The following is a 119254-nucleotide window of genomic DNA, read 5'->3' on the forward strand; positions in this document are numbered from 1 at the left end:
AAAAAAACAACAACAACAACAACAAAACAAAACATCATCCTGAGTGATGTATCCCAGACCTAGACAGAGACATGTGGTATATACTCATTATATGTGGCTATTAGCCCCTAAGTCAATGATAACCAAGCTATAATTCATAGAACTGCAGATATTTGACATAGGGTGACTAGGGGAAACAGATAGATCTTGTTAGGAAAGAGAAATAAAATATAGTTATGGATGGATTGCAGGGAGATGGGATTAGATGATCAAGAAGGGAGAAAGTGAACGAGGGAGGGAAAATGGGAAAAGACAGTTAAAACTAAGGGCTATTTGAGGGGCATAAGATTCCTAAAATATATACACATATTAAAGGCAATCTAAATGAAATTGCCAAATACTGGGGGAACAGAGACACAACTGGCTATCTTTTGTCACCAATGAAGATACCAATATTGGAATTGAACTACATCCAGTTGAGTTGTTGGACAAAGGGGTTACCATAGCAATCCCCTAACAACCCAGAACGTTGCTAAGACTATATAGAGGTTGTTCTCCACAAACTGACACCAAGGCTCCATTGCCGAAGACAACACTTATACAACTCGCTGAACATGAAGAAGTGGAGCTGGTGCCTACATAGATCCTTCATCTTTACGTTCTAGCATCTTGGGTACAGAAAGGTACTCTACAGGCTACCAAAAGGGGGAAATAAATGCCAACTCTGCCACAAATCCTTGGATTGACAATGGATGCCTACCTGTAATATATGCTAGTGCAATGGTGGCACAAAGCTTGTGCAAATAACCAACTAATATCTGATTTGACTTAAGGCCCACTCCATGAGATGGAACCCATACCTAACACTGCTTGGGTGACCAAGAACCTGAGACCAAGGACCTAGAGTAAAATCAAATACTTCTGTTAAAACAAAAACAAAAACAAAATGACTCTTAATATTGTGCTATACTCATAGATCACTGCCTTGTTCAGCCATCATCAGAGAAGCTTCCTCCTACAGCAGGCAGTAAGAAGAAATACTGAGATCCATAGTCAGACAATATGCAGTGTGAGAGACCTTGACATATTCAACCCCAAATGGGATACAGCCATCAAATCCCTCCCCTCAGGGACTAGGGAACTCTGCAGAAGAGGAGGCAGAAAGAGAGTAAGAGCCAGAAGGGATAGAGGACACCAAGGAAACAAGGCCCTCTAAATCAGCATGGTCACAGCTCATATGAACCCAGAGGCTGGAGCAGCATGCACAGGGCCTGCATGGGGCTGTACCAGGCCCTTTACATATATATTACGGCCCCCAGTTTAGTGTTTTTATGGGATTCTTGAGTGCAAACAAGTGGGACTCTGTTTCTTGTGCTTTCTCTTGGGCTCTTTTCCTTCTGTTTATTTGTTTTTGTCCAATTTCGAGGTGTTGGTTTTTTGCTTTATTTTATATTTCTTTTATTTAAAGTAAATAAATAAATAATAAACAATCCCTTGGAAACACTTTGCCTTAGGAGCCATCCTGCTGAGGTAACATCTTTCTCATGAATCTCATGGGACAGGAACCAATGCCTTGGCTGGAGGAACAGTTGTTGGTTCACCTCAGACTGTTAAAGAAGGTCAGAGAGGGACGACAGCATAGTACAGGTGAGAAGCTTCTGGAACAATAGAAATAGCACCGGCCACCAAACATGGATTGAGAATGATTTATTAAGGTTCAATTAGTACGTTTTTCAATTCAAATAGTCCTTACCCCACTTCCTATAAAATGGGCATCAATAAAAGTCCAAGTTTATTTCACTCACTTCCAGTATGATTTTTTTTCCTTTTTGTGTAAACTCTGACCAAAATCTTTTTCCTGCCAACTGGCTCTCCACTTGCTTTTATTTTCACCAGGCACACATCATGTGCCTACCCTCTGTCTAGTCACAGGCCACACTCTGCCTTCCTCCTTCCTGGAATGCCACTCTCCTCAGGACTTCTTTCTCTCAGACATCCTCCTGACCTCCTCACACCTGCTTCAGGACTCTCCTCCTTCCTAGTTGCTCCTTATGTCAGGACAATAGAGCCACTAGCCACCAGGTCAACAGACCAGGCATCTCTGAACACGGAACATCTAGTGGGTGGTTGCTGGAGATCACACAGCAGCCAGTTGCTAACACACCCCACCCAGGCCACTTAGTACAGCAGTGCTGGATTCACTTCCAATGTTTGGTCTCTTCATGTTTTCTTTATTTCCGACAGTTGTGGCCACCAAGAACCATTTCCTCAAAAATCTAACGTGAGATTACTAGTTACATTAGGGCATCTTGGTTATTGGGAACCATCTCGTTAAGAAGCCATCCTCAACTCAAGTAACCACTGTGTTTCTTTTCTAAAAAGGTAATTTTGAGGGCTTTGGTCAGCACTGCCATCCCTGCAGCTTGAAAGTAGAGCATCCCTTTTTATAAAGTAAAAACACACGAGGACATTTCACATTTTAAAAAGTAGGTCCTTCATGGGGATAGTCCTAAGTAAATAATCAATGATACTGGCAAAGTTTTATGTACACAAGATTCTCCCAATATTATAATAATGAAAAAAATTAAAAACCTACTCAACAATACAGGAATGGTTAAATAAACTGAGCTGCATCCATTAAAAGGAATATTATATAGCCACTAACACTGTTTTTGTAAAAAAAAAAAAAAAAAAAAAAAAAGAAAAGAAAGAAAAAATACCATAGGAAAACCTGGCAATTCTGAAAGAAAAAAGTTGCAAAACATTTTACAATAACATCCCAATTATGTAAACAGGTATATATATCTATAGGCATACACGCATGAGCTGGTAAAGATGGTTACTTCTAGGCAAACTATCAGTAATCTTTTTTTTTTTCCTTTTTCATACTGTTCTGCAATTTTCAAGTTTTCTATAGTAAGTATGTATTATTTTATAACTTGGAAAACCACAGGCTTAAAAAAAAAATCCACTGATGCTCTGGCATGAAGAACGCCCTTGGGCATCTTAACTATGCAGAGACATGACCACACTTCCTTTTCTCTAATGGTTTTAGAGTATGCACTCTTTGGGTGACAAGCTCACATTCCTTGCCTTTCATGTGTGTTTCAATAGTTTAATTAAAAGGTAATTGATTAGGATATTGTTTCTTCCATAGCCTAAAGGAATACTGATTTTTACCAGATTCTTCTATGCCCTAGAAGATTTAAAATAGTATCCTTTTATCTTTAAAGAAGAGCACATTGTATACACACATCACATGTTTGCTTTCTAAACAAACACAAAAATCATTCCAATTTACATTTTTCTTCCATAGTGGGAAAAAAATTCACCTATGTCAGTTTAACAGTCTTTTCAATCACAAACATGTTGGCAGTCATAAGCATACTTATTAAATGAAATGTATCCTCCAGAGTTGGTTGTTTGTTTGTTTTTAAAGGGGAAGCCTGTGTAAAGTTGTGTACTCGATTCGGCAGAATTCTTTCTGGCTCAAGCCAAACCATAAAAAACAAATCTCTTAAGTCTAGTTAGTGAAGGCTACACAGTCACCCCAAAGTCTGTTTCTGAATTCCTCTGCAAGACAGTCCACTTCTATTTTCCAAAGGAGAAGACAGGGGTTGCCAAATAGGCTCATCCTCAAGTCTCTTGGGTCTAGGGACAAAAAAATACTGCCATTGGTTAGTGTTTAACTACATTAAGTGTCTTCATCTCCTCTGACTCCAACCTTGCCCTGGCAATGGGGGCTAGGGTGGGGTTCACAGCTCCACAGAAGCCAGGTGGCTTCCTTCTAAACCACAGAGTGGTCATTGCTGTGAACTCCGGCCAGGATGGTGTGGTTGAGAGAGGACGCGGAGCGATCAGAGCCTTCCGTGGTGCCATTGGGATTCTCGTTGCGCTGGCAACACAGGATCTGCCTGAAAGTGGCGCTCATCTCTTTATCGCGGTAGGAGTAGATGATGGGGTTCATAGCAGAATTGAACTCGGCGAGGAGGAGGAAGAACTTTTCATAGGCCAGGACGTCACACTGCGGGCAACACACATCCAGAAGTAACAGGACCAGTCCTGGAGTCCAGCAGACGATAAAGGCACCTATGGTGACATGGGCATGACAAGAGCATTAGAAGGAGAATAGCAAATATTACTGTGAAACGTGTGACGAAAATAGCCACCTTAATAAGATGCTGCTGATTCAAGTCCTAGTTAAGCCCAAGGACATATGAGATAATATTAATAATTTTAAACAGACCACAGAGTTTGATAAAACAGTTTCTTTATGAGAAGATGCATTCGGAATACACGCTATATAAGTTCATTTAAAAAATATCATAAAGGTATAAATGTTTGTGGTCCAAAAGACAGACGTTATTGGCACACACTTCCATGTTTACAAAGGTGCAGTTTCTGGTTTCTGTTCACCATTGCACAAATCATTGCTTTGCCATTTGGGGAACTGGGTGGGTTAGGCAAATTGAATTTTTGTCTCATTTTTCTCATCTGAAAAACTAAACATGGGCCAGGCAGCGGTGGTGCATGCCTTTAATCCCAGCACTTCGAAGGCAGAGGCAGGTGGATCTCTGTGAGTTCGAGGCCAGCCTCATTTACAAAGTTAGTCTAGGACAGCAAAGGGTACACAGAGAAACCCTGTCTTGAACAAACAAACAAACAAACAAAAACAAAAACTAGACATGGTCTATTTACCTCCTGGTTTTGGTTATAAATCATAAATGGACGCTAAGAAAATAATCATGTAGTACAGGTTAACAACCCCAACAGCAAGCCGGGCACAGTGACTCACACCTTTAATCCCAGTACTTGCGAGACAGAAGCAGGTAGATCTCTGTGAGTTCGAGGCCAGCCTGGTCTACAAAGCAAGTCCAGGACAGCCAAGGCTACACAGAGAAACCCTGTCTCAAAAAAACAAAACAAAACAAAAACAAAACAAAAAACAAAACCCAACCCCTACAGCAGTATTGCTGTTCTGAGCTCTGTGGCATATAGCTTCCTGCAGTGAATGTTTTTGTTTTTTAATCCAACCATCAGAGCTCTTGCCTACACTTGACAAAAGATAACTCATTTAGTCTGCACAGATAGCAGGAAAAACTAAGACCTCACTGCATAGACAGACTGAGACCTAGAAAGTTAAAGACCCCCTTTAAAAGAACAAGGCACTGGAGAGCAGTGAGCAAGAAACAAAACTCTAGTCTTGGAGCGTGGCTCTGGAGTCCACATTGCTGAAAGCTCTACCATATCCCTCCACTCTTTTGCAACTTATGAAATTAAATATTTATAACCAAAGTCTATGTTTCAGCTGTTTTCTCTTTTCTTACCCACAACTGCTCTGTATTAGTAAGCTCTTTCTATAACCATAAGTGGTTTGGAAATGCAGTGAGGAAAAGGTACCCCATCCAACTTAGTTTCCGAGATCACTTTCCATTTGGATCTGAGGGAATGTGTAAGTCATGAAATGAGTAGCTAGCCTTGATGACTGTTATCTAGGCACCCTCGGCATCTCCTACTGAAGGAATCGTATCCAGTGGGGCAGCGTGTGCCACTACACCTCAGCGAACAGGCCCTGGGTTGGATAATCAGCTATCTAGGGAACAGAGGGTAAGTAGATGCACACGGTAGTGCTGGCCTTGGTGAATGCAAACTTAGGCTAGAGTCCTCAGCTTGGACCAGCCTCAAGGAGTGAGCTTCAAAGAAAAAGTGAACAAAATGCAATTTAGTCTCCAAACACCTCAGCTTTGAATGTGAACTCTCTCTCCTCTCCTCTCCTCTCCTCTTCCCTTCTCTTCTCTTCTCTTCTCTTCTCTTCTCTTCTCTTCTCTTCTCTTCTCTTCTCTTCTCTCCTCTCTCTCTCTCTCTCTCTCTCTCTCTCTCTCTCTCTTTCTCTCTCTCTCTCTTTCTCTCTCTTCTTTTGAACCTTTCCAGCAGGGCAATACAAATACAGCAAGATGAAAAGTGCCCCATAAAGCTCTTCGTTCTGTAATACCAGTATGTATTGGTTTTAAACTGCTGTGCACTTTGAAGAGCATCCAAGGTGCTTCGTTTTTCTAATAAATACAATACCTTAGACACTCCTCAGAGAGGGAAAATAATATACCAGCAGATAACAGCCAGACCACTATCTGAGCCTCAATAAAAGTGTTAACAGAGCCTTCATTCCAAGCCCTTGAATTTCTTTTATTGAAAACCATTCAGAAAGCTAAACATGAAGAGAAATCAAAGGAATGCCTCTTGGGTTTCAGAAATAATGCCTTATTCATTGAAAAGCCAGGAAATAAATTATTCTCAGGGGTGGAAAATGCTTGGATGGAAAAATGCACGGTCCCATTATTCGTCCACTTGGAACATACATACACACACACACACACACACACACACACACACACACACACACACACTCACTCATAAATGGGAAAGCAATCCTAAAAGTTTCTTTCCCTTTATCAGTGCTCTAATTGAGCTCTAGTTCAGTGTTGCTGGCTACAAGCACAGACAGATGCGCTTAAATAAAATGACCTCTTTCTCCCTGTAGGGAGCAGTAAGGAAAGGCCTTTATTCTCATATTGTTGCTGTGTCTGCTTGACTTTGATCAGAAGGCGATCCAAATACCACCGTGGGTTGTTCATGATTTCCTCCAATGCTAAAGTTCAAGAAGAGTAAGTCTTTTTTAGGAAAGGGATGGCCTTAGAAGTGAGACTTTCGACTTCACTTTGAGAGCAACAACAGAAACCAAAAAAGCACCCTGTTAGATTTGGCCACAGGAAGTGGGATATGCCACAGCCGACAGATGTTGAACTATGTGAGCACTTCAGGAAGGGACTTGGAGTTCTTCCCTTTCTCTTCCACTGGAAGGCACTGTTTTTGTAACAGTGATTAGGTCCAACCATGCTGTCTTGGAATTTTCAAGACTCAATCATCTTAGTGAAGCAGAGTTGACAGCCTCAGAAACCTACATTGAAAACCGATTTTATTAGCCCGGGCAGTGGTGGCACACGCCTGTAACCCCAGCACTCAGGAGGCAGAGGCAGGCAGATCTCTGTGAGTTCGAGGCCAGCCTGGTCTACAGTTGAATTCTAGAATTACACAACAAAACCTTGTCTCAATAAATAAATAGATGACAGATAATAGATAGATAAATAAATCGATGGATGAATGGATGGACCAGAAAGAAAGAAAGGAGAGAGGGGGAAAGAGAGAAGAGAGAGAGAGAGAGAGAGAGAGAGAGAGAGAGAGAGAGAGAGAGAGAGAGAGAATCATATGGACCTTCCCCCCCTCCTTCCCTTCTCTTTCACAGTGGTGTCTTGGATCACACTGGCCCAAAGATAAGAGTGTATTAAAGGTGAGGAACAGGGGGACTGGAAAGCCCAATGGGGTCGAGCTCCTAAATGTGTAGTCTGAAATCAGGTTTGCTCAAGGCATTGATTTCCCTCTGAGCTTCCAAGAATGAAAGTCTCATGCAATTTTTTTTTAAAAAAATAAGTAGTTGGCTCTGAGTTGGGTCACCTGTGCATCACCCACCATAACCAATCTATAGGAACTTGGCTGGGCCCTTGTAAGACATATGGATGAGTTGGACAAAGCCTCCATTTCTGTATCTGTAAAGCAGAGAAGCAGCAACAGCTCTCTTCCTACTCTACAGGGCACTAGGAGCAAATGCTTGCAAATGCTTTCTCTACACTGTCCACTCTCGGTGCCATCCTGAGTGTCACGGATGAGACAGCTTGTACACACGGCTCTGAGATAGACCCTCAGCAAGGAAGAGCATGGGGACACGACGTGAGCCATGAAGACTTGGTATTAAGACTACGCAGATTGCCAGAGCCCAGCCCATCTCAGGACTCATGGCTGTACAGGAAAAGGACAGCAGGGAGGGAGGGAGGGAGGGAGGGAGATAGGGAGGGAGGGAGGGAGATAGGGAGGGAGGGAGGGAGGGAGGGAGCACAAGGAAGTGACACAACTCCCAGTGGCTCTGTAGCTTTTCAGCTCCACACTTTACAAGGTGGAAAATAAAATAGAAGTATAGAATTCCAGCATGAAGACTACTTTTGGTGCTGCTTAGCATCTCTTGCATACCCCTGATGGCAGACTCTCTCCAGACCAAGACACACAACCAAAGCACGGTATTCAACAGTGGAAGAGAGGAAGTACAGTTTGTGGTTGCGTATTGAAAAACCAGAAATGGCAGAAGATATGATTCCAAGGTCACGAAGACCCTGTGTGTCGGACTAAGACTTTCATTCTTCAACCTAGCATTGGTTCTCAACCTAAGTTGCACAGGACAATAATGCAAACAAAGGATTATAAGGAATAATGACTCATTTTAATCTCACTGGACTAGGCTGTCAGGTTTTCACTTAAGATACAGATTAGTGACAGTGGAAGAAGAAAATTATCAAGATGAGAGAGAGAGAGAGAGAGAGAGAGAGAGAGAGAGAGAGAGAGAGAGAGAGAGAGAGAGACAGAGAGACAGAGACAGAGAGAGTTTATGTACACATATATGTGTATATATACTCAGTTATTTGTAGTTTCTAAATAGGAATGAGCAGAGCCTGAATCAGGGCAGCAACATAGGCAGAGTAGAGCATAGAGGACTGGAAAAGTCGCTGTGGGGCTGTCCTTCACCTGATGGTAAGAAAGAGGGTGTATCTAGGATGGCTTTGGGTTTTCAACTGGAATGATGCATGGGCAGAGCCTTTTGCTGACAGAGGAAGCAGGGGAAAGTACTGGACTAGTGTTTTATTGATGGAGGGTAGGGAGCAGCAGCGGACAGAGTCAGTAGTCCGGTGTGGTGTGTTTTGCCTGAGGCGCCTATAGGATATCAGATGAGGATACCTTCAAGTCACTCTGCCAGGCTCCTGAAAGGTTGAGTCCTGGGAGCTTTGCCTCCTCTCACTGTGTACAAAGGTCCCCCACCCCCAACCCCGACTTGTCATCATCACAAGGAAGATGGGGACAGGGGACTATTTCAAAGGTGTCTGAGGGTTGCCTTTCCTCAAACAAGCTGCAGTTCTTTCTTAGGCATCTGTCAAAGCAATCTGGGAAGGCCTGCTGCCTGTGAAAATGAGAGGAGAGGTGCTGGGATGCTGGTGCAAGAGGCAGGGAGAAACGGGGCGGCTTTGGAACAACAGGTCCGAGCTACAGAGCACAGTTGTGTAAACACACCTTGCCTCCCTTCTGCAGAGCCACCCAAGGCGTAATGCTTAGCGCTGCTCTCAGAATCAGCGATTTTTCCTGGAGTGGCTCTTTCCTAACCAGTTGAACTTTGCGTCTTCACTTTATTATGGAACACAAAACCAAGGTAAAGAAAACCATAGGCACCGGGGGCCAGAGAAGATCCTTAGGGAGAGACCCTGTGATTGTGGATGAACAAAGCAGAAAAGCACTTCCAGTCTGGGCTGGCAAATCTGTGTTTTCACAAAAAAGTCAGGAATTCCACAGATGGGAACAAGTCAAGGTTAAGTCATTTCTCCACCAGCCGTGGACTCATGCTAACCTCTCTGTGGCCTGATTCTTTTCATTTCTCGAATGAGGGTTTTAGAAGCTTCCCCCACCCCCCAAGTATCATTGAATTTGTGTGTTCCCTCAGGGCAGGCCAGTTGTATGCCAGTTGATCTCTGAAGGTCCATTTTGATTCTACGGTAACAAGTCTTTATCTAACATATCTTGAAGGAAGCTCAGTTGGGTGGTGGACCACAGATATAATAAAGCTTAGTCCTCTGTCCAGTAGCTAAGGGGTCATTGTGATGTAACTATATGGGGTGTTTTTACGCAGCAATAGGGATTGAGCCCAGAGCCTCATGCATATTAAACAAATGCTTTACACTGAGTTATATCCCCAATGTCTTTTGATATTATTTAGAGAGAGACCCTTACTAGGCACTGAACTTATTCTAGCCCAGCTTGGTCTTGAACTTGCAATCTTCCTGCCCCAGCCTCCTGAGTAGCTGGGATTCCAGATTGTGCCACCAGTCCCAGCTTGTGATGGCCTTTTGAGATGAAGGCTTTTTCTAGAGGACTAGCTTACATTATCACAGATTTTTTTCCCTGTCCTTTGAAAATAATTAATTCATATGGAGTCTATGGAGTCTAAGGACTCAGAAAAGCAGGATAGATTAGAGGCAAGGAAGACACAGCCCAGCCACGTTTTGCTGTCTGGTTGGTATAATATACGATTCTGCCCTCGAGAAGCGCTCTGTAGTCTGGACATGGCTGCTACTAGATGTATAGGTTTGGGATGCTATAGTCTAGATCTGGGATATCACCCATGAAGTGACATCGCATGTGGCACAGGCTTGGTCACCAGTCCATGGTACTATGAATTTTTTTTCTTCTCCCTCCCCTGTTTGCATGAGTCTACACAACGGCATCCTTTCAAGCTTGCATAAACTGAAAATGGTTTTCTCTCAGAACAGTGTGCTCAAGAACAGAATATTGCAGAGCCACGCCTGATGGCACTGCCACTCTGTCTGCTGCCTTAGGGGCCTTCTGTACTTCTCAGCCTTCGCATGGCACTGACCCCATGACTCCTAGATAGACTCACCTTCTCAGTGACCTTCCGTGTGCCACCCCTGCCCCAGACCCGGTTATTATCCACCCTACCCCAATCTAACTCCCACTCAGCCTTTGCCTGCCATTACTTTCAGGGTGTCTTCCACAATAAGGTCAAAAATCCCTTTCATGCATTCTCAGTGCTGTGTAACCCTCACAGGTGAAGCCATCACAGTTGTCATGTGTCGTTGTTTACAGGGTAGCTATAGGTTACAACTTTTTTTTCTATCACCAGGGTCTTTCTGCTTGTCACTGGCTCTACAGTATCCTGTAAAAATCTGTTGAACTATTTTTTCTTAGAATAAGTGAATAAAAGAACACACATCGTCCCACAATAAAGTCTGTTCATCAAAACTTTTTGTTACATGCCAGCGTATTTACTTTTACTGAGGAGGTTGCCAATGTATTGACTAGATATATTGTCTTTGTTCAGAATTGTTGTTTGGCCTTTGTTGGGCAGTTTTATTAAGAAGCATTCCATTTTTATTTGGAGTGATTTTTCTCTCCATTCTTTTTGCCCCTTGCGGGCTACCTTTATAATATATAGTAAATATTTTTAGACTGGACATTCAAATATGGCTGATTCCTCATTTCTCTTTTATATTTTTAGAATCTTGCTTTTATTTGCCAACCAGGAAGACACACTGAACGTCTTCTCTAGAATCAATATCGGGTCTTTAGTTGTTCTTTGTCCACTTTGTTGGTGGGTGATCCATGCTTTTTGTCAGTGTTGGGTAAACAAAGGCAGGCAAAGAAATTTATTTCTTTTTAACTTTTATTTTCATCTCATTTTTAAAATTTATTCTTTATTTTTATTTTCAGGGATGCTTTCTCTTTTTCCATGAACAGTATTTTTATAAAATAACACATCTTCATTTAGTCACTAAGTCATTAACAGTTCCCATCTATGAAAGCATCCACTAGAACCCATTGGAAGCCATTTTGTTCCCTATTCCCTACACTAACACTGCTTGTCGCTTCACCTTCAGCTGCGCTGGAGGACACCATGCTGCGGGGACGTCTAAGTAGAGGACGTCTTATTTTAGGGAGGATAGTCAAACGAACTGGCACCAAAGCTGGTGTTTTGCCTATACTTGCATATCCAGTGATGACGATCCAGTGTATAGCCAAAATGCCATTAGAAAACCACAGGAAGAGGGAAAACAAGAGAAAAAAAACCAGTAACAGTCAAACAGAAGCAGCATGGCCATCCCCAGGACACACAGGGCCATGCATCCTCTTAAGCATGCACACTGCCAGCCCCTCACACATTCAGGACTAGAACACAAGCCTGCGGTCTCTTGCTGCAAGCACAAGGACATTCTTGAATTTATCTTCAACAGAACAGACTGAACAGTAGTCTAAACCATGTTAATATGGGTTGCCCCCTGCCCCTCCTCTCTGTATGTGTCCACCTATGTCTCCAGGTAAAGATGAAGTAGAAGTTGAGGCTGACTTACCAGGCTGTTACTGCCCACCAATAACCAAAACATCAATGCCGCCCTACAGCCGTGCAGAGGAGTTATTGAAAAACCCTCAGATCTTCTGGGAAAGTTATCGTTGTCAATTCCAGACCAACATCAGTTAACTTAGAGTGCAATACTAAAGCTACAGGGTGACTACAGCCCAGCTGTTACCAAGGTGATTTGAATAATATTTATCTCATTAAAGGGATAAATGAACTCCGCCCCCAAAATCGTTCCCTTGCAAAAGTTCAACATGAACAGGAAGTTTATAATTGGCTTTGCAACATATTTAATTTCCAGCTATGAGTTAAGATTCTTCCCGAATGATGTGCCTCTAAGCGCTGAAGTCTGGCTGAAAATACTCATGGATTATATAGGAAAGGACAAAATCCAGTGAATTTTAGTCTTTGCACTTCATGAACCAACACGGTATGTACTACTTGGAGGGAAATTTCAAAGGCACAGAAACATAATGGAAATTTCATTTATTTATCTTTTCTTCCCCTGCCAAAAGAGGAAAAAAATCAGCGTTTGGTCCAAAAGTAAATCTAGAAATTTCGTGTGGTTTTCTTTGCAACCTAAAAATGTTTATTACATCTACTCTTTCCCTAATGAGTCCGAAAGACATGAAAAGAAGAGCGGCTGAAATTGTCAATGTGATTGTGTTTTTGCAAGTCTGTTGTGTCTCCTCTGGCTGCCAGATGTCCTGGGTTGACCTTTCCAAAGAACAGATTCCTGACAGAGTGGGAGGGAGGGACAGTCTGTTCCGCTATAATATGATAGCTGTACAGAAGGTATCTCCTGTTATCAAAAACTTTAAAATCTTAAAAAAAAAAAAACAGGTTTAAACATGTAGAAAGAAAGACTAGGACAAACATTATTCAATTAGGAAACGGATGTTAAAGGTGTTCAGGATTAGGATTACCATGTCTATAATTACAAGTATCTTTTTTTGTTTTTGCATGAATACCGGTTATTTTTAATTACAGGTATTGAGTGAAAACCTGGTAGATCAGCTCTGACAAAAAGAACTTTGAGTGTAACCCAGTAAATTCTTACAGCACAGGAAACCTAAGCAACAGCAACCAATGCTTCCTAAATAAACTGTAGGGGCTGGAGGGGTGGCTCTGGGCACTAGCTGTCCTTCCAGAGACTAAGGTTCAGTTCCTAGCACCCTCATGACCACTCACAACTATCTACAGCTCAAATTCCAGGGCATCCTGTACCTGCTTCTGGCTTCCTCCAAAACCAGGCATGAATGTGGAAGACAAATACACGTGTAGGCTGAGCACTCATACGTATAAAAAAAAAAAAGTAAATCTTAAAACATAACTTGAGGCAATATCATTTCTGAGAATTCATCCTATGAATGTATCCACCCATTGTACAAATGATGTACAGTCTTGGCAGTATGGTTTATTTTTTAAAAAATTAAAAATAGCACACTGCCATAGAAAATAAAACAAATCACATCGTATACAAAAAGTGAACTCTTGTTTCAAAAGGAGGGATACTCTGTCTTTTATTGTTACCAAATAATCTCAAAACACTGTATTAGTTAAAAAGAACACAATGTGAAATATGCATTATTTGTCACCAAACAACCAACAATTGCACAACGTAGGCTTCAACTGAGAGGAAGAGTCAACTCATTTCAGAAGCGTTTGGAGCATCATAAAGATGCTACATTAGCCGCGCTATTCAACTTGAAAATAAAAATTTGTATTCATTTGCCAATCCTTTGAAACACTGCCCAGACTCTTTATTTGAACTTGGGTCTTTTGACTGAAGCCACTGTGTCATCTTCCAACCAAAAGCCGCACCAATTAACCATCTCAAGTAACTTCCAACGTGGCTCCTCCAATATGGAGACAGCACTTAAAATTCCCCTTTCTTCTTTCTTGCTTTACTTTTTTTTTTTAACCACATTAAAATTTTTTATTTTGTGTTTAGGCGTGTGACCATGCACGTGCCCAATGTGCATGGGCCAGAGGCAGGGCTAGAGCACAGCTCACTGATTCTTTCTTCCCACTATGTGGGATTGAACTCAGGTCATCGGGCTTGGTGGCAGCAATGTTTAATCCGCCAAGCTATAGTGCCCACTTATTTTTGGCTTTGTTTTGAAGACAGACTTCACTCTAACTCTAGCTGTGGACTTGTGGTCCTCTCTGCCTCCCAAAGGCTAAGATTACAGGCTTGTACACCATGCCTGGCTCAAACTTCTTCCAAAGCAACCTGACGGCAAAGGCCTTACAACTGTTTTATGGTTCCTCCAAACAGTGTTTCTCCAGCTATTTTCAAACTTTTTTTTTCATTTCAATTTGCCCTCACTGAATATTTGGAAAATATTCACCTAGTTTACAAACATATGTTTTCCTTGTTTGTACTCATTATTTAACAGATAATGTAAAATTAGGTAATTATGAGCTTGGTATAAAGTTTTAGGAACAAAAACAGTTGGCTATTGGTAGCTAAATTACTGGCCTTAGGGAAATATTACACTAATTTTCCTTTTTCTTCCTTTTAAAAAAATGAATGTCTGTTCTATTTCAAGTGCTTTTCAGGGTAGTAGAGATATAACAGTGAATCAAAGAGGTAAAACAATTCTCTGGCCTCGCTGAGCTTAGTATCTGGGACTGATGAGAAAAGCAACTAAGAAAGTACAGCGCCTTTGGAGAGGGATGGTACTTGGAAACCGAGAGAGCAAGTAGACACATAAGGATCCCCGTGCAGCAGGGATGCCAGTGGCTTCTCAAAATGCTTATAGGTGCTGCCGCTGCCATTGGACCAAGGAAGGTGGCATTTCGATGGTCCAGGTGATGTGATCTGTTGACTGGACGTGGGAGAGAAAGAGAGAAGTCAAGGCCGAAAACAACTTTTAAAGGTGGATTTAGTGATAGGAAGGTCACTGTTGATGGCTGAGTGGCGTGATGAGAACCGAAGCCTGGTTGGAGCAGGTTCAAGAGAGAAGAGGACGGAACATAGAGAGTACAAGTAAAGCCAAATTGGATGCAGTTTTACTCTAACAGACAGAAAAGTGGCTGGGGCATGCACTGTTACATTTTACAACGTTTTGGGTTGTTTCAATTTGGTGGAGAGACAGTTAAGAACAAGTGTGTGGCCTGGGGATAGAGTGCTTGCTTTGTATAAACAACTCCATAGGTTTAGCCCCCAGTCAGTGTTACATGAATCAGGCATGATGGACACATGTAATCCCAGCACTCAGGAGCTGGCACAGGAAGATGAGAAGTTCAAAGCCATCTGTGACTACATGGTGGTTTGGGGCTAGCCTGGGCTACATGAGACCTTGTTTTCTCCTCTTCCCCTTAAAGAAAGCATAAGAATATGAATACAAAGGCACATACCCCTGCCTGCCTACATAGCCTCATATACATAGAGCCTGTTTTTAAAAAGCTACATCAGAGATTGGTTATTGCCATGGCTGGGAGTTGCCATGAGAACAATGCTTCACTGCTTAATGCTCATTAGTGGTATTTTTTTTTTTTACCATAATCACTATTTTAAAATTAACTCTGAATTCATATAGAGCTTTTCACTGCCACCATTAACTTACTTAGTGGTGAAATGAACCTCTGGAAGTTCACTGCACCTGAGGTCATTTGCATAAGGATAGGTATTTTGATAATGATTTCATCACATAACCCAAGTAAGTGACTGTGTTATATCGAAGACAGGTTTTTAAAGACTCGGTCAACTGGAAATGTCTAGGATAGTTCAGAAAGCCCTCAAATTAACTCCCATGATCCCATTAGTCTTACTTTCAGAGACTGGCATACTTTCATAAATGAGTAAGGAGGAGGAGAAGGAGGAGGAAGAGGAGGAAGAAGAGGAGAAGGAGGAAGAGGAAGAAGAGGAGGAAAAGGAGGAGGAGGAGGAGGAGGAGGAGGAGGAGGAAGAAGAAGAAGAAGAAGAAGAAGAAGAAGAAGAAGAAGAAGAAGAAAAAGAAGAAAATAATGGCTGGTGCATGCCCATTATAAATTTAAGGAGTGTGCGTCCTTCAAAAAAAGAAAGATTTTAAAATACAAATATTGCTCAAATAGAAAATAAAAAATAAACTTGATAAAGTCACTAAAACTGGAATTAAATTAAGCAAAATGCCAGGCGGTGGTGGCACACACCTTTAATCTCAGCACTCAGCAGGCAGAGGCAGGGGGATCGCTGTGAGTTCAAGGCCAGCCTGGTCTACAAAGTGGGTCCAGGACAGTCAAGGCTACACAGAGAAACCCTGTCTCGAAAAACCAAAAAAAAAAAAAAAAAAAAAAAACCAAACCAAAACAAAACAAAAACAATAAACAAGGACAAAATGCTTTTAAAAGTTTTAGGATTTTTACAAAACTTTCATTTATATATATGCATGTATGAGCATGCCATTTGTATGCAGTCCTCACAGAGTCAAGAATTGGGCTTTGGGTACCCTGGAGTGGTCCCAAGGCCTGCAATCTTTCTGTAATTTTTATGGTTTTGCTCATGTGTGCTCAAGGTGGAGCATCTCAAGTTATAGAATACTCAATGACAACATTCACTAAACATACAATTGGTCCAAAAAAGTCCAAAACGAATTCTTCATCTGTTCCTAGAAACTGTCCTTCAGAATAAAAGCTGATGGCTTCTAACTAGGTGGGGGAATTGTCCAGCATGCATTCAGTTCCCAGAATCAAAAAGAAAAAATTGCACAAGCCTCCTGGGAGATGCAGAATCCAGAGACACTTGGCGTTTCTTCCCCTTCTGGAGTTTGATGTGTGAAATTTCATTAACTCTCCTTTAAAAAATTTTTTCTCAAAGTTTGAGAAGTTGGGCTTGTTGGGAAAGGAAAAGGAGAAGTGGTGGCCAGAGGATGGGATGACTTTCTGACTCACATCACCACAGTCACAAAAGCAAGCTGAAACCGCGTCTTTCATCAGCTTCTCTTCCTCACTTCTAAAGACACGAGACCTCAGCCCATTGAAGCCTACAGGGCCCTGGTTAGTGACAGAGCAGGAGGAAGGCGAAGAGAGGAGAGAGCTGAGTCTCTTTCAGTTTTGCTTTACAGAGAGCTGGGAGGGGTAGCAACCAAACGGCTCATACAGACACATCAACCTTTTGACATCGATGCATGACACCAGTACATGCTTGAGAACCATGCAATCCCATTACCAAAAAGCTCCCTAATATTTTAACTGTTACGAGCTTGTGTTGGGTAGCATTCGTAGCTATCCTTGGTCATGTATTGGTAGAAAACAGCCCATGGGCCTCAGGTTGGATACCCCTAGCAGAGGACTTTTGAGAGAAAAAAAAAGCCACTAACCAAATGCATGTTTTTCTAGTGTGAATAGTAGACTATACAAGCCCTAGAAAGAAATACAAGAGGCAAAGAGAGCTCTATGGCACAAAGAAGAAGATGAACTAGGAAGGGACCCTAGAATCAGAGGAACACCATGGTAACAGGGCATCTCACAACCCAGGGCACACAAAATAGGACTACCCAGGCGCAGAGTTTCCAGATGCCCAACATTGTAACAGCTGGTGGCTCAGGTAGGCTCACCCCTTTCCTCTTCTCACCCCATATTGTACAGAAATCCTGCAAACAAGACCAAGGAGCCAGTGTGTTAGCATAGGGAAAGGTCCTGATCCCTCTTCAGTAAGAGGACTGTGGTCAGGGACAGGGCTGTCCCCACTCAATACCTCTAACTAGGGGACTGGTTGTAACTACAAAGGGCTCCACTTGAGCCGTTGCACTTGCGGAGGGAAGGGCATCAGAAGTGTCGGCCTCTAGGAAATCTGCCATTCTCTTGTTCTACAAGAGGCATTGGAAAGCCCCACCCGGAGCCCTTCCCCCACCAGGAGACACCTAGCAGGGATCAGTAGAACCGTACTAGATTCAGACACAGATCAAAATAGCAGCACATGGTCCCAGAAGGTTATGCTGCCGATGGAAGCGCATGCAGGTTAGGATTTGCATGCTGAAACCAACAGGGATGACACTCTGCTGGAAGAATAAGAATGTGAGTCTCCCAACATGGTAACTAAGTGTGCAGAATACAGCGAAAATCCACCGATCATTCCAACACCCAGGATATCACAACTTGGTGGAGAAATGATAAATAACCAACACTAATGTGAATATTAACCAAATGATGGAGTGAGTAACAATATTTTAAAGCAGCCAATGCTTCAGCAAGCAATTCCAAATTCTTTAGAATCGATTGAAAATGGAGCAAATCTCAGCAAAAAGGAAAAAAGTTACAACCCATTTTATTTCATTTTTCAATAAGTGGAAATTATAAAACCAGTCATGAAAATCAGTTGAGTGGGTCCAATTTCAAAGTGGCAATGACAGACACATGGTGTTATAGAATTCACTCAATCCGAACAGCAGAGATAAAGAATGAAAATCTAGTGTAAAACAGAGCACCCGAAGTTGTGATATTGTAACAAAAATAAGCAAGAGTTAAACTATTAGAATAACAGAAGACAACAAAGAATAGGTTTGAAAAAGTATTAAAAGAAGTGATTACTTAGAAATTTTTAAATTGAGTATATATGCATGTGTGTGTATGTGTTTGTGCATGTACACAAACACAGAATTAAGAAGCCATCTAGATGTTAAATAGGATGACTTCTCCCAAATTAATTTCATAACCAATGTTTTAAAAACTAGAATGAAAGCACATATCTTAAAAGGATCCATAGAAAACTTACACATTATCCTTTGGACTAGTGGCAAAAAAAAAAAAATGTTATCTGAAACCATGAAAGAAATGGGTTGCTTTCCAACAGGTAAAAATGAGAGCCATGGTCTTCAAATTCTATATTCAGAAAAGTTATCTCCTAGAGATGCCAGGGAAATCAAGACATTGTCAGATGAACAGAGGAGGTGTGCTAGTAGGTCCATCTTTACAGTCAGCTTTAAAATAATATTTTTCAAACAGGAAGAAATGATGCAAAAAAAAAAAAAACCAGTTGGGAGCATCAGAAAAAGAAAAGAGGACAGAGTGAGTAGAAACATGATCAGCTTTATAGGTGCCCCCTCATGAGCACAACAGGACAGATGACAAGAAGAAGCATTTAAACGCTGCCAGATGTACCAGACAAAACATTTATTTAAAAAGTTGCAAAGGTAAGGAAACAATGCTTTCACAGTTCAATGCCAAATAATATCTGTCTATCTGTAGTAATAGGAGAGCAGCCTGGGTCTATAGACAACTGAGGACTACAGGGGGATGAGAGCATTTTGGTCCTCAGTGGTGGAGCCACTTGGTCATCACCCCAGTGCAGCTAATAAGTCCACCCATGCTCATGCAGGTGACTGCAGTTAGATGCAGTGGGTCACAGTCAAAGGAAAGCTTGGGAAGAAGGGATTGCACTATACCAACTCAACACAGCTCCGGCCTTTCCTCAGCTCACTCTTCCATCATCCTACCCCTTCTACAAGTCAGTCAATGATCATTTACCTTTGGCAAGTCATAGGTTATCATGGAGAACTTCACACATCAGACAAAGAAAGGCATTGCAAACAAACACAGGTCACCACTGCGTTTTGTAAGTATGTATGGACAACTTGGTTTTACATGACTTTATAAAACTTCGGTTTGTTTTATTTTTCCCAAAGTGTGTAAGATTCAAAATACTTTATGTTCTCCCTTCATCTCCATTTTCTGTGGCAAAATGGAATTCGGTTTCCTAGATAGAAGCAGATGGAATGTCTCAGGAATGTGTCCGGCTCAGTGCTTAAGTGTCAGGCTTTGATGTCAGATGCTCTTGGACTGAATGTCCCAGTTTGTGTACTTGTTGGCAGTGTCCCGGCTTAGAACCCTGGGCCTCAGTTTCTTCATTTACAAAAAAGCAATGGCAATTTCCACTTTGAAGGACTGCTAGCAGAGCCAAGTGGACACATACGTTTAAAGTGCTTGGCACAAAAGAGACATTCCACAGTAGCTGCTGTAATCCAGGACATGCTTTTTGCAAGAAACGTTCTTATCAGAGGCAGCAATGGCTTAAGATAAAAAATTGAGGTCAGCTCAGTGAGGATCATGGGACAAAAAGAGACATCAAGTTCTAAAAATGTGACAAGTGTACTTTGGAAGCCAACATTCTCTCGTGCTTATGCTGGGGTCTTGAAGACGGGACCACTCTCAGATCTAACACATTGCCACAATCCACAATGGGAGCATGTCAACCCTTCCCACCCATGGCATAATGCGTTCCATTAAACAGAGTATGCTCTGTGTGTGTGTGTGTGTGTGTGTGTGTGTGTGTGTGTGTGTGTGTGTGTGTTCCACTAACTGGGACACAATTGCTTTCTTTAAAAGCTTGTTTGAAGCTGTGTATTATTTTCTCAAGTAGCACACCTCTGGGTAAGATCATAAGATTATTAAGAATACCATCTCTACATCTTAGCCTAGATTAGAAAGCATGCTTACTGGTTCTTTGTAAACATCACCCCAACATCTGCCAACACGGTTGCCTCAAAAAATTAAAAGTGCACATTCCTATCATTCTGTGGTAGGGTTTTTTTTTTAATTTAAGTATTTTTCTTGGGTTGACTCTCACAGTGGGGAGAATGAAACTCTTCACAGTAACACGACTGTTAGATAACTCATGGCCAGAGTCCATCCCAGATGCTGTCTTTCCTCCATATCTCTTCTAAGAAAAACTCTTTAAATTAAAATTCTTTCCTGTATAAAAATTTACAAATACACTCAGCAAAAATCAAAAACAAAAAGACCTAGCCTAACTAACAAATATATTCTGAGAAAGTTGTGAATTACCCAAACCCAAAACATTTAAAGAGCTAACTAAAAAGGAAAATTCTAAGTCTTGCGATATAAAGAGTTTTCACTACTGAGCAATAATTTTCAGAAGAAGTAGAGAACTAACAATAATACCATGCCTATGTGTTGCCATGTATCTACCTTATCACAAAAATTAACACACACACACACACATACACACACACACACACACACACACACACACACACACACACAAAGGAATACTACCCAGCCACAAAACCATGAAATACTAACAATTACAGCCACACAGATGGAAGTGGAAGTTGTTTTGAGTGAAATAGGATGGATAGTGAAGGGTAAGTCTCACAGACTTTCACTCACTTATGGAAAGGAAAAAGCTGATCCTATAAAACAATGGCATAGAGTGGGAGTCACTAAGGACTGGGGCGAACAGATGCAAGGGACAAAGACTGGAAATAAGTTAAGCACAGGGCACCAAACAGAGAGGAAGCTTTGGTTCTGGTGTTCCATAGCACAGCAGGGAAATGGGAGTCTATTGACAACAATCCATGGCATATTTCAGATAACTAGGCTATGAACAGGAATAAATGGCATTTTGAAGATGGATTTGATTACTACATGTTATGTATGTGTTGAACCATACAAATTACACTTCACATGTTTAAACAGAAGGCCTTGGTTTTCAACCAGGAATTTACATTACTGAAGACAGAAACTATTCCAAACCAAGTCCCATCGCTGAGCTTCTCCTCACTCGTTCTTGGTACCATGAAGTATATTTTTTCTCTAAGCATATTTTTTGGAAAATTTTTTCCATTTGAACTAGAAATTAAATGACTATTAACTTAAATTACTTATTTAAATATTTAGAAATGCTAAGCTAGTTAAAATGTTTTAACTTTTAATAATCTTAAAACATTGATTTAGATAAATCTGTAGTTTATTGTTAATCTTTAATGGAATTTTTAATAAACTTTTTACATGGCTACTTTACTGAGACAGTGTAAATAACCCGAATTACAATGGTTTTTACTTTAATCATTAAAGCATTATCTCAGAAAATTCCAAGTTAAATGAATGGCATCATATCTTTGAAAGAATAAATGAATTATAAAGTAGAATGATAACTTGAAACAATAAACACATTTTAGTAAATACTTTGACTAAAACATTCTAATATCTTGGAAAGAAGTTCACTGGGCAGTGCAGTTAACTAGACATTGTGAAGAAAGGCCTTTTTCTCTACAGACAAAAAACAACACACAGACAAATCAATATGAGTACAACTTCCCAGAAGACCTTGCAAACTCAACATCTACCAGGAAGAAGCATGCTGAAGGAAAAGGGAAAGCATGTCTAGTACCATCTTGGACATGAGTGTCCATAGAAAGCATGTGTGTTAAGGACTTGCTCCTCAGTAGGTGGGTCCAGTGGTTGAGTGGTGACTGGATCTGGAGGACACTGACCTAACTGATAGATTAACCCACTGATTGGTTCACCAGATGGTGGCATCATTGGGAACGGCAGAAGGTAGGAGGGGGTAGGAGGAGGGAAGCAAGCCAGCAGGTGTGCCTTTGAAAGGTAGATCTGGTCAACCTCCAACCCAAGAAGCTTCTGTCTCTCTCTGCTTCCTGGCTGCCATGAGGAGAGCAGCTTTGAACATAACCTTCCACCATTACTTACTTCCTCACCACTGGCCCAGACACACAGAGCCAAACAAAACAGCAAGGCACTAATACCTCTGAAATCATTATCTAAATCACATTTCCCCCCCCCACTTAAGTTGTTTCTCTCATTGAAAACAGTTATCAAACATATTTAGCATCTTTAAGAAGAGTTGGTACCCTCATGCGTAGCAAGAAGACTTGTTAGTTGCCATTTCAGAAAGAACAAGAGAATCGCTAGTCAGACAGAGTGAAAGTCTGGATGCTCCTACAGCTTTCCCATGCTTTCATCGTTTTCTGTTTCTCTGAAATGTGGATGAATACTTATCATACACAGAGAGGCTGGGGGTGTACTTTACGGAGAGCCATGAGGAAGAAAGGCTGCAGTCCTCTAGTGATGGAGGAGGATGAGAAAAAAAGATTGTAGAAGGGAGAAAAGAAACCACAAGGGCAGTGCAGAAACAAAGGCATAAATCACAGCCCTTAAATACTGAATAATAGAAACGGAAAGAAAAATACAGCGTCTTTCCACACATACGCCCAACATCTGACCACCCAGGAGGCCAAGTCACTCCACTATGACCCTCTTCACCACAAAAGGAACCAGAACTACCCTTCACAGAGCCATGCTGGGAACCTGGAGCTCAGGGTTTGCTAGAACTTTCCATTCCAAAAGCTCTCACCCTTCACAAATATAGACATCAGGTCCCTGACTCAGTGATAGAACATCAAACTGAAAGAAAGAAACCCTTGCATTTTCATGAAAAGGAACACACACACACACACACACACACACACACACACACACACACACACACACACACACCTTATATATAGAGCTTCGGGGGAAAAAAACAACACAGGACCAAGACCTTTTGCCAACTACAGAGTTCTCATTTAAGTTTTTTTCTCTTTTCAAAAACAGAAGAGAAAAATATAAAGCAGGGTTTCCTTTCACCATAAAACCCATCTTTAGACATTGGCCACTCAGAAAGCATTGAAATGTTATAATGGAGCCAGTGTTTGCACATTGACTACAGAAGTTGGCATAATCTAAATTTGAGCCAACTATTAAAATCCAGACCTGAGTTTCTTAGTGAAGACAGCATCTCAACAACAGGTTTCTTCATGTCTCCACTGTGTGCAAGCAGAAGGGCTTGAAGGTCCATTTTAAATGTCACCAGGACTCTCTGTCCTTCCTTAGTCACTGCACCCGCCCCCCTCCCCAACACACACCCATGAAAAAGTTCACGCTCAGTTCACATGGTGCTACATCGTGCCTCTTGGGACGGCTGAAATGAGTGAAGGACATCAGATAAAAAGAGCAAACGGGAAACTGGGGACGGTCACATGATCTGCCTTGGGTAGGGAAGCTGATGGAGGCTGCCTGGGATTCCACGGTCATTTACTCTTCAGCACAGCATCTGAAGATGAGGTGTTTATGTGGTTTCCTAGAGCACAAGTCTGTTTAGATCTTCTGTTATATTCTCTGACCTAGAACTCACCCGATATGTACTAAGTTCCTCTCTCTGTACTTTTATCTATCTATCTATCTATCTATCTATCTATCTATCTATCATCTGTCTATTCTATTGTATGTATCTAATGTATCTATAACTCTATAATAGGTGCAGCAACATGCTCCGGTGCATTGTATTTGATTGTTAATTATTTTGCTCCCTGAGATCCGGTTGCTGCTGCTGCACATTCTCACATACACCTGTCCTCATTATGTAAACCTTACCTAATTTAGAGTTGATTGGTTAATAAAAAGTACTGAAACCTGGGTGGGGCAGAAGTGAAAGGTAGAGCTAAGGTTCAAGGGCTTTGGGGCCAAAAGGATGATGGGACGGAGAGACAGGTAGAGGAAAGGAGGAAGTCAAGTAGCCACGGGATAGGAAAAGAAACACGTGGCTGGAAGTTATCCCTGAGGTTCAGTGTGGAGAGAAGCAGCCCAGATGGAAAGCATAAGCAAGTATTTATGGAATTAAGGATGAGAAGTAACTCAGCTAGAAATTATTAGAGCAATTGGCATGGGTGTGGGGCTGGGAGGTAAAGGCAGTTTAGGGGTTAGTATCTGCTCAGCCCCAGGTGAAATAAGGCTTATCTAAAATCTGTCAGGTGTCTGTGTCTTTTATTGATTTGATAGCAGGTTAAATAAAACCCCTATAATAACTATAGGCTTTTAATAATAAACATTAGCCATATATATTTACTACAACAAATAAGAGTGTTGAGCTGTGTTGTGACAAAATAAATTTTGTATTAAATCATGCAGCATGAAAAATATTGGCTTTTACCAATAGACTCTGAGACAGAGGGGAGCCATAATCTTCAGCTCTGTATCCACTGATGAACCCAATAGAACCCAGGCTCCAGTGGATAATTTCAACCCTATGGTCACATGAATGGCCTGGTCAAGCCCAGAGGGACACAGACAAAAGGCATAAATGTGGAAAAGGGATTAGAAGGGAGGGGTGGACAGAGAAAGAAGAGAGATAAGAGGTATGTGTGGAACAGCCAGGATGCATGCTACGCATGTGTGAAGCTGTCAAAGAGCATACAATAAAAAATGATAGGCACATACAGACTTTTAGAGTAACTAGCAGATTCGGTGTAGATTTCTGAAGGAGCTAGTTAGCACTTTAGAATCAGCCCTACAGTAAAATCAGAAAGGTCCAAATGAAAATCAGCACCAATCTACATGGTGACATTTGATAGATTCTAAAAGCCTCCCAGTCAAAAATTCCACCAACATATTAACATAAGGTGGTAAATATATATGTATATAATGTATTTATTATAAATTATAATATAATTACATCATTCCCCTCTCTTCCCTCTCCTCTCTAAAGAACCTCCCATGTAAACCTCTTTGCTCTCTTTCAAATTCATGGCTTCTTTTTTCATTAATTGCTGTTACATACATCCACAGAAAGGGAGGATCATCATCATCAGATTTATTAACATCATATGTCCAAGCTTGAGAAGTGTCACTGACCTTTGCCTTCAGTAGGAGATGTGAGGCAAAGGTGTTTCCACCTTTGCAGCCTCTCTGGGGTACCAGTTCCCTGGAAAGCAAGCTTCACAAACCCAGAGATGAGGGTCCTAATTGCAATCCCCAGTGTCTTCTCATGACTCAAGTTTTTAAATAACATTATTCCCATCTACAGGGATGTCTTTAGCAAAGTGTCCACTAGGCTCTCTCCCCATCTTGCTTTCCTTCTTCCCCCAGACGGACTTGTCTTATCAAGATGGACAGAAACTGATGGGCAGTGATTAAGAAACTGTGCTAGAAAGGACCTTTCCACTTCCTTTCTTCTTTAAAGACCCAAAGCAGAGTGGGGGAAGGGGGTGTCTTGTTCTTGCTTTCACTTCTCCCTAAAAAAGAAATGTTTTGGTTCTCAGGCTAAGCCCATCCTTAACAATGAAAACAGAGCCTAAGCACCTGGCTTGCTCAGGAAGTTGAGGGGCACACAGCTCTCACAAGTTGAAAAAGAAAACAAAACCGAAAAGATCAGGCTTTGGGCATGGTAACGGCTCTTTGTGCACACTGCAATATGAAAGTCATCAGGATGACATGTTGACTTTGGACTTTGGTCTTTAAATTCACTGTAAAATTATACTCCAACTGTGCTTATGATTTGGTGCTTTTTAAAATCTTCCTTTGAAAATATTACTATCAAACTGAAATACACAAAAATATTTATCTGTAATACTGCCTTTGGAATCTGACCTGTGAACATCTGGCATGACATGTACACACCATATGAACACACACATGAACACACCCATATGCACATATGCATACAATCACACGTATCTTTAAACATTTTTCTTAAAATGGTATTTTAAAGGTACAAAGAAAGAAAAGGATATGAACAGTTTGAATTCTTTAGATGAATATTTTCATTCTTATAAAGAAATAGTAATTGACTTCATAAAAAAAGAGAAACTGGGGCTCGGCAAGGTGAGGGTGCTCACCATTCAGCCTGCTGCTCACTCTCCAGAGAACCAGCTCCTGTAAGTTGTCCTTCTACCTCCACGCACCCTGTGGTGCCACATGTGCCACCCCCTCCAATCAGTAAATAAGTATAACACAAAATTTAAAGCAAAAAACAAAGTATAAAAAGCTCATCTTCTTTTACTTTTTCCTGCTTCTTTTTATTTGAGCATCTGACAGCATCATAATTTAATAAGTTATCAAATTGTCAACTTTAAAATTATGATGAAACAGTACCAATGAGTAAAAAAGCAAACAGATCTGCCTAGAGAGAAGTCAGACTTCAGATTTAAAATAAAAGACACTGCGCTGGATGTACTGTCAATCCTCTCTCCCTCCCTTCCTTCCCCCCTCCCTCCTCCCTCCTCTTTTTCTCACCCCTCTTCCCCAGCCCTTTAGAGGACACAGGACACAGGGCTCTCTACTTTATAAACGAGGAACGCTATATTCTTTGTTTTGCATTTCTGCGCTTTTTGAAGAATGGCATTGGCTGTAATGCACTTCATAACAGGACTAGGTAAGAGAACAGCAAGTAAGCAGCACACAGGCTCTGGGCCCCAGTCAGGGCTAGGGGACACTAGAACTGGGGGACCCTTGGCCAGCCCTGCAGTCTCGTCTTCTCTAAAGGGGGCAGATATGTCTTAAGCTGAGGATCAGGGGATGCTATGCCCACCCTCTGATTCCAGCAACTTCAGACAGTTTACACATAGCTAGATATACATTGTTTTTAAAACCCATCCAGACCGAGAAGGATGATTTGGGAAATTTAACATAGAGAGAAAATTATAACACACATGGGAAACTCAAGAATCTGCTCTTTCAAATTCGGGAAAATAAGGATGTGGCTTTTTTCCTTCCTCTTTGAAAGCTGTTGTTAGGGATGTCACTCAGGGTAGCCAAGGAGACACACAGGAGTAACCTCCACAGATGTCATCCCTCCTCACAGATGCACTAGATAACAAACTGCTTCGAGAGAGAAGTAGAGAAGACCCCAGTTGTGCTTGGACTGGACCAACTGCGGGGAAGGATGCCTCTGCCGCAGCCCCTGGTGCTGTATTAAGTTATTGTCCCTTTCCTTCCTTTCTCTTGGTGATTAATTACTACAGTGAACACGCACACACATGGGCACGCACACACAATACACACATACACACTCACATACCTACATGCACACACATGCTCACGCACACACATGCACACAAATACCTACACACACGCCCACACGCCCACACACAAATGTACGCATATATATATATACACATGTATATACATATATATATGAACTGTCTAAAGCTCTTGTTATATACAAGTTTAGGTATAAACACAGGCCTATCTATGCTCTGCAAATATCTGTAAGAATGTTTATAGAATACCACTATTTGGATGTAAAACGATACTAGAATGTTCCCTATAGACTACGAAGAATTCACTTCTATTTTAGTAGGGAGACTAAGATCTGTCCCCCACAGCCATGCTGCAAACACGCAGATCATACAGGTAGCATCGCACGGCTGCCTTACATGCGGGGTCACGAGCCCATCCTGATTATGCGCTCTCGGAGCCACTGTGCTCAGAAGGTGAGTAGCAGGTGCAGGACTTGGAGCTTCCCTTGTGGTGAGTGAGCAAAGGGCAGAGGTGAGGCATTTCAAAAACAAGCAAGTGCAGAGTGAAAAGCAAGTACCAGACAAAGTGTGGGTCCAGAGATAGGCACCTCAGAAAAGCAACGCCTCAGCATCCAAAAGAGGGGGAAATATGCTAAGGAAAGACAGGCATAAAACAACAACAACAACAACTCACCCTGCATTTAAACAGGTCACATCCCATCCTTTCAATGTAAGGCAACAATTCTTTTCGGAATAACATGGTTGAAAAGCTACTTTTTCATCCGTAATGCTCAGACACACTGAGCATCTTAGTGGAAACACCTATGGTGACCTCTCACCCTGCCTAGCTCCCCCTTCCCATAGATGTGAGTAGACCTGTAGCATCATGTGACGATGATGATGATGATGATGACGACGACAATGACAATAACCATGATGATAACAATGATGTTTGGTTTGGTTTGGTTTTCCTTGTGGCTTTGGCGACTGAAGCAATAACCTCACACATGCTTGTAATTTGCTTCCCACAAATAGAACACGGCACCAGCTACAGGCTGTCACTCCCTACCATTAGCTCTGTTAAATGGCAATGGTGAAGGGATTTTGCAGAAGTCATTAAGTTCACTTTAAGGTGCTCAGCTGGTAGGTTAGTGCTGGGTCAACTGGACCTAATTAGTGAGTATTGAAAACCAGGTAAAAGTCAGACACTGGAAGCATTAGGGATGGACTCTGTTGCTGACCTTTTAAAAAGAAAGCCGCCGTGGCTGTAAAGACACAAGGAAATGAAGTCTGCTAACAAACTAAACTGGAAGCAGGGGCTCAGGGTCAGGTTTCCATGAAGGAATGGACCTCAGCCAAGGTGTGGAGTTCAGCTACAAGATTCTAGCCTGTAGAAAGCAGGCAATAGTAGATGGCTATTTTGAAAACCTGGACTGGTTTGTTATACAGGCTAAGAAAACCAATACACCATCTAAAAAGAATGAGGGTCAGTTGGCGTAAGAATTGCCTTCCATTAACTAAGAAAGAAAGAAGTAGCTGGAACCTCAGACTCACTTCTCAACTTCCCACATCACACTTGGCCAAGCTCTCCCACAAGAAGGTTCCTGGTTTTTCATGGACATGGCTGCCTCCATTCCTGGGACGCTGCACTGAAGTACCAGGGTCATTCAGAGAACATCAGTGGTTGCTCATCCAACGACACCTGCCTCATAAGCCAGACAGTGTGTAACCTGGCCAGCCTGTGGCTTCCACAGGGTTCTGGTCAGCCGTATTTTCAGATTGTGCAGTGACTCAGCATAGTAACAATGTAAGGTCATCATTCCAGTAACTCAAGTCAAGGCCTCCAACAACCACTGACCTAAAGACTGGCTGTCCCTGCTTGGCGCTGAAAGTCACCAATCAAGCACAGGACCAGGACCAAAGCCTCCTGATGGACCTGAGTGCAAGTGGCACCATTCCGTTCCCATTTTTAACACAGAGACCAAAACACAGTCTATGGCCAAGCTATTTAGCCGAGCCTCTGCTCCGTAATAGCATGTTCTCTGTGCTCGGAACAAAATTACACCCTGACGATGTCTTTCCATGGGGCTATGCCCGGAGTGGTTAGGAAGCAGCAGCACTCGCGTGGGTGACGGGTGTGGCATGTGACCATTTAAAGGAAAGGAGAAACGGGCAATGTTTATTAGAAGCATCTGTCTGCCTCTTGGAAACCAAGCTTGGGTATTCTTGTTTTATACTTTCCTGAACTATGAATCTAATAGTTTTGATATGCAGTTTAATTAGGGAAAGACTGCAAAAAATTGTTTCTAATAGGAAAACACCGGTATTTTTGTTTTCCGATTGCCCTAATTCTTACACACAGATCAAAATCATAGTAACACTTGAAGGCACCAGACAGAGCAGAATAGCAAAATTTTATAGCATAGAGAAATTAAAGAATAAACTTTTGCTTTTGCTCTTTTCCCTTTCCTTTCTCTATCCCGACCTCTTACATTTTTAACTACTATAATAAAACAAAATAAAACGATAAAGCAACAGAGAAGTAATCAATGCAGAACTGAAGAAGGCTGTGTCAGGGTGTCCAGTCCTATCAGTGCTAAATTATCTTCAGCAATCCACAGTCTCTCCAAGCCTCAGGAGTTTTCCTTTGTTGGTTTGCTTGGATTTTTTTTTAATTTTTTTTATTTTTGCTGTTTAATGTATGTGTTTTGTCTGAGGGTCTGTGTGTGCATCATATACAGCATTGTCCACTGAGGCCAGAAGAGGGCATCAGGTCCCCTGGAACTGAGCTACCGGATGGTTTGAGCCACCATGTGGATGCCAGGAAATGAGCAGTGTCTTCTGCAAGACCAGCAAGTGCTCTTAGCTCCTGAGCCACCCTCCAGCCTCTGGAACCTCAGTTCTACCATCTCCAAAACGGCAATTTCTCAAAAATTATAAATGATGACACGTGACATCCACCCTCAGAGCAGCTAGCATGAGAGCAGCATCGATGACATCGTGCCTTTGCCAATACGGAGCCAGCTGAGACCCACAAGGGGAATCTGAATGAAGTTGAAATGGAAACTCAGTGTGGAGCAGGAAATGAAGATGACAATGCCCCACCTGGGCCAGGGTTTTAAGAAAGTGTGGGAGGAGGTCCTCTTCTGTCACAGACCTAGGGGATGGGAACAGGGTGAATGAGGGGGAGAGGGAGGAACGAGAAGAGACAATCAAGGGGATAAAAATTTAGGTGTAATCTGAATAAATTAACAATGAGTAAATAAATAGAAAGAAAATGTGCATTCCCCAACAGGAACGTTCAGGGTACAGGAAGATTTAAAATAATATGCATTTTTAAAGTTATGCAGTTATATATAAGATATATATATATATATATATATGATAGCCACTATGGGATTAAGACCTCTATGGTTACTAAACTGATTTAACATTTTAAATGAAACTGGGAAGGATTGGAGTGGAGTGTCAAAAGGACACTGAAAAATTGTTGATCAGTAAGAGCTGATCTGACACTGAACTGACAAGGGACAAGAGTGTCATCCAAGCATTAAGTCTGTCTGGCAAGACAGTGCAGCAGATGCTCTTCCACCTGAGCTGTGCATCTGCTCCCAGAGTCTCGGAAGCTCAGACGGTGCCACAGTCCAGCCCAGGAAGACACACCCCAGGGAGCTGCAGAAGCAAGCCTGGTCCCTCCTCCAGGTTGAACGTCCTCCCGGTGTGATGCTGTCCACCACAGCAAGGGAAAAGATGGGACTTCAGGATTCAGTAAGAACTCCAGTCACGGGGCGAAAGCATTGAGCTGTGTGCTTTGTGCTGGCATCCTCAGCATCTCACACGGTGATCTTTCTTGTTTAACCTCTTGAGGATCTGCCCTACCGCTCTTCTGAAAGACAAAAAACCTAAAACTTTGAGAAACTGAGTACTAAGCCCAAGTTGACTCCCTCAGTGTGCTGTCCTGTGAGGATGAAGAACCAGGAACTAATAGTCACTACTGCGCTGTCCTGCACGCAGCTGTTAGGCTGCCAGGTTTTTAACGGAAGTAAATTTAGACTTTAGATAGCACAAAGTACTTCAAAGTGGTACACATATTTAACGCATGAGCAGACGTATTCCTGTTTGCTTCTTTTTGTGTTTTTTTTGTTTTGGTTTTTTGAGACAGGGTTTCTCTGTGTAACCTTGGCTGTCCTGGATTCTCTTTGTAGACCAGGCTGGCCTTGAACTCACAGAGATCCGCCCATCTCTCCCTCCCAAGGGATAGGATAAAGACGTGCACCACCACCACCTGGCTTATTTGTAGTTTTTAAACCATTGCTGTGTCTACCTTTTTTTTTTTCAGCAGAGTGTTTGTTAATGTTCTCATAAAGAAAATAATGAAAGTAGTTACAAAATAAGAACACTTTAAAAAGCAAAAAAGGAGGGATTTGACTCTTCTCCTACCATATGACTACAGCCTATCAGGTCTCATCCAGACAGCCTGCTTCCTCTTCCTCTGTGTGCCACCAGGCCTCCCCACCAAGGGGAAGTTGGTCACATCAGGGGCACCAGAGTTCATGTCAGAGGCAGTCCCTGCTCTCCCCACAGCCACGGAGAGTGAGCTGCCCATTGGCTAGATCCGAACTGTTACTGAAACAGGATTCAGTACTTCAGAGGTAAAAGTGATCCTCAGTAGATTGCCTTAGTCCCCGCACATTGCCTGGGCTTTCACCGCCACAGTAAAAGGTCATTTACATACATCCCCCAGCCACTGCTAACAGATGGGCTCCCTCCAGGATCATCTGTACCTCCTCCATGCCAGCTTCATCACTGCTTGCCTTCCACACTGATACCTGCTTCTACACAGCAGCCTTCCCACTGGTCTGCAGGCTGTAGAATGGCAGGGCTCCACCTGCCTCCTAGTCACATCTGTGGCACTTCCTCCCATTCGGATTCTTAAAGAGCAAGAGACACTTCAGCATCTACTTTCCCCCATAGGAAGAAATCATGTCACTTGAACTGAATGCTGTATACATAGTTATAATGTTCTTGATGGCAAAGAGAAAACAGAACTGGATCCAAGGGATGGAGTCCCCAAACCCACCAGTCCTTCTTTCCTAGATTTGGGGTTGTGGTGACTAGAGTGAAAAAGGGCATCTCCCCCCCCCCCCCGACCCCTGCATAGGCTCAGGTGTTTGAACACTTGGTTCCCAGTTGGTGGTGCTGCTGCTTGGGGATGTTGTGCAGCCTCGTCTGAGAAAGGATGGCATTATTATATTATGGGATGGGCTTGGAGAGTTGACAGCCTTGAGCCACTTCCACTTCACTCCGCTCTGTGCTGAGGCTGAGGATAGGATATCTCAGCTCCTGTCCTCCCCGATGCCTGCCATTTGCTGCCGTGCCTCCCCCGTTGTGATAAACTCCCACCCTTCCATCACAATCAGCCAGAACAACCTTTTTTATATAACTATCTTGGTTATGGTATTTTATAACAGCAACATAAAAATAACTAATACAGAGATATGTATATACAGATGAGTATGTATATATATGCATATTATAATAAACACATGCAAATGGATCACACACATATTCCAGGAAAGTGTGCGTGCGTGCACGCGCACGCGCGCGCGCACACACACACACCTATTCTACCCTATTTAAGTTGCTATTATACAGACAAATCAAGCCCAGCCATCAAAAGGGATACAAATAACATAATTGTTACCATTCTATCCAACACCAAACTATTAAGATTCTACAGTCACTGGTCAAATGAGAGGTTAAAGATAAGTTGTAATGAATAAATGGAAAACTAATAGGTTGAATTCACACACAAAGCCTCTGGTTCCCAGATATTGGAAAACTGTCACTCAGTGTCACATAAGCCTGTAAAAGATGCCACATTGCTCCAAAGAATAAGCATTCTGGGGAAACAGTTCCAACCAACTGCAGCAGAACAAAGGTGGCACCTTCATGTCTGTGAGTCAGAGGGCAGAGTGGAGAAGGTCATGTTCAGTGTGTGCCACACACTGCGCTAAGCATTTGAACATATCTCATTTCTTTCCCATTTTCAGGAAAGTGCTACGGTAGGTTGAGTGAGAAAAGTCCCCCAATAGGCTCATGTATTTGAACACTTGATCACAAGTTCATGGTGCCATTTGGGAAGATTATGGGACCATTAGGATGTGGAGCCTTGCTGGAAGAAGTATGTGTTAGGTCCTGCTGCAGGGCGTGGCTGGCATGGCCTGCCCTCCACCTAGGGGCGGGGCTTCCCCTCCCCCAGAAAGTCACTATATAAAACAAAACATTTTGGCTCCAGGGCCCCATTTTTTCTCCACCTCCTCACTCTCTCTTCTTCTCTCCCATCCCCCGTGTGCATTCCCTCTTCCTTTCCCGTCCCAAGCAGCTTCCAATAAACCTGTATTTATCTATTATAGATTCGTCCCCAATTAGCTGCTTCAGTTTATTTACTCAATCAGTATGCCCCTGGAGGTGGGCTTTGAGGGCTTATAGCCTGTCCTCACTGTCTGCCCTGGCATCCCTCCTCACTCTACTCCCTCCTGGGCAGTTTCCTGCTCCCAAGCCTCCGCTGTCTAATGTCATGTCTTCTGTGCTGTAATGATTCCATCCCTCTGTCACTGTGAGCCAAGACCAACCTTTTCTTTCCTAACCTGCTTTTCGTCAGGATAGTTTGTCATGGCAACAGAAAAATTACTACTAAAAGGGCAACAGAAACCCCAGGAAGATCAGATACATTCCCCGTCCGGGGTTAGTGTATTAGTATAAATGGGACTTTAAACCCAAGTACACATGGGTCCAAAACTCAAACTCTACACCATGTTGATCCAAGAAAATGAAAGAGGATAGTCCACTCCTTATTTAGCCTGGGAAAGAGTTAACAGCCAGTGTTCCCTTCCCAACAAAAGTCCCCAAGCAGACACACACAACTGTTACTGGACTGATACAAAAGCAGGCATTGTGTTCCATTTCTTCTCTCAACAGGAATAAAAGGCTTTAGAACAGCATCAGATCTCGTGCCCCTATGAGATGCTCAGAGATTCTGTCATTTCTAAAGCCAACTCTGTAACCATGTGCAGTTTTCAGTCATTGAGCTGTATACGATGACACATTTCCCTAGGGTGCTGTAACTGGGGTGGCCATTTCAAATACTTTGAGACCAACCAACTTGTACAAAAAAAGTTTATTTTCATCAACAGGAGTTCTTCGGGACTCAAGAGTTTGATCTTAGTAGTTTTGAGCCTTGTCCAGCTCTCTTTTCCCTTTCTCTCCCCATCCTCTCTCACAGGAAGCAGGGATGCAAACAGATATGCCTGGGACTGTCACAGGCACTCAATATTTAAATGGAACAAGAACAACAACAAAAATAGTAACCAGTTTTGGTGGGAAAGGTGAAAAGTAGACTTTAAAACTGAACAAAAACAAGTTGAATACCAGGTCATTTAAACCAAAGCTAAAGACTGGTGGCATTGCCAGGCCTGGGTGACTGACATATCTGTGTCTGGATGCCAACACAAAGATTCCACTACAGTAGGTCTGGGCCGAGACCCAGTGCTGTTTAACAAGCATCCCAGGTGACTCAGATGCAGGTGGTTCTTGGATCACATTTGACAAAATATTGATGCTGTGCAGGCCATCATGGAGTAGATAGGAAGTTGTCACAAAGGCTAAACAGATTACTCAACGTCACTCGCCAGCAAGCATTGAATCTGAAGCGAGAATAGTTAGTGACTTTCATGCTAGAGCATGCTTCTCACATAGCGCATCAAACATTTTTAAAATTTTGGGTCACTGCCCTATAAATTGTAAGCTATATATAAGCAGCTATAAATGCATCCATCTTTGACACATGGACAGAGTTTCCTATAAAAAGATAATCTTTCTTGACCATCACACATGATCATTAAGAAAGTATTTCCTGTGTTTGGCTGATAAAGGGACTGAATTTCAAAGAGATTAAGATTCTTGTACAAAATTGGACTCGATACCTTTGGGGTTTATTTTGTGTTTGATGAGGATGCAAAGTTGGATGGGTGAGGAAGGGATGGGATCTGGGAGGAGTAGGGAGTGGTAATAAAAATACATTGCACGAAATTCTCAAAGGACCAAAATAAGAAGGGGAGGGGTTCCTGCTCAAAACCTTACCCATGTACAGCAAAGTGGACGCAATGAGTTCCAAAATTAGTGAGCCACTATTATCAACGTGCACTTTTAGAAACTCTCTTAAGGCTAAAAATACTAACCTAGTAAAAGGTAAAATGGGGTAGTGAAAAATTAAAAAACTGCAGTTGGCCAAATGCTACACAATTTACTATATATGAAAAATTAAGTAAAAATAAAACCTCATAATGGTAAACAATTTAGTTGTCCAAATACTAAATTAAAATGGGTTATATTACAATGGATTAAAAAGTTTTAAGATTAAGTCATTCTATAATTATTTGAAAACATTTAACACTAAAATATTTTCGATTATATGGTAAAGTGCCTCAACTGATAATATTTTGTTTGTGTGTTAAACTACTGAAAAAAATGGAAGTCAGCTGAACTGACAAGACACAGTTCAGAAAATAACTTTCTCAATAAAATCTGATTACTTATTAAATAGCATTCAAATATCCACACTTACCAAGTTAGGATTGGTGGGTGGGTGGCACAGGCCTTTAATCCCAGCACTCAGGGAGGCAGAGGCAGGTGGATCTCTGAGTTCAAGGCCAGCCTGGTCTACAGACTGAGTTCCAGGACAACCAGGGCTATATAGAGAAACCCTGTCTCAGAAAAAAAAAATCAACAAACAAACAATGGGTCAAATTATTACACAACCCAATAAGCTACATAGGAACAGAACCACATACACACCCACCATCCTAGTTATGAGTCAGTGGTCACCAGGGGATAGCACAATCACTCTACACAGAAGTCATACAGTTTGGTTGTGTGCTGCAGACAGGCAAAGCATACACATGGAAATATATTTTCCACTCCTCCCATTTCCAAATTTGGTATGTATTGTTTCATGCACAGATGCATTAGTGACAGATTTTTTCCTTCAGAAGTGACAAAACGCAGGTTGGACTAAATAAAATACAAAAAGTTCTAGTAAGAAGACCATCAGTCTTGGCGCTGTACCCCATCAGCGCGGTAATCTACAGTGCAGCCTTACTCATCACGTTGTCTGCTACCCATCAGTCTTGGCGCTGTACCCCATCAGCGCGGTAATCTACAGTGCAGCCTTACTCATCACGTTGTCTGCTACCCATCAGTCTTGGCGCTGTACCCCATCAGCGCGGTAATCTACAGTGCAGCCTTACTCATCACGTTGTCTGCTACCCATCAGTCTTAGCGCTGTACCTCATCAGCACGGTAATCTACAGTGCAGCCTTTCTGATCATGTTGTCTTCTGGGGCATCTGCCCCCATCTTAAGGAATCACTCTCAGTCATTGGTGGTTTTAAACATTGGTGCATGGAGCCTTAGAAGGTGTCTGCAATGAAAACACCTCGCCTTTACTAAAGGAGCTAAAGATAGGGCTTGATCTCCACAACTTTTGTTTGACTATTCAGTCACTACACACACACACACACACACACACACACACACACACACACACACATACACACACACACTTTTTGCAAGATGTCCATGGCTTCTCTCATTTTGGTTTGGAACCCACTGACTGCCTGCAGTGTGGTCCACAACATGGTCTTTCCTTTGGAACCAGGCCAGCTTATGAAAGGTCCAGGCTGCACACCATGGGTTCAGTGAGGTCAGCAAATCCCTTCACTACAAAACAGTGACTCATTGGTTACAGCAAAATGTTTTGTTCTTGGGCCTCTTCTGTGGGTCCTTTAAGGCTAGGCTCCTTTACACCTAATTTCCTTTCCTGGGGGGGGGGGGCATGGAGAATAACTCTGGTTAATGAATTCGCACTTGCCACATAAAAAGCTTTCTGGAGCACAGAAATGCCCATTTAGAATGAACTCATGGAAACCTCCCTAAAATGTAGGGTTCTTTGTGTCAACAAAAGTCTACTTAGACAGAATAAATAGGTGAAGCCATGAATTTCCAGTCTCCTGATGCCAAATTAAATCCCACTTCTTCAAAAAGCTCCTGTTATTGCTGTGTCACCCTGTGAGAACTCTGTATTTGCTTTGGATCATTGTGATATGTCCTCTGTTAAGGAAGGAGGCCTGCCAGTGTGTAAGTAAAGCTGTGACCACATTCAGTCTAGACTCTATCATCTTTGAGCAAACACATGAATAAAAAGCTTCTCAGGGACACAGGCTGTAGCTTAGACCACACCAAAAAAAAAAAAAAAAAAAAAAAAAAAGAAAAAAAAGAAAAAAAACCAAAATTATAATAAACACAAGAAAACAAATCTCATAGCCTGCCATGGCAGCTCTCAGTTATGATCCTAACACAAGAAAGGCGGAAACAGCACTGTCCTGAGCTTAAGGTTGTCCCGGACGACATGGTGAATGCCAAGCCACCTTGAACTGTGGCATAAGACCCTATCTCAAAAAACAAACAAATAAGCAAGCAAACAAACAAAAATGGGCTTTGCTTATGTGAAAAGCAGACATAATTTAAATGCTTCTTTTCAAACAGTAGGGCAAAGAATATGTAAAAGAGGAAAATAATTCAGTTTTGACCCAGAGGTGTGCAAATCACTTGTTCACAAACAGGTGCATACTTAGTTTCTGGGAAACAATCATACAGTTCTTTAATTAGAAAGGATCTTTTATTTATTTCCAGACAACCCTAAATAAAAATGAGAAAGAGTACTGTGTATCAGTTACTCTTCTGCTGCGTCTTATGGAAGTGTTTATTCTGGCTTATGATTCCAGAGGGAGAGTCCATAAAGGCAGCTGGAGCAAGAAGCTGAGAGTCCACATCTCCAATGCAAACTCAAAGCAGAGAGCAAACTGGACATAGAGTGAGGGTATGAAATCTTAAAGCCGACTCCCAGAAACTTATCTTCTCCAGCAAGATTGCACCATTTCCCCAAACAGCACTGCCACTCCAGGACAAGTGTCCAATACCTGAGCCTATGGGGTATATTTCTCACTGAAGCCAACACAATACGTGAAGTGCTTTCTGGGATTAAATTTATTTCTAGCATACTATGGAAATGAACTCAACAGAATAGGTTGTTATTTCCTATGCACATCAAGACTGCTAGATAAAATACCCAATGCAATCCCATTAAGTTGGATAGCCAATTGAATTTAAGCAGATGAATAACAAATTCTACCTAGTAGAAGCAGCATGTGCTACAGTAATGACATTCAACCAAGGACAAACTGTATACTGCCTCATGCTGTCACTGTGTGAGTGCATGCTGTTCACATACTCATGTAACTGTCCATCAGCAGACTTCTCAGAGCATAGTCCCAGCACCACATGTTTTTATAAGCACATCAGGTGCCATAACTTTTATTTACTAAATTTGACAACCCATGTATGTGAGTGTGTTTGTGCACGCATGTTCCCAAGTTCGTATGTATTCAGCCTGTCTGCATCAGAAAGTCAGAAGTGACACTTAGTTTCCAAAGATCTTGTATGAACCTCCGAGACTAGAATTTTGCATCTCTAGTGATAGCAGCTGTCCTGAAATCCTTTTGCTATAATAACAAGGAAAATCGATAGGAAAATCAATTACTGATGTTCTGAAATCTCCCAGTCACACACAGCCATAACGGCCTGTAAGGTACCCAGTAAACTATGTTCCTATTGTGCTTGAGAAGTAGGTGTCAAGTTTTCATAGTAATGACCTTCCAGGTCATAAAATGAATACATGTTACTATTCAGCCTTTCCTATTTTCCTTGTGAGATACTAACTGGTACATGTGGAAAGTCTTTCCAGGGGCTAGAGAGATTGCTCATCAGGTAAGATCACTTGCAGAAGACCCAAGCTCAGTTCTTAGAACACCATCCAGTTTCAGTGGGTCCAATACCCTCTGCTGGCATCCATGAGCATCGGGCATGAGTGTGGCAGGCATACACACATGAAGGCAAACTCTCATACAAACAAAATTAAAATTTATACATCTTCTAAAAAGAAAGCTACTCGTTCCTTCTAGACTAGTATTCATTCAAAATTCACCTAGTTGAATGATACTAGTTGATGATACTAATCTACTTAGAATCTAATATATATTATATGCAGAGAGAATATATTAGTATAAAATACAATGATTCCAAGATACTTAGTATCTATGATTGACATACAGCTGGTAAATAGATGAAAGATGGATAGATAGATAGATAGATAGATAGAAAGAAACAATACTTTACACCAGTATACCTACAGTATAAACTGTAGGTAATGTGAGAATAAAAATTATTATTTGACCATTATGGAAGACTTATGTCTCCAGGAATTTATATAGAGATTTGTATCCCTTATAAAGATTATTGCCATATTCAAATGATATACTAATTACATTTGGAGAAAATGACTGATTTTTTTACATCAAACTCAATATGTAAAGAATATCTAACAGCAATGTTTCCTTCACATGTGTGTGCTTAGTAAGCATGTATGCCTCATACAGGATATAATTCCAACTCCACTTATACCTTGAAGCCTTTCCAGACATTGCTCAGTTACAGCGAGACATTTCTATAGCCCTAGCTCATGTTACCACAGTATAATGCTTTATTTGCTATATTATTATTGAAATTACTAAAATGCAAGTTCTTGAGAACAAGGCCCCATTTTAATCAGCCTTTTCATTGCTGCTTCTTTTTTTAATTAATTTATTCAGATTACAACTAAATTGTTATCCCATCACTTGTATCCACCCGTTACTTTCTCCATCCCACACCCACACTATTCTCTTCCCCTAGGTCTATGTCCGAGGGGGAGCTCCTCCCCCACTATATGGTCATAGGCTATCAAGTCTCATCTTGGTGGCCTGCTTATTCTTTCTTTGAGTGCCACCAGGGCTCCCCACCAAGGGGAGGTGGTCAAATATGGGGCACCAGAGTTCATGTCAGAGTCAGTCCCCACTCTCCACCCAACTGTGGAGAATGTCCTGTCCGTTGGCTAGATCAGAGTAGGGGTTCAGCGTTTACTACTTGTATTGTTCTTGTTTAGTGCAATAGTTTGAGCAGAGCCCCCTGGTCCCTGATCCACCCCTGTTGATGTTCTTCTTGTAGGTTTCTAAGATCCTCTGGATCCTCCTATTTCCCCATCCCTTATATTTGCATTGCTGCTTCTTAACAGAGGCCTAACCTCTGTTTGTGTGTAAAAATAAAAAATTACTAACAATTTTGCACCTTAATCTAACAAATATCCTAGACAGGCAGGATATGGAACTGCTTCATTAGAACCTCCTCCTAACAAATGTCCCTTGTGTACCCAATGGAATCACTCCTAACAAACATCTCTTGTGTAGTAGCCAATGAAATCCCACTGAGTCTCTGGCTACAGAGGTGCACTTCTATTGTAAGGAGACAAGCTATGCAAATCCTGGAGGCTAGGTTTCGTTTTATTATCCAATGGATATGTAGGATTTCAAGGTGTGCGGCCTCATTTACGTGCCGCCATCATGAACCACCCAAAGTGGTTCTCAAGAGATTGGAAGGCAGCGATAGGGAGTAGAAGGGCTTTCTCCTCTCTTTCCTATGGGAATAGTGATGAAAGCCACATTAAAGGTCCCATAAGTGGTCACACTATGAAGCTGGGAGCAGCTGAGGACAGCACACAGTTTCATGAGCTGCTTTGAAGGAGAAACATGTCCCCATTGCTTTGGGCATTTGGGTCTCCTGTTTTGGAGGAACTGTTTGGGGGAAATTTAAGTCGTATAGCCTTCTGGAAGAAGTATGCCACTGAGGGTGGGCACTGAGAAAAGCCCTGCCTTCCTCAAGTTGCTCTCTCTGTTTTATGTTTGGGCTTGAGATGTGAGCTCTGAGCTTCCTGAGCCATCATGACTGCCACTTGCTGCTGAGCCTCTGCTCTGCCATCGCATGAGGACTCTTCTGCCTCTGTAACTGGAAGCCAACATAAACTTTCTTCCTTGAGTTGTCCTTGGTCATGGCGTTTTATACAGCACCAGAAAAGTAAGCAACAGACTGCCTCTCTGACAAGTTTTCCATGTACTCCAGACATGGTCTTTTACCACCTATTAAAAGGAAAGAGAAAGGAGTTCTGCTTAACTCTTGGGCTCTAGCCACACCTTAATTATTGCACAAAAGATGATGATGTTCAAGTAGTTATTGGTTAAGTGGTCTTTTTCACTCTAAAACATTTCTTAATAGTCAACCCCATTTAAATTCACCTATGGGGAGCGAAGCCAATCAAAACTGCCATTGCCTGTGCATGGACACTACACAAGTAAACCCAAGTGATGCAATGGCAAAAACGTAATACTGGAAAAGCAAAGACATTCACAATGAAATGCGCAACCTGCTATTGGAGCCAGCTGGTGCAACACAGTGGTGCTTTTATCAATGTGTGCAATGGGTTTGGTATGTGGGTAGGTGTGGTTGTGAGTCTGTCTGAAAAGGATAGAGGGATGGGTGCTTGTGTAGTTGAGACTTACTAGTCAGGGGATTCCATTCTTTCCTATAAGTGTTCTTTGTGAGAGGCCGAGCAACGTGTTTTACATAAAGGAATCTGTTCATATAAGCCTAAGTCTGAATCGGAGGCTAAGGGATGTTAAAGTCATTTTTCTCAGGTCCTGGGAGTCAAGACTCAAATCGTCCCATGTCACTCCAAATCTAAGTTTACAACCCCTGGGCAAGAGCAATTCCCACTTTAGTCAAAATCAACACAGTAAAAGACATCTCTGCATCTTTTCTCTCACTGAGGGATAAATGGCCTGAGTATTAGGAGTCTCAGCTCGACAGGGCTGAGTCTCTCTTAACTGACCTAAAATAAGAAAGAGCTCCATGAGGGCTCCTCCATCCACACCTCAAAAAGCGCTCTGTTGGATCCATGTGGTCTGGGGGTTTTGTTTCTGTTTGAATGTTTCTTTGGAATAAAAATATTTGAATGGAGCTGGGCAACAAGGTCTGCACAGAGCTTCTGTTTTAAAGGTGTTTTCTCTTTTGACCTGAGCCTGGGGCTTGGGGCTGGGGCAGCACAGCAGGGCATCTGCAGGGTGTCTTTCCTGGCCACCACTCACAGAGCCGAGCCAACCCAGGGACTGGCCAAACAATCAGGACTCTCATGAAACTTCCCTAAGATTCTTCTTCAAAGAGGCCTTCACAGGGATGCCACTGGGGCCTGAGGACACTTGAGGTAGCCTTAATTCCCTTCCATGGAACCAGGATTTGGAGCTCGGTCACCTGTGGCCAGACAAGAAGAGACTGTCTCTTCAGTCCTCTGACCAGCAGGACCAGCTGGAATGCCTTCCCTTCCCTGCCACCCAGGTCGCCACAGGAAAATAAAATGCTAAAACTTAGTTCTCAGAGATGATTCTCAGGAAAGGTGCCACAGCCTTTAATGGTCAACAGGGCACCTTAAAATGAATCACTGAAGAAGGGGGCACTGTGTCCAGAGAGAACAGACAATCTGTGCATTTGATCCGATCCCATTTCTGAGTTTTCCACTGGGAAAATCTAGAAGTTGGTCATTTTATCCTGCAATTTTATTCATAAAATAAGTAATACCCTAAATAGTCTTGAAAATCAAATTGGCCAACTTATCCTACAGGCAAAGGTGGAGAGAAATTAACACAGAGAGAATGTAATTTGCCCAATATCACCCAGATAGTAAGCGCCAGACTGCAAATCTGAGACAATAAAGCTAGTGAATAAAAGTGAACACTCACACACCAGCACGTGCACATGCATGTGCACACAGACACACAGCACCATTTTAAAAGCCTAAATATAACCATTAATGCCACACTGTCACTAAGAAAGTGAACATTATTGTAATATATGTAAGAGCTACAAAACATGCAAGCAATTCAGTTTTGAATGTCACGTGCCAAAGCGCCAGGCCAGAGACTACCAGTTTTGTTAAAATGAGGTCAAATTCAGAAAGCCCTTTCCCTTGGGAACTTTCTACCTGTATAACCACAATGTTTAGAGCCAGTCTCAGCAAGCCACACAAATATATGTTGGTGTCCAGAACAAAGAAAATGACAGAAAGTATGTGGATGGAATTGAGGTGCAGAAAACAGAGCACCTATCTGTAAACTGGGTCCTGGTTGGCTTATGAGCCAACTCAGAAGGCAAGGACTGAAGTAAAGAATTTCGGTCCCTTCATTTGAAAGGTAAAGGAGGTAAATGGAGGGGTTTTTAAAGACCCTCTAAGCTCTGAAATTCCAAATAGGGACAGATACCGTCTTTTAACAAAAGTAATTCTTCATATCGTTTTTATGTAGTGGAACAAAACAAAAAACAGAAACTCAAAAAGTATGTGCATGAAAAAGGAACCATGTATACCTAGTCTCCTGACTGCACTTGGGTTCATGCCTCGGGTACCCTCATCCCAAACAGCTACTGTCTGTTTTCACTGCTACAAGTTTGTTACTTCCCGACCTATAGGGTTTGGTGTTCATTTTTACTTGGGGAAACTTGTTAGCATTTCCTATCACTTACCCTGAAGCCCAAACTCCATAGCATGTGTCCAAGGTTTTTCCCATCTGGTCAACATTCGCTCCAGCACATCCGTTGCGTGCAAATTACACCTGACTGATTTTAGTTTCTCAAAAGTGATAACCATTGCTCCACACTATCCCCTATCCCCACCAGCCCCCCACCCCACCCCATGCCTCCGCACTACAGGGTACAACCCTACGGCAAACTCCTCCCCTGCATCTTTCAAGAATCCACTCAAGAGGGCTGGGGAGATAGTTCAGTCACTGAGGTGTGTAACGGACAAACATAAGGACGTGAGCTTGGGGCACTGGCACCCATGTAAAAAGCCCAGTGTGGTGTCACACAAGTGTGGTCTCAGTGCTGAAGAAGCGGGTCTCAGAAGAACATTGGGCTTGCTGGCCAACAAGTCTGCTAGTCATAAGCTCTGGTCTCAGTATGAAACCCTGTCACAAAACGTAAGGTGAGAAAGCAATTGAGGGGGACACATGCTGTCAAATTGTGGCCTGTGTGTATGTACACATGCGTGTGAATGTATACACATACATGGACACACACACACACACACACACACACACACACACACACACACACAATCTACTCAATACTGTCTCTTCTGGGACTCTTGTTGTCCCTTCACTGAGGGTCTCTGTCTCCATCCCTTTCAACACAAGGAGCCAACTGCTTTATAGCACTTTCTTGGCCTCTTCTCCCACAGAAGCCCTGCAAAAGATTGTTCTGATTGGTCTATTTATCCTTTGGCATATTACTAACATTCATCAGGTTCACTGAATTATACTGAAAGGACTAAAGTCAGCACCCTGGGGTAGAAGTGTAGGGTCTCCATGCACAGCTGATTGTCATATATTAACAGATGAGCTTTAATATAAAATGGGGAGGTGTAACTTTCCCTAATAGTTGGTCCAAACAACACTCAAGAGTAGTGATGAGTGTTGGCTCTGGCACAAAGTACGTGGACAATAATGGGCAATTTATCTTTACTGGTGACCACTGGTCATTGAAACGGTCAAACTAGGAGGTTTTTGGTTTTGTTTGTTTGTTTTTGTTTTTGTTTTTTTTTAAGAATCCTTCTTTGCCAAGACAGATGATCCCTGCACTTATTTTACTTTATGTGCCTCCCAGGGCTCCGATGTCAATGCCAACACACCTTCCCCAGGATTCTTTTCCTTTCTGGATTCTGGTTCTCCTCTTTGCTGATTGTACTCAGTAGAAGTGTCACCACAAATAACAGAGTGGGAAAGGAAAGGACTCACATCCTAAGACAGCCTGTGGTCAAATAAGGAAGAACTCCTCCACTGCCTGAGTCACTGGGGGAACCGACCCAAGGGATTCTTGGTAAAATGTCAAGCAAATGGAAGCCTGAGCTGGGGAAGGGCTCTGTAGCTTCCCACTGGGACAAGAGATAGGGCGTCAACTACACCTTGAACAAAACTTTCCCTCGGTGAGAAGTAGCTGGTTTGTGGATGCTGAAATTACAGGAAAAGGGGGGATGGTGTGTGAATCCTGAGGGTCATTAGAAGCAAGAAAAAGAAAAGGCACACAACTTTAAGGCTTTCTGTGCCCCTGGAAACAAGGCAAAGATGGGGTTAGGTAGTGTCAGGGAAAAGTATCAAGACAAAGCCTACTGGCCTGTAGACTCTCCTAGAAGACACAGGGTGGTTTTATTCTTGACAAGTAGCACAAGGAGGTAAAGAAGAAAAAAAAACACATGAAAATCAAAATTAAAAAACAAGTAAATAAACAAAAACACATGGACCATGGAACCCAAGTCATGAGTTGTACTGAACTCTGCCTCCTATACTTACTACCTGTGTGGCTCTGGACAAGCCACCTTGAGCCCCTAGACTTCTGTTTTTACCACCTGGAAAATAAAATAGCAAACCAACCATGCTACCCATGTTCTGTAGGGTTGTTATTCCTGAGCACACACCTCTAAGGCGGCCTGAGCGCTAGGTAAGCAGGCAATACTATACACATTTGAAATAAAATTCTTATTGCGATTTGGAACTCATTAAAAACGTCTATCGGTAATCTCATGCTTCACAATTGATGCTGCCACTGTAAAACTCCAAGATATTTTTTCTTGATTTGTTTTTTAAGTTGAATGCTTACTCAAACATGAACATTGTGCGGATCTGAATGCCATAGACCATTCTCACACAGCAAAACCAAAGGCTTTTCCACACAAGTGATAATTCATAGCCAACCCAGAATAAATCAAAATAAATGAATTTGTTATTAACTAAGCACTCACAGTAACCAGTCATTTTCTAAGTTGTTCATATTCTAGATAGAGGTCATGTACTAATAACCAGTTGTAGTGGTGCAGGCCTTCAGTTTAAGCACTCAAGAGGATGAGGCAGAAGAATCATGAATTCAAGGCTATCCTGGGCTACATGGTGAGACTCTGTCTCAATAAAAAAGTTGGTTATTTTTTTAAAAATCACAGAACACAATAGAAGGGTGGGCAAGTGTGCCTCCTGTATACCTAACTAAACTGATACAATACTGAACTCACTGTGGATCTCTGCTCTTCCCTCTTGAAGGCTCAGGAAGTTGCATTTGTCACCATATTCATTCATTCATTCATTCATTCATCCACTCATTCATTCAATGGCTACTTGTTACCTGCTCTGAACCAGACAGCTGTGAAAGACTACATAGACAGAAAAGAACAGAGCATTCAGTCCTCCTGGCCCTCACCAACCTCAAGATCGCAGTTTTCAGATATCAAAAGCAGTTTATACAAAAGCCAAAGTCAAATTTTTTTTAAATCCAGATTATCAGTCAGTTAATTTATAATGAGCTTCAGGCCAATGACAGCTCTTGTTGTCACAGGATGAACCCATGCTTTCCAAAGAAGCAGACCCAACAAGGAATAGACCCACTTCCCACAAGAAAGTGGATGGCACAAGTGACAAGCATCACTGTGACAAAGACCTGACTATCCTGGGTTGTGAAATTTCCTATTATGAGCTTTCTACATGCATATTGTACCCGTTCCCTCACTCTCATTACTTTCCTAATGAAAAAAGGTTATGCATTTATTGAACTCTATTCCTAAGTTAGAATCATATTCCTATCTTGCTTTACCCAGTTTTTTCACTCATCATCCTGACTAGAGTTTTCCACGTTCTAAAATTTCCATTTCATGGCCACATAATTACAATTATCTATTCCTGAGAAAGGTAACTGCATTTGTGTAGGCTGATAGTTCAAGGCTTGAGTGACACTACTCCTGTTGTACACACATCTGAAATGTGTGTCATGAGTAATAGCGGTGTTGCTTATGCCAGAGGAAAAACTACCCAAATGAGGCACAGATGTCAACTTCACATGAATCCTCAAGCATAATACATGATGTGGACATGTTGGATTATATGCAAAGGCCAGGCTGAAAGCATGAACTTGGTGGGCCCATGGACCAAATTCTGAAATCATTTACTGCTCCGTGAACTAAGCAGCACCTGACATTGTAATGGAAGACACACATGTATGTCCATCAACATGTAGAAGGCCAGAAGACAAATGTCTGAGGCAATATGGAAGCAGAATGTCTCAGGTTATACATGTCATCTGGTACATAGAAAGTATCCATGGTAAACTGAGATGTGTTTTCTTTTAAACCAGGCAAAGCTGTCTGGGGGCACGAAGGTGCTCAAAGGTTTCGCTGGTAATTAAACAAGAAGGAAGTTGTTCTTATACTCATTGAGATTTGGGTGGAATTAGACATCTTGTGTCTGAGGTGATGGTGTCTCCAGTGAGGACACTTTCTGAGCATTCTGTTGCTTAGGGATTTGGGTGGGTTGTTGAATCTATGCCCTAAATCTCATTCTCAAAGGCCAACAGGTCGCAATCAACACAGCCATAGAGCATCATGCATTTTCTCTGACCCAAAAGGATAGGGTGAAGGCTCTTTCAGGGATGCTGACTTATTTAAGAGTAATTAAGGTTCTATCTCCTTTCAGGAACTAAAATGAGCAAAAATCAGAGATGTCTCATAATCCCAGGATATTTGCTCCACTAGGTTTTCCAGACAGCATAGAGGATCACAGGACCTTCCCATTCAACCTCTGTAAAAAAGATGAAATAAAGTTTGTTTGTCTGTGTATTGCTAGAAATATAATCTGGAGTCTTATACCTACTAGTAAAACAGTTTAGCTCTTGACACCAAATGAAACCCTCAGTGTCAGCAATAGGTTATATCTAATTAGCGTGTTGGCCAAAGGGGCCCCATGAAAACCCCCCAAACAAGCCAGGCTATTGCTAATGTTAGTGGTTGCTTTCCACAAATGGACAGTAAATCCATATTGCTGAGGATAACATCTACACAACTCATTGAACAGGGAGAAGTTGAGATGGTGCTATCTAGAGCCTTCATCCCTACTAACTAGTGTTTATGGTATTGAAAAATACTCTGCACACTACAAGAGGAAAGAGATAAACACCAACCCAGCTACAAACTTTTTGGTCTACAATGGTGACAAACATGCTGGTGCAAAGGTGGCACAAAGTTGTGGAAATAACCAGTCACTAGTTGGTTGGATTTAAGACCCACTCCAGGAGATGGAACTTATGGCCAACACTGCTCAGGAGCCAAGAAACCTAGACTAAATAGGCCATGGACCTAATGGGAAACTAAACACCACTGTTCTGCTAAAGGAGTACAGCAATAAAATGACTCCTAATGACAATCTGCTATATTCATAGATCAGTGGCTGGTTCATCCATCATGAGAGAGGCGTCCTCCTGCAGAAGATGGGAACAAATACAGAGACACACAACTGGACAATGTACGGAGAATGCGAGACCTCAGAACAGTCAGTCCTAAATTAAACATCTCCATTAAATCCTGCCCCTCAGGCCTTAGGGAACTCTGTAGAAGAGAAGGCGGAAAAAATTGTAAAAGCCAAGGAGAATGGAAGACAGCAAAGAAACAAAGTCTTCTAGATACAATACATACATATGAACTTACAGAGACTGTGGCAGCAGGCACAGGACATGCACAGGTCTAAGCCAGACAGGATCCTGGTGTTGAGAGAAGTGGACACAAAACCCATCCCTTATCCAGAATCTATCTCCAATTGACAACATGTCACAAAGGAAAACTTATTTTTCTCTAACAGAGTCTCACTGGGTATACAAACCACACTTAAGGGCAGGCCCTATGTCTAGGAGTAGATGGCCAACACAAAATGAACCCAGTGGTATTTTTGGAGGGATTTTGTCTCATAATTCTTTATGTAGGCATTTTTTAACCTTACAGGTCTTTTGGTTATATACTGTGCTTTCTCACTGTGTGTTTGTATGGGATTTCTGTATGTGCAAGTATGTGTACATCTGCACCTATATGTATTTCTAATGCTGTTTCTTCTATGGGTTTTGTTTGTTTGTTTGTTTGACTTGTCGTAATCTGTTTTTATTTTTTAGTTGCCTGTTTATTTTCTAATGAGAGAGTGAAAGAAAGGGAGTGGATTTGATGGGTTGGGGAGGTAGAGAGGATCTAGGAGGAACTAGGGGAGGAGAAACCATGACCGGAATATCCTGTATGAAAAATACCTTTTCAATGAAAAAAGAAAGGACAATCTACCACCCACCTATATATCCAGCCACTAAAAAAGTTATGCTTTGTTTTTCTTACAGGAGTTTGTTGGTGGTATTGTTTTGTTTGTGTGTGCATCCTTTAAGATTAAGAAACATAATCAAACATTAACCTCAATACAGTCTATGAAGATGTGATTCAATTAGGTAATTGAACAAATTCTCACTAAGTGAACTTTTTAGGTATTCTATACTCCAAAAGAAATGTAATGTTCCTTATGTGGAACTATCCCCATGCCAGTACCTAGAACTTACTAGACTGTTTTCTGAGTATGTAAATGTAGACACATATTCATACTGATCACTACCATGGTTGTCTTAACCTAGGAAAACTGATGTTTTCAACTTAAAGGTAAACATTATTTAAGTTTAAAATTGGGTATAGTAATTAATGCCTCTAAGTCCAACACCGGGAGGCTGAGGCAGGAGGCCACAAGATAAGGCCAGGTCAAGGTCAGCCTCTCCGAAAAACTGCTGAGTGAGAGAAATTGCTTTCTTTAGGGATGAGCTCCCTCATTGGTTATATACTACTAAGAGGTCAACCTTGAAATGATATATGTACATGTAACATTAAAGGGATTGAGCAGTTTGTATTAGTATATTTAGGCATAGATAGAAAGATAGGTTAGATAGATAGATAGATAGATAGATAGATAGACAGACAGACAGATAGATTATAAATAGGTAGGTAGATAGATGATAGATAGATATTTTCATAATTCTGCATATATACCTGGTGAGTATTCACACTCTTGTTTCCACTATCATAAATTAGTGTGGCTATAAGACCACATTAAGAATTGCTAAAGGAGGCAGCAGTCAAGACAGAACTCACCAAGCACAATGACCACAGTCTTCAGAAGGCTCATCATGGTATCCCGGTTCCTCCTGGGTCCAGAACTATGCCGGGACATTCTCATAGTCCTCTGGCGAACATAGCCAAAGATGTGAGCATAGAGAACCACCATGACCACAAAGGTCACCAGGTTGAAAATGGCCCAGAAGACTAAGTAGGAGTCACTGTAAAGGGGTGCCATGTTGGAACAATGATCAATATCACAGATGCAGTTCCAGCCCACACTGGGTATGGCACCCATCACAATGGCCATAGTCCAGATGACTACAATCACCACCACCACGCGCCTGTTGCTCATCCGTGTATGAAGCTGCATGCGGAAAACCGTGATGTGCCTCTCAATGGCAATAGCCAGAAGGTTGGCCACAGAGGCTGTCAGGCTGGTGTCGATGAGGCCCTGCCGGAGGAGCCACGTGCTAACAGTCAGTCTCCTAGTGTTAGGTCCTGTGTTGAACATCAGGTAGAAGTAGGCCAATCCAGCAAAGAAGTCTGCAGCAGCCAGGTTGGCCATCAAGTAATAAATAGGGAAATGGAAGCGGCGGTTGACGTAGATCGCCACCATGACCAGGAGGTTGGCCAACATGATGAACACGCAGACGGTGATGCCCAGTCCCATCACCAGCTTGCTCACTGTGTTCCATTCTGTGGCGAGATATTTCCCACTGTGGTTATAGAAGAAGGCGATAGACTCGTTGTAGAAGCACTGTGGTTCGTTCATGGCTGTGAACTGAGAAAGAAGATGAATGAATGAATGAATGAATGAATGAATGGGAGAAACCACAGATCCAAATTTAAATACGGACAAGCAACGCAAGACTCCTATAACATTTGGAAGGTGAAAAATAAAATAAAAGCAAAAAAAAAAAAAAAATCTGAAAAATCTGACCCAGTATAATGCCCAAAATCCATAGTGGTTGCTTAACACTAGATTAAAGATGATGAGACAAATAAATGACAAGGTCTCTGCTTGGTGGTCTGTGTCATTGAAGTGTACAAGAAAAACCACAAGGCACATAAATACATATATTATATATAATATAACATATATATTATATATATATTCCTTAAAATACTCAATATAACCAAAAATCTTTCAGAACTTTGCAACTGGAGTATTTATCCTACCGAAATCAACTCTGCCCTGTTATTTAGTTAACAGAGATAGTCTCCAGATATGGTATCATTGGCCGATTCATCTGCATTTCTCGCCTCACAGTGTTTTTGACCCGTGACAGACATTTCATAACTCACGCTCCCAGAAGGACCATCAGGCCCAAATTTTCAAAGGTCATACTATGCATCAAAGATTCTTTAGCCAAAGCCAGTATGTACTGTTCACATTCCTGTGGTTAGCACACCCAACCCCCAGGACTCCTCACCCCCAAGAATAGCATCTATCTTCCAGTCTGTGACTCTTGAGAACTTCCTCCGTGGAAGGCTTAATGTAAGCAGCGGTACCTGACACTGCTCCACAAGAAGCAAAACACACTCAGCTTAGACGACGCATATGGCTTCCAATGTAGAGGGACACTGCTTTCTTTATGTGTTTACTTACTCTTTTTTCTTTTTATCAAAAACAGTGAGGGTATATTTGCATACTATTTATACTCACACTTCAGTCCAGGAAGTTTTGAGGTGTTTTAAAATACTACACAGGTAGTCAGTAAGTAGTAAAGCAAAGTTAGAAAATAAAAAATAACAAAGAATACAATTGGGGGAATTACAAAAACAAGTAGAAAAAGGGAAAAAAACAAAACAAAACAAAAAAACACCCAAAAAACCCTCTTTCTTCCTGAGACCTTTGGTTCATTGGAGACTTCTAGAATTAGAAACCATTCCCTGTAGACATTTCACATTCTTCTTCCTCTACTCTGGTTGTGATTCTTAAGTCACTAAGCAAATGTGATACTGTTGTCGGGAACTTTTGTTTGTGTTTGTGGATTAGGGGGTTGGACCTAGGGCTTTTAACAAGCACAACCATGCCTACCTTAATCAATATTTTGCCTGCTAAATACCCATAAGTTGTACACAAGTGTTTACTAAACACTAAGTAGTTTTTAAAACAGCAGTGTGACATGCCTGAGTGATGGGTCTCTTGAGTTACGAAGACACCTACAGTTGCTTGCCTGTCTGAGTTCCAACTCACACTTCTGCAACGCAGGTGTTGCTATCTCTTGGCTGTTCTTTATGAAGATAACGAGATCACACTCCAGGAGAAGAATGAGGACCTTGTCTTACATCCCTTGGCATTTTCTCTATGGTCCACAGTGTCTCCCTCACTAGAAATCAGAGAGCCTGGCCAGCGGTGTTCCGCTCTACCCCAAATCATGCCCAATGCTAGGTAAGTCCTTGACTTTTCTTGCTGTCATTTCCTTGACCTCCTCCTCTCTAGTGACCTTTCCCATTACATACCAGTTGTCCACACCCATGGTCACACACACACACACACACACACACACACACACACACACACACACATCTTTTTCAACCACCCAGAACTGCCTGCTTTTGGAAATATTTGAGTCATTCTAATTGCTCATCATAATTTCTCACTTTTCCATTATTCTCATAGGATGCTCATTATATCTGTCCTTGGAAGGTATCCATTTTTTGACCCTTCTATCTTTCCCACTAGAGTGTCCTCCCTGTTTTCCATTTTCTCCATCTCAAGTTCCATAGTAATTGATTCAGTCCCTATACTGTGAGCTCAGAAACACACTCTTCTAGAAGACATTAAGGTGACATGTCCACCTGAATTCAGAATTTTCTGATCTTATTAGCAACGGCTACTGTATCAATTACTTCTCGTATTGCTGTGACAAAATATCAGAGAGAAGTAACTTAAGGATAGAAGGGCTCACGTTTGGCTCACGGCATGAGGGTACAGTCCACTCTGCTTGGGAAGTCCTGCCAACAGAGTGTGAAGCATCTGGCCAACTGAGTCCACACCCAGGACTCAGGGAGTGAAGGATGCTGGCCTCCATTGGCTTTTTCCTCTGTATGCACTCCAAGACTCCGGCTGTGGAATGCTGGCCCCCACAGTTAGGGTGAGCCTTTCTACCTAAATTAACCCAACCTCAAAGCCCCTCCCAGACATGCCCAGGGGTTGTGAACATCAGGTGCAAAGGGGCTGTGAGCAGAGCATCTTTAAGAAGCTCAAATCTAGGATCGTCTCTTCATTTCAAATCTCTTAACAAAATTATTTCTGAAAAATCCCTTCTGCCCGCTGAGGTCACATATTCAGAGGTCCTGGAGGACAAATATAGATGTCTTTGGAACCCACGACTGTGCCTACCAGACAGAACACAAAGAAAAATAATCTAGATGTTAGCTTGGGCATCACAGGAGAGGGTCAGAGATAACAAGAAGGAAATGGAGGCACAGATTAAAATAAACACCTGTCATTCTGCAGATCTGAGGAAGACTTGGGTGGAGCCGGAGAGGCAGAACCCCCATGCGAGGAGAAGAAGCTGTGTAAGAAAACACATTCCTTGCTGATTTATGCTTACACAAATTATAAAACAACATTATCACAAAATATTCCTATAGCTTCATGAGATTTTGGAACCTCAAGGGTAAAGAAAGGTTCTAGAAGCATAAAGGAAAAATGAAGAAAAAGAAAGCTCAGCAAATGTTTAAGGCGGAGAGAACAGAATAACTCCCAGTGTTTCTGGTGTGAGATCCATTAGGACAGTACCTCTCAACACGTGGGGTGCAATGCCTCTTACGGTCAAAGGACCCTTTCTCAGGGGTTGCATATCGGACATGCACATTGCAATTTATAACAGTAGCAAAATTACAGCTGTGAAGTGGCAATGAAAATGATTTTATGGTTGGGGGAGGGGTTCACCATAACATGAGGAACTGTATTAAGGGGTCTCAGCAGTAGGAAGGTTGAGAATCACTGCTTCAGGACAAAGCCCAAGGCATGAGAAACCCTCCCGTATAGAGAAAGCCTTCAGGTGCCTTGAATTCCACAGCCAGAGATGGCCTCACAGGAATCTCCCCACAGGCTCATGTGCTTGCACACCTGGTCTCCAGCTGTGGAGCTATTTTGGAAGGTCAGAGACTCTTTTGGTCATGAGACCTAGATGGCTCATATAGGGTGTAGGGTGGGGCCAGGAGTTAAAGGCCAGGTTGGCCTGAGCTCTCTGCTTTTCTATGTGACTGCCACCTCGAGCTCCTCCTTCATGCCTTTCCAGCATGATCGCCTGTGACCTCTGAACTGTGAGCCTGAGTAAGCCCTTCCTCCATTTCTGCTAGGAGCTCTGCCATGATGACAAAAACAAAAAAACAAATAAGCACACACATGTGTGCACATGCATGTACACACACATACACACACACACACATACACACACACACACTCACACACACACATACACACACACACACACACACTCACACACACACATACACACACACACACACACACACATACACACACACACACACAGCCAAAACTCACTGGTGGGTGGTGGTGGTGGTGGCTGTGCATGTCTGTAAACCCAGCACTCAGAAGGCAGAGGCAGGCAGAACTCTTGAGTTTGAGGCCAGACTGGTCTAAAGAGTTCCAGAACAGCCAAGGCTACACAGAGAAACCCTGTCTCAAATCACCACCCTCCAAAGTCACTGGTGGCAGGCATAAAAACTCATAAGCCGTACTATTGTCTTCACGTGGACAAAGTATTAACTATAAAAATGATTCTTGAAACCAATTACACATAGTATAATTTAATAATATTGGCACAAACCTACCATTGTACCAAGAAGAACTTGAGAGATGGGAGAGTGGAGTGTAAATAAAAAAAAAAAGTCTGTTTATTTTCCCTTATTGTTCAGATAATAATCATATAAGGGGGAGGACAGAAGAGGAGAAGGGGGGAATGAATAAAAAAATATTAAACACATTATTTAAACTGTGGAACTCTGCAAAGGTTATTCGAATGTGCACAGGCACACACAATCTATTGGAATAATTACTAAATTAAGATCCTTTTCCACACTGCTGAAGAAGATATGTGAGCACTTGGTATCCGGCTGATTGTACTAAAGAAAAGGGCAAACCAGAGAAGACTGAAATCTCCCCAGTGTATCTACATAGGTCAGAAGTGGTTTCTTTTAGACTTTAAGAAAAGAGACTAATATTTACTGGTAGACTCGTAGGGAATATATATATTCAGACACAATTCAGGGAATAGTTTTACATGAAAGATAGTATGCTAAATCTAAATCATTTCAGCTCAAAATCCTTGCGGAGCAAGAAGCTATCAAATATTGCCCTGGTTAGGGAATAAATATGAAGATGATATAAAATTATGTTTAAATGAAATGTCCCTTGGTGGCAGAAAGTCTGCATGAGCTCCCTTTCCTCCTGTGCTTGCCATTGCAGCTCAGAGGCATTGAGTGGGACCTCACTGGCCACTCTGCAAAGCATGTGTTCATCTTGGAAATTCCTTATCCTAGCTGTGATCTTCAAAGTCCCACCAGCCCGCCAAGCCTGAGCTCTACAGGGTGGTCACGAGATGCCTTTGTCCTCCAACAACTCACCTGCCCTGTCCCAGGCATTTATGGAATGTCAGTCATGGATGCAACTCCACACTGCGCCTTCAAAGGGCATCAAAACAAAACACCAGGGCTCCTGTGGGAGCCACTCCCCACCCATTTGACCGAGCTCTTTAATCTCCCACAAGGCAATTACACACTCATTAGCAAAAAGGAAAAACAAACACCTGGCATAAAGCTCACAATACTAATTAGACCTATGTGGCTTAGAATGGAATCTGATAAAAATGTAAGTAATATACCCCACTAGCATGTTTTACGGGGCATTTTAATCTATGCTGGATACAGAAGGCGCAATAGGATAGAAATGAAGCCAGCTTACTTTCCACTTCTGTGTACACATATGTACATGCATATAAAATCTGTGTGTGCCAGAGTACACACACGTGTGTGTGTGTGTGTGTGTGTGTGTGTGTGTGTGTGTGTGTGTGTACCAGAGGGGCAACCCTGGGTGTATTCTCTCTAGAGATATCCACTTTAGCTCTTGAGACTGCATCTCTCACTGGCCTGGATTCAGCCAAATATGCTAGGCCAGCTGGCCAGTGAGCTCCCAGGAGCCACGTGTCTCCTCCTCCTCAGGATCTCATTTCCACTAAAGCAATGGCATGTGTGAGCACATGTGCCTTCCTGAGTCTACTGTCCACCACTGAACATGGTGATCAGTAAGGTAGGTGACGGCTCTGAGTCCCAGTCTTATTTTAAACGGAGTCAGAAGAAAGCTATAAGACCTTTTCATTTCTAGTTGTTAAATCTAAAAGAATCAAACCATCTCCACGCTTCTCACGATAAGGACAGAAAAGAAGCAAGGTGGAATTTATTCAATCTTACTAAGTTTATTTCCAGAAAAATAAGCCTCATCCTTCCCGGAGCCTCAAGTGAAAAACAATGAGCTGAGATGATTTCTCATTAGAGTTAGAAATGACAAAACAATACTGACACAAACGGAAAGATGGCTTGCCCCTGGAGTCTTCAGGACGGTGAAGACACCACAGCAATTAAACATCTTAAAGGTTACTTCGAATAAATCAACTGCGCAGGCTAATGTGAGGTTTACATGGGTGCCAAGAACCTGTGGGAAGCAGCAAATTGTGAGTCTTTAGATCTCGTGACAGCCCTTGGCCACCAGGCTGAGGAAAAGGGTACATCGTCACATGGCAGATTCCTGTAGAATGCTGGGATGTCTCTAAAAGGAGGGATGACAAGAGCCCCTGGAAATACCAGAGATGTGCAGGATTAAATACAGTAACTAGTCTTTTAGCTGCTTCTTTGAGCCAGTCAAGAACTGCAAACCAAGCTAATGGGCTACACCCAAAGCAAATTATTGTGGTCATTAATGACAAGATCTTAAGTGCTACTCAGAAGCAGAAACGGCTTATGTCTGAGGCAGTGAGTTTGAACTAAAACCCATTAATCTTGCTAGAAGTCCTGACAATGTCCATATTAATAAAATAATGGATCAGAAAAAAAGTATCAGTTCACACACAGTGCCGATAACAAGGAGAGTGACTCCACATTGGGAAAAACAGTTAGAGGAATACAGGGTTACCCAAACAGGAACGTGGCCTTAAATTCTTTACGTAGACCCATCAGTCTAGCCTTGAACTCACAGAGATCAGCCTGCTTCTGTCTCTCTGTCTTCTGAGTGCTAGAATTAAAGACATGTGCCACCACTGAGCCCAAAGTGTAATTCATTATTTTTTTTCTAAACCCTACTAAGCAAGGTATTTTGGATTCCATCTGTTCTGCCAGCACACAAGAGGATGAGAAAAGTAAATTACCAAAAGCTTAAAGTTATGCCAGGCTGTGGTGTGAGATTCTGTCTTATAAAGTAGTTGTTTTTAAATTCAGATTAAATGTATACTGTCTTGTATACTGTCTGCTGACCCTAACTCTTATGTAAGCAACACTCCCTTCCATTCCCTGCTTTATCTTTTTGTTTTTGTTTTTTTTTTCCATTGCCAGGGGACAAATTCCTACATGCAGGCTCAGTGGTGCCTGAGGGCGGGCTCCAAGCTACTTTTGAAAGTGTGATGTCACCCAGTGAGTCCCTCACTCTGGACACGTCTCACGAAAGAGGTCGCATCACCCAACCGCTATGGCATCTTTACACTCAACCCAGCATAGCCCTCTAAGATAGCCCTGAACCGGCACCGCTGATCCACTGAGCTGCAATTCTCTTGGGTCCACCCCTCTATTCCTTTGGCTACTTGATTGCCTTACCAAGCACAGCTAAGGCAGTGCCAAGTAAAGTTCTGGAGCACAGAACAACCCACTGAGTTGGGGCTCAGGCGTGAATCTAGAGAAAAAAATCTCCAATCTGAACTCTAGACCTAGACTCCAAACCCTCCGTTTCCTGGCTGGCGCAGGCAGGTGTTTGGAGATCACTCTCTGAACACTCTGATCATGAAGCAGGCAGCCTCTTGTTCATCGGAACAACCACGCACCCGCCCTAGCTGTCCAATCTCAGGCCTCTGCTACAGGTTCAATGCATCTTTGAAAGATGCTCCATGGCCGACTTAGGCTTCAGACTCGGATCTGCACCACAGTTCGACCTCATGCCAAGGAGCACGTAGAAGAAAATAAATAAATAAATAACACTTTCCCCTTCTTGACAGACATCAGCCTGCCCTCACCTGTGATTTATGGCCTGAACAAGTTTAATGTCAGGGCAGTGCTTAAGTGACACTCTGCAGCTACAGTGTGGCAGGGTCATCATCACCCAGCAAATGCAGGCTGATTTCTCTAATGACAGTCTCGTTGCAGCAACGTTCAGAGCTCAAAAGACAGCAACCCGTGAACCCTATGATTATGGTAAAAATAAGACATTGTGCCACCTTGACATAAATGCTGACTCTGCAACACTCGGCTGAGGATCAGGAGACCTAGGAGTGTAAAACTGACACACATCAGGGTAGGTAGGGAAGAAAAGGCCACATGCTTTTCAAGGGTAAATAAGAAGCTTCATTAACCATTAGCGATAGAACCAATTAAAGGGACATATAAGAAAGATAAATAAACGAACACCGTAAGTATCTTCTGTGGTTTATTCTAGGCTACCCACCCGCACCCCACCCTCATGTGATTTTATCTTCGGAAAGAAAAACTGAAAATGTACTCTCAGATTCCAAAATAAGATATCCTCTCAGACTTTCTGAGTTTATAAACACAGAAGAAGGCCTAAATGGATTTAAACAGCAATCTAAGGGGAAAGTTAACTTCTAATTGAAACACGAATCAAGCCGGAGTAAGTCAGAAGTCTCCGTGTTTACCTCCACATGCATTTATTCCTGGCAGCACACGAGGGTTTTCCATCGTCTGTTCATCTAACTTGGCTCTCCTCTGTCTGATGGCTTCTTCTGGCGTAGGACAAATGCACGCCACATACGCAAACCGTATGCTGTAACCACTTTCTCCATGTAAAGAACTCTCCCAACCACCATGGGGGCAATGGTGAGAACAAACATCTGCCTGGTACCTATTAAGGACTCCACAAAGCTCTCGGCAGATGTCCTCCCACTTAGACTTCCAAGCATGGCACACATTGTTTTAATTCTACGTAATGAAAAAAAAAAATCAAGCTGAAAGGAAAAGCTGCACTGAAAGGCCTCTTAGCTGTGGTACACAATAGCTCCAACTTGCAAAATCTATATGGCTCTAAGCCCATGCACTCTCTCTTTCACAACGCTGTGTATGTAGAACCGGACCACACTACGCCTTCACTGTGTGGCACAGGGAACATCACGCTGCAATCCATGGCTTATACTACAATAGTATTTCACACAACTATTAATTATTCATGCTTTAGCTTCATGAAAATTGTGCATGCCTCATTGGCAATCAGATTTCAAGCGCAGCTATTTCCTTAACTTCCTTCCATGGGAGACTATAGGGTGTGTCTCACGTTTGTTGTCTTTATTGGTGAAAAAAAATCTGTGTGTAATTTCCATCTTCTTCAGAGAGTGAAGAGGAAAAATGAAACGGCCATTTTAGGCTGTATGCGTTCATGGGATGGATCAATACAGAGGAGCAAATGGATCTGCCCAGTGGTCTTCCAAGACAACAAAGTGCCAACTGTGAAGACTTTTCAAAGAAGTAATTAGAAAAAATCTATGGATTAACTGAGTGCAATATGAAGCCAGCAGTTGCTTTCAGTGATAATGGGATAGTGGTTATACAAATTATTTCTGGCAGATGAGTAGGTGAGATATGAGGACAGAAAGAAGAAAGCTGGTGGCTTCAAGTGTTTCCTCCTCCCGCGAGTGAAGCAAGGAGGCAAAACATTGGCAGCTGGTGGCTCTATATAGTTGTGCAAGGAGTTTATGTTCACTCTTGTGAATGTTTGAAAACCTCCTTAACACAAGATTCTAAAAAGACCATACACATGCACGCACGCGCACACACACACACACACAAGCACACACGTGTACACAAGAGGGAAGAAGGAAGGAGGGAGGGAGAGTTTCCAACCTCAGAGTTCCATATCCAGTGTTTTAATGCAGAACTCGGTTGCTTTCATCCAACGCAAAATAAAAGCTCCTAAGACATCGGCTTCTAAAAATACAAAGGATTTTCAACAGCTAGTTCAAAACATCACATGAGGACTGGGGGAACAATCTGCTAAGACATGGAAAATCAACAGAAATCTACACCTTTAATGAAAACAACCAAAACAACTTAAAGGGATCAAAACTTCTTCATGCCACTATTGGGGGCACAGATGTTATCTCACATTTGCCAAGACAGAAGGGAACAGCACCCCCAACACTGAAGGAAAAGGTCACTCCCTCACTGGAACACCAAGGACCAGAAATAGGAGACAAGTACCTTGTAAACTCTCAGATGCCCATTGGAGCCTCTGTCCCAAGTGCTGGGCTTGAGAGAAGCCAACGGGCACACTCGGATGAGCTGTTGGCCCTTCCATTAACACTGAACAGCTTAAATCCAAATTTTACCATTTGACTCCCAAGAACCCCATCAACCACGATGAAATAAATGTTCAGCAGCACTCTAGAAACAGGAAACAGCAGCTACCCGGCCCGACCCCTCTCAGCATCCACAGGACTGAAACACATTACCAAACCCAGTCGTTCCTGCCTACAACTACATCCTTGGGGTCCCTTGGATACGGAAGCTTTTTTTTTTTTAAATCAACTCTGGACTAGTGTAGCTATAAACCAGATGAGGTGACTTCCTGTGGCTGTTAGTTCCAACCACCTTAGGCGGGACTCACCTTAACTATGTCAGGACTGGGTGCTGGCCCAGCACAAGAAAACAACCCAGCATCTTGGAATCCGAGCAGTAGCAAAGCAGAGAACACACACTTGTCTGACTTCAAAGCACAAGGCCAATCCCAGGCTGACTAAACAGAGATCCCAGCAGGAGCGACAAAGAGCGCTTTCTTCTCAATTGTTCTTTGAAACAATCACAGGCTATTTGTTCATATTAATTAGTTTATGTCTGGTGTTAGGCAGCCTTCGATAGAAAAATGTTCTTTGTTATCAGATGAATGGAAAAACAAACAATACCACAGCCTTTTCTTTTTCATCCAATTGTTGTCTTTGCCTTGAAAAGCAATTTTCAGGCCTTTCCCACTTGAATGTGAGTTTATCTTCACCGGGGTCAGTTAGCTCACTTTTCAGAAGAATATACGTTCCTGGCTGGATAATGTCAGGGTAAGGTGATTGCACTATGAGAGCTGCTCATTATGCGTCACCTAAAAAGATGCTACCTCTATATAATTTGGCCCTTCTCTGCACCAGAAGACAATGGCTAATAGGAGAGAAGACATCAGTACGGGCTGAGATACTCAGGCAAGCCCACCTTGAAGGAACCCCTGACTGCGCAAAGCTGAAAGGAAGGGCTGGCCTGTATAATCAGAAGGCTCATCATAACCTAGAGTCAGGGCCCCAAAGGTCTGGTATCTCTCCTGAAAAAAAAACCAGCCCTAGCTTGTTCTGCAAACTAATGATCACAGCTTGCAACTGACTCCTCCCAAATGGCTCAGTTTCCAAATATCAGAGACTATTACTGTTACCAGCGTGGGGTGAGAATTTGCCCCAGAGCATTGTCAAATCAGGGTTTAAACCTAGGTCTAGGACCCCCAAAGCCTGGACAACAACCCTTAAACTACACAGGATGGGCATGCATGTGTGTGACTATAAATTGAACCCAGAGCCTTCCATATGCTAGGCAAGCATTCGACCACCACAGGTTTTGTTGATCTCATCGTTCAATTCCCTATGATAGCTTTCAATGTCCTGCAAAATTCATGACTTTATAGCAGATCTAGTACTCGTGGCTTGCCGATTTATTTCTGCAGTGGAAACACTACAGCATAGCTGAATTCAACCAGCTCACCAAATGCTGCATTTTGTTTTGTTTTTAAAGAGACTTATTTTTATCTTGAAGTGTGTGTATATGTTTATGCACACTACACACAGAGAGAGAAGAGAGAGAGAGAGAGAGAGAGAGAGAGAGAGAGAGAGAGAGAGAGAGAGACAGAGACAGAGACAGAGAGAGACAGAGAGAGACAGAGACAGAGACAGAGACAGAGACAGACAGAGAGACAGAGAGAGAGATGCCCGCTGAAGCCACGGGAGCACTGGATCCTCTGAAGCTGGAGTTACAGACCAGTGAGCCACCCAATGTGGGTGATGAGATTCAAACTCAGGTTTTTCAAGAGCAATTCACACTCTGGACCACTGAGTTCTCCACGTGGCCTTTCACAGAATTCTTCACAGGCCAACAAGCAGACCGTGTGTCTGGTAGTAGAGCCTCTGAGGACAGCCCCGTGTCCCCCAGCACTGTGCTCACTCTAAACTGATCTGATGTTGCGGTGTTCTCACCATGGCCCTCCCGGCACACTCTCTTTCCTCTGCCCTGTCAAAACAATTTCTTGTCGGGTGGTCTTCCTGAGAGAGGACCAAGTGCTGATTCCCAGGACAGCCATACTTCCTGTGTCACGGTCCTTTTTACTTGTCACTTTCTTATCTGTGTGTCTTCGACCATCTTTCTGAACTCTGACAAGGCAATGATCTTATGTAGCTTATTTACTCTTGCATGTAGAGGCCTGTCCTCTAGCTGAGCAGTAACAAGGGTGCGTGCCAGCAAGCATGGACAATATACACCAGCCCTTGTTCTGAGCTGAATGCATAATTGCACATGACATTTTTCAAACAATGCCAGAAGGCTGGCCTCTCTACTGTCCTGCTTATTTCGCAAGTGAGACGTGGACGCACTGAGAGAGTGAACACGTTCCCTCGGGCTCAGCACTGAGTGTCAGAGCCAGAACCTGCACTCAAGCAGTGTAACTCCACAGCCCACGCACATGCTTCTGAAAAACAGTGTTTCCTGACATTTTTATTTATTTATTTTTCAATAATGATCCTCAAGGAGAAAGTTTTAATTAAATTTAAGTTCTCCCTAATGAAAGAAGTCAAAGGCTACAAAATACGATTCTTTAGAGTAGGGTTAAGCTTTGGTGGGATTTATCGCCTCCCTAGATCCAATTTGGACCCTCTGGGGGGCAATAGGATTCTATTGAAAATGTATTGCTGGTTGTTTTTTTTTCCCCCCTCCACGACTCTGTTTATGAGCCATATGTTTGTCCTTAAAAACACATGGTCTTGTTTTATAGTTTTAATGATCTCTTCCTGTGAGGGGTATTCTATGTCTTGCTTTCTCCCCCCTTTATAAGGTGTCACATGGATATGCTCATGTTTTAACTGCTATGAGGCATTTTAATCACATCCATGTACCTGACTTCATTAATACCCAACCACTATTGAATAATCAAGAAGTTTTGAACGTCTTCATGTGACTCTTTTTACACTCTTCCTTGGTCTCATGTATTTAGACACCAGTGTGGCTGCAACAGTCTCTGGCTTTAATAATACTGCCGCTCCTCCCCCGCCCTTAAGTAGCTGTACCAATTTAAACCCCACAGAAAGTGAGAAAGTGTTCAAGGGTATCTATTTTCCTAAATGCTTATATTAAGTAGGATCCTGTCCTACTTTAGACAGTGCTGATCATTTTTGACGAATTGAGTCACCTCAAAGCATTTCTATTACTCACCAACCCAGAGTTTACATAACAGGGAAGACAGTAGGGAAACCAGTGTTGTTGGAAATGCTGAGAAACGAAAGTAATGAAGGCTGAGATGCTCAGTCAGGGAAGTCACTTCACACAAAAAAGGCTAAGAACAGTCCCTCTCAGGAATGGCTTCAATGGGCTTTGAACCAGTAATCTAAAGCAACACAAACTAAATCTCTGGACACATTCTCTAAGTCCCCAAGGTACCAAAAAACCTGCCAAGGTTAGAGAAGTCAAACACCCAAGTATATCAGGTGTTGAAACAGTGATGGACCAGCCAACAAAATGACATGATGGAGAAGACACTAAGCATCAAACATCCCAGAAAACACTCCTGAAATGTTTAAAGAACAGCAAGGACTTTATTCATGGTGCCCCCCCCCCCCCCCCGTCTCCAGCCAAGGTAATTTATATCAGTTCTCAACCTTCCTAATGCTGTGACTCTTTAACAAAGTTCTTCGTGTTGGTGTTGTGGTGACCCTCAACCATAAAATTATTTTCATTGCTACTTCAAAATGTAAATTTGCTGCTGTCATGAATTGTAATGTAAAAATCTGATTTGTAGATGGTCTTAGTCAACCCTGTGACAGTGTCATTTGACTCCCCCCCCCCCACCCCAGGGGTTGCAACCCGCAGATTGAGAACCGCTGATCTATAGGAAAAGAGGAATGACCTTTTCTTCTTTCTCCCTCTCTTTCTTGACTCCTTCTTAAAAAATAAAATAACACAACCCAATGTTCTTACTTTAATTATACACAAAATATAATAACCTTCTAAATGAGACCGATAAAAACAGATAAAACAACGGGCTGTGCCTTTAAGATTTAAATTTCAATTAATGTGTCTGGTCTTCAGGTAAGTAACCTTTACATTACACACTGTGTGTGTGTGTGTGTGTGTGTGTGTGTGTGTGTGTGTGTGTGTTTGACATGAAAGAAAAAGGAGGACTATGAGGGAAGAGGGAATAGTATAAAGAGAAAGAAGGGGAGAACCAGACAGGGCAATGGGGGAAGAAAGACAAAAGATGAAAGGTTCCCTCACATACATAATTCAGATTTTAAAATACATCCACGGGGTAGTTTGTGTGAGAATGTCCCCCACAGGCTCGGGTATTTGAACCTTGGTCCCGTTTTGGTCGCACTGTTTGGGTGGTTCAGCACATGTGGCTTTGCTGGAGGAAGTGTGTCACTGGAAGTAGGCTGTGGGAGTTGAAAGACTCAAGCCACTTCTACATCACTCTCTGCTTCCTGCTTGTGCTTGCAGATGGCGGCGCTCAGCCGACTGCTCCAGCAGCAACGCCGCCGCTTTCCCATGACGGCTATGGACTCCTAGAGCTTAGGAACCAGAAGCCCGAGGAAGCATCGCCTTCTCTAGGTTGCTTTGGCTGTGGTGCTTTAGGGCAGCAGTAAAAAGTAACAAATACAGTCCATGCATATGACATGAAAGCAGAAGGGGGTGTGTGGGCGGGGTAAGAGTACCAGCAAGGGGGCAGAGGTGGGGCCCAAGAAGGACAGCAGTGAAAACGAGGACAGGACAGTGATTGTACGTATGAAAATGTCATAAGGAAACCCAGTATTTTGTGCACTAACTATAAACAACTTTAAAATGTCTCTTTCCCAAACATATCTATTTTTTCTTAAACCTTTGCGGAAAAAAAGAAAAAAGAAAGAAAGAAAGTGGCCATCGTAACAAGAAGCAACAGCAGGGGGTGGGGGGCGGGCAGGGTGGAGCCCAATGCACAGGTAGATGAACAGAGATGTGATGGTTCCCGGTCTGGTTCCGTCCCACCACACCTCACTGCATGCTGAGACAGGAGGACCACGATAACCAAAGCAGCAGGTTGCACCATAATCTGAACACCGCAGATGTCCTTGAAGAATTACTGTTCCCCGTGTACAGCCAAAGCACTTCATGGGACTACTGTTCAGAAATGGCTAGAACTCCATTTCGTTTTCAGATTTCCCAGAATGGGCCAAGGCAAAATAATTGTTATAGGAAAGGAACACTGAAATGAAGCACCCTCAGAGGGCTTGTCATAAGATTAGATCAAGCGGAGACCTACTGTTTGTACCACCACCTTCCCCGCAAAAAAAAAAAAAAAAGAAAGAGGAAATAAGAGAAGCAGCAGAATTTACTTCTGACTCTTGCTTTTGAGCTTGATGCCAATAGAGACAACTGGGCATCCTCAGGGTGGTTAAACCTGTCAAAAGGGGTCCTTTCATTCTTCTAGCTGCTTCCCAAACAACACTCCACCCTCTCCTCTCCCCTCCCCTTTCTTCCTCTCCTCTCTCTCTCTCTCTCTCTCTCTCTCTGTCTCTCTCTCTCTCTCTCTCTCTCTCTCTCTCTCTTTCTCTCTCTCTGTTTCTGTCTCTCTCTCTCTCTCTTTCTCCATAGCACCCCATCTAAGTGCTCCCCAGATGACAATGAGAGGTGTGTATGATTGCCTCAGAGTAAAGCGTACTTTCTCATACTCAGATTAACTATTGGGGGGAAAAAAGCTGTAATTAACAAAGACATCTACCATGTCAAATCACTTACCTGGGACTGTGAACTTACAGGGCTGGAAGTAGAGGCAGCTGCCATGACAGTGCTGTAGTTTGGGGGCGATGCAGAGGCCCTAGCACTGCGGTGCCAGGCAGGAGAAGCGATGCTTGAATTGGCCGATCAGATCAAGGTCATGCTAAGAGGAGCTGTGAGCCTGCGAAAACAGAAGGAAGCCCAGAGTGAGTCGGAGAGGACTTGCGTGGCCAAGGGAAGAATCAGCTGCTGTATGAAGCAAAAGTCACTCACAAGAACCGAACATGGGCTGAATGAACACAGCGGCCTGCTGAGTTAGATCTACCATCTGCTCGCACAATGTTCTGGGGAGCATCTAGATGCTCTGGGGAGACAACATCAGGTTGGGGGACACAGAAAGATTGCACTAAAAAGAGAAGCCGCTTTGCCATTAAATAATGATTTCTTAAAATCTACGTTGATATCCGATAAGATACATACAAAGGGTGAAGAACCCTCCAGGTGGTTAGCGAAGACTCCAGTTCAGCCTGACCCCTCCCTACTCTTTTGTGGGAACAAAAACCAAACAACCCTGAGGTTTGAAGAAGGGATTCTAGAGAATCATGCTAAGTGATGGAAGGGGTTAGGAACTTTGGGAGGTAGAATGTGTCATAAATCAGACTGCCAGCCAACAGGTAAGGGAGAAGGGATTTCTAATCTCCTTTGATGTTCTCAAGGAGAGAGTTCTAAACAACCAGGACTTAAACCCCACGCTTCTCTCATTCATATGTTCACTAAGAAAACTCAGAAAAAATGCTAAAGTCCCAGCACTAAGCTAGGACCTTGATCCTGTCAAAAGATCGGCCAGGGGTGGTGGCACCGCACCTTTAAACCTAGTTCTCAAGAGGCAGAGACAAGCAGCAGGTATTTGTGAGTTCAAGGCCATCCTGGTCAACAAAGTGAGTTCCAGGCCAGCCAGAGCTACAGAGTGAGACCTTATCTCAAAAATATTGGGGTTGAGGTGTTTGCCATGATCACATGAGCGTTGCAATGTAGTCCATGAAGAAAAATCTTTCATGTAAAAAAAAAGTTGTAAACATCCCTTTCTTCTAATAATCATTGCATTTTCAGTAGTCTTCATTCTCACCTAGAGATTTATCAAGGCTCGTGGTGGTCACACCTCTAATCTCAACACCCGGGAGGCAGAAACACAAGGATAAAGGGTTCTGCGCTAGCCAGGGTTATATAGTGAGACCCTGAGTTGAAAAGAGGGAGGAAAGAAGAGAAGGAGAGATGACAGAGGAAGAAAGAGGGGAGGGGGGAGAGAATGGGAGAAGAGGAGAATGGAGCTGGAGAAGAGAGAAAAGGAAGAACTAATAGAAAGGGGGATGGGAGAAGAGAGAGGGAGGGGGAGCAGAGAGGACAGATGAATTCACTGGGCACCTATAAGAAACTAGGAGAATAACGGATGGAGCCCGCCACTGCTGCAAATAGACTATCTAGTTTCACCAGAAAGCAAGGGGATACCTGCATATTGTTCAACTCTTGGAGAATGACAGTTTCCTTAACAATTAAAGCCACAAACCAAGGGTCAAATGATCTGAGCCTTGCGCAGCGGGAACAAGGAAGCTGGACAGTTAATCCCAGTGCTTTGATCCCGCAGTGCGCTTTGCGGGTGACTCCAGGCTGCCGAGCCTTGGTAAGGAGTGCCCTGGTCACGCAGAAACTCCATGGCCTACGGGCATTCGTTTTTTATTCTTGCATAAGCATCTTACCTTCGCACCACAGTTTGAATCACATCAGGTTTTACTTGTTTTAGACCATGGGTACTCGCTTTAGGAACAAACACCCAGCAAGCATGCTTTGCAAGCTATCTTGGCCTGACCGTCAACATGGGATTCCCACAGCTACCCTGGGGCAATGCTGATATCTTCCTCAGCCCTACTTTAAGAAGGAAGAAAAAAAGACATTGACAGCTTAAATGAGAGGCCCCTAGGAAAGGGCGACGGCTTTCCTCACCACAGCTTCTGATAGATTCTACAACAGGAAGATTAGAGGACCCAGCAGTGCACTGTTCTGCACTAACTCATGACCTTGTGCCTGCCCCTGCTTTCAACTCTCTATTTTCCTAATGCATTTACAATCCATATCAACTTTCCGTATTCACAGATGAAGACAATAGGAGCATGAAAACAATAACGAGGGCAAGAAAATAGGATTCTATTCTAAAAGACTCCAGCCGCATAATCAGGTCCCTCATCTTAGCTCAAGACAACTCCAGCTGCCACAGTACAAAGACTGCCCAGATGGAAACACAACACCTAGTACATTACAAGAAAAGGGGTATTCTCCTCAAAACCAAGCTGGGATATGTCATCATTACTAACGAGAGAGAAGAGAGAGGGGCCAGGAATAAAGGAAAGCCCGCTCCATATGGAGCTCAGCAGCAGCTATGCCACAGTCTCAGAGAGATGCTGTTACCATGTCATCAAGGAGACTTCTGAGACTTCAGAAGGTTGTATGACCCAAGCACAGCCACAGAGCCATGAGAGCTCTAATAACTGAACCAGGCCCAGCCTGATGCAAGGGCCCAGGTTCTTTGTGCAGGCCAACCCTCCAACTGAAAGAGTCCTGGAGGACTGAGCAGATAGCTCATTTAGTAAAGTGCTTGCCTTGCAGGCACAAGGACATGAGGTTGAGCCCACAGGACCACACAAAACCCTAGAGGTGATAGAAAGTATCTGTAGCCCAGAACTGGGGAGGCACAGATGGGGGTGGTCTCTGAAGTTCACAGCCGGTCTAGCCTAATCCTAATCCCTAATCTCCTGATAAATAAGAGACCCTCTCTCAAAAAGGTAGAGGGCATTCCTGAGGCTGACATCCAAGACTATCCTCTGGCCTCACATGCATATGCACCTGTACACACACACACACACACACACACACACACACACACACACACAAGTGGAGGAAGTGTTAGGGAAAAAGAGACAAGGGGATCATTGGGATTCACTGTTCAGAGAGTCTCGCTAAATAGTTGAGTTCCCTGTCTGAAGAAATAAGACACTAAGCCACTGAGAAAGACACCTGGTGTTAACTTCTGACTACTACATGCATGCATATATATGGGACACACATGTGAACACATATACACACATATACTATACACATGACTTTTAATTTTAAAATTATTGTAAATATAAACAGTAAGGAATGACAATAAAAGCTATTTCTCATATAATATAGCAAAGTGGAAAACTACAGCTAGACTCTCACCCAAAGAATAGAAAAAACATATACAAATTAAAACGGAGTAGCAAAGATCATGAACAAATAAATATACTTTTTAAAAATTTCCAATAAGAAATATACTCAGGCTGATTCCTTCTGACAGACAACCAGACTGATTGATGATGGTAAAAAATATATATATATATATGAATGAGCCCTAAAAAACACAAAAAATCTCAACTATTGCTTAACCCTCCAAAACCATATGCCAGAAAGAATGGACATGGATGGTCCAGAAGGGGTTAAGGCACAGCACCCTCTTCATGAGAAGCTCCACGATCCAAGTGCACATACAGACAATAAGCAAGTGAGAACCCAAAGACCTGGAAGTGTGTTCGGCAGGAGGATGCACCAAGCCTGGGAGAGCTGAGTGCATTGAAAACACACTGACTCCTTTAGGAGAGCCTCTGCTCTCCTAAAGCAAGTAAACTCGGGTTGCACTTACTCCTGGTTTACATAGGCTATGAAGAATTCACCAGAAAACTGTGAGAAGAAAATGCCATGAGCTGTCTGCAGAGGAAGACAGCCATGCTAAGTGACAATGGCTCCGCTGCTGAGCCGAATGCCACACCAAAGACCTAAAAGAAAAACTCTGGTTGGAAGTAGACTTCCATCTGATTGCTTGAATCGAAGCTGGCTCCCTCCCCAGGCCTCACAGGAAGATAAACCTCTAATTGGCAAATTAATCTACTACAAGTCTAACCTTTCTCCTTATTCTGGATTTCAGTCAAGTAGTGACTCACACAAGTCTCTTGAAAAAACACCGGGTAGATCCCCAGCAAAGAGGGGATGACGGGGGGGGGGGGGGGGAATACTGAGTAGATACTGGCTTCTCTCTCCAAGGAGAAGCAAGAGAGAAATGTCTGTATGCACCAGGCCCATGAGATCTACTGTTAGACTTTCAAGTAAAGGGATTCCAGACTTAGAGCCAATATTTACTTAAGCAATAAGTATAGTTCTTAAAAGAGAAACTTCTAGTCCATGTTCGTAAGATTGCTGAGGACGTTGTAGTAGCCTCTTTGAACACAGAGCATGTCACCATGGTAGACAAACAAGATCACAAAAGACTTTTCACGAACCAAAAGCACAAAGAAAGTTAAGTGTGGACTGTGAGTTTAAACTAAGGCAGTCAAGGAAGTAGAAAACAGAAAATAAACAGTGAAGAGAAGACAAAGCAGACCTTTGGAATAGGAAAACCTGCATTTGAAGACTAGCCCAACACAGGATAGGCGAACAAAAGTCCTAGCAGGAAAGAAGGTGTACATGACGGCACAGGCCTTAATCCCACACTCAGGAGGTAGAGACGGGAGGACCAGAAGTTCCAGGTCACCCTCAGCTACATAGCAAGTTTGGTGTTAGCCTGGGTTCCGTGAGATGCTGTACCCCACGCCCGGAAAAAAATTACAAGAAAGAAAGAAGATATCCTCATTGGGAGCCCCCAAATTTTATAAAACTGTTTGTTACACAGATACAGACTTGAGATGAACTAGGGTAATAAAAAAATAAAAATAAAATAAAATAAACCAGACTTTGTATCTGTGTGTTTTTCTGCAACAAACTTGTCAGTCTGGCAGAAACCCAAGACCCAGAGCATCAAGGAGATGAGACACAGGCAAGCCACTTGTCTCTCAGTGTCTGTCCCATCTGTCCTTTCAGCAGGAGAAGACAGCGTCCCTCTGTCAGGAGACCTACCTCCCCAGCGTCTGTCTGTCAGGAGACCTACCTCCCCAGCGTCCGTCTGTCAGGAGACCTACCTCCCCTGAAGCATGAGATAAAGAGACTTGCCCTCTGGGATCTGGGATCTGAAAGGAAAAGACTTAACAAAAGGCCCAGAAAGAGATGCTCACCAGAACAAAAACAAAAAACAAAAAACAGGATGTTTAAAAGGCAATTAAGTCCAAATGGGAAAAGATTAGAATGTGAAGTTAAGAAAGCTGGCCAGAATGTTTAAAATAAAATGAGAGAACAGAGAGAAGGAATAGAGAGCCAGGGCAGGAACCCTAGGAGATAAATCAGAAGAATACAGAAACAAAGGAAAGCAAGCTAAGGCTGGAGGGCTGCAAGTCAGAGAGCAACTCAAGGAAATTCTGTTTCAAAGTAAAAAGCAAAAAGTAGGCTGGGGTATAGACCAGTGCCACAGTGTTTAACTTGGACATACATGGCCCTAGGTGTGAGAGAGAAAGAGAAAGACAGAGAGACAGAGACAGAGAGAGAGACAGAGACAGAGAGACAGAGGTGTGGGGGAAGATCTCAAAGCAGTCCCTAAAGTGGAAGGTCACATGTTTGTTGAGCGAAAGGGCCGATAAGAACCTGCCTATCTCAGTGGACTTTGGTAAGATCACATTAATCCAGAGATAAGTCCTGAAGGGCTAGAAAGACCGCAGCTTAGCAGTAGAGTAACAAGTACACGTTGAGCGGGTGTGCAGCTGAGCCACAGAGCACTTGCCTAGTGTGTGCCAGGCCCCGGGGTTGGTGGAATAGGATATCTCCCATAGGGGAAGTCAGAAGAGAGACTCAGTTTCCCTAACAAGCCTTATGGAGCCTACACTTTACAAATATCTATAACTGATCAAATTTTTAAAAAAAAATGAAATGCAAAGAACATGGCCCCAAAATCAAAGAGTTTAGGACCATACATAAAAGATAAAGTGTCAATGCAGAAATCCAAGGCAATATCATGGCCGGCCATTGTGTCGAGGGAAGCACAGGCATTTATGGTAATAGACTGTGTCATATTGGTTAGAAATTATGGCTCAGTGCATAGAAAATATTCAAATAGGATAACAAGCTCACTTGAGGAAAACAACTGGAACAGAGGTGATTTAACAGGGGAGTCATTTTCTTAGTTGAAGAACAAATAATGTGATAAAGGATAGGTGGAGGACTTGAGTAAATATTTCCTGAAAGGACGAGTGTAGGTGGATAAAAAAAACAGCCAAAGCGAAACCCCACAGCATTGACTATCAGGAAGATGCAGAGCAAAACTATAATGAGGGGTCATGTTTAGGAGGACGTGAAAGAACGGAACCCTTGCACGAAGTTGGTGGGATGTAAAAAGCTGCAGTATGGAGGAGCCTTGGAAAACTCAAACTATGAGCCAGCTATCCCACTTTTGAACCTGTTTCCCAAATAATTGCGATTGGATGTTTAGGAGCTATTATATATCCATGTCCACATAGCACAGACACAATGACCTAGAGATGGAAGAAACCCAAATATCCAGTGATGGATACATACATATAAACAAGCTGTGGTAGATACTCACAATGGGATATTGTTGTGCCTTAAGGAAACAAGCTCTGACATAGGCACCAGCCAAGGTGCAACTTAGTGACACATACTGGTGTTGCCAGGCACTGAGAGGGAAGAATAGGCAGCCGGAGGGAATGTTTACTGAGCATAGAATGGCAGTTTCATAATACGGAGAGAGTTCAGCTGTATGCTATGGTTTAAATGTGACCTTCAGACATTTGTATGCCGAGGCTAGAGAGGTTGCTCAATGGTTAAAAGTGTATGTTGTTCTAGCAAAGGTCCCCGGTTTGAGTTCTAGCACCTACAACCACATTGAAGCTCACAACCAATCCATAGCTACAGTCTCAGGGTATCCAATACCTTCTTCTAACCTTCCTGGGCACCAGGAACACATAGGTTACATGGAAATACACGCCAAGAAAATGCACAGAAAAATAAAATGAAATAAATAAATGTAATTTGTTAGAAGTTTATGAGTTGGAGATTCAGTCCGCATAGTCACCATTTACATCAGTGGTTCTTGGAAGTGGAGCCAGATGATGATGTCATGAGCATGAGGCTCTGATGATGGCGCTGGAGGCTTTAAACAAGAGAAGGAAAAACTCCACCACTTGGGAAGCTGAAGCAGAAGGGTCACAAATTTGAGCCTATCTCAAACACAAAACAAAACAAAACAAAACAAAACAAAACAAAACAAAACAAAAAAATTAACAGAGAAATAAAATGCCTAGGCTACCTTGCAAACTGAAGAAACAAGATAACAACTGCATTAATAAACTCATTATCTTGATGTCAAACCTGGACGTATAAGCATAAAGTTGCTAACCCAGACACCTTCCTGGTGGGAAGAAACCCTGTCCTGAAACTCATGGACTATGACCTCAAATCAGTGGTCACTACAATAGTGAGGGATGTGCTGGACAAATAAATACAGCCTCGGAATCAAGCTAATATATCTTATTATGCTTAGATAATTAGAGACTCTCTGCTTTGGAAGCACAGTCAGGAATGAGCCATAACTATGAATTCCCGAGTTAAGGAAAAGTGAACTCAACTAAGAGTGTCAGTCATGAAAAAGCTCAAGGAGAGAAAAGTAGGGTCTGTGTCTTGAGGAGGAACAAAAGGAAGACTGAGAAGACTTTGAAAAGTAGAAAAATAAACTCCTTCTTTGAGTAAGAGGCAGGCCTGACACAATCCTGTATCTTCCCAGAGCCCAAGGTCACAATGTCCAAACCTTCATCTTAATGTCTGCACATGGACCCAGAACAGTACAGGCTTGGATGGAACCAGGACCTCTGCATTTAGGGAAAGGACACTGGGTGAATTTCCACTGCAGACTGTTATGAAAGAAGCCACAGAGCCGAGGTGGAGTGGCTTCAGCTCAGGGTTTGCAGGGAATGGCAATCTCCATTCTCATACCTCAGACAAGATCCAATTGCAAATTCCAACAGCAGCTGATGGGGCGGCCCTAGAAGATGCCTCCCGCTAAGAACACACAAGTGCTTCTAACACCAGAAGTGGCTCTCGAATGGAATGGCCTAAATTGAGGAATATGAGTATAAATAAGCAAATTGGAGGAGGCGGAGGGGAGGGACAAAAGGAAGTGATAACGGCTAGAAGGGGGAGGGGACAAAGAGTCAGAATATGGAAGTCTGCGGCTGTGGCAAGAAAAGTGATTTGGTCCCACAAAGGCTTCTCAGTGGTGGTGGGATTCTGTAAACAGAGGCGTCATCCGTCACTTAAGATTCAAAGGGGCTGACATTCAGTCATCTTCGGGAGAATACATAAAAATCATGTCTGAGTGTTAGAACAACAATAACCAAAACCAAGTGTTTTTAAACAAGTACATCTCAACATAAGAAAGTTATGCTTAAAGGGGAACTTGTCTGATGGATTTGTGAACAGTATGAATACCTAGTGTGGGTACAATTGCTAATGCCTCTTCTGGAATTCATTATGGACAGGCATGTTTTATATGATATATGTCAGGATCCTAAACACTACACTGAGTCTGAAGCTATGGTACTCTACTGTATACGTGAAATGAATATGACATGCAAGCATTTATCTCCAAGAATGTTTGTGGGTTTTGTTTGTTTGTTTGTTTGTTTTCTTTTATTTTTTTGAAACAGGGTCTCCCTGTGTAGCCTTGGCTGTCCTGGACTAACTTTGTAGACCAGGCTGGCCTTGAACTCACAGCAATTCCCCTGACTCTGCCTCCCAAGTGCTAGGATTAAAGGTGTGTGCCACCACTGCCCGGCACTCCAAGAATGTTTAGCGCAAAACCATGAAAAGAAAAATAGAAATGATCTGAACATCTAATAATATAGTACTATCAACTATGTTATTAAAAATATGTTGACATTCAATCCAATTGTATCTAATAAAAAACAACAGACAGTGTTCAAATATCTCTCATATGTGAAGAAACACACAGGTTTTGTTCTCTGAGGAGATATGAGTATTCAATTTTCTGCTAAAAAAAAAAAAAAAAAAAGAATGTACTCAAGTAAATTAGCATGGGCCAGATAAAAACAGCTTACCTGACAACCAATAAGAATAAGAAGAATAATGATGATGATGATGATGAGGGGGAGAAGGAAAAGAGGAGGAGGAGGAGGAGGAGGAGGAGGAGGAAGAAGAAGAAGAAGAAGAAGAAGAAGAAGAAGAAGAAGAAGAAGAAGAAGAAGCACAGCAGCAGCTATACAAAGACTGGACAATGGACACAAAGGACAATGCTCCCAGAGAAGCAGAAAAAGGACAGAGTGGGCTGTACAGCTGCCCCAACTCCTTCCTGACTCAGGGGAGCTGGGGGTGTGGCTCAGGGGTAGGATGCACAATGCCCTGGGTTCAATTTCTACACCTTTAAAAGAATTTTAAGTGTGCCCAAGTTATAGTATAAAGGAAAGCTGGGTGAAACACAGGGAACTTACTGAGTTGAGGGGAGATCTGACACTCTAAGAATTTTTTAAAAAAAACACCAAAACCCAAAAACAAACAAACAAACAACCCAAAACTACAGCTCAAATAACTGACTATGAGAAAAGAGAAAACAGAAAGAGATTCAAAGTATTTTCCTTCAGATATTAAAGAAAACTGATCATAGAATGCATGTGAGAAAAGTGTGAAAGGCAGAGAGGCAGCCACGTGAATAGAGTGAGGGAAGTGGTGCCTTCACTCACTCAGACAGGAGAATGAGTCTCTGTACCATCAGCAAGGTTGGGAAAGCATACAGTTCCTGGGCCACTGGGTACAGTACACACAGAAGCATCACAATATCAGTATTCAACAAGGGAGAAATCATAATGTGGTATCGAATCAATCTTCACAAACCACAAAAAAAAGACAAAAATATGACCAGACGATGAAAAAAAATCATGTAATTAAAAGAAGATCCCTGACACACAAATGTTAGAATTGCTCAGCATATTCCCAGTTATTATGACCACGTTCCAAATGCTCAAAAAGCCAACAAGAGACAGGGAAGATATTAAGACTCAAAGCAAACTTCTACAGACAAAAAATTATTTTTACACAGACATATATATGTGCATATATATAGACACATCTATGCATATACATATATACATATATCATTGGGTAGTATTAACAGAAATCTTGGCATTGCAGAAAAAAACTAGTGACACAGTAAAAAACAAAAACAAAAGACAGCAGCAGCAGCAACAACAAAAACAACCTAAAACACTGAGGGGAAAATATTTAAGGAATATTAGTGAACTGCAAGCCAGTTTCAACTGAACACTAAAATTTTCCGTAAATACCCCAGTTTATTTTGCTAACGAGGAAGATGAATAAAAATGTAAAAATAAAAACTAAAATGCACACACACACACACACACACATATATGGGCTGATATGCAACATATATAAGAAATCTCAAAATTCAGTAAGAAACAAAGCCATTTTTAAGAATCTTGACACTTCACAAGATTATATACAGGGAAGAGGCAAGAAGTTCAATTAAGAAAATTCCATTGAAAGTTACATCAAACTACTACTAAGTATCTAGTAAGATGGATAGACTTTAAAAGGCCACCCATTGTGAGTATTGGTGAGGATGTGAGATACTGCAGCCCCAAATGCTACAGGGACGTCAGCCCAGAAACAACTGGACCATTTCTTTACACGTTAAACACACTTTTACTATCCACAACCCAGTCATCTCACTCCTAGTTACCTACTTGGGAGAAAAGAAAGCGTGTCTGGTACAGAAGACCTGAGCACAGAGGCAGGTGGTAGCATTACCCGTGACGTCCAAACCCTAGAAGGAACTCAAATGTCAGTTCACACATGAGCTCATGCTTACTAGGCAAATACTCTCCCACTGAGCTACCTCCTCAGCCCAAGGATGGAGGGAAATATGACCTCGCAGTGAGAATACTGGGAGAAGTCAACTCAGCATGTGGGCCTATGTAGACTATTCTCTCCTGAAAAAAAAAAAAGAACTGTCTGGCTCCAGCCAAGTAAGTACATGATGCTCATGGACCAACCATCGAAGAAGCCACACAGCTCTGGTCCAACGAGCCTGACTATTGCTCAAGAAGGCAGAAGATTCTGGCATCATCAAATAGAATGTAAGAGTTAGGGGGTCTCTGGGGCTTTCAGAGATTTCAGAGGATGGCCTGGGATGACAGAGAATGTGAAACAAGGTTGGAGTTAACGTGCACAGCACCTGAGTATCCCATATAAAAGAGACTAAGCAGCGTTAGGGCAGGCGCACAGAGCACAAGGCTGTGAACTGAACCCTTAATTGCCAAGGATGTAGCTGTGGTGATCTGAGAAACCATGAATGGGATGTGAAAACCGGAAGACAGTACCATATCAATTGACTGATTTGGATATCTGTTTTGTAACTATATGGAAGACTTGTCCTCATTTATGAGAAATATGTTTTAAAAAAGAGTTTGAAGCTCAGAGTTGACTATAAATAAATATAAGTAAGCAATTCACTCTTAAGCCACTGCTGAAATGAAAGGTTCTTCATACTCAGCGCTGTACTTGCAACTTCCCGACAGGCTTCAGGGAGGAGCAGAATCAGGAGTGGGGGAGAAAGCCCAGAGAGGCTCCTTCTATTACAGAAACATCTGTCATTTAAAAACGTTCCTAAAAGCAAGTATTCACGTTTTGCCATACCAACCATAAAGACGGAAAAGGCCAAGAAGAAACTTAATTTTGCAATTTTCAGACTAGGCAGAAGTTACTGTTAGAAATCACATTACCCTCCCAGACACGCATGTGCCTGGTCTTAGAGGAGACAAGAAAAGACGTCTCAGATGAATCGTAGCACTTAAGAGAACGCTGCCAAAACTCAAGTAGGACTCTTGGAAAAGGAGAAGTCTAGACTCGGAGGAAAGCACAGGCTGCCCCAGACCACCGCACTTGGCTCTGTTTTCAAAAGCCGCAGGATATTTAGTGTTCGATACATTTATGCTTGATGCACAACAGAGAGGAGAGGATCCAGCCACGTGATCTGCAGGGCTTCCGTCTCAGGGATATAGAAGAAACGTGACAAGGTGCCGTGCTCTGTGAAGACAGTAGATTATGAGATGTCTTCTGCCTACCGGGAGAATAATCTCTTCCAGATGTTGTTCAGCCCACAATGTGCTATTCAAAAATACAAAAGCTCTGTTTATTTTCAAAGTTCTAGAGCTAAAAAAAAAAAAACCCTAGCCTCCTTGAATAAGCCTCAATCAAAATGGAGATAAAAGTTAGCTTGAAAGAAAATCGGTATACAACCTAAGGCTTATGTACACATCACAGCAAAAGTATATATAATTTTAAAAATGTAGAATGCAAACCTAATATCTATTACATCACTGGAAAAAATAATGAGGTACCTCACTTCATTTTGTTCCCTGCTCCCAGGATGCACCCCTCTGCCTCAGTGAGCTCCCTTTACAAGTACAGAGAAGAAACTAATAAGAGTGGGCATTGTGCCAAGGGTCAAGGACTCCCAGCTGGGCGTAACTTACACTAAATCTCCCATTTCCTGAGGATTCACATACATGATTTTACCAACTTGAAGGATCAGTAAGGGCAGCCTGGCCTGGCCTGATTTTGTATGTGTGTGTGAGTTCACATATGAGAAAATACGCTCTGTGTGTGTGTGTGTGTGTGTGTGTGTGTGTGTGTGTGTGTGTACACTAGAAGACAGCCTCAGCCATTGCTCCTCAGACACTATCTACACTGTTTGTTGAGACAGGTTCTCTCCTTGGCCTGAAGTATGCCAACTCTACTAGGCTGGCCAGCAAACCTCAGGGATCAGCCTGTCTCCACTTCCACAAAGCTGGGACCTAAGTACTTGATACCACACCTGGCTTCCTTATGTGGGTCCTGGGAGTCAAACTCAAGTCTCCACCCTGGCAAGGTGTATGTTTTACAGCTGAGCTACTTTTTTGGTCTGGCATCAGTTTTTTATATAGCAATCCAACGGACTGAATTTTATTTTATTTTATTAAAAAAATTTTTTATGTGCATTGTATGTCTGTGGGTGTCACATTTTGGAGTTACAGACAGCCGTGAGCTGCTCTGTGGGTGCTGGGAATTGAACCCGGGTCCCCCAGAAGAACAATCAGTGCTCCCAACCACTGTGCCATCGCTCCAGCCCTGGACTGAATTTTAAACATAGCCACTCTGCTAAAGAAACAAGAGAATCGACACAAAGAAAAGTAAGTGACTCTTACCTGTTCACGGTGATTTTAGTAACTACGAGAACAAATGTAAAAACTAGGGCCTAATTTATATGGATAGCATCCCTGCTCCTAGTGTCCTATCATGAGCTATGGACCCATCACATCTAACAGTGATACCTTTTAAGATTAACTGTTAAAGCTGTTCACCAAGAAAGCCTTGAAGAATACAAATGAAGAAGTGCCTCCCTTCCTTCATCTAAATAAACTGTGATGAGATTAGTAAAACCCTAAGTGGTCCATAGAGCAAGCCTCCACTCACAGCATCATCTGAAAGCCAAACGGAGACCGAAAATCTGAAAGGCTTCAAACCAGCTCATCATTAGCCAGAAAGATACCACCCTACGTGGCCAGAAAGCCCCAGGAGGCTCTTGCAAACACACAGTAAATGTCACCCAGACCCTTCAACTGGCATGCGGAGGGAGCTGGTGGCCACTGTGGAGAAGGGCTACTTCTGTGGTAATACAAGAGCGCAGCCTGCTGAGGCGTGGGGGTGGGCTGTGGGGGGGGGCTGTTTTGCTGGCTGGTCTTACAGTTCAGTGGATGATAGAGCACTTTCCTAACTGTGCAAGGCCCTGGGGTCAATCCCTAATTGTGTGGGGGTAGGGGGTGTTCCTGAACTGATAAGCAGTTATCTGAGGAAAAGAAAAAAAAAAAAGGAGGGGATGAGAAACAACCCACAAGGCCTTTTCTCCCTGACCAACACTTTCCTGAGGCTGGACAAGGAAGCAGTATGTCACAGGGCCAGGGTGAGTGTGGCTGCTGCTTGAAGCCAAGAGATAAGAGATTTAAAATAAAACCAAGCAGCCAAGGATGCTGTAAATGCCTTGTGGTCCAGCTTTCTCTGTCTCCTAGGTACAGGTGGAGTGTGCTCAGTCTTCTGGGACTGTGGAAGGAGTGGGTTTTGTTTCGTTTTGTTTTGTTTTGTTTTGTTTTGTTTTTTAAGGCCAAAGCCATTCAGTTTTCTTTGGGTTGGTATCTAGGGAGGTGACCAGCATGACAAGCAAGGACTGTGCTCCCGCTGGGGCCTAATGATTTCGAGATGGAGCCTGCCCTCAAATCCATGATACATGAACTCCTCTCGGCTGGAGTTCGTAGCACCACACTGGTTTCTTTTGGCCCCGAGCCTGTGTTGCAGCTGTTTGTACTTATTGGAGGTATGGTTTATTTTGAAACAAAATGAACCAGATTTTCCCCCACTGCCTATGTCTTTGTATGTTATTGGAAAACATTAACTCTTTCACAGCCAGGATACCAATGACCACAGTGCAGGCAGTAAGATAGAAAGAGACCAATGAAAGACAGCAGCAAGCTCTGAGACAACTCATTTTATAGAAAACTCATTTCAAAGTAAAAAAAAAAAAAATACAACAGGCATTTCTCCAATCGCTTAGTTTTGAGACCCCAGCCGTGTCCATCCAGGACACAGAAAGTAATACACATTTTTTTTTTAATCACAAATTCGAGGCTGGAGAGATGGCTCACATGTTAAGAGTACTTACTGCTCTTGCAGAGGACCAGCATTTAGTTCCTCTCACACAGGCATACATACATACAAACAAATAAATGATCTCTTTTTTTAGTAAGATTTTTACTCAAAAAGACTAAATCAGAAAAAGAAACAAGTTGTATAATATTGAGAAAGGAAAGCTGTGACGAGACCGTTTTCTTCTACCAAATCTTGGCAAGAGTTACCCACGCAAGACAGGAAATACATAAAGATATTAATATGGCTCTATCTCTAGCAACTTTCAACAAATGCTAAAGAAAAAAAAAACATGATTCTCAGGTGATATGATATACCCACAAAACAACCACCGAACAATGCAGACGTAGGACAGGCACACCTACACTCTTTAGGTGCCTATATTTCTGAAATCTAAAGTAATGCGGAAGCAAACCTTAGATTACATGCCATTATTTGTAACCCAAATTATTTAAAGACATCTGGTAGGAACAAGTTGGCATAATCCACACAGACGGCTACTGAGAGTGATCAAGTAGGATGAAGCGGGAGAGAGTAAAGCATTGTCACAGAATATGAAACACTGGCCCACACACCTGCCAAGACCTCCAGACTCCCACTCTGCGGGTGGGACCAAGAATCCATATTTTAACAAGGTCTCATAATGAGCTAACCTTGAAAGCTAGATGTGTATTCAATCAGTTCTCAAACTACAACATGCAGTGCCAAGTGCTCACTGCAGAGCTGTTCAGAAACAGGCGGTAGGCCTCGCACTGCTGAGTTTCTGATTCAGTAAGTACAGGCTGGGTCAGCAAACATACATTTACCAACAAGCTCCCAGGCCACGCTGGCACTGGTGGTCCTGAGTTGACCCAGGGAACGACTCACTACTACCTGCCCACGTCATAAATCAAGTCCTCCATGTGGTCTTGCACAGAACCGGAAGTAGATAGCTCAGGACTGGGCTAAAAACAATCCTATGTGTTTTTAATACCCAGCCTAAGAGACAAAATGGTCATTTTCTCTTAAAAACTGAAACAAAGCGGACTTTAATCTAAACTGAGGGCCATTTATTTCACATGTTCAATTATAAAGACTGGCAGAAAATGTCTTAGGAGAGAATTTCTGACTCATCCAGTAAAAACTTTGGTGGAAATTCTATGGACCAGGGAGGCACCGTTCTGAGAGGCGGTGTCACCATTTGTAAGTCTTGGATACAAAAACACACAGCCAAGAGCCCAGGAGCACATTGCTTTTTAATAGCGCTTAATTAGAAGAACATGGCCCTGCGTCGCCATGGGGTTGGCCCATAGGATGAAGCCGCTGGATGCTGAGCATCTTGCTGGGAGAGGCTGCTGCCAAGACCAGCAACTTTAGACAAAGTCAGCGGCAAGCTCTCCTCCGCTAAGTGAGCTAGCCAAGAGGTCTGAGGTCTCCTACGTTCATATCCTGTTCATACGCCTGAGATCATATTGCAGCTCGACTGGAAAAGGCAATTCTAATTTATACAAAGGCTTTTTTTTTTTAAGTTATTAGATTGTGATTTTAAAAGAAGGCAGAAGAATGTGGACGTGGGCAGCTTTTTGTCATTTACAGCTGGAATGTGATCTGTTGAAAGATAACTCCTACTTCCCGGAGTGGCTGCTTCGAAACCTTAAGCCCAACATCATTCACACCAGCTCAACCCAGAGGTAGTTCATTAGCATCAACAGCTGTAGTTAATCAATAGAGCCTGCAAATGATCATAAGGTACCTTCCGGGTAAAGATGACATCATCCCCAATTTGCCACAGGGCGCACCCAATTTCCAGTTAAAATACAGATAAGCACAAACAGAACGACAAAAACCTCCTAACAGCCCTGAAGCCAAGGACAGCGAGCAGTCCAGAGGGCTCTGCCAGGACCATAGTTACAATGCAGAAGAAGCCGAATTAACAGCAGTCAGCACTTGATGGGAGCTATGGGTGCTGGAAAGAAGGAACAACTGGAATTAGAAGGGCCAGACCCCTCCCCCCACAACTCCACTTTATTTGCCTGAATATGGGTCCCAAAGAAAACCACGGGGGAGCACTACCTGTGCTGCTGTGCTTCCTGCTTAGTGCGTTTGAACTGCCCTCATTGTCACCATCGCCCGAGGGGCGGCTACCAACAAACATATATTTCTCATCGTTCTGAAGCTCGGAAGTCTAAGATCCATTGGCCACCAGAAGAGGTGGGTACTGGTGTGGCATGTCCTCCGTTAGACCGAAGCCTGTCATTGTCCAACTGTATTCTCACACGTGACTCCCAGGGCGTTTCCAGAGCCTCAGCTTTGAATGGGCCTTCATCTGTCTGCTAACTGCATCACAGCAACCCAGCTGTGTATTCTAGTTATCTGGGGTGGGGGGTGGGGGGAGCAAGATGATCATTTTGTTTTACCAAACAATACTCATGGCGTGCCAACTTCATCACAGAAACCCATAAGCATGACAAGTGGGGGACTGTCCCACAGTGGCAGTTAGGATAAAGCAGGGACCTAACATCATGAATAGAGAGAGGTTGGTTTGTTTGTTTGTTTTTTCCTGCCAAGGCTAATAGAACAAAGCAACGTAAATCATCTATAACTAAAGGCCGTCTCCTGAAAGAGATGTCCACCCAAAGTCAACAGCATGATCTGTCTGACTTCTCTTGAAAATAAGTGATGCTGGATATGGGAAACTTAATTTGCATGCCCAGCTGAGTCGCTCTGGGAATCAGGGCAGATCACAGGTTCCATTTAAAATGGAATCGCTTGTCTTGGGGAGACAGTTGGAACGTATTTAAACCATGGAGATTGAGGCTTAGTAAAGGGAGGATTATGACTGGCCCAATCCCTGGAGGCAAGCAGGAACATCCCAACGTAAGACACAGTCCACTGCTGTACATCCTCATCTCGAGCAAAGTCCTAGAGCCCACCATCTGGGGACACTTCATGTCACTCACCAACAGAAGGAACAACGAGCCAAAAGAGAAGCATCCTTGATTTATAGAAAAACAGATTTTGTCTCTGGAGATGCCTTAGGAGTTTTGCTAGTTGAAAAGAAAAATCTCCTTTAGGATACGGTGGTTTAGACGAGAAATGTCCCTCATAGTCCTGTGTATTTGAATACTTGGTCTCTAGTTAGTGGGACCGTTTGGGAAGGTTATGGCATCTTTAGATGGTACAGCCTTGTCGGAGGAAGTATGTCACTCCCTCACCCTCCACCTCCCCTCTGTGTCCCTCTCTCTCTCTCTCTCTCTCTCTCTCTCTCTCTCTCTCTCTCTGTGTGTGTGTGTATATATGTGTGTGTGTTTGTGTGTGTGTCTGTGTCTGTGTCTGTGTGTATACAAAATGTAACCGCTCAGCTTCCTGCTGCCGCCATGCCTCACCTGCCATTATGGACTCTCCTTCTAGAACTGGCAGCCAAAATAAACTCTAGCATTATTTTTGCACATGGTGTTTTATCACAGCAGCAAAACAGGAACCGATATAGGAAATGAAAAACTGTTTTAGGTTTCAGAGACTGAAAATGGTGGTAAGCACTGAATGGGCAGAGTGACCCAGAGTCCAGTGCAATGTGGTAGGGTCAGGAGCTTCCTTCCCCTTCCTCATAGACACAAAACGTGATAGAAATAACGAATAAACTTAGAAGTAATGCTGTAATAGTAACGCCTTATTTGCATTAGTTTTGACCACAGCTCCAAGTGATGTGTAGCTAACTGTCATATAGTGCTAGGACTGAGGTTGCATTAGGTACCTTAATAATGTGATCCTAATGATTCCGATTTAGGAGAAAACATCTAATAAATCTTCCCATAAAGATGAAGTTAAGACTCTGGCATCCACCAGGCAGACAGCAGCCATAGTTTTCTATGACATAAACATCTGTTAAATGCTTGTCTCACAAACCTGGACCTTCTTATGACAGTCTGTGTCACCAATTTTGGCCAACACTGACTTCACAAGACATTCCTCTCATCCATTCCAGTTTCCAATTAGCCCCTGTCTCGTTTTTATTTTATTTCATTTCATTCTCTTTAGTGACTTCAGCCTTGTTTTCTCTTCAGCTCCAGAATACAAATGCTAATATGTCTTTCTTTTTTTTTTTTTTAATTTCTATTAAGAAACAAGAAAATGCTCCCTTGACCCCAACTTCCTCTTTCCCTTCTCTCTCTTCCTCCCCTCTCCCCTTGCTCTGTTTCAAAGCCAGGAATACTAAAGAAACTGGCTTTCTTGCTGTGGCCCTGTATATGCTCTGTGGTCAATGTCCCTACCCCCACCTCAAAACCTTTGAGAAGAGACCACTTGCCATTTCTCTGTCCCTATCTTACTTGACCCTTCAGTTGCACTGTACATTGTTAATCACTTTCCTTTCAAACTTGCCCTACTCGTGACACCACGTCCCCTCAATTCCTATCCAACCCTCAGATGCTCTCTCAGGCATCGTTCAAGGATCAGAAAAAGCCAATCCACCTCTAGTTCTTTACCTACCTTTTCCTAGTCTACTTCTATTCATACTCTCTCAGTCTTAAATACACCAATGAATTCCACTTTTATATAGTTTTAGGACAATGATTTTTTTTTCAGAAAGGGGATTTTTAATAGCCATTTTATTTATTTATTTGTTTTACATTTTTAAAAATATATTTTATTAATTTATTCATATTACATCTCAATGGTTATCCCATCCCTTATATCCTCCCATTCCTCCCTCCCTCCCATTTTCCCTTTACTCCCCTCCTCTATGACTGTGACTGAGGGGGACCTCCTCCCCCTGTATATGCTCCACAGTTGAGTGGAGAGTGGGGTCTGACTTTCACACGAACTCTGGTGTCCCATATTTGACCACGTCCCCTGTATGGGGAGGCCTGATGGCACTCAGAGGAAGGATAGCAGGCTACCAAGAAGAAACTTGACACCCTATGAGGACAATGATTCTTAAATGTGTATACATGACTCATTAAATATGCATCTTGCTTATGACTCCTCAATAGATTTAAACCCATTCTCTCTCCTGCAATATCCACTGCCACTTAGTTCAAGTCACCTCCGCTGGACAATTGCAAGGATATTTAATCCTATCTCTTATTTTGCTTCTCTGTCCCTCTCCAATTTAACCTCCCATAATTATCTAATATAAATCCAGGAGATATTTTTCTGTTGTCAAGGATCTGACAGGAGGAGGCCAACATCACGAAGCTCCGGATTTGGACTCTGCCTCATCCACTAACGAATCTTCCATTGGTGACCAACAAAACTACTCAGAATTGCTAGAAAACATCAGGCCATTTCATGTCTCTTCATGTTTCACTTTCGCTGATTAGAATGGCTCTTCTCGTTCCCTCTCCACACAAGGAGCTTCTTAATCTTTCAGTCTTCCAGTGCTGGCCAACGTCTCAAATGTCTCCTCTTTCCTCATTCCCACACACACCCATTGTCCGTGGCAGGGAGTCGGTCATATCCTCCTGTATGTCATCACCTCTGCACCTTGTACACAACAGCATTAACCACACTGACCTCTATCATCCAGGCATCAAGACTCGGACCTTGAACATCTTAAAGATGAAGAGAGCACTGTAATTAGCCTTTTCAACCGGATGGTCAATCAGGCTAGCATACTATCCGTGCTCAGGCAAGACTGCTAAATAAGAGAGGACTGAAGGCATATGACCATCAGGAGTAAAAAAATGAACCAAACAATTGGCTTGGCCATAAGCACAAATATTTAATCACAACTGCTGCCAGGAATGACGGCACACACTTTTAATCTTAGCACTTAGGAAGCCGAGGCAGGAGGATCATGAGTTTGACGCCAGCGTGGGCTGTATTTCACCAGTTCCAGTTCAGTGTGAGCAACAGTGTGAGTAAGATTCTGTCTCGATATTTAGAAATAAACAAAGCGACCCACCACTATTTCCTGACCAGTGAATTACCCAGAATTCATGCATGCAAAGCATCCTATCACACCAGAAGCAAAGCATTGGCAACACAGCCCCCTAAGCTTCCTCAAGTCACTGACAATTCGAGAACACGCCTAGTCGATCCTACACACCCTATTTCCAACAATCACTAGCAAGAAAAGAGAAAACATAAATCAGTGGGAGGTAACTCTTAAAAAGGATAGGCTTTGTAGTAAACTTTCTTCCTTAGCACATCCCTTAAGTTCAGCTGTTCTTTTGTGGTAAGCTGCCTTTCTCATGATAAAGTCACCCTTGCCTTCATACACATCCACAGTAGCCACCCCGTGCCACGGCAGCTCCATACTCAAAAGCCTCAACACACACGCACTCCCCCAAGTAACCTGGCTATGTATCAGTCATGCCACCAACTGATACCTAGGCAAGCAACTTAACACCTGAAATGTCAGGTAAAGCATTGCCGTCACACGGACAAATGTTCCATGCACTAGAACGAGATATAGTACAGTCTCCAGTGATCTAAACAAAAAGTAAATGTTAATATCTTAGAATAGAAGTATATTTTACCATACTGCAAAACCTTAAAAAAGAAAAGGTTAAAAAAGAAAGAAGGAAAGAAAAGGTTAATAAAGGAAACCAAGCAAACAACTAAAGCTTATTTTGGAAGGAAGGAAGGAAGGAAGAGAAACACACAGTTGGGAACATGCTTTGTATCCTAGATAAACTACTAATATCTTGAAAGTTGTGGGGAAAAAAGAGCTACCATGTTAAATACATAGGCTAAACAAAAATAAACTGTAAAATGATAGTCCTAATAGAAAAAATTGATAAACACAAACAAGAAATGTATTTGTGAAATACAAATGGTCATTAAAAAAACAGAAAAAAATGTGCTTTTTGATTGATCAACAGAATCTAAACTTAAATCTAAATATAAATGTGATTTCTCCCAACCTATTGATGATTGTTATCAACTTATCCACTAATGTGAGGAGAGGAGAGTTCCTGCAAGACAAGTTTCTTTCACTCTGTCTGGCTGTTCTGGTGCCATCTGCCAAGAACCAGTCAGGCATACCCTTTGACCTACCGATTCTATTTCAAGATACTTACTGTGGGGGAGATAATCAGCAATTTATATTGGCATATCTATATGAGGGCATCGTTATAAAAAAGACAGTGAAACCAACGGCAACATGACAGTTTGAGGAATAGGATTTTCTGATAAATAAAAACATACTTCAAGCACTGGAGAGATATGTCAGTGGTTACAAGAACGTATTGCTCCTGTAGAGGACCTACATTTGGTTCCCAGCACCCACATGGTGATTCAAAACTGTAACACCAGTCCCAGGGGATGCGATACTGTGTTCTGACTTGCGTGGGCTCCTGCATGCACATGGCATGGATAAACTTATGCAGTCACATGCACATACACATAAAAATACATAGATCTCTCTCTCTCTCTCTCTCTCTCTCTCTCTCTCTCTCTCTCTCTCTCTCTCTTAATGCATTCAGAGGGATGAAATATGTCCTGCTATTTTAAAAGGTCATACAGCAGGCTGCTTTCCAGGAATATTAAGAAATGAATACCTTAACAATCCTTCCAGAATTAAAGCATCTGAACCTGTGGAGTTTATATGTGCATAAGAAAACCCGCAGGCAGCTACCTGTGCAGTTGTCAGTCAAGTTGGCAAAAGCACCGAGTCTCAAAGGGAACAAAGTATGTCAACAAATCAGCTGAGGTAAAAGAAGGCTGAGTGTAGTCAATGTTAAGATGCCAATCCCAGTTGATGCTTAGTTAGTTATGGCGCTTACAGACAGAAATCAGGACAGTAGAATCAGATCAAAGATCCCTGCAACAAGCAGACATCAACAGGTGAAACAGAGATGCAAATGTGTGTCACAAGAGAGCAGGCACAGGAATGTGACTGCCACAGGACTTGGATGAAAGTGGCAAAGACTCTTCCCTGAGAACTTACAGCCAGATTCCTGCCATTAATTAGTTGGAGACTGAAATTAATCCTATTCGTCTGGCCAGCAAAAACTCAAAAGCGAGAATTGAAACTGCAGTGCCCATGGGTTCGAACAGAAGCGAAGGAATGTTCTTTCCAGGGTGCTTTACCAGTAACACAAAACATTTGGAAAGAAGCCATCACATACTAACGTCATCAGACCCAACAAATGCAAAAGCCTACACATAATGCAGTTGTCAGAAACGGTTTATAAAATAATAATGTTTTTAATAAGAGGACATTACTAAAAGGATGACAGATTTAGCATCACTCCATTTGAAAATGGGGCCATGGAGATGGCTCAGCAACATGAAAGTGTTTGCTAAGCCCCATAACCTGACTTTGATGCCCATCAAGCCAACATGGCGGAAGGAGAGAAACAACTCCAGCAGGTTGTCCTCTGAGCTCAAACAGCATGTGTGGCTCATGTGTACCCCCATCCCACCACACAAAAATAAGTAAATGTTAAACAAAATTGAAAAATTCAATTTTCAGACATGGAAAGCAGCCTATTTATTTATGAGAAACCCAAAAGATAGTAAATAATCCAACAAAGAGCAGCCAAAGAGAGAATTAATACAATAGAGTTTTACTGAGAAGAAATTATAAAGAGCAGCAAACAGTGGAAGGGACAATAATCTGAAAGTTCAGATTAAATCAAAAACAAAAGGAGGAGGGGAGAGAGAAGGAGGAGAAAGAGAAGATGAAGGAGAAGGAGAAGAAGCTGAGGCCGTGCATGATGTCTCATAATCCCAGCACTTGAAGCCTGAAGAAGAAATATTTCCATGAGTTTGAGGTCACGATGGGATACATAGAGTTCAAGGCTAGCCTGGGATGAAGGATTAGATATGTCAACAACAATGAAAAAGAAGAAGAAGAAGGAGGAGGAGGAAAGAAAAAAGTTCCAGAATTAGAAGAAGATATGAGTCCTTGGAAACAAAAAAACAGAAACTAAAATAATGCAAAAACAAGAACAAAAACAAAACAAAAAACAAAACAAAAAAAAAACCCAGATTTTTCTAGACCACCAATTAGCACAATGCATTTGATACGCTCATCTGTGGCCAAGCCCAGATCAACATGCCTGCAGGTTTCACAATTGCCTGCTGGTACTGTTAACAAAGGCTGTCCCCTGTGTCTGAGTTTCCTTCTTGCACTGGTATCTGGGGAACAGGGAAGGGATTTGGAGAACAAGAAAGCCAGTCAGGGATTCCTGATGTTGATACACATCTGGCATCAATTTTGACTCTTGGGAACCCAAGCAATGGAAGCAAAAAGACCGGAAAACAAGGTAGGAGCTGAGGCCCCCTGTCTTAAAGCCCATAGAGATTTATAATCCCCAGCAATCACGGAGGCAAAGTCAACATTCATGAAGGCCTTTCAAGACAGCGTAGAAGGACAAATACCACCAAGAACAGGGGTAGAGCTGAGAAGGTTTGCCTGTTGGTCCTCTTTTCAATGACATCAAAACTGCATCAGATACACATTTTGGTATGCTCTCCTTGAACTCCCTGGAAACCACAGATCTTAATCACTTGGAATGAAAACTCAGACCACAGGCAGCACACTTCCATGTGACCTTTAATACATATTATTATCTAATGACAGGAAAACCTCTCTGCCTACTGGCACTCACACAAATAGCATGGCTTCCTCCAGAAGCAACCTCTGAAGGCTGACCCCCAGCCAAAGAACAAGAGCGCCAAAATTCAGAAGAAGATGTGAATGTTTTCTACCCAGCATTTGTCTGGTCTTTAATGGGATGACTTTGGGGTTTAGTCCAAATTCACAGAGGACACAACTTGAAAAGACCAGGTCATCAAAAACAGCTAGAAAGCACTTCACTCCCAGAAACATTACAACCTGCAAATCGTAAAGTCCAAAGGCAAGGCAGACTATTCTGGTGTTTATCTTGTGCGAGTACTAGGTGATGGGTGTGTCTAGGCTTGGTTTTAACGATCAATCAACAGACTGCAGTTTAACAAGTCTTACTTCAGCCTTAGCTTCTTGGAGAGTGTCCGCAACGTAGTAGTTTGTGCATAGTGTTTATTATCAAATTTAATACAACATCTCTCACAATTGGAAAGAAACTTCTAGAGTTATCTAGTTCCTCCTCTTATCCAACAGAATAGCTATCAGGCATCTCTGGTGGATCCATCAGTTACAGGAAGCTCACTACCTTCCAAGGCCAGAGATGAATTTCAAGGGCCTTCAAACCATGGTACCTAAAAAGCTCACCAAGATGGGGAGAGGATGTAGCTCAGTGGTGTGGTACTAACCTATGCTGTACAAGACCCTGGGTTTGATCCCAAATACCACAAAAAATAATAAATTAAGATCAGGTCATCTCAATGACATGTGCACCTGTAACCAAACTGGATCCATCAAACACTCCAGGCTTATCCGGTGATAAAGCCAAAGATGACCTTGAAGGTCTCCCTCTCCCCTTTTATTCACAGTCCCTATTTCTCCTTTCCACTATCACAGTATATTATTATTTCTTCAGCAAGTATGTGTATCTATGTGCTCAAAAACATAGCCTCCTGAAGGTCCACAAAGGCAAACATGCAATGACTAGCAGTGCCCTGGGCTTGTAGCTGATGGGACGGCGGATGGCTGAGCCCTGGTAAATCTCATTTCCATTCTAAACCCGTCATCTAAAACAGAGTTTCTAAGCCTTTCCACTCATGACCCCAGGTACGAAGCAGGTATGAAAATTAAGTGTTTTATGGATAACAAACCATAAAGAATATATTTAGTTAGTGTCCTTCTGGACAAAATACATAGTACAAAATATAGACATATGTTTAGGGTCATTTCAGAAGGTGTGGAAGAGCCTGTCTTAATCTCAAGCCAAAATTCACTGGATCACTTTAGAAGAAATTCAAGTTAGCAATTCAAGCAGAAATGCTGAAAAGCCAATGTTCGGAAACAACAGAAGCCAAAGACGTACTAATTTGATAGTTACCGCCTGAGGGCTGACACCTGGGAAGACACTAGAGTTCGAGTCCCATGCTTAAGCCACTATCATTGTGTAAGAAAGCTTGATGTGTACAGAAAAAGAAAAGAAGTATTAAAAAAAAAACTATGACATCCGTAATACATTGTAGTCTCAAGTCTGAACTGTGGTGTTTTGGGCCGCTTTATTGGCATTGCACAACATGGCAGCCCATGTAATGCAAGCTGTGTGCTTGTAGAGCCCAGACTGCAGTGGAGACAGCGATGCATTCAATGATTTGATCCCATGGAGGGTCATGATCTACTGTGTAAGAAGCTGGGTAAAGAAAATAGCATCTCAGGTGTGGACGGACAAGGGCAGGACATGACTCGATGGGCCTGAATTACTAGAAATAAAACCATCTATCATGATTATTCTCTCATACGTGATCCCTTCACTCTGTGATTAAAATTACAAGTCTGGTGGAATCTTTCAAGAGAGAGAAAAAGAGAGGAAAGAGGGGAAGGGGGAAAAAGAAGGAAGGAAACTCCAACCACAGAACAAGGAATTTCTCCACTGCACCAGACAGCCAGCAGATTTGCTCTACAGCCTTTATAAAGTCTAAAATGCCATTCTTTCAAGTTTAGTTTTCAAATGTTTCTTGTATTCAGCTTTTTGTAGTCAATATAGCAATCTCCCCAACCAAATAAGCAAGCTCAAACTCAAAGAAGTTGATTGCAGTAGCAACAACAACAATAATAAATGATTTAAGGGTCATTTTTCTATGTTACAGGATGAAGACTGGGTTCCCTTCTTCCCATATCAAGATGGTATTCAAATATGAAACACTATGAAATGTACTCATATAACCCTTTCTATCACTTGGGGTTCTAGCTTCCAATCCTGCACTCTATTTGAGTCCCAAAACACAGATACAAAACTTCATCCAACCACAGAATTCATTCTGAAAATGCCCAGCACCAACCACTCCAAAAGCAAGAGGTGAAATGCCAAACCTCAGAATAGTAAACAGAGTAACCGTGACCCTGACTGTGTGGTAAAAGATGAATCCAATTAATGTTACCTTAAAAATAACTGAAGCCATTCTTGTCTTTCCGGTCCTAATTGCCCATCAGGAGACTTGAGAAGCCAGCCATGTGGTAGGAGACAGAAAAAAAAAACTTTCTGACCATTGTACTCCTTGACCCGGAGTGAACCCAGTGAAACCTGCATTAATGGACTTTCATAGAGACCATAATCTGTCAAACATTTACAATTACAAGGGATCAATAAAAAATGGGATTGCTGAGTAGTTACTTTCCAGTTTGCTCTGGTCTTTTGATTAAAATAAAAAAGCATTGGAAGGAGGGAAAGGCAATGCCCCACATACATGCAAAGTAATTGAAAGGGATGTTCAAGGTGAAAAGCCATCCCTTTGCTTTTCCAGATGTGTCGATCATCAGGCACTTCACTGTCAAGGGCAATTTCAACTAAGCCAACAAATTTTCTCTTCAGTATTTCCTTGAGTGACTATTCAGCTTGGTCCCTTGTCTCCCAGAGTGTCCTGTGATGACCTCAAAATACCCCCTTTCTAGCTGGAACTGGACATCCACACAGATGCTTCCATTTGAATGCATCGTCTCTGCAACTGACCATCAAATCACCTGGCTTCCTGATCCCTCTGTTGCTCACCTTTCAGCAACCGCAGATCTCCCAATGTCTATCTTCCATGCACAGTCACTCCTTGGGCTCCCACTACCTGCCAGCCTGCCCTTTGACACTACCATTGCAATTACAATCCCCACTGCCACTCCGTTCTCCTTCACATCCACCAGTGATCCCATGGAGAAAAACCAGAGACAAGATAAGGCTGTCACTATGAATCAGTGCATTCTAATCCAAGCTGAGCCCTAAAGCTGTCACTTCCCTCTGCTCTTTTCAGTCCTCATACTGCCTCTTCCCTCAAAGAAAACCCACACAGCCTGCAGGTCCACCATGGAGAAGGCAGGGGATGTAATTCAAGAACTTGCCACCACCCCACTCTCGCCCCTCCCTCTTCTGGCTACCACCTCCCTGATGCAAGGCTGTCCTAAATCTCCTCCTCAGTCGCTGTACCACACTCACCTCCTAAACCTTGGACACACAGGAGGATTGCCAGGTGCTGCCTCGGCCTCTGGGCTGTCAAATGGGCTGAAACGAGGCTCTCACACATGTAGCTTGCAAACACCTGCAACCACTTGATTGATAAAGTAACCGATAGTTGGCTATTACCGGCCAGGGTAGCCTTATTCGTATAATGTGATCCTCCTGCCTCTGAGTCTTCAGCATATCGTCCTGTGGTCATCGGCTGGCCTTCACTGACACTGTCCTCTGTGGAGCCGATGCTGGAAGCCCACAGATCCACACATAACTTGACCACAAGGAAAGGGCGCGGTGTTGAACTGTGAAAACTTGCGCTTGCTCACATTCAGCAAATATCAAACGTATGCTTTTGTACAAGGCGGTATTTATAGGCAACACCCTGAACGCTGCCAGCCCATCATTCCACAAGGAATGCAGACTATGCAGCGTCTCCCTCAGACTAGGACAGCAGAGTTACTTGTCTAAACTGTCTCCCTTTGGCTCACAGTTGCTTTCCTAAGATAAGCTTTGGCACTGCGCCATAGACCTGTTCTAAACAACATAGCTTTTCCACAACTCTATGTTGGACTCGCTGTAAAAATAGAGTCCGGAATTGGGCACGGTGGGTCATGCCTATAAACTCAGTTGAGGTTCTCTCTTCTCTGATGACCTGAGTTATGTCAAGTTGTCATAAAACTAGCCAGCACTATGGTTAAGTGAACTATTAAACAATTTAATGTCTTATTATCAAGCTACTAAAATTCTATTCCAAACATGTTGCTGTGTACAACAGTGGCTTAAAACTATGGCCCATGGACACAAAACATACATTCATTACTTCTAAAAAGAAATAGATAATAAAATAGGCCATAATGGAAACAGGCCATAAAAGAAAAAGAAAAGAGAGAAAGAGAGAAAGGAAGGAAGGAAGGAAGGAAGGAAGGAAGGAAGACAGACTTGGATGATAATTCTATTCATTATGAACTGCAAATATAAGTGTTTGTTATTTATATATTGTTTATAGTTTCAAAAACATTTTAATATTTTGAGCAGTATTTCAAGTAAAAGCAAATAATTTAAATATAGAGGTACACTTTTTACATATTTCAAGTGTGTTTAGTTAAAAAACTTACCCACTGGGCTATTTTATCACTAAAATGAAAGGAAAGGGAGGAAAAAGGGGAGGCAGGGAAGTGATGTGCATTCTTCATGTGTGCAAACAAGTTCAAAGCCAGCTACTAGCATCTACCACAACTACTGGCCAGAGTTAACACTTTTCTTCCCAGTCAAAATCAATAAAGAGCACCAGTCACCTTAGCCTGCCTTAACATATTATCACTGATCATGGAGCTTGAGTGACAGACAAGTATTTTTTGAAAAGATCCATCTGGTTGGAAATTGGGGTAAGCATGGCTGACTGGCTCTCTTGTGGACTTTGATCGCAACTTCCGTGTGTACACAGTGAGCCCATATAGAGAAAGCTCCCTGTTCCTAAAAGATCATCGATCCTATTGGATTGATGCTCTACTCCAATGACCTTTCTTAATGTCAGCTACCCCCAAAGCCTATCCCCAAACCCAGATATGTTGGGGGTTAGAGCTTCAATCCTATTGGTAGGTGAAAACCGTATCCATACCAAAGGTTGAATACATTTGACTATACATACTGCACTGGTAACCTGTTAAAACATGAGAGCTCTAATTCCTACTGACAGGAAAATGTTACTCATTCAGATGAGGATTCGAGGTCTGTGGCCCTCTGCTTGGAAATAGCCAAGTACTTAAGCAGTTGGGACTTTCCTTAGTATCTTTGCCTAAGACCACTTCAGTGTTGAGATCGCTTGGAACCAAGACCTTCACCTGTTGCTTCCAATTCTAAAAATAACTTCTTTCAAGGAAGCTGTAGTCTTTCATCTACATTGCTTTTCTCTCAGGCCTACTCAGAAGGCCTTTCTCAGAATCTTCGCGGTGCAAAAGGGTGCTTTGTGTTCGTCCTGGTTTTGTCTGCTGTAAGTCGGAACTAGCCACATGACTCCACCCACTTCCGGGTCCCACCTATCACTGGTACTAGCCTGAAGGGACAACAGTGCCTATTACTAGCCTGAACCAATGCCTCTTTCTGATACCAAACACTGTGGGACCTGGGTTCCAGATTGAGAGCCTGGAAATCTGTCTGGTTTCCACACATCAGTCATTCTAAGGAGAACGAACTCAACAGCAAACAGAAGGATATATGCCCGAACACACTACCTTAAATCCTCAGCTGCCTGGATTTCCGGAATAAATATTGATTATAAATGAGAAATTAGGTAGAGTATAAAAATAAGAGGCTTATGCCTTATCCCTCCCTCAATTTCTAAATAACAAAAGAGAAATATAATAAAATATTCATATAGCAATATGTGAAATTGTCCAGGCGTGGTAACACACGCCTTTAATCCCAGCGCTCGGGAGGCAAAGGCAGGCAGTTCACTGTGAGGAGTTCGAGGCCAGCCTGGTCTACAAAGCGAGTCCAGGACAGCTAAGACTACACAGAGAAACCCTCTCTCAAAAACAAACAAACAAACAAATGTGGAATTGAGTGTAGGAGACCAAGACACTATGACTTGAATGACAAAAATGATGTTTAGGCATATTTACATCAGTTGATTTAACACGTTGGTAAGAAAAGCTACACTGATGAGGGAAACGAGGAAATGGTTGCCAGGGGCTTCCAGCTATTGGTTGTGAGATGGCTAAGTTTTGCAGATAGACCCAATGGCATCACAATGACCATAGTTAATACTGTCTTATAAGTGGGCATGGTAGTACATGCCTGTAGTACCAGCACCTGGGGAGGTAGAGGCAGGAGAATCAGGAGTTCAAGGTCATCCTTACCTAAACAGGGAGTTCAAGAATAGTCTGGGCTATATGAGACCCTGTCTCAAAATAATAATAATCTTATATGCTTCAAAATTGCTCAAAAGTGGGTCATAGGTGTTCTAACCACCATCCCCAAAATCCAAATAAATGGGTAGGTAAGATGTTGGATATATTAACAACAATCTTGACAGATTTTGGAGTGATCATTCCACAGTATCAAGTTATTGTGTGGTACTCCTTAAGTAAGTGCACAATTACACTTCAATACAATTGTCAATTCCAATGCAATAAAGCTGATTCTATCCATATGCCATCCCTCTGGAAGCTTGCTAAAGCGTGGGTGGGATAGTCCCTAGCCTGAAAGTGGTCCTCCCTGATTCCTCAACTCTCTCACACTTCTCTGTGAACTGACCCCACTCCACCCTTCATTGGGTTTTACAAAAATGTCGATAATTCACAATTTGGACACTTTACATTTTTTCTAAAGCAAGCCTCAAAGGATAAATCTAAGATAATCAGAACATCTTCTCTGAACCCTGGCAATTAAAAGAAAAACCACTTTTGAAATCCAAGTGGCCAAGCTAAAGTCGCCAGAGAATTGCCTTCCCAAAACACAGAAGGATAGAAATACATAGCAGTCTCCCAACTTTAGACAGAGCTTCTCGGTGAGATTAACTAAATGGTACAGAGCCAAGTCTTTAAAACTGAGTGGCAAGAACAAAGTAAAAGCACAGAGCTACCAAACTATAAGCCTGAGGAATGATGCATGTGGACTCGACACTGAATCCTCTATTTCGATGAGAAGGGTAAGGCTTAGAAAGGCTGGGGCATGGCCATGTGGGCAGCAGGAGTTGCCACTTGGGTCCTGGTTTCCTGTCTCTCAGTCGCAAATTTGCTTTACAGGTTTCCAATGTATAATATTTTAATTCTTGACACAGTCTTTTTCATTAAGTGGAATTTTTTTTACCACGGCAAAACAATGTAAATATATAATGAGCATCTTAGCAAAATGCTAATTCTTTGAGCAGTGAAAATCACCAAGAACCTATACAATAGCTAACCATCTGGTTTTGACTAATCAAAAACTTAACTTTGGCGTTCTAATTTCCTACAGATTATGGGCAATTATTAAATTAGTAACTACTCTATATAGTAGTGTTTTTAACCCAACCAAATCTACTTCTATCACATGGCTATGCAAAGCTTTGTCTAGCTTCTAACTGAGCAAGTCACCAATATGTGCTACCTAGCTATTAATTAGCAATATGCTAAAGGGCTATCAAGCAAAACTGAACAAAAACCTACACACATTTCAAAGAAAGCAAGTCATTACTAGTTCTATACAAAATTTGTTAAGTCAGAGAGAAAGGGGGGTGGGGCGGGTGGAGTGCATTACAAACCAGAAGCTCCACCAAGTACCACATACACAAAAAAAGGCCAAGTCATCAGACAAAACATTGCCTTTCCTCATGTCTCCCACATCTGTGCAATCGCAGGCAGATGCAGATGATTAGCCCTGTGCAGAGTCATCCCAGCTCGTTTCATGGACAGAGCACTTCCGCAGGAACTCCTGAGTCACTCCATGTCAAATGAGGTTCCGCACTCAAATCTCACTTGTGCTGCGTCATAGCACTGACTACACCTTGACTTCTAGACCATGAGGAGATGGTCAACATTCTCCTTCCCACTGGACTGTAGGCCTCGTGCCTTCAGGGATGATGACCTCTTCCCTCACAAGCCCCACTACGACTAATTATACTGACACACGCAGGACTGCTGCACATTATGACAAAATAGAATGCAGAAACCTCATGTTCACCTAGGCATCTCATGGATCGTAGATCGAAAACACTAGGGGGTGGGTTACTACATTTCAACTGAACATATTCAAACTTTTGCCAAAGCAGTACAACGAATCTAGTATTTATATAGGATTGATTTATATAGACTATCAGGCCATTTAAGAAATCTTGGGTTGGTTTAAAGTAGGCAGCAAGATGAGTCCCAGTATACATAAGGGACTTGAGCACCCATGCATTTTGGTACCTACAGGAAAGAGAGGCTCCTGAAACCAATCTCCAATAGGAAGGCGTGACTGTCTTTAAACTCACTGCAGATGAAGTTGAAAAGCTTCTTTGAGAAAACACTAGTTATAAAGTGAAAAGAATAAAAGAAAGAAAGAAAGAAAGAAAGAAAGAAAGAAAGAAAGGAAGGAAGGAAGAAAGAAAAAAAGAAAGATGGAAATTGAGAAAGAAAAGAAAACACAAAATTCATTGATGGATGCCAGATTAAGACTAAAACATATTATGTGAGCATTGGCTTTGGGAACAGAGAGGCTTATGGGCTTATAGTCACTAGGAAAACTGAAAACTAGATGTGTCCACATCACCATGCTGCAGATGCACAGAACAAACAAGTCATGGAAAAAGCCAGGTACAGTGGTGCATGCCTGTAATCCCAGCACTTGGGAGGCTGAGGCAAGCAGATCGTTGTGAGTTCAAGGCCAGCCTGGTCTACAGAGTAAGTCCAGGACAGCCAAGGCTACACAGAGAAACCCTGTCTCAAAAAAACCCCAAAACACTAACAAACAAAAAAAAGACAAAAGCAAAGGGAAGAAAAGCACAAGAAATATATTAGATGGAACCATATGAAACTGTCTTTTTTACAAGTTAAGATCAAGTATGAGCCATTTTATGTGAATCAATCTGTCAGTAACAGCAACTGTTATTTATGGGGGCTGGTACACTCAGTGTGTGCCAGGCAGTTGAAAAGTAGTAACTGAAGATTCGTTACTGTTGTCTCTGCACTGACAGGAGAGGGACCTAGAGACGTCAGGTGCTTTATAAGAGGTCACGCAGCTGAGGTCAGCCAGAGGGAGCGCTATAATGTGGTCAGTCTTTACAGATATTATAAAGTCTCTTACCAAGAAGCAGAAAAATGCAAAAGTAAGAATTAACGTCAGGGGCTGGGGCAATGGTTCAGTGAGTAGGTTTACTCGCCATGTGATCATGAAGACCTGAGTTCAAATGCCCAGTACCCACATAAAAAGCTGGACACAGATGCTTAATCGTGTAAGCCCAGGATTGTGGAGCAGAGACTGGTGTATCTTGGGAACTCACAAGCCAGGCAAGGCAAAATGGCAAGCAAGCTTCCACATTAGTGAGAGGCTGTGCCGCACTGGAATTAGGTTGATAACGCTAAAGGAAGGCAGCAAATTTCTCCTCTGGCTTCTGCATCCATGTTCACACGCACATACGCGCTGTCACATACTCATGTGCATGTACCATAAACATGCACACCCCACAAAGAGTTAACATTCAATGCATCCATACATAACATATAACGATAAAAGCAATGTTCTCTAATTAAGAGCTATCTCAGGACAACACCGAGCTCAATCTTGCTTACAGGCAAATATATGATAAAAATGACATGCAAAAATGTACGAAAAAATTACATCAGACCTCTAAGTGAAGTCATTTCAGACATAGACAAAGAACAACAAGAATTAGCAACATCAATCTGAACAAAAAGGTAGAAAGTTTCGAGTTCAGAGGGTTGTTTTACACTGCACCTCACATGACGTCTTTAACACAGGAGTTGTTAGGAAGTGGTTGACATTTGAGAGAGAGACAGAGACAGAGAGACAGAAACAGAACCAATTGCAGAGAAACACTAAGGGGCATTATTGGTCCATAACAGTCCAAGTTCTGATAGGCTAACAGAATGTATAAATATTAGAACTGTGGCCAAACTAATAAATACATATTGTACCTCTCCTCCAGAGAAAAGCAGCTTCCTTTTAAGCATTTGGGAAACAGAAACCCTAACCCACAAGAAATAAAAGCTATAAAAATCCATATTCACTTATAAGAATCAACAAAACGAACCATGGAAAGCCCTCACACGTGAGAATCTAAGATAAAGCGATCTCCAGGTGTGTCCAGCTGAGCCTCTCAAAGCAACCTCCATGAGGACTGCCAAAGAGAACGCCTATCCTCTCTGTACTGTTTTACATCTCAGGGCTTACAGTCCACAGAGCTACCATACACCGAGTTTAACTACTTCTGTGTGCTTAAGTTCCACTTTCAAATGGAAAATCCCTCCTCCCTCAAAAGTGAGGAAAATTTAAAATAAAAATACTGCAAACAATTTCAAAAGTGCTTAAAACGAATCACTATTCATCAAAAATACAAAGAAGCAAACAAATGTCTATCCTTACATAATTTTGACATTTAAAACAAATGACTGAATTTAAGAAAACAAAAACCTGAGTTCTATTTCTTTTTTCAGGAACCAGCCTTTTTTTTTTGTCTTCAACCTTCCTTTCCTCCCCATCCCCCGTTTCATTTTCAGTTATTTCAGCTAACCCTCCGAGTTATAGACACATTTTCATCCATCTCAGAAACAATGTCCGTCCTACCTCATCCACTGTCCTTCTCCACCCCAACACAGTGAGTGTCCCAAAGTCCATCTCCTCCTTTCATGACATCAAGACTGTATCTTCTTTATTCTAGGCATGCTCAGTTGCCACAATTACATTTTTTATTCAGGTACTTATCATAATTAAATTCGTTCAATGTTTTATTAAAAAGAAAAAGTCCCTGCCGTGTGCAGTGCATTGTACTAAACATCGAGGAGACCGCAGAAAACAGAACAAGAACTTTTGTTTTGTTTTGTTTTGTTTTTGAGACAGGGTTTCTCTGTGTAGACTTGGCTATCCTAGACTCACTTTGTAGACTAGGCTGGCCTCGAACTCACAGCCATCTGCCTCCCGAGTGCGCCACCACCGCCTGACAAAATGAGAATGTTTTAAAAACATTTCCTCATCTAAGAAGTCAGAAGCACAATAAAGAAGAGACCATGAGGCAAGCTTGACACACAGAAAAGATCATTCAGTTCTACAGGCAGGAGCTAGAGAAGGCGTCACTGAGAAGGTGGCGAGCTTTGAGGGAAGATGTGATGAGAGCAAGCATTTCAATACCTGGGGAGAAAAACTTGGAGGCAGAAAGCCCTGGAAGCCACAGCCCTTGTGTAGATAAGCTCAGGTGTGGAGATTGTCTAGAGGAGGGATAAAGGACGAAGCAGCTTGCAGCAATGGCCAAGAAGCACAAGCCGAGGAGACTGACAAGAAGTCAGCAGAGATAAGAGGTGATGATTAATCGTGAAGCATATCACATGTAGTGATTATTACCCCGTTGTTAGAAATTTAACATGAAATATGTTAATGGGTTGCACAGACAGTTTAGCTACAAAGTAAAGAGCTATTAAATATTCAGTAGGCCCTAATATTTTAAGGACTGCAAGAAATGATTCCAAAACATAATGAGTCAGTCTGGTTTGGATTTGGGTTTGGGAGACCATTCAGCCCAGGTTGGGCTCAAATTTGCTATGTAGCTGAGGATGACCTTGAACCCCTGATGCTCCTGCCGCTGCCTCCCAGGTGCCAGGATTATAGATGTTAGCCAGTGTCAGGAACACATTGCTGAGTGGTGAGACTACAGCTGAATGTCCTATCCACCCCAAAGATTCCAAAATGTGTGCACCACTTTCTCTACAAAGTCATATAAGCATGTGCTTAAAGAATCATGAGGAAATCCTGAAATTTGCAGGCAAATGGATGGAACCAGAAATGATCATCCTGAGTGAGGTAACCCAGACCCAGAAAGATTCACATGGCATATACTCAATTATAATTAGACACTAGCCCAGCAGAGATGGCCCCTACAGTCTTCACTTAGCCAGAGATTGGGATAGATACTGGGACTTCCTATTGGGACTTCAGGTGAGAGAGGTAAGGAAGAATGGAGAAACAGAAGGATCCAGAAGGTCTTAGAAACCTACAAGTAGACCATCAAGTCTGGTGGATCTGGACCCAGGCAGGGTCAGCTCAAACTGCTGTACCAACCAAGCACAATGCATGCAGTAAACCTAGACCCCCTATTCAGATCTAGCCAATGGACAGCACATTTTCCACAATTGTGTGGAGAGCAGGGACTGACTTGGACATGAATTCTGGTGCCCCCTATCTGACCACTTCCCCTTGGTGGGGAGACCTGGAGACACTCAGAGGAAGAATGAGCAGGCTACCAGGAAGAGACCTGATAGGCTGTATGTGATCTTATAGTGGGGGAGGAAGTCCCTTCTGTCACAGACCTAGGAAAGGGGAATAGGGTGAAAGAGGGAGGGAGGGGGAACAGGAAGATACAAGTGAGGGGTTAACAACTGAGATGTAATCTGAATAAATTACTTAAATAATAAAAGAAAAGAATCATAACAGCTTTAAAAAGTAAACAAGAAATTATCCTAGTTCTATCAAACTTTGTCGAAGACATGAAAACATAATAATCTTCAGTAGAAATAAAATCTTGATCAGTAAAAGTTTTGTTTTGTTTTAAAATCCAGGTAAACAACAGAGCAGGAACAGGCCCCACTGTTTACCTCAAATCAGTTAAAACTTAGAGTAACTTGACTCATTTTTTCTGGAACCTTCATGAAGCCATATTGGAGTTTCTTAGGGTGCTCTTTAGGCTCCTGGGATTTCCAAGTTCCTCTGGGGATTCAAATCACCCTTTCTTAGTCACAATAACAACGGGAGTCCCACAGCTAATTAAAACTGTCTTTGTTTCTCCTGTTAGCCCCCAAATCACCATTAATCTCCCAACAATTTTAAGAGTATTTTTAAGACAATCATAACTAGAAAGGATTGTTGGGGTGGGGTGGGGGGTTCTGTTCACCACACGGGAACATTCTGCCAAAATCCACACCATTTCCTGTTTGGGGTTTGGGTTTAGTTTGGGTGGTGTCTAGGGCCTCACACATGGCTAGGCAATTGCTCTACCGCTGAACTGCCTCCTTGATCCTATTTAAACTTTTTCTTGTGGGACTTCCTCTAAGTTGCTTAGGCTTGCTCTGAACTCAATCCATCATCTGAACTTTACCCCAACAACAGAAATTTAACATGAGATATTTTATTTTCAGGACGTAGGAAGGCCCTTAGCTTGTGATCCTGCTGTTTTGACCTCCCAAGCTGCTGGACTGCAGGCCTAAGCCACCAGACCCACCTACTATTTCTTATGCCATCAACCCCGAACCATCCCATGAAGAGAAGCCATCATGGATCCTCGAGGAATGCCTGGCTAAGTCCAGTTCTCTACCAGAGAAAAGCACTTAAAGACCAAAATTCTATCTTGTCCCAGTGAAAGCACCATTGTGGATTTTCTTTTAGCAGACAGGGTTGTGTAGGCCAGACTGGCCCTGAACTCTCAGAAATTCTCCTACATCAACCTTACACTCACCATCACGCCTAAGTCTATGCGACTCCAGGGATCCAGCCCAGGGCTACCTGTGTGCTAGGCAAACACTTCACCAACTGAGCGGCATGCCAGCCTTGAATAGATCCTTCTTACTAGCTCACCACACACATCTCAACGTTGCTTACATACAATGATGTTCCGTGTATTGAGTATCCCTAAACACGGCAAGCTCTGTCTTCTGCAGTAAGCTTCAAACTCAGATTTCCAGCTACCAAGAGAACACCTTTCTGTGTAGTTTGAGACATGTCTAGTTTTAACAAACTTCACCACAACTATGGTCTTCTCGTGCCCCATGGTCTCATCTGGTAACGGCATCACAGTGACCAGCTTACTTCCGTTCAAGACCGGCCCAGTGCACCCCCACAGGATTTGCCAGAAGTCGTATAGTCCAGGCATCTTCCCCAAGCCTGTCACTCACATGCATTCCTTCTGGGCCCTTCCTTCTGACTCTTAGGCATGGGCCTGACTCCTGCACCCAGCTGCCGTGCCAATCAACTCCTCCACCCTCAGAAGAGCACAGAGAACTCTGCGTAAACTTTGGTTTGGAGTATTTATCACTGGGCTGCCCGATCTGAGTCATCTTTGACCATGTCTTTCCATGTTTACAATCTAATTGAGAGCAAGACCCGTGCCTTTTTGGCTGCCGTTTAATTTTTCTTTCTCTTTCTTCTTAAGTCTTCTCAGCCATGCGTGAGGACCCAGACTACTCTACGCTATCAGATGCATGGAGGTTAACTGACAGGCTCGCAGATACAAAATGACTAGAAAGCAGGTGCTGCTGAGTCAGAGAAGTCAGTCAGCCTGCCCTGGCCTTTGAACCTTTTTTTTTTTTTTTTTTTTTTGGCTGTGTCTACTCAGCAAGGAAGGCAAGGGCTGCTCACTGGAGCTGCAGTAAAGAGCTGGGCGGAATCTTTGGCATGACAATAATCCTTTTCCCAACAAATCAAGAGTCGAAGGAGGCAAGCAACCCCTTGACAAAAGGCAACTCTGCTTTAGCTAGGCTGTGTTGCTCCATTGTGAGAACACACCACTCTTATCGTGCCCTGATTAGCCTTCTGAGGAGGTGGGGGAGGCAATCTTTGCTTAATGCTCCCTACAGGGGAACCTGCCTATAATGAGTAACTCTACCTGTCTCCTCCAGTCCACACTGCTTTTCTACCTAACAAAAGGCTCACAGATGCCTAGCATGTGCTCGCGGATGCCCCTTCCCCCACCCCTTGCTTGAGACCCAGGGGCAGCAGAGCCCTCGTGGAACGGACACGCCCTGCCATGGCATTATTCATCTTAGCTGTCACACAGCTGGAAATGGTTTTCTGTTTCCCCCTTCATAACAGGCATTCCAATCACTGACAAGAGCTCTTTATTGAATGAAGTCAGGCTGTATCCAAGAAGATCCATGCAGGCTCTTCTGGCTTCTGCTTGTCACCTTTGCTGGCAGCCTCTGGTACAGCCTGGCTAAGACAAGGGACAACAGAGACAAATAGAAACATTCCAGCACGATTACACACGAATATATAACCATACACCCATGTGTGCAAACAAGCATATGCAGTGTACGAGGCTTAGGCGAGCAAAGGCCAAGAATAGAAGATCTTAGAATAAAGTAATGACAAGTTAGTTACCTCAGATAGGCAGCTGAAGTGACAGTGGCCTCAGTCTTTTACTTCACACATGTGTGTGTACTATTTGGATCTCTACACAAAACCATCTACAAATGAATACAGTGCCGCTCTTCTGGCTGAATGCTTTCTATAATGTTTGTATCCTTAAGCGATCTCAACAAGACCTTAAAAGTCAAACACCAGACTCTTGATTTTCTAGGAAGACAGCCATGAACTGACCAGAGACGCTCGCAAGTCAAGAGGAGGAATGTCCAGACGGAAATGGAAGCAAGCCAAGGCAACAGACAAGACACGGCTGTGTCTGGCTCTGTTTTTTTACAACTCCCAGGTAAATCCTGGTGAACTGTTTCAAGTTTATAAAATGAAGGCCTGGATACCAGGCTCCTGTTCCTTCGCTGAAGGGAAAACACCGATGGGCCTTGGAAGAAAGGGCTGAAATGGAAAGATGGCTTAAACGCTGTCCTCTGCACCTGAAGGCATTTCAGAAAAACTTCAGTTCACATAATAGGACAGAAAGCAGAAGGGGGTGTGGTGGTGTATGGCAGGGATTCCTGACCCGGGAAGCCAAGCCTGGGCTACACAGTGAGATACTGGTGTGTGTGTGTGTGTGTGTGTGTGTGTGTGTGTGTGTGTGTGTGTGTGTATAAGAGAGAGGGGGGGCCTTACTCACATGGTTTGTTTCCACCTGCCTCCCACCTGTGGGTGAACATTTTTTTAAAAACCCTACTGACCATGAACAAGCCATATTCGGTTGTATTGAGGGGCCCGTGAGAATAGAAACTGGACTTGGGAAGCAGATACTATCAGTGCCTGTTCCTGTTTCACAGATGTAAAAAGAAAAGCCCTTTGACTTAACCAAACCTTTAGACGCCATCTGACTCCCTCCAGTTTGATCCCCTCTGGGCTTGGTTTATCTCCTAGGGTCCTTCAGATACTAATCTCCCATGGTTCCTTGTAGATCTTCCACATCTCCACTTCCATGGCCTTGACCCTTGACTTGGAAAGCCCAGTGTCGGTGTCCCCTGCACCTTTGACTTTGATGTTCCCATAGTACCAGGGGTCCAGCATTGAGAGTGCTCTCCGGATTCTCGGTTAGAGGTGGAGGGGCCCTGGATTGTTCATTTCTGTTCATGTCTGTTCAGTACATCCCTGGTACTCAGCCCGAGGCCTAGATGCATCAGTGGTCAATGACACACTACCAGCTTGAGCAGATCTTGCTTTCGCTGCCTCAAATCCATCTCCCTCTAAAGAGCCAAGACTATCTTTTATTGGGCCAGAAATTCACTAAAGAGTTGGGAGAATCACTGGGACACAGGAAAAGAAACCTGATTGTAGCAGGCTGACAGCAAGACTAATCTAAACCATTGTTTCAAACTTAGATAATGAAAAAAAAAAGGAGGGGGTTGGAAACTCAGGTAAGGTGGTAGTTCATCCAAACAGTTGGGATGTTGAGGCAGGAATAGTTTGCTGTGAGTCAGAGGCCAGGCTGAGTTTCATAGTTTGGGCTAGCCTGGCACAAAGGGAAGGAAAGGGGGAGACCTGGAGTAAATGAAAAGGGAGGGAGGCAAATTTGCTGAAGAGAATGGTTCCCTGCTGCACCCCTCAGTGAGCCTGGCACCTCTTGAGTCATGGGCACCCAGAATGTCCACAACAGACAAAATGTCCTTTAAATGACAGTTACGACCTAAGCAGAGATCCAAAGCCACATGCTACCAGCCAAGCGTTCTCCTTCTTTGGAGGAAGAGGCTGGCTCTGAGAGCATTTTCCTTTATTTCTGTGCTACCGCAAGCACACCCTGGCCTACCCCACTCAGGCGCGTACATGTTTGTTTTAGCAGTCGACTAAAGCTAAGAGTCTGCCCTGTCATTATATCACTTTTTTAAAAACCGTACCACAAAAGGAAAATAAATTATAACCTAAATCCATGGACGCATTAAAATAGTTCCCTTTCATTTGCAGAAGGGGAAAAAGAAGCCCTGACTTGCATGTGAACATCAGAGTTAACGTGTCCATAGCACTGGTGGGTGGCAGAAGAGAGTGTCCCCGTGGCCCGTGCTAGCAAGCGTAGTGTAAGAACTAATGCTATACTGTAAAAGCACTAACTTACTGAGACAACAGGCCAAGAAATGTCAATACAATCCACCACTCACTAAAAAGTGACCTTATAAGAAATCCTAAAATAAAGTCCATCAGCCTTGGTTCCCCAGATTAATGAACTAGTTGATTTTTTTTTAACCATGCCAAACTAAGTCCCCATTCCTTACAGAAGATTAAAAAAAAAAAAAAAAAAGTAAGCAATTTAAAAGCAACTAAGAGGATCATGCACTTAAATTCTATCCAGAAGACAATAAAACGCTAACCAAATCTTGTTTAATGGTGTCTCGTTAGCAGCCAGGCATCTCTAGACTCAAGGGTAATCCAAAGTCTTTACCCAAATCCGCTTGACATGTAGCTGAAAACTCATCCATTCTCACCAGCCACACAAAGGCAGAAGACAGGAGAGGGGTCCTGCACTCTCCCAAAGGAATCCCACCAAGATTCTCCCTGAGATATAATGGGCTAACTGCCTCAGAAATGAAAAAAATAAAAAATAAAATAAAATCAGTACCTATTACTCTATAAGACTGAGCAAGGAGCTTGTATTGCAGTATTGGAAGTTAAACTCCATAGGGGATTCTTAGGACCACCGCCCACCCCCGCCCCGCCCACAGGCCTTTAAAGGAAGCGTTAACCCTATTCCTGCAGTAATAGTCCTGCTCCCTGGTCTGTACTACACACGTTCCACTCTGTGGCTAAGACACTATGTATAATATAAACAGGGTCAAGAATGCCAGTTCCCTGGAGAATAGTCCTGTTTAAGTTAGCATTAGCCAGCAAGCTTCCTGTGCGACCCGTGAGCCTCATCCATTTCTACCAAATTAAGTTTCCCAAAAGGAAGCTATCCTATGGAATGGGTGAGGGGGGAAAGAAATGACACACAGATTGTTCTAGAAGAATTCTCTAACAACGTATAGTACACTGGCAGTGGGTCCTCACAACTTAGTAGCTGTGAGCTTACAGTGGAATGTAAGAGGACACACATTCAATCATTCCTCAAACATTTCGCCTTTGTTCTGCTACGCAGTAGGACTTGGGGTCTTCAAATAATGCTGAGCCATACCTCCTTAGAGTGGCATCCTGGCCTCCCTCATCACCAAGGACACCCACTGTCCCTGTTGATCTTTTAAGGCACACACCATTCTTCAAGCTATTCCACCACAGCTGGAATTTCAGGTTCCGCTCCGCAGCCTGCCAAAGTTCTCAAGACATCTCTGTCACCACACAGTGAGGCAGTAGCGCACGCACGCGCACACACACACACACACACACACACACACACACACACACACACACACACACACGCTTCTCTGTCTACACCACAGATATCTGTATTCCCCACCTTCCGCACTTCAGCTCTTGCCAGAACCCTTTTTTTTTTTCATCATCTTCCCATCTGTTACAAGAGTCCAACGGCTGCTTGTTGAATTAAATTCTTCTCTTTCCCTCCCAACATTCAAGCACATCCCTAACATATTTAAACACTAACACAGCAGAGGCTCTGGAATTACCATCCTTTGCAAAGAGTAAGAAACCGGATAGAAGATGCTTACTTAGCAAAGCCAGAACTGACTTATGTGACAGCTTTATGTCATAAGCAAACCACGTCCCTCACATGTGTAGACATGAGGACACCAAGGAAGGGAGAGAGGAAGGAATGAAGGAAGAAAGGGATGTGAGAGAAAGGGAAGGAAAGAAAGCAGGGTAGAGATGGAGGGGGTAGGGATGCAAGGAGGAAAGAGGGGCGGAGTGGACGAGAGGAGGGTGGGATACAGGAGGAAGGAAGGAAGAGAGGGAAGGAGCAAAGGAGGGAGAGACTGAGGGTGGGTGGCCACACGTTAAGCACAGACATTAAAAACTCAACCTTAAGCTAAACTTCTAAAGACATTGTGAGCCAAATAATTGTAGCCTCCCAGCAAAACCCGCATGGTGCATTCTGTTCAGAGTACAACTACTTATGCCAAGCATCGGAAGTGATCCTTTCTCCTTGCAAACACAAATTTCAGGCCAAATATTATTGTGCACTCAAAGACTCAGTGACTAGGATTTATTCTTCCCCCAAATGCTCCCACTAGGTCAAACAATAGACTCTGTAAAAGCCGACATCTAAGATACAATCTGAAAAACAAAATCAAATACATTCTGGAAAACGCTTTGAATGAAAACAGAAGTCTCTAAAATGCTGCCGCCGCTTAAATTCCGATTTCTGTGATTTTTCTTCTCCCTCACTCACAGTAAGGCTGAGCTTTAGATGGCCACAGCAGCTGCCCGGAGCTGAGGATGCAAAGGGCAAGATGAGCCGGTGGGCGGTTGATGCCTAGAAAAGGTCAGGCCGCAAGGATCACTTAAACCTGATATCAGACTTAAGCAGCCTCGCTGGCTTGTAATAATATGGACGGCAGGAAAAGAAAGTTTTGTTGGTTCCCCTCGTGAGCAAAGAAAGAAAGAAACTAGAGAAAACCAACTCTAGCTCAAGTTCTTTCCCCGGAGCATCGCCTTTCTGAGAGGTTTCTTTAATTCCGTTTTCTTTCGGTCGCCCTCCCCTTATTTCTCCACTAGACTCACTCTTGCCCGTTTTCCTTCTTCAGCTCCAGCTGTCCTATCATGGAGGGATCACCTACCAGCAGCTCCCAGTTATTAGGAAGATAGATGGGACAGCAAAGATCATTCCTCCCATTCATTCCTGTGATGAGGACGCCAAAACCAGGAGCCCGGACTCGGCTCAGGTTGCACCGCTAGGGGACGCTGCGCACAAGGGGGCTCCGATGACCAGGCCCAGTTCTGCAGCCTTACTTCTCAACCTTTCTGCCTTAAACTGCTTCCCTCTCTTTCTACATTTTCCCCCTTCAGCTTCACACTCAAAACCAAATAAAAGGGGAAAATAAAATAAAATAAAATAAAATAAAATAAAATAAAATAAAATAAAATAAAATAAAATAAAATAATTACTGCTTTCGTATACTTAGAGCCCTGGAGGCTGCATGTGAAGAGCCAAGGGCAGACACTAAACACTTATTACCGCTGTGTGTTCATACAGCTGCCTGTGGTGCACACGGCCTTTATGCCTAATGTTGGCTCCTCTCCTCGTCCTTGGTTAGCAATAGCTATCTCTGAGATGGGTAAGGCTTAAGAGTGAAACTTTTCACAAGCCAGCACTCGCTGGAAACCCACATGGAAGAAAGCGCCGTAGATTTCAACTAAAAAGAAAAAGAAGAAACGCAAGCAAAAGGAAGGAAGGAAGAAAACTCGAGAGGACGAAAGAAGGACTGAGAAAAGAGACAGTCTAGGGCCCCAGCCTGGAAGCAGCAACAAGCCCTGAGTGCCTCACATCAAAGGCCAAATGGCAGCAAAGAAAAACAAGCCAAAAGTTTAAAGCCATCCACAGTCAACTCTCCCGACAGGAGCAAACAACCATCAACCCATCTAAGCAAAGCCAGGTCCTTCCCCTAACTTGCAATTCCCAGGTACCGGCTAAGCCTCAGGCAGCCTCGCGGACACTTTTAAGTTCCTTAGATTCAAGGGACCACAAAGTCACTGGTGAGCGGTGAGCTGAGCGCGGGACACGGGGGCCATCTAAGTCGTCCGGGACGCGACACTAAGGAACTTGGAGCGCCCCTCGCCAGCCCTCTCGCGGCCCCAACCAGACCCAGGTAACCAACAGGAGACTACCTACGTGTCACTCCGACGGATCTTGGGGAGTACTGACCTGGCCAAAGGGCAGGAGGGCCGCCGGGGCGGCTGAGGCGACTTCCCTCCAGGCTAGGTTCCACTGGCTGGTGCGGGAGGCCAGGGCAGCCTCGCCTCCTGCAGGCGGCCTCACACACGCGCGCACACCCACCCACTCCGGGCCCGCGGTCGGGCGCGCGCACTCATAAGCGCTCACGCGCACAGCTACAAAGCTGCGGGTGGTGGGACAGCGCGAGCCGATCGAGCCGAAGGGAGGCAGGGCCGTCGCCACCCGCGCCAGGGGACACCCAGCCGTCCTCCTTTACCTTCTAGGTCCAGCTCCTCTGTCCGTGCAACCCTCGGGCTAGCCCAACCCAAGCCTCACCGGGCTACCGCCAGGAGGCTAGGGAGAGCAGCGCTGCGCTCGGGGACAAGAGTCACAACTCCTAGGGCGTCACTGCCAGCCCAGTACCGACTTCCCAGGCTCTGGGAGCGGGCAAGCGGCCGAGAAAGCGGCATGGGTGCCAGCTTCCTTGCCTCTCCGCCTTCTGGCGCTTTCTGCCCCATCCACGTAGCACAAGTCAGCAACTCCCCGCACTCCTAGGCGCCGTACCCGAGCCACTCTCCTTACCTGCGTGGCACCCGCAGCGACCCTGCCTCCTGTGGTCCCCTCCCCCAATCATTCACTGAACTTCCCGCGCTGCTGCAGGTCGGGGAAGGGGGGCGGTGAGGGGAGCCTAAGCTTCCCATTCAGTACCTTCCCTGCTCTCTCCCCCAACCCTCCACATCAGACACACCCACCTCGGCCACCCCGGGGGCCCCTCCTGCGCTCACCCCAGCGCCAAGCCTCTTGCAGAGCTTTGGTGGACTCCCTGCATGGTGCATTTTCCGTCTTGTTCCCTCTTGGCTTACAAGGGCCTGGAGAAAACCAAAAACCAAAAACCTTGGTGTATGGCCTTCTCTTAGCTTAGTTTCTAAACTTTTCAAACAGTACAAAGTTTCAACCACCAGGGACTTCAGCCATGGTTAGCTTTGCAGCTAAAAAGGTGTATGAGTCTCTGTGACTTTACAAAGGCAAATCAAAGCGAGTATGGCTTTGTGCCCCTAGAGCTATGATTATAAATTTCTCTTCCTCTCTCTTAGTATAACTTTGCAAAAGCAAACTATGATTTTCGTGGGGTGATTAAGGACAGGGCAAGGAAAGCACACCTGGAGTTGTGGGCAGGAGCAGGGCCTAAGAATCATTTTTCTGGAGCGTACCAGCCCCAGAGCCTTCCCTTATGTCTAGAGAGGAGACTCTCCAGCCACGTCATGTCACCCACCTGCTTCACACTCCAAGCCCCTCAGAGTTTCTAGAGTACTCAGAATTCTCTGCCACTAGCTACAGCTGAGGCCTCCCCACATCAAAAGCAGATGCCTGGAAGTAAGGGGCTGAGGGACATCTAGGGCTGTTGGACCACAGTTAAAGCGGACAGGCTGACAGGATTGTAGGTGACAGGGGATGAATGGTAGTGAGGGAGTGGATCGCCCAACCCTTGCTTTGTAGAAAGAGGTCACCGCCAACAGCGATGGCAGAGCCTACAAGACACTGGGGTTTGGTTAGTTTTTAAGCTTTCAGCAGGTTGTGACTTGAAGGGACGGTGACCATTTCCTGTCCGTGGTTTTCCGCCGTGCTCAATATTAAACTGTAAAGCTGGTCACTGCTGACTCAAAGCTGTTTACTTTTAAGAAACGTTGTTCAAGCTGGGCGTGCTAGCACATGCCTTTAATCCCAGCACTCAGGAGGCAGAGGCAGGCCAGTTGCTGTGAGTTCAAGGCCAGCCTAGTCTACAAAGAGGGTCCAGGACAGCCAAGGCTACCCAGAGAAACCCTGTCTCAGAAAACAAAACAAATATTGTTCAAGCTTTGCAGCTGTGATGACTCTCACCTGTAACCCCAGCCCTGGGGACTTTGAAACAGGAGGAAGATTTGCAGGCCAGCCTGTGCTACATGGCGAATACCAGGCTAGCCAGGGCTGTACAGCAAGGCTGTCTCTCTCAAAAAACCAATGGGGAAAAACAAATCTCTTTTTATAAGACTCTGCTTTCCAAGCCTGTTTTATACCAATTTATGACTTATTTTATAATTACCTACTTAAAGGATAAAAATTACTCCTAATTATTGCTAATATATTCATGGTCAGTGCTAACTCTGTTCTTGACAACAAGCAGGTGTTGCCAGAGGTACATTGGGTGCCTAGTAAGTGCAAGGCCTGGGCTTGATCCCCAGGACTGACAAATAAAAGGTAAGTAAGCTGATAAGTAGAAGCCACTCCCTACCACCGATAATGGTAGTTGACTTTAAACTAGTAGAAAGTTGGGATGAATAGGAAACCATCATGTATTATAAATATATGTTAAAGAAAATAATAATACACTGAAAGGGATTTCCCCTCTTACCTATAGCACAAGTGAGCTCAGAATACTCATTATGTGGAGCCTACTTTTGTTTCTCTTACTGCTCACCCCACCTGCTCACCCTGCAATATTTCTATATCTAATAAAAAGGATATTTTAAAGTGATTTCATGATTAGCCATTCCTCGACGGTTAAAGGCACAAGGTAAATGAGCTTCTCTTAGCTTGCATCCACCTTGAATAATTTTAGTATGTTGGTTTCATCTCTTGCGCTCTTAGGAATGTAGTTGCTTCTGTCCCAACTATGTATTAACTACTTTAACTACCCTGTGGTTCTTTGAAACCTCAAATGAGGGTGTCTGTCCTCGTTAAACACATGTACTCACCAGTGCATTGGGGGTGAAAGATGTACCACAGGAATACATTGCTAGCCTAACATGTATTGGGTTTGATCTCCACCACCACACATGCACAGACAGACACATAAACACACATACATACACATACAAACATGCACACACATATATACACACTCATACACATATGCACATACACACATACATACACATATGCACATACACACAAACGCACACATACATACACACACATACATATGCACATATAGATACCTACATGCGCATGCATACACACAGGCACACACATACACAAATGCACACATACACACACATGTATGCAGAGAGAGAGAGAGACTTGCTTTATAACTTGTTTACTCTATTTACCATGGCCGGAATGAAATAAACAAGAGGTCTGCCTGGACAGACCTGTCTTGCTGACAAGCAGAGGCCTGTCTGAAGGAGACGGCTCTGCAGCAGCTTTAGGTCAACAACCAGAAGTAGGTTAGGTGTCCAGCACAGAAGAGAGACATGAGACACAGTACACTCCTGTGCAAGACCCAGACTGAACCATCAAAACCAGTTTGAAATGAGGTCCAAGTATATAAAAACAGCACGGCAACTGTGCACCGTGTTCCACAGAGTTCCAAGTTGTCTTGTTTTGGTTTTGTGTGCTGTCTAGATCCCCACTTTCACAATGTAGCCCAGGCTAGCCCTGCATGCACTGTGAAACCAAGGCTAGCTGCTCTCAAACTCTCAGCAATCCCCCAGCCTCCGCTAGTGCCATGTTATAGGTATACGCTGTGCTCCAAGTTGTCTTTACCAAAGACAATGTATTGGAATGAATTCCTTACAACACTAACAGCTATGATGTTTAGATTTGAAAAAAAAAAAAAAAGAGGGTGGGATGACTAGACACACTTTACCTAGTGTGGGTCTGGGCCCTCCTACCATTCAGGGTGAGACCCCCTTCTTTTGAATGCACGCCCTAACCCTACTGCTCTCTGTTCTAAAGAGTTTCTCCTGTGCTCTGCCAAGCAGCATGTGTCTCAATGTGCTTCTTCAGGTGACTTCAGCAGAGTCAAAAAAAAAAAAAATGCCAAATAGCCAATGCTGTCAAGCATGAGGAAAACACTCCCGGCAACATGGGAGGATTGCTGAAATTTGCAGGTTCAGTGAAAGACTGCAGCTGAGGGCAGTGACAGAGTAGGGCACGTGATGTCATGTGGCCTCCACATACACATATGTCTGCAAACACCATACACAAACGCATATACACAAACCGTCTTGAAGTATACCCATTATCCAGTGGTCCAAAACTTGTAAACAAAGGAGCATTTACTGCGGTCTGATCGTTTGTTCACAAGGGTTTGCTGCAGTTCCCCTGGTTCATTTTTCCTCCCTGAGTTCCCTTCCCTCTGGGGTGGGGGACCTACTAGCCAACAACCATAACTATCAGCCCAAAGATCTGCTGGAACTTTCCTTCCCCTCTTTAATGTAGAGACTGATTCAAGAACATATTTTAGGAAATGGTATCCTTTGAGGTTTCAGCCGGCTTGAGAGCCTCTCTGGTGGTGGTTTCCCCCTGGGGGTGGGGCTCTATTTTAAAAGGCCAGAGGCAAAGGTGGGTGATGAAAAGTTGCTCTCTTTAGAAAAGAAATGGCCAAAGGAGGCTCCCGCTGGAGCTATGTGTGTAGCTTCCTGGTGTGCACTAGGGCAGCAAGGAAACTTAAATCTGAGACTGAGTGACCTTGCATTTACCTGTATCTTGTCAGATATCTCTGTGTGAGTAACTCGGGTAAGATTGGACGTGGACTGGACGGCTGATAATCGCCCATCTCTGCACTTCTCCCTACCTAGCAGGTTATGGGTTAGCAAGGGAAGGCAAAGAAAACTAGAATACAGGAGCATGTGTCGTGCATAACATTTTAGAGCTAAAAATAGACATTTCTTTCTATTAGAAAAGTGTTCTGTGGGTCTCCTTTTCCTTGAGGGGAAGGGCTGTTGGCCCCAGCCCACAAAGGCAAGAAGATTCGAAGGCAAAGCGCAGGGCTTTGAAGGCCAGCCGAGAGCAGGATGGAGAATGACCACTCAGGGAACCATTTCAAGGAGCTAGTTCAATTGTATTCAGAGAGAACAAACTATATAGTCCTTGGGTAGTGTGTGTGTGGGGGGGGCTCCCAGGATAAATGTTCATAGTTGGTTGGAACCAGGCACTTTTAAGGATGCTTGATTTGCATTTGGCAGCACGCTTTTATCATATGACCAGGAACACAGTACCTAAGTATCCTATAGGCACAGGGAGGAAAAAGCTAGCAGGAGCTGTATCAAAGGTCATATATCAAGTGTAGTTAGGGGCATCTATGTCTAAAGATGAGGTCCAGGTCAGGCAGAGCATAGCAGGCCCTGTTGGAGAGAGGGAGTCCTGCACCGAACACCGAGCTCAGAATGGCTATCTGGACGGGGAGGACTGCAGCCTCAAACAGCAGGGTCTTCCAACAGTGGTCAGAAAGGCAGACAAAACGAAATATTACCAGATAAAACAGAAGGAGAATAGGAACATTTCTGGTAAAACTGACAGAAAGGAAATAACTCTGAATATGAAGATTTTAATTACAGTTTTCAAGAAATGTTTAAGCTAAAAATAGGGTGGTCATTAAAAATTTCAAACAAAGAAAAAATTTTTTAAAGAATATATCTAATTAACCATTAAGTAATTTGAATTACAGTTTTAAATTTTACTCATATAACAAGATCAAATTTTGATAACTATGACTGACCATATTCACACGTGGATAAACTCAAAGGATTTCAAAGAATTAAGCAGGATGGCAGGCGCCTGCTACCCAGACACTCAGGAAGCTTAAGCAGGAAGATGACAAGTTCAAGGACACCCTAGAATGTGTAGACCTTGTCTCAAAAGAAAAGAAAAATGTTCAAAGAAAAAAGAAGAGGAAGAAGGAGGAGGAGGAGGAGGAGGAGGAGGAGGAGGAGGAGAAGAAGAAGAAGAAGAAGAAGAAGAAGAAGAAGAAGAAGAAGAAGAAGAGCACCTCAATTTTATGAGCTAATAAATCTCATTGCTAAAATTAAACAGACATAGAAATAGGCCAGACTCATAAAGAATAGAACAGTAAGTCCTACCCACAATGGTGTCAAGTTCAGAAATAGGTTTTAACATAAACATCTGAGGTTAACACCGCAAATGTAAAGCTGGCTGGCCGATTTGCTTTTGTAGAGAGGGGGAATCAAGCCTACAGCATGGTCCTTACTAGGCCACTGAATTACTGCTGAACTATCTCCCCCATTTGTGAGAATGGTTTAATATTAGAAAACGTAAAATAATTCAACGCTTAGTTTTGAAAATGTTCTCAAACAAGAAGAAAGAAGAATGTCCAAAGCAAAATAAAACATTGCGACCACCAAGCTGGTCTAGAGACATTGCTCTTAGTGATAATTCATTAGAAAGTTTCCTATTAAGGTGAGTAAGATAGCTTCTATTATGTACATTCAATAGTGAACTCTAGCCCCTTGTCAACAAAATAAGACAGGAAAAAGAAGTTAGATGCTTTTAAGGTTAAAAACAAAGAGCTATTGTTTATGGACAATATAATGTCAGCTTAAGAAATCCCAACAGATTTTATAAAGTAGTCCATTAAAAACAGTGAGCGTCGCAACTGTTAGGCTAAGATCAACACAGGAAAAGGCCCCAGTAAACTAGAGGTGAGTTTTGAATGCTTCCATCGACAACTGCCACAGGACTTTAGGACAGCTTGGACTGAAGCAAATACCAAATGCTTACATGAATAAAATCATAGAGCTCTATTAAAATAAGTTTCACAGACCTTGACACGGTGACTCTAAAATTCATGTGGCTAACTGAAGAATATAAGGGTCTTAGAATAATCAAAATAACTCTTAAGCAACTGGTGCCGGGGCTGATAGACAAATCCAGAAATAATATCACATATAATTAACTGGTGAATCAATGCAACTTAATGCTAAGGTCCCTGGCACGCTATATAAAGAAAACAATGGCTCCTTTCTTTGCTATAATTTTACAAGCATTTTTAGAAGCTGCTTTTTATTCTGTTTTATGTGTTTGAGTGTGTCACTTACATGGACGGATATGCACCAGATTTGTGCCCGGTGCTGGCAGAGGTCAGCCGAGGGCGTGGGATGCCCTGGAAGTAGAGTTAGAGGAGTGCAAGGTGATGACTGGGAGCCACCATGTGAGTGCTGGGGACGAAACCTTGTCTCTTGCCCACTGAATCGTCTCTGCAGCCCTGGGTTTGCACACTTTTAATAAGTAAAAAAACTAAATTTTGCAAAGCGAGACTTAGAAGTTTCAGACTCTTCACCACTGCAGGGGGAGACTGTTCCACATAATGTGAAGCAGTCCCAAGCCCCATGAAATAATATGACCCTTTCTTTCAGATAAAATATGACTGTTACAATACGCTAGGTTTTCCTGAGCTAAGGCAGTTGTTTGGCTATCTTTGCCAAGTCACACAATGGGAATATCCCAAGAACTGTGA

The 119254-nt window shown here is 42.9% G+C and overlaps 1 protein-coding gene across 7 annotated transcripts; it reads right to left on the reverse strand.

The window, feature by feature from the left end:
* Positions 1-1671: 1671 nt before the first annotated feature.
* On the reverse strand, positions 1672-112740 carry LPAR1 (lysophosphatidic acid receptor 1). Of its 7 annotated transcripts, none has more exons than XM_084779229.1 (4): positions 112603-112740; positions 66748-66907; positions 50533-51280; positions 1672-4068 (listed from the first exon to the last, which is right to left on the reverse strand). In XM_084779229.1, exons 2-4 carry the CDS (start codon positions 66790-66792, stop codon positions 3767-3769), a joined length of 1095 nt encoding a protein of 364 aa, XP_084635355.1. In that variant the 5' UTR covers positions 66793-66907; positions 112603-112740; the 3' UTR covers positions 1672-3766. The 7 variants fall into 7 exon arrangements, with proteins under 7 accessions (XP_084635355.1, XP_084635354.1, XP_084635353.1 ...); XM_084779228.1 differs by lacking the exon at positions 112603-112740 and adding an exon at positions 112298-112444; XM_084779227.1 differs by lacking the exon at positions 112603-112740 and adding an exon at positions 112012-112163.
* Positions 112741-119254: the final 6514 nt, after the last annotated feature.

This window comes from Acomys minous, assembly GCF_964271855.1.
Source record: "Acomys minous genome assembly, chromosome: 1".
Classification (NCBI taxonomy): domain Eukaryota; kingdom Metazoa; phylum Chordata; class Mammalia; order Rodentia; family Muridae; genus Acomys; species Acomys minous.

Excerpts from the sequence above, each read along its gene's own strand:
- LPAR1 (XM_084779229.1), bottom strand. The coding sequence starts at position 66,792 with ATGGCAGCTGCCTCTACTTCCAGCCCTGTAAGTTCACAGTCCCAG. Across the intron at positions 51,281-66,747 it reads CTGTAAGTTCACAGTCCCAG|TTCACAGCCATGAACGAACC; the intron begins GTAAGTGATTTG and ends CTTCTTTCTCAG. Across the intron at positions 4,069-50,532 it reads GACTGTGGTCATTGTGCTTG|GTGCCTTTATCGTCTGCTGG; the intron begins GTGAGTTCTGTC and ends ATGTCACCATAG.